The following is a 115000-nucleotide window of genomic DNA, read 5'->3' on the forward strand; positions in this document are numbered from 1 at the left end:
TTCAATCTGACATCAAGTTCCATTCAGTCTCTCAACATTTCAGGAACAAGAGGCTGGGTAAAGTACAACAAAATTTTATTGATAAAACAAAAATCAAAAAAACAAATGCCAAGATGTAATCCGATTAAACGCTAGACAGTGCACGTTGGCTGACAACAGGCTAAAATCTATTTTAAAAAGGAAAGTTTTTGATGTGTACAACTTACATTCGGTCCAAACACACACACACGTTGATCTCAGTCACTTAAACACACACAGTACATAGCACGCCCAGCTCCTCTCTCTCTCTCGCCTTGCACACCCAGTCAGGTTACCTGAAGAAAACTGTGACACCATATTAACCCTCAACACTGTCTCTTGCAGCTCACTCGACAGTAGGAAACGCGCACCTGGCAGTGCTAAGAAACCTGCATCACCTGCTTTATTGTTAGCACTAGGAAACGCATATCGCCCGTTTCACTGCACGGGCTATGAAACCCGCATCTCTGGATTCAGTGGAGGGTAAGAACGTGGAGGGTTCAGGGCAAACATCTATCACGCTACTTTCACTCTGAAATACGCTGATAGCTTGAAACAGACAAAAGACGCTGACTACAGTTTCTTTCTTTCTTTATTTGGTGTTTAACGTCGTTTTCAACCACGAAGGTTATATCGCGACGGGGAAAGGGGGGAGAGGGGATAGAGCCACTTGTCAATTGTTTCTTGTTCGCACTAATCAAAAATTTGCTCCAGGGGTTGTAGTATAATATATGACCTTACTGGGAGAATGCAAGTTTCCAGTACAAAGGACTTAACATTTCTTACATACTGCTTGACTAAAATCTTTACAAAAATTTGACTATATTCTATACAAGAAACACTTAACAAGGGTAAAAGGAGAAACAGAATCCGTTAGTCGCCTCTTACGACATGCTGGGGAGCATCGGGTAAATTCTTCCCCCTAACCCGCGGGGGGTGCTGACTACAGTCCTACCTTTGAAACAGTGCATAGATCACCTGGGCTACTCTACTACAATTCAAAGACACACACACGCAGTCCTCCGTCTTCCTCTTGCACGCTACACTCTGTTCACTACATCACACACAGTGAAACGCAACTGTGATACATCAACTAAAAATGTCAAAATATCTTTTGTTTTTCATTTTTACAATAACAGTGTAAAACTTGAACTTAAAAATCCCCGTACGCAAGTTAAAAATGTCTGAACGAAATCTCTGGGTACAACAATTTCTGCTTGATGAGCTAAGTGAAGGGCGTAATGAAGAGAACGAGTGATCCAAGGTGAGACCGGTGTGAACCAGCTGAAGGTCGTGTGGGAATGTTAGATACTCCTGACAAGTCTAACACACTCCTCTAAGTAATACACTCCACTCATTCATCCCATCATCAAAAGTAACAAAGGCCATGATACTGAATGACGTTCCGAACCAAACACATATAAATCACAAGTTTGCTAAATCACAAGTCCGCCGTCCCATGCTCGCGTTAAGACTTTACACCACACAATATTCAATAGATGGCAGTAAGTTTACATTATTTGATAATGAAAAATTGATAACTGCAATATGAAAAAGTAACACAAAATCAAGAGGTACACTTTCCAAAAACGATGTGAAGACTTGCTAACATTAAACACTTGTGCCAATGTACACACAGAGATTCCATCAATATTCCACAAATCTGTAACAACCCCTGACCAGTATAACCTTTCATTATTAGCCATTAAGTACCTGACGGCTTCTTAAATTGTTAGACTAATTGCACAAAGGGTTTCACTTCTTACAAATATATGTAGTTTTCTTTCACCTTATCTAAACACCCATTTTCACTCTCCATACTCAGGGAAAAACACAAGTTACAGAAAACAAGTTGCATTGGACAAATTGAACACTGACTTGTCACATAAAGACATGCCAGTCAACTAACAGAGAGACAAGGGGAAAGGGAGGGGGAAAGGTGGGAGGTGGGGTGGGGAGTTATAAAATCTGAGTGACATAAGATGGTATGACCTTGAGTGGAGGGCAGGGTATGGACAGTTGAGAGGGAAATCGACAAGTTGCCTGACCACCAGATACACCAGTAGTCAGTAAAACATACCATGGTGAGAAAATGGTCTCAAACTAAAAGCCAGAAAGGAGAGTCTCAAATGAAAAGAAGTAACATTCTCGAACAAAAACAAAATGCGGTAAGAAAAGAAACGCGATGAGAAATGTCATTATGATTCCTGCAAGCCCGCAGGATAAAGAACAGGTACAAACATACATGTATACTATTTAGTGTAAAACAATGTCCTGTGAAATCATGCTTGATGAAAATGTCTGAACATTATGACATGCTTTTGAAAAAAGCATTGAACTGCGGATGAGGGAGGGAGGGAAGGTGTGTGTGTGCTTGTGTGTGTGTGAGAATGGTCATGAGAAGGGGAGATATGCGGATAGGAGGAAAATGATTGTCTGGTGTGTCTGTCACTGTGTAAACTAGTCAGTATGTATGCGTAAGTACACATGTCAGTCAGTGTGTATGTCAGTCAGTATGCATGTGCGAGTACACATGTCAGTATGTATGTCAGTCGGTGTGTATGCGCGAGTACACATGTGAGTGTGTGTCAATGTGTGTGTGTATGTCTGTGAATCACTGATGCATGTCCCAGCCAAAAAAGGCGAGATATTGGTCAAGTCACAACTCTACCTTGGGGAACAAGGTTCCAGCTTACTGCCTCCTGTGAAACAGACGGGGAACTGTGTGCTGGGTGAAAGGTGTGTAGGGGGGGGGGGGGGGGGAGGAGGAGGGAGGGGGGAGGGATGGGTAGTGGGGCTAAAAGCTCAAGGGTCGATTAACAGTTCAAAATGGACGCCTCCTTCCTTCTCGGTACGGTCGTAGTGGATGTTGGGAGCGAGCGCCTTGCACTCCACCATGAGTGCAATGTTCTGTGTGACGTTGGGGAACTGGACGAAGACCAGGGGGGACATGTAGTCTTTCTGGTTGGTGAACGGGTAGTAGTAGTGGGGGTAGCCCTGCGTCGGGAAGTACCTGATCTCACCCAGGTTGTCACGGTCAGCCGGGTTCTGTAACATCACACAAATACATTATTATGGGGAAGTAGTAGTGGGGGGTAGTACTAGATCTCGCCCAGGTTGTCACGGTCAGTCGGGTTCTGTAACATCACAAAGGGAAAAGTTGTATAAAAAATATGCCCATAGGACTTGCTGATGTGTTGGTACACGTACATAGTGTTTGCTGACAATTGACCCGAGTTCATGTGGGTTTGGCTTAAGCAGACCTGCCAACCCTTGTGAAGCCTTAAAGGCTGCCATATTCCTAGCGTTCAGTAATTAATTCATATTGTTTACAGTGTGGCAATAATGTTATAAAACTGTACCTAAGGGGATATAATAATTGGCTGTAGCTTTCGAACACAGAAAACATTATTTCAGTATTGCAAAGTGGTGTCGATAGTGTCGAATGTAAACAGAACAGTCTCAAACGCCATCTTTGGTTTACGAAACGTCAACGGTCTAAAAATAGCCCAAGTCCTGGAGAACTGTTGCTAAACAATGCAATAAAGAATTAATTATTTCTCGTAATTGGTGAGGACTTCAAACCTAAAACTTTGCAGGAAGCTTAATCTATACATCCCCGCAACGATGGGAAAAGCCCTGGAAGTAATTAAACTAATTAAATAGGACTATGTCAGCCTTTAAGTGTAGCGATTTGGAATGTTTTGAAATATGCAGTGAAGCAAGTGATAATGTGTAGCATTTTCTAATATTAATTCCTGCATCCGCATTTATGCCTTCTTCTACAAGAATAGACATTCTTAATAAAATTTTTATTAGAACTAAGAATGCAGGAACATAAAATGGCCATAAGAGACTATGTGCAGTGCAACTTTTCAGAGCGGACAATGTTATACGACCCACTTTGTGACCGATACAGTCTGGGAAGCAGAAACAAGCACCAGCAGGGTTCCTGCAGGGCAGAGCTGATACAATTCAATGAGTTTTCAAGGACATTTCCAGGACCAAAAAATGCTTTTCAAGGACATGATTTTCCCCAAATTAATGCAAAGCACCAAGCTTACCTTCAGTTTTTCAAGTCTGCAAACTATTAGTCATTCCGTAGTTGTTTCCCTTGCCAACTTCCGGGAAGGGAAGCAACTACGGGTGACTAGTAATAGTTAGTTCGTCTGCTTTCGTTTTCACTCGATCTTTTATTCTCCCAAAATGTGTGTACTGTATTTGACGAAAAAAAAGGGGGTTGCATTTTTTTTTTTAAATAAGACAAGCTGCTGACGAAATGTATAGGCAACAATTTGGAAAAATCAAGTACTTTTCAATGACTATTTCAAGCACTTTTCCAGGCCTGGAAAAGGTTTTCCAATTTTCAAGGAATTTTCCAGGGTTCAAGGACTCTGTACGAACCCTGCACCAGGACTCACAAGAGGGAACTGTTGCATGCTTCACATTACTTGTTTAACCGTAGCAATCTAAGCTTGGTGCAACAGCATAGCAAATGCCCCTAAACAGTAGCACGCTACGCTGAAAGCATAGCAATTGGCAGCCCTGCTTGAGGTCACGAGAGTTTAGGTAAACGGGTATTTTAGCCATAAAAGCAAGCATGTGGCACCTAAGGGTATCATATACATGTATTGAGTTATATAACATTCACATCACAGTTAGTTGTCCGAGGTAACGACAGGTCTAAGTTGGCCACCAGAGTGTTTGTTGCTTGGCAACGTGTCTGAGGCGCTTTCTCTGCCACTCTGCTTGAAAATCCTGACAGATATATTTCGAATAACATCTATTCTCACTGAACAATGCAACTTCACTGTTGAGTATGCTTCATATCCCAAGATGCCTGTTGATGGAGTCACTAAATTGCATGCAATGTCACAGCACAGTGTTTCTTTAGTGCTGAGTGTTCTGCACATCACAGGAAGGTTATTGACAGTACACTGAAACCTGTGTCTAAACACAATAACGAACCTGACAGGAATGAGGCGTTTAAAACAGAGGGAGTCTAAAACGAAAGGTAAATTAAACAAGAAGAGCAAACGCTCGATCGAGTCACTTTCGCAGTTCTGAATATTATATGAGGCATCAGATGGACAGGAAGAAATTGCTATTCACAACACAATGAGTCACGTTCACATAAAATTTGAGCCCGGTCACTTTTATAGTTTCCGAGAAAAGCCCAACGTTAAGTTGTGTGTTGCCGAACAGAAAAGGCTAGTTATCTCCCTTGTTTTTCTGATAACGTTCGTAAAAGGCTACAGATGTAAATACTTTGATGTAAAGAATAATCCTACAAAGTTTCAATCACATCCGATGAACTTTGTCAAAGATATAAAATGTCTAATTTTTCCTTTGACGCTGACCTGTGACCTTGAAAAAGGTCAAAGGTCAACGAAACCATCGTTAAAGTGTAGAGGTCATTGGAGGTCACGACTAAACAAAATATGAGCCCGATCGCTTTGATAGTTTCCGAGAAAAGTCCAACGTTAAGGTGGTGTCTACGGACGGCCGGCCGGCCGGACAGACTAACACTGACCGATTACATAGTCACTTTTTCTCAAGTGACTCAAAAACTATGAAGAAAAAAATCAGAAAAATGAGGTCTAATAAAACTGAAGGTGTCTTGAACGGATAGTGTAGAGAGTTTGACTGTGTGCAGTGAAGTGGGGTGTTACCTCGCCGACACAATCGATGTAGATCATGTCTGGGTTGGCCAGAATCTTGGCCTGCAGTTCCTCCGACGCGCCAGAGTTCTTGACGTTCTCCTCTGTGTACGGCTGGGGCATCCACCCGAAGATCTGCACACACAACATACAGTTAGACACAGTCAGTAGTCTGACAGTAGACACACACAACACAGTCAGTGGTGTGACAGTCGGCACAGGCAACACACAGTCAGTAGTCTGACAGTCGGCACACACAACACAGTCGGTGGTCTGACGCACAGACAACACAGTCAGTGGTCTGACAGTCAGCACAGACAACACACAGTCAGTGGTCTGACAGTCAGCACAGACAACACACAGTCAGTGGTCTGACAGTCAGCACAGACAACACAGTCAGTGGTCTGACAGTCGGCACACACAACACAGTCAGTGGTCTGACAGTCAGCACAGACAACACACAGTCAGTGGTCTGACAGTCAGCACAGGCAACACACAGTCAGTGGTCTGACAGTCAGCACAGACAACACACAGTCAGTGGTCTGACAGTCAGCACAGACAACACACAGTCAGTGGTCTGACAGTCGGCACAGACAACACACAGTCAGTGGTCTGACAGTCGGCACAGACAACACACAGTCAGTGGTCTGACAGTCGGCACAGACAACACACAGTCAGTGGTCTGACAGTCGGCACAGACAACACACAGTCAGTGGTCTGACAGTCGGCACAGGCAACACACAGTCAGTGGTCTGACAGTCAGCACAGACAACACACAGTCAGTGGTCTGACAGTCAGCACAGACAACACACAGTCAGTGGTCTGACAGTCGGCACAGACAACACACAGTCAGTGGTCTGACAGTCAGCACAGACAACACACAGTCAGTGGTCTGACAGTCAGCACAGACAACACACAGTCAGTGGTCTGACAGTCAGCACAGACAACACACAGTCAGTGGTCTGACAGTCAGCACAGACAACACACAGTCAGTGGTCTGACAGTCAGCACAGACAACACACAGTCAGTGGTCTGACAGTCAGCACAGACAACACACAGTCAGTAGTCTGACAGTCAGCACAGACAACACACAGTCAGTGGTCTGACAGTCAGCACAGACAACACAGTCAGTGGTCTGACAGTCAGCACAGACAACACACAGTCAGTGGTCTGACAGTCGGCACAGGCAACACACAGTCAGTGGTCTGACAGTCAGCACAGACAACACACAGTCAGTGGTCTGACAGTCGGCACAGGCAACACACAGTCAGTGGTCTGACAGTCGGCACAGACAACACACAGTCAGTGGTCTGACAGTCAGCACAGACAACACAGTCAGTGGTCTAACAGTCAGCACAGACAACACACAGTCAGTGGTCTGACAGTCAGCACAGACAACACAGTCAGTGGTCTGACAGTCAGCACAGACAACACAGTCAGTGGTCTGACAGTCAGCACAGACAACACACAGTCAGTGGTCTGACAGTCGGCACACACAACACAGTCAGTGGTCTGACAGTCGGCACAGACAACACAGTCAGTGGTCTGACAGTCGGCACAGACAACACAGTCAGTGGTCTGACAGTCAGCACAGACAACACACAGTCAGTGGTCTGACAGTCAGCACAGACAACACACAGTCAGTAGTCTGACAGTCGGCACAGACAACACAGTCAGTGGTCTGACAGTCGGCACACACAACACAGTCAGTGGTCTGACAGTCGGCACAGACAACACAGTCAGTGGTCTGACAGTCAGCACAGACAACACACAGTCAGTAGTCTGACAGTCGGCACAGACAACACACAGTCAGTGGTCTGACAGTCGGCACAGGCAACACACAGTCAGTGGTCTGACAGTCGGCACAGGCAACACACAGTCAGTGGTCTGACAGTCGGCACAGACAACACACAGTCAGTGGTCTGACAGTCGGCACACACAACACAGTCAGTGGTCTGACAGTCGGCACAGACAACACAGTCAGTGGTCTGACAGTCGGCACAGACAACACACAGTCAGTGGTCTGACAGTCGACACAGGCAACACACAGTCAGTGGTCTGACAGTCGGCACAGGCAACACACACATTGTCAGTAGAGCTTCAGAGACAGGTGAGAGTGTACACATGGGTGAAACAAATTGACTGAAAATCCTGACGGGGTCTAAGGGCCGCTTAGGCCGAAGTGGGGTACAGGTGCGTTAGGGACTGCAGAAGGAGCAAAGCCCTGGTCGAAACGAATTTTAACAGTTTAAAGGTGATTTAATGGCCTCTCAAAAAATTAAAAAAAAGTGGCACTGTAATGCCTGTCAAAAACCCACGGGACTGCAAAACATTGAAATCAAAGCCCAGCACAACAAAATTGATGAATCACTTTCAACAATTCTTTCTACAATTTTAATTTTTAGTCCATTCTCACTACCACTTGAGGTCCATTCCAACTTATTCTGCTTAAAAGAGTGTCAGAAAGGTAAAGACAGCCTGTGTTGAAGCAAGCAGAGAAATGAGTAATAGTAACAGATCCTATTGAGTCGATGAGCCACAAAAACAAAGCACAATAAAACAACCATTGAACCAAACAAGTCACTCAATCATGCACTGGTAATGGTAGTGATAACACTAACACATAATACACGCACAAAGCCAAACAGAAAATGACAAAACTGATAACACATGAAAAACAGCCATATCACAAAATGAACACCTGAAGTAAAAGCCTTGTTTATTTGATGACTAACCTGAAAACTGAACCAAAGATATGCATTAAAATTTAAACTTTATTTGGATTTTTGACCAAAATATGACATTTTTCACAGATCGAGACAGTCAGTGTTCCTCCGACAGGTGAACAATGTTCATTGTTCACCTGTCGGAGGAACACTGACTGTCGAGATCTGTCTAAAATGTCATATTTTGGTCAAAAAGACAAATAACATTATGCATTGATCGATTCTGGTCAGAATTCCTTGTAGTTTTTATGATTGAACGCACACAAAACACGCACTATTATGTAGTCTCGGCTGACCGCCTAAACATGAAGTTTTGTCGGCTTCTGACGTCACATGGCCCAAAGAAGGGAAATCGAGTGTTGAATCGATACATGGAAGTTGAATAGAAGATCCAAAGATACGGATCATTGAAAGAAAGGATGAAATGGTCGACACAAACCTAGACTATCACAAAGTCGGTTAAGCTTTCTTGTGGTGTTCGCTTCTTGTGCATGCATATTCTTCCAGACAAATCCATAATTCATCACTTTGGAGTAGATGGCACACAAATTTCAAGGTGTATCAAGATTCTGAACCCACTTCCGAAAACACTCCATGACGCGTGCTTAATCGGTTGGTCAGCACTGATCAACTCTGGAAGCGTTTATACTTTAAATTGGCATCTTCAATGCTTTCATCATTTTACCATTTCATCGGCCTGTCACAACACAGAAAACAGTGGCTTCCTTTGGAAATAGAGCCTTTTATTCGCTGTCAGATAGATGAAGTGACCAGACTCCTGCAAAGTTTTCAACCCCAAGACGCAGGCTGTATTCTTACACAAAAGAGCACTTCCGGTCAAACCGAAAACTAAAACCAGATCGCGTCAGCAGTTCAAACGAGTTTCGCAAACATTGCCGCAAGTAAACCGGTTTTTTGTTTGTTCAAAATGTCGGATTGACAGAATTTCCGTCAAAATATTATTTCAATTGACAGAGCTTCATGACTTGACGGGCTAGTTTCACCCATGTGTACAGACTCTGCACCTGCCAACCCTTGTGAAGCCTCAAGTGTAACAATTAAGCAGTTTTAGGAATGTTCTCAGAGTGCTAAGAGGACTCACCCTGTTAAGACGCATGAGAACGCAGGGCTTCTGATCCTTGTAGCCAAAAAAGTTTTCCTCGTTGCATTCAGCTGTGAGGTTGGCGTAATCCACAGTGCACGACTTGCCCTCTGGTGGCGGGTTGTTCATGTCACAAGGCACACCCTTGTCGTCCGCCTCCTTGTATGCTGTCATCATAAGAACACAATCATCACACAGGTACACAGACAATCATCACACAGGTACACAGACAATCATCACACAGGTACACAGACAATCATCACACAGGTACACAGTCACTACACAATCACAACACAGGTACACAGTCACTACACATGTACTCAGACAATCATCACAGAGGTACACAGACAATCATCACAGGTACTCAGACAATCAGCACACATAAATACACAGTGAAACATTACACAGTTAATTTTAATGGACTGTAAAGTAACTCGTACAGTTTTTTCTTCATTCATTTTCAATCCATCACAAATAAACAAACATAAAATGGAATATATATCTAATAACACTAACAGCAAGAAATTTTGTCATCTCAGACATGCTATATTGTGAAACCTGCCCCAGACATAAGTGAAACAAAACACAACAAAATAAACCCCCCTGGCTGCCAGAAAGGTATGAAAAGCAACTCACGTTTCAACACTTTCATGATGCTCTCCTTGTGGGGCTTGTAGGACAGCAATGGTTTGCGGAATCTGATAAGAGTGTACTCCACATCTGTCATCGGTTGAAAGCCCATTCCTGCAAATCACACATACAATCAATATCTAAAACCAGACATGGAAAAACCACTGCCTGAAACCAGACATAGAACAATCAGTCTCAAATCAGACATACAACAACCACTGTCTGAAACCAGACAGAACAATCATTGTCTCAAATCAGACATAGAACAACTGCCTGAAACCAGACATAGAACAATGTCATTGTCTGAAACAAGACATAGAACAATTATTGCCTCAAATCAGACATAGAACAATCACGGTCTGAAACAAGACATAGAACAATTATTGCCTCAAATCAGACATAGAACAATCACGGTCTGAAACAAGACATAGAACAATTATTACCTCAAATCAGACATAGAACAATCACGATCTGAAACAAGACATGTATTTTGATTTTTTTTTTTTTTTAAAGTCACAATCAATTACCAATGCGAGAGTTGATCTAACTGGAAGAAGCTAACATTTTGAAAAAACATCACACCAGGTGACAGGAGAGCAAGTAATGTGTACCAATTTTCAGCTTCGTACCAATTACCGTTTGAATTCTATGGCTGTCTAAAAAGAGTGACTTGCATGCTTTGCAAATGTGCGCTCCATTAATCAAACTTTAATTTGCTATGCTTTCTTCAGAGTTAAAACAGGGATGGCCAAATCTCAAAATTGTAACTCGCCAAGCGGGCGAGTAACTTTCAGAAAGTGCAGTGTTGTAAGTCTGGCAATAACATCTGTGTCAACTCAAGTGAAAACCGATACTGATTGTGAAATGTTTTATTCATGGAGCCACTGAAAATTACATCTGTGTCTACTCAAACAACGGTAGCAAAGAAATCGGAATCTATAAAAGTATGAGTGCCACTAAAAAGGAGAGTGACATTCGTGCCAAATTGTGTCAAATCGTGACAATATGTGTCAAAGCGTGTCAATGGTGAAATTTGTGACAAACGGTCACCATAGTGTGATATGAGTAGTGTGGGTGAGAGTGCAGCACATACCTGGGTTGCCTTTCAGCAAGCTGTCTGTGCCAGTCAGCTTGGGCTGCGCTTCATCCACTGTCTGGTAGAAGATGGCAAGGAAGCCCACGAAGACCCCGGCCAGGCACGTGTAGTAGACAAGGTAGAAAAGGCCGATCTCAGCTGTAACAAACATGCAACAGAGTTCAGCAAATATATGCCAAAACTAGATGAATACCCGCTTCGCCGAGTACCCGGCTTCGCCGGGAAGAAGTAGAGCCGAATACCCGGCTTCGCCGGGTGTACGCCGGCTTTTCTAGCGCATTGACGCCACACGAAGGAAGGGAGATAAACGCGCAAAACACTGGAGAAGATAAGGAAGAGTTACTGGGAATGGATGTACAGAAAAACCAAAATCGGTTGAGCGCTGCGCGCTGAGAGCACGTGTTGAAAATTTTCATCGACCAGATTGTGTCCGGGGTCTACCTGAATATGCCCACCAAATTTGAAGCAGATCCATCGAGAACTTTGGCCGTGCATCGCGAAGTGACACAGACAGACAGACACACACAAGCTGTATATAGATAAGGGACAATGTTTGGAAATGACAGTCAGGATCTAAAGCGTTATGGAAGAGTTGCACATTAGTGAGTCAACCAATAACAGGTGGTCGACCAGTTAAACGACCAATGGTAGTGAATAACGGACTCCAAGGTGTATGCTATGGAGCGACTCGCTTGAAACTATGTCGTTTTCTTTTGAAAAGCTTCACATGTAAGCCACGATTCACTGGCGATGGCCTGCAGTAATCTTTTCGATCGCCGATCACACTTGGAGTCCAGATCTTGAGATATAATTAGTGGTCCTCTGCAGCGCAGCCACTGGCCCGTACAGCTTGTTGTGCAGGGACTCCGGCAATGGCCAGATTTCCTCTCTCAGCACCTGGTGGTTCCTGCAGTCTCGTAGGATGTGGGCCGTGTCCTGCTCTGCTTCTCCACAAGAACACATGGGGAGGGCACAACATGCAGCTTCCCGTGGAGATGCTGGTTAAGTCTGTTGTGTCCTGTTCTCAGGCGGAAGATGACCACCTGCTGTGGTCTGGATAGCAGGTGGTAGCTGTCCTGTGGCTGGGGCATCCTGTGCAGAGACTTAATGATGGTCTTCATCTCTGTCAGGCTCACAGGGTTGTTCTCTTGCTCATCTTCTGCACCCAGCTTGGCCATCCTGTCCGCCTCTTCGTTTCCTTGTACACCATAGTGGGAGGGGATCCATTGCAGTACTGTCCTCAGGCTCTTGATGTTGTGTAGAGCGTGTTCCAGCTGAGGCAGTTTGCTACTGGTCATTGCTTGTAGTACTGACAGAGCGTCAGTCAGGAAGACCACCTGGTTGTCATGGTTGACTCTGTCGTTGATGGTGTATGCTGCATGGATCAGTGCTTGTACCTCAGCTCTGTAGTTTGTACAGCCTGTTGGTATAGCCTCTGCTTGCCTCTCTCCACTGGGGTACTGGACATACACCCCTGCTCCTCCATTTTTGACGGCCTCTGTGGCTGACCCATCAGTATACACCCGTATCCATGCTTCTTGGGGGTACCTTTCTTCAAGCATGGCAAGAGTCAGGGCTTTTTTCGTCGCATTGCTCTGCTCGTCCTTTGTTGTGATGTAGGGGACACTGGTCTGTATGTCCAGGTTTCCTTGTCTGTCTTCCCAGGGAGGGGCGTCAAGGGAGAAAGATGGTGGCTCCACTAGCTCTGGCATCTCTGTCTGATGTTTCTTCTGCAAAGCCCTTGCCTCCAGAGCGAAGCTCGATCTTTTCAGCCTGCCTAAGGACATCTTCTTGAGTCTGTCACTCATTGGATGGTCATGAGTGCACTGGTACTTGGTGGCTTGTACCATTGTTTTGCAGTCTCGCCTTTTGCTCAGTGGAGGAATGCCAGTCACCTGTTCCATCTTCTGTATGGGTGTTGATTTCATTGCGCCCGTGATGATTCTCAGCGCTTGGTTCTGTACTTTGTCTAGGGCCTGCTGGTGTGTCTTGGCTGCTGTTGCCCAAGAGCTTGATCCGTACTCGAGGTGCGGTCGTACAGTCCCCTGGTAGACTGTTTTCAGGATCTTCTCGTTCGCACCCCAGTGTGATCCTGCCAGCTTCCGCATGATGTTTAGTTTTCTCCTGGCCTTTCCCTCTGCATTCATGATGTGTTGTTTCCAGGTCATGCGCTTGTCATAGGTGACCCCCAGGTATGTTTGCTGGTCTTCAAATTTCAGGGGTGTGTCCCCCAAGGTCAGTTTGCCAGGTGTCGCTTTGGCAGAGAGTGTGAAGAGGGTGGCAGTGGTCTTCTCCCTGTTGATGGTCACACACCAGTCTTCCGCCCACGCTGCAACCTTTCCTAGGGCAAGTTGTATCCTGTAGGTTGCTGTGGTTGCATACTCTTCCGAGCACCAGAGAACAAGGTCATCAGCATACAGTGCCGCTTGGACTCCTTTGGGCAACTCTGGTACCAGGTCGTTAATGAAGAGTATGAATAGCGTGGGGGAGAGTACTCCTCCCTGTGGAACTCCTTGGCGTGGTAGCACCTTTCGGCCACAGTGACCATCCACCAGCACTCTGGCCTTTCGGTTGTGCAGGTACGACTTGGTCCACTGGTACATGTTGCCTTTGACGCCGGAACGTAGGACCCTGCAGTAATCTCTGGGCACACATAATCCCCAAACACACGTGACCTCAGGCAAAACTCCTGTGACCTCAGGCAAACCATGGCGTTGGCATTCACTTGGCAAGCGATCATTTCAGCAACAAATCGTAACTTTGATGTGTATATTTTCCAAAGAAACAGTTATAACTTACATCGAGACAACATTGCATAACCAGTGTTGTAGCCAGCCTCAGAAGACAATAGGTCATTTGGACCTCCCTTAAAATAACCAATAGGTCCAAATGTCCTGGCTTTAAAAAAACAATAGGTCAAAATTGTACCGCCATACCTTTGATACATGCAATGCAAAATAACTTCCCAGCGTTAAATCCATCTTTTTACGCAAAAATGACAATAAAGCCATTGAACAATGATAACACTTTATTATCTGATTCTCACAGAAATTAGTGTATGGCGCTCCTGACATTCCTGGCCTACCCTTTCCAATACAGTGCCCGGTGTGCGAATGTAGGGATCCTGCCTGATCTTCGCATTACCATGCCGTAGTATTATATTGATGAACTTTCCACTGTTTGCGCCGTTTTCGGTAAATAGGTACACCGGCTGGATCGGGTGTTTCCGTAAACGCAGCCTCGAGTGTCAATGACGACAAACACGGACTCGGCACAGAGTGCAATTTCACTCGTAGCGAACATGAGCATTTCGATCGGGGTTTGTTTTCTGACTTTGCAACTCCCATTCCATTCATTGCAGACCTTGTCCGCCTTGTACGAATATGTATCGGTCAGTTGACCACCAAAACGTAAAAACTATTGGTCCATCGACCGGACAAGACTAGGTCCAATGCGTCAAATCAGAAAGGAATGCGTCAGAGACCGAAGACCGAGGCCTGGCAACAACACTGCATAACATTCACATCAGTCAGTTATTCGCTGTGATCGTGGTTATAACTGGTCCACGTGTACAGTAGAACACCCCTCTTAAGACCTTCAAAAATCAGGTCTTAAAAAGGAGGTCAATTTGCAGAGGTTATGAACTGAAGATATCTTGAGGTCTTAAATGGGAGGGAGTCTTAAATGGGGGGTTCCACTGTAATTGTTTCGCACACTTTCTGGGGTTCAAACCATCCACAACGCTGGAAAATCCTGACAGTTATTTCAGAAAAACCTTCATAGAAATCTTATCTTGGCTGAAACCCACTACATACCGTCATACAACAAATATTTGACAGATCTACAATGTGTATGTTTCTATGAATGTGACATGTACGTTATCAATAACTAAATTAACTTACTTAAAAATAAAAATAATGTAATTCATAAATCAATGACAATGTGTAAAAAAAACATTTAAAAAAAAACAAGCAAAAGTAGCAATTTTCCACCATTTTCGCTTCTGACGTCGATCACATTGACCAGTTGGTAATCAATAGATCGGATTGAGCCTGGTTTTTAAGCACTACTGCGGAGTAGCTAGCTGGAGGGAGAATCCATGGTGTAGGAGCGACTCGGGCAGTTAGAGGACGCTATCACCTTGATAACCGCCGGTACTCATTGTGACACTTTCACAGCGCGTCGTGTCTTGAAGCGTGACACAGTGGCCCGTCCCATCGGACATTCGAAGGACGGTGTACCGGCCTTTCCATCGGTACCAAGTTATGCTTGCTTGCACACACACACATCTCGCATTTCATATCTACAACTAAAACCAACTTTGCACTGCAACAAATCAGTTCAATTCTTAAATGAGAAAACAAACGATTTTGTAGACAAATATAGATAAATAGGCCCCTGTAGTAAGACGCTTTGCTACCGAAGTAGGTCAGGTGGTGCCGACAGCATTTTAGTATTCAGTTTCCTACGTATATTTGGTCAAGAACGGAAAAAATACTGTGGCCACAATTTGTGTTTACTCACCCCAGTTCCTCGCGCCTCTACCCAGCACCTTTCCCTCATCGCTGTTGTAGCAGAAGGTTCCGAAGGAACTCAGCTTATCCTTGATTCCCGACATGATCGCTGCTTTCCTGTCGCAAGGAGACACTAACCTTGTCAAATGCCCGGATCGCTGAGCCGCAGCGAAAGAAATGTATGCTGTACGTCACAAGTCACGTGACGGTCTTGCGCAATTGTAAAATCGCTACTGGAAACTCGGCGAATTTCGACATATCCGTGCCCTGCCTCGACACTTGACTGACTATTTGTATGTGATTTTTTTTAAAGAAAACAAAGAAAACAAAACTCACAACAAAATTAAAAAAACCAATAAAGAAACGAAGGAAAGTTACTTTTTTATTTTTTATTTGTTACTTTGACACCCCTAGAAACTTGATTGAGTCAGTCTAATCGAGTCATCACTCAGTGCAGCACACCCCCCCCCCCCCCCCCATCTACTGCCTGTGCAGATTATGATCAGCCGCTTATTACCGACCTGGAGCTGATGCTGAACTGTTGTTTACCTGGGGAGGGGGGGGGGGGGGGGAGAGGGTGTCACAGTTTCGACTGGCCCTCGTCCAACCCTCGGCCACAACTTCACTTGAAGTATACCGTCTTCAATGATTAATTAGGACCGGCCACAAAATATTAGTTTTTATCGTTCTTTATTTGGCGTTTAACGTCGTTTTCAACCACGAAGGTTATATCGCGACGGGGAAAGGGGGGGGGGGGGGATGGGATAGAGCGGCCACTTGTTAATTGTTTCTTGTTCACAAAAGCACTAATAAAAAAATTGCTCCAGGGGCTTGCAACGTCACGGTAGTACAATATATGACCTTACTGGGAGAATGCAAGTTTCCAGTACAAAGGACTTAACATTTCTTACATACTGCTTGACTAAAATCTTTACAAACATTGCCTATATTCTATACAAGAAACACTTAACAAGGCCGGTAAAAGCCGGGAGAAACAGAATCCGTTGAGTCGCCTCTTACGACATGCTGGGGAGCATCGGGTAAACTTTTCTTCCCCCTAACCCGCGAGGGGTGTGTTGATCGTATGGCATTCCGTTTGTCAAATAATTATTTGAATACTTTTTCATGTTTTTTTCACCAGTTTTAGCTAAATAATCATTATTTAGAAGCTCATGTGCTAAATAAGTAATTGTTTATAAACAATGTAAAACAATTCTAAATAATTTTTTGTTTACGTAAACCATTCATTATTTACCTAAACAATTCATTGTTTACGTAAATAATTCATTGTTTACGTAAATAATGATTTATTTACGTAAACAATATATTATTTAGACTTATATTACATTGTTTATAAACAATCAGCAATGTTTCTAAATAAATCATTATTTACGTAAACAATGAATTATTTACGTAAACAATTCATTGTTTACGTAAATAATGATTTATTTACGTAAACAATATATTATTTAGACTTATATTACATTGTTTATAAACAATGAGCAATGTTTCTAAATAAATCATTATTTACGTAAACAATGAATTATTTACGTAAACAATTCATTGTTTAGGGAAAGCAGTTTTCATTATTTAGGGGAATCAAGAATTGACTTCTAAGCTTCATTTTTTTTCTTTGTGTATATACTATAATTCAATACAAGGTATCTCCAAACATTATTTATCAGAAAATGTTCGTAAATTTGTTTATTTTACAAGCTGAAATTGCCGTACGAAAAGAACTGAATGCGAAAACAAACAAAAGGTGAAGGTCATGACCGGGAGTGTTTAGTGTTTGCATTCTCTCCCTGGAAGTTGTTGAAAAAAAGTTTTCCGTCCTAAGTGTTCTGTTCTGTCTCAACAAAAACTGTCTCTTTCCATTTCTCTTACTGCATGATTAAACTTTTTGTTATCTGTAGGTTACACAACACACCACAACTTGGTATGAGCTCTGACGCGATGACGTCACACAGTCGTGTGCAGAGTTGTCCGGCCTTGCCCCATGCATTCCGGCGGAACTCGCGAGAAGGCAACACGCGAAATCTGCACTCTGAATCTCCCGCATTTATCGACATGGTCTCTAGTTGTAGTGTTAAACATTGCCATAACAGACAAGATAGAGATAGGGACAGAAGATTCTTTTCTGTTCTATTGGTTGTCAACGGAAAGGGCAAAGAGACAAGGGATTTGACTGCACGACGCCGGCGAGAATCTGAATGGTTGGCACAGCTTCAGCTGAAGAATTTCAACAGCTAGGAGATCTATTACGTGTGCTCTGATCATTTTGTCAATGGTAAGTACTCATGCTTTTGTTCACCTGCCTTGGTTAGTCTGTGTTTTATGCAAACTGTGTTGTGATGGTAGTGTGCGGACAGTCGGTCAGTCCTGCACCGAGTGCAGTCTATGACTGAGTGAGTCAGTCTTACACAAGTTTACTCTCAGTGTAACAACTTATCATGGTTGCCCAAAACCATGACTTGTGAGAATGCCATATGTGTGAAATACTTGGATTTGATAATCAGAATTTATTTGAACACTAAATGGTCATTGTTGATACAACTTCATAGTTCAGTTTTAAAGGGTAGATCTGTGTCGAGATTTACTCATTCATTTTGTTTGGGGGACCTATTTTTAAAATAACTCCCAATCCATAATTTACAATATATTTGCCTTTAATTTTTTCTGCAGGGCAACCATCTGTGGGAAGTAAACAGTCCGAGCTGGACACCTACTTTGAAACTTGGGTATGGTGCAGGGACACAGCCTGACAGCCAACAAGGACAGTACCAGAGACTCAAGGACTGAAGGAGAGGAAGAAGCTTGTGGGGAGTGAGTCAACTCCTTCTCACCCTAATTTAGCAGAGGATGCTGGTGATGGCGACGGTGAAGGTACTTCCGATACAGCAGAACTGGCTGCTCCTCTTCCCGAGAGAGGTGACTGTGGCGGTACTTATTGCCAGACTGAAACCTATGACAATTTTGCCTGGATTTCTAAAGATGAAGAAAAGCAGCTACGGGATGAACTTAACAGGCTGGTGCTAGAAACTCGGGAACTTAAAGACGAACTTGCCAAGAAAAAAATGACACTTGAATCTTTGAGGGACAATGACGATACTGTACGATATTTTACTGGGATTTCTAATTTCTTCACACTTGTTACATTATTTGATTTTCAATCAATCAATCAATGAGGCTTATATCGCGCATATTCCGTGGGTACAGTTCTAGGCGCTCTGCAGTGATGCCGTGTGAGATGAAATTTTATACGGCCAGTAGATTGCAGCCATTTCGGCGCATATTTACCTTTCACGGCCTATTATTCCAAGTCACACGGGTATAGGTAGACAATTATTAAATGTGCCTAAGCAATTTTGCCAGGAAGGACCCTTTTGTCAATCGTGGGATCTTTAACGTGCACACCCAATGTAGTGTACACGGGGGGGGGGGGGGGGGGTTCGGACACCGAAGAGAGTCTGCACACAAAGTTGACTCTGAAATAAATTTCCGCCGAACCTGGGATCGAACTCACGCTGACAACGGCCAACTGAATACAAATCCAGCACGCTAGCAACTGAGCTATATCCCCGATTTTCTTGCACCACATTTGCCAACACACTCGCGCAGAGCACTGACACAGTTTCAAGCTCTCATTCATGCATATACGCCTTAACACACCTCTGCAACACCTGGCATACATCTTTTCTGTGTCAAGAACATCTGCCAGCAAAGTTTTTCACGAGACTGTGCATATCATGTACCACTACCACAGACTGCAGCCACTTGTTTTCTGGCCAGACAGGCAAAGTATAAAGACAAGTATACCGCCACAGTTCCTTCCCTATCCATGGAACAGAGTAGTGTCCATTATTGACTGTTTTGAAATATATTCATTGAGAGACCCTCCAGTGTTGATGCTATAGCGCTAGTGCACTCACCTGGTCAAACTACAAGCACAACAATACAATTAACCCTTAGGCTGGTTGTCGCGACATATGTCGCGCTACTTTACGTATACTGTCACCTGGTTGTCATGTCACCTGGTTGTCACAACATATGTCGCGCTACTGGCTCAGTCTGTTTGGTCGGTTCCGATTACCTCCCATGGCTGTGAAAACCTATATGACCGTTTTTTGTTATTTTTCTCTCTGTTATTGTTAATTCACCAGTGGCTATGTAACATGTGTTAAAGAATTGCACCAGTGTAATATGGTGCGCCAAATTGATATTACTATCGTTAACTGTTATATAGGGTTTTGAAACTATCGTTAACTGTTATACAGTAGAGTTTCGAAACTATCGTTATCTGTTATATAGAGTTTCAGAGTAGTGTCCATTATTGACTGTTTTGAAATATATTCATTGAGAGACCCTCCAGTGTTGATGCTAGTGCACTCACCTGGTCAAACTACAACACAACAATACAATTAATATGGTGCGCCAAATTGATATTACTATCGTTAACTGTTATGTAGAGTTTCGAAACTATCGTTATCTGTTATATAGAGTTTCAGAAACTCTATATAACAGCTAACGATAGTTTTATCAAAAGCGCGTTGGTATCGTTCCCAAATGGGAAAACCCTGAAATGCCATTGCAAAACTGTCTTTTTGCTATGAAATGTACATTTTAACTAGAAACATAATTTAAAAAACTACAACATTATTTCAGTGATGTTCCTAGGACTGGAGGGCAACAGGACAAAATGTCCTGAATCAAAAAACTAATAGGACATCATGTCCTGACTACAAAAAAACAATAGGACATTCAGATCAAGCGAACCAATCATGGCACCTAACCTTTTTAGATGACTGAGAATAAACTTAAAGGCAAATAAAAACTGAACAGTTCCACATTTATTTTAATATTTTAAATGCAACAGTGTTCAGTAGGGTTACTTTTATACTCACAGACACATGCTTCAGAATGTCATAAGTGATCTTTCACACACACTGACACACACACACACACACACACACACACACACACACACACACACACACACACACACACACACACACACAAACACACACACACTATGCTTCAGAATTAATGTCACAAGTGACAAGTGATCTTTCACACACTTCAGAATGTCACACGTGATCATTTTCAGTGAGCTTGAACAGCTTTCTATCCTCCTTTAACTTCCATCTGCAAACAATGTCAAAAAGGTATTGATCATCCCTCTCCTTCTCCCCCTCTATCTTCTGCTTCAACAACATGTTCTGTGTCTCAGTGAGCAGGCGGTTTCTCTTCGCGGTCAAGATATTGTTCTGGGCACTGAAGCCTCTTTCCACATCAGCTGTATGGACTGGCAAGACGAGTGCGATTTCCGCAAGCTTCATGAGGTGTGGGAAGGCAGCTCTGTGGAACTTAGCAATCAGCTGCCGCAGAGAAACAAAACTGTCCCTGGGGTATCCCTGCGATATGACAGTTTTTTTTTTTAAACTTTCGGCGGCATCTTTGCAGAAATGTGGCGGCGGAAGTAAAGTGTCGCTGTCAAAAGTAGCGAGATTTGTGGCTCTTGTAATATTTTTCGGTCGAGAGTTGCGTCCCTTGTGTTATTGTTCGACCGAGAGTGAAAATTGAAGTTCAAGTAGGCCCCGATTCGAACTCGTTTTAACGGGGTTTGATACTTCAGTTTGTACATATTCTTCTTGCAGTGACCGCTCTAGACGTAATACTATCGGACAATGACTGCTGACTTCGCGATCGGATCGGACATTTGACGGGACAGAGGTGTTTGCAATCGGTCATTTTACAACCTAAATCGGTCTATGACCGATGACCGACGCCTCGGAACATCACTGATTTAATATTTAGTTAGTGACCGTTCTTCTGTTGTCGTCTTCTCAAATCATTGTTGAGTTTGTTTAATATTAGCTTTATCATTTGTACTTTCGGCCGTACTGTTTTCCACGTGTGCGGTTTGAAGACGGTAGGCCTACTGAATATTCGCGGAAAAGACCATGACGCACTACACAAAACAGTGGGTTTTTTTCAAAACAAACACAAAACAACGTGTTTCCCGAGTGACATCCCCCAAGGCGCGTTTTGGAAAACACTGCATGCTTTCGCATCGTGTACCGTTGCCCACTGCATGCATGCCAGCCGTATGTGTACAAACTGACCCGCACACAGCGTGGTAGCTAGAACGGGTCAAGCTGACACTGACCAATATTTCTGTGAAAACAGGAAGCGTCCTAGCTGTAACGAAGATTTGATTACTTGATTAAACGAAGCAGCGAAATGATGGACTTATCAGACGACAGTTAGTTGAATATGATCTACCAGGGATCGCGCTAGCTTTTTAAAAAACGCGTAAGTCATACGCAACGAAACAAAAAAAACGCGTCACGGACCAATATTTTTGCGTACTACAAAAACACATACAGACACAAACAAAACACGCTCGAAAGACTAAGACATTCCTTACCTACATACGGCGAGTTTTCCTGTCGAACTCCGCGCACGCCTGTCGAATAACACCCCTGCTGGCTCCAACCTTCGGGCCTTGCGAGTTTGTTTCCCGCTCTAATACGACTAGACACACTTTCCGCCTTTTGGAAGCGCGAGATGGGAGAGCAGCTAATGTCTGTTTCATTATCCGACAAGACATTATCTGGTACTACCCTCGTTACGTTCGTTTGCGATACTTCGATGCAAAAAGAAACGGACTTTAGTTTTGACGCGCAGATTTCATGTGTGTCGTCACTTCTCGAGCCCTATAGTCAGTTTCAGGATCGGGTGATTATTAAGTCAGAGTAAAAGCGCTGCGTGAAGACAAGAAAAAGTTACAATATTTTTGCGTATGGCTTACGCGGCGCGGCAAAAAAACCGCGTCAACGACTTTTAAAATGCGCCATACGCAAAAATCGTGCGTAAACGCGATCCCTGATCTACTAAATCATGTTGTAGTAATTTAGTGCAAATTCGCTCGAACCAGAGACATGTCTAGAGCTGCTCGAACGAAACGTTCAGCAGCCATTTTGCCGGCATCAAAACATCCGACCACGCCATCGCTATTTTTAGAAACTCTATATGACAGTTAACGATAGTAATATCACTTGCGCGCACCATGCCGCCGTTTTGCGAAACCCTCGTTATCTGTTATTCATAGTTTTAGCAATAGCGCGCACAAACGCGCTATTGATATATTATAACTCTAAATAACAGTTAACGATAGTTTCGAAACTCTATTTAACAGTTAACGATAGTTTTGAAACTCTATATAACAGATAACGATAGTTTCAAAACTCTATATAACAGTTAACGATAGTTTTTGAAATAGAGTTTTGAAACTATCGTTAACTGTTATATAGAGTTTTGAAACTATCGTTATCTGTTATATAGAGTTTCAAAACTCTATTTAACAGTTAACGATAGTTTTGAAACTCTATATAACAGATAACGATAGTTTCGAAACTCTATATATAAGTATAACAGTTAACGATAGTTTTAAAACCCTGTATAACTGTTATTGTGTTAACGATAGTAATACCAATTTTGTGCACCATAAATTAAATACCTAATATCAATTACACCTCAAGGCCATATTTCTTTTATTTCTAAAGGGTGGGGTGGGCTTTCAAGTGACAAGCACATCACTGCAAATAGTGGGTATCTAGACAATATTGTACAAAATGATGTCATTTTGGCCGACAGGGGATTTGACATTAATGAACTAGTGGCTATGAGAGGTGCACAAGTGAAAATCCCTGCCTTTACAAGAGGGAAGAGTCAGCTTACAGCTTATGAGATAGTCAACACGCAAACTAGCTAATCTGAGAATTTATGTTGAGCGAGTTATCGGTATTCTTTGGGGAAAGTACACAATTTTGAACTCTGATATTCTGACTGATCTTTTGTTTGCAAGGGAAGAGGAAGAAGTGGTAACACTGGACAAAATAGTCACTGTATCATCTGGGCTTGTCAATGTTTGCACAGCCTAGTGTTCAAACTGAAGGCATTGTTTAGACTAAAGAATATGTTAATTACACTTACTGTGGTGTCTTGTATCTGATTCTGATGTCTCCCATGAGCAGTAGCAATAGTCTTTCTGTTATTATGTTTTCACTGGACGGAATCTTGAATTTGAAGATAAAGGCATTGTTTAAAGAATGTGTTTTATTGAACTGTGGTGTATTGTATCTGATTCTGATGCAGGTGTCTCACATGAGCAGTAGCAACAGTTTTTCTGTTATGTTTTCACTGGATGGAATCTTGAATTTGAATACACATACATGTATCATGTATATGTGATCTGACCTGCTGCTATTTCCTTCCATTTCAAGAGCAGATTTCACTCTTTCTATCACACACACACACACACACCATTAACATACACTTTGAAATCATTTTGCATAAATGTGACATGTATTGACACAACTGACAAAGGTTGAATTATGCTGATTAACCTCAAAATAGCTCTACACAGGAAACAAGATAAGGAGCATTGCAAAATTAAATGGCCTACACTTGAAATGCGAGCACACATTTAAACTACCAATAGCATGCAACTTCAAGCAACACTGAACATACCACTACCAGTATTGCAGGTATGAAGCCAAAGTGAATGGAAGAACACTTTCACTAAATGTTCAAAATTGAAATAACATACTGTGGGCATGTGAGTCATTAACTATTCATTATGCAGGCCTGGGAATGATACGCCTTTCGTCGTATTTACGACGAAGTCCTTTTCTAATTGTGTAAGAAAAGAGCCTCCGTGTGCCCTTAAAACTCAACATTTATGCTTAAAACGCAACATTTTCCCGTCAGTACGCCCAAACCACTTTTACTCATTCCCAGGCCTGATTATGATAAATAGACCTGTGCGTTTTTTTGCAGAAATAAGTGTGTTCAATTTTGTTGTCATCAAAACAGAACTAGTTGATAATAGAAACTAACTTTCAGTTCCACTGCCAATTTAAACACTGTATTACTTGACTGTACTGATGCAGAACTACGCTGGACCACACACTCTTATTTGTTCCCTAAATCAAGCAGTCAATCCGTGTCACTGGAAACATTGAACAAGGAGAATGAACAATATACCTGGCTGAATAAGTTGATAATCAAACTGCTCATGATTCTTTGTTATTTACAGCAGTGGATGTAAAACGATCACAAAATAATGTCCTGTATGCATCATAATTTATACTGTCTTGTAGCACTTGATTTTGTAGTGTGGTCGGTGATCCTAAACAAAATGTATGCCTACATCTGTGCATGATTTTACTTTAAGAATAAAATGAAACAAGAATGGAACAATTAATGACTTCTCTGTGAGTGTGAACTGTGATTTAAAACATTAAATGCCCTCTTTTCTCTCCCTCTTTACAACTTTACTACTGGCCACTTTCTGTGTGTACAGTCATACATGATGTTTGTTTTCCCACACACATGAGCAAGCGAGTCTGGCATTGTCACTGTTTCTTGCTGCGTTTCACGGCTTGTGTTTGCAGCTGCTCCTGGTTCACATCCACTGCTTGTAGAGGCTCAGCTTCTCTGTCCAGCCAGTTTCCAACTAGCTCTGGAAAAACTGCGAGTCTGAACACTTTCAAAGCTTTCTCCACACACATTGCCCAAAAATCACAGTCAGGCAATACTCAGACAATAACTTTATCCACAGTAGTCCACACCATGAAATCGCAGTAGGAGGAACTGGTCATAACAATCTGGCACTGTACTCGACTAAAGTATTGGTGGTCTTTGCGCAGACAAAGCATCCCCTCACTGTTAGATTCCAAACAGAAATGGCGGTCTGCCACAGCACACTCAACAGCTGACTCTTTGAAGGTGAAGGGACGTGTGTGCAGGTTTCTCCAACTCCGGCCATGCAGGTTTCTCCAACTCTGGCCATGAAGGTACAGTGTGCTGACAGTATGTTGCCATCAGAAGTGGCGATGGTCCAAGGAGAAAGTGCTGATTCATTAAGGCGTTGTGAATGAAGAACCTGAAACATAAATTGAAGATCGCACAAATCAGCATTCAGCTAGGTCAATCGAATGAATATAACTCTAAGACGCACATAATGTCAATGTGCTTTACAACATTAACAATGAAAAGTAAACAACAGATTTTTAACTGAATATGAACATGAAGCTCATTATAATTTAAATATAATATTTTGCAAGCTATTTCAAACTATAAATATATTCAAGACTATCTACAGCTTTTGTCGTAGTCCAGAATACAAACTGAAGCGAAGAATATATCAAAGACAAAGCCTCAACACAATATCCTGAACTGCAACTTACAAGTGAAATCTGCAACACAAGACAGAGAACACTCACGTTCATTCATTATTATATTTATAAACTGAAAGCACATTCTTACCTTTGCAGAAATTACAGAGTTCTGACAGCCATCAGGGCTGTAGCGCTTGACATCCCTCACCCAGCCAGAGACAAAAAGTCGGTAGGAATCCAAACGTTTGTAAGCTTTCAGCAACATGCACTCTATGACTCTTCTTGCCAAGCACAAAATAATTTACGATGTTGATGTAACTCAGCTCTGGCAGATCGTCCGGATTTGCTGACCAGCACCTGGTTGGAATGTCATACGGATCATTCCCGTCACTCTCCAAAATCTTCTGATGGTATCGCCGCCTCTCCTCTGGTAACAATCGCTCAGAATATGTTCGCTTCTTGCCCTGTCGCTGTTTCTCCATCTTGCTTTCAAGGCAAGGGAAGTCACTCCAGGAGGCATTGTTTCCCGTTTTTCAACGGTTCACAGCTGTTTTTACTTTTCTCTTTGAAATGAAACGATGAAAGGAAGAGAAATGGAAAGACAGGCATGTTGTTGGGACATAAACAGAACAGAGAACACAAGGGGAAAATACTGTGTTTCAACAACTTCAAGCAAGAAAATGCAAACACTAAACACTCCCGGCAGAGAAAACCCTTAATTGACCTTGACCTTTGACTGTGTTTGAGATCAGTTATTTTCGTACTCGGCTTGTAAAATAAACAAAATAATATCCAAACAACAGTTATTTTAAGATAAGAGTGTGTGGAGAGACCTTGTATTCAATTATAGTAATCACTGAAAGACATAAAACTTAGTTCAGAAGCGAATCCTAGAAACCCCTAAATAATGGAAAATGTGTTGGCTAAACAATTCATTGTTTACGTAAACAATGAATTGTTTACGTAAATAATTCATTGTTTACGTAAATAATGATTTATTTAGAAACATTGCTGATTGTTTATAAACAATGTATTATAAGTCTAAATAATATATTGTTTACGTAAATAAATCATTATTTACGTAAACAATGAATTGTTTACGTAAATAATTCATTGTTTACGTAAATAATGATTTATTTAGAAACATTGCTGATTGTTTATAAACAATGTAATATAAGTCTAAATAATATATTGTTTACGTAAATAAATCATTATTTACGTAAACAATGAATTATTTACGTAAACAATGAATTGTTTAGGTAAATAATGAATGGTTTACGTAAACAAAAAATTATTTAGAATTGTTTTACATTGTTTATAAACAATTACTTATTTAGCACATGAGCTTCTAAATAATGATTATTTAGCTAAAACTGGTGAAAAAAACATGAAAAAGTATCCAAATAATTATTTGACAAACGGAATGCCATATGATCGTGCATGCATGTTCTTACAGTGTATTATTTTGTCACAGTCACTTTGTCAACTTTAAAAAAATGTTGCGACAGCGATTGGCCCCGAAAATCGACTTTTAACCAAAAATGACGCAATGCTGCGCAGAGTCCACACAATCACATATACAAAAAATGAAAACAATTGACCATGTCATTAGTGCACCGACCTGCAAAATGTACCATCACACCCTTTTGGAAAATTATATCAGAAGAGGTGAAAAGTGATCGTACTTATAAAATTATGCCTTTGCGAGCGCTGAATTTCAAAACCTTTACCCACAAAAGCAGAATGTTTCCCGGTGTTTCGCATGGCGGAATAAAAGTGCCTGCCAAAATGTCACTTTTCTTTATAAAAACAAAATAAAAACAGTGACAGTCTAGTTGTGAATTGTAAAAAGTCAAGTTTACATTCAACTGATTAGACCCTTGATTTGGTTCAGCTTTTTTTTTTTTAATGGAAATATTTCCTTATACGGTCCCGTATTTTTTTAAGAGTATATATATAGCCTATGTCTGGGGCTGGATGTTTTTTGTTTTAATTTTTATTAACATTAATAATAACATGCAGAATGATATTATACCGTGCCAGGTAAGATTTGTTTGGAGCCGGAAGATTTTCAAGATTTGCTCAGGGCAGAAACATCTACTGAGTTTTGATTAGAGCAAGATTCTTTTTCAGGCTCATACAGAGGAACCTTGATCCCTTTAAAGACCCCAAAATTTAAGACTTCCTCTTGTTAAAAACCTTGCTTTTTCACATGTTCCGTTCATAACCTCTGCAAATTAACCTCCATTTTAAGACTCCCTCCTTTTTAAGACCTGATTTTCTCAGATTTTCAGAGGTCTTAAAAGGGGGGGTTCCACTGTATAACAAGCATCTTACACCACTTCCGTCAGTGCCATCCACTGATTAGGAGCAGGAGCAAATTAAATGCTTCTCTAGACAGGCCATAATGATTTTTTCCCACGTTTCGCAAGTCGCCTGAGAGCTGGGACAGTCTGCTCACTTGCCTGTAGTTGCTCAGAGCTGGATCATGGTCTAAACGAATTACATGTCGTTAATTCTGAGAGAAGTCTAGGACCAGGTTGTCTCTTTTTGTGTCACCGTGGGAAAACGTTGTGGTTGCCGCATTGCTTAAAAGCATGGGGTTTATGTCCACCAAAAGAGTGGGATTCCTAGTACGCCGGTGGAGTTCCTGTAGGGGCATTCCCTGTATACAGGGAAGCCCACAGGGTGGAGTTTTTCAAAAAAAACTTGCAAACCATACTCGAATTTCTAAGAAATATAAAAAAAGATCAAAAAACATCCATCGCTAAGCATCACGGCGTGACTTTCAGCGATATCAGTGAAACGCTACAAGAACTACACCCTGTGGTACACGCCGTCGATCCAAATATTCTCAGCACACTCCCCCTAGCATGCTGTTTGCGGAAACGACGCGAGATAAAGGTGAGTCGCATACTAAAACGCATAAACAATGATGATACTTTTCGTCAATTGAGTCACTTGATTTTGATAGCGCTGCTTGCTAATGTACTAAACTAACTTCATGCTTTCATATGTCTACTTCGGATGGCATTTCGAAGAGCACTTACACGATTTGTGCTGTAACAAGTATTATTTTAGTCTATTTTTACCTTTCCCCACGTTTTACTCAGGGCAGCAGTTATTGTGCTTCGATTTGTTTATCCGGGGATATTCTTTAATCTTAAACACTTGCTTTGAACCACCAATGATCATTTCAAAGCTTTCCATCTTTCTATATTGGGACTTTATTGATACACTCCCCCTACCACCTTTGATACGCTCCTCCTATAAGTGATTTCATTTCTTCGTACGATCCCCCGACAGTTTAGGCGGACGTGTTTTGAAAGTGTGTGCTGATCAGCTTGGTTCAGTTTTTACTCAGCTGTTTCAGCTCTTTCTCGATGTACATTTTATGCCTCGTTCCTCCGGCTTCACAATTCTCTGGTTCTTTGTTGGATAGCTTCATTCCTGTATCTGAGCAGTTTGTTTTGAAGATTTTGAAGAACACAGTGCCAAAGTCTTGTGAGCTAGACCCCATCCCCACCAACTTGTTTTATGAAAACCTTGACCTTTTTCTTCCCATCATAACCAACATAATCAACTCTTCTCTCACTTCTGGCACTGTGCCAATGGACTTGAAAACTGCAGTAGTTAAACCTTTGATCAAGAAACCATCTCTGGATAAAAATCAGTTGAAAAACTATAGGCCTGTTTCCAACTTGCCATTCATTTCTAAAATTCTGGAAAAAGTAGTGCTTAGTCAGCTTCTCTCCCACCTTGAAACCAACAACCTCTGCAACCCTCTTCAGTCAGCGTATAGGGCTGGCCACAGCACCGAGACTGTTTTGCTTCGTGTTGTGAATGACATTCTTTCTGCTCTGGATAATGATGACCTATCAGTTCTGCTTCTCTTGGATAACTCAGCTGCGTTCGATACGATCGATCACTCTGTTCTGCTCTCTCGTCTCGAATCTGTTTTTGGCATTCACTCTACCGCTCTTCACTGGTTTAGTTCATATCTACAGGGCCGTAGTCAGTATGTGTCTGTCAATAATCTCTCATCTCCTCCATCTCCTCTCTGTTTCGGCGTTCCCCAGGGATCAGTTCTAGGCCCAGTTTTATTTGTACTATACACCACTCCTCTCTCTGCCGTCATCAAGCAACACGCAGTCAATCACTACCTCTTTGCAGACGACACACAACTCCAACAAGCATGCAAGCCTACAGAAATCCAAGCGGTGACGCACACTCTCCAAAACTGCACTTCAGATATTAAATCATGGATGACAAACAATATGCTCAAGTTAAATGATGACAAGACTGAATTTCTTCTTTTCTCTGGAGCTTCCTGTTCGACCACTTCCCTTCCAGCCTCCATCACAGTAGGTTCTAGTGACATTTCTCTCTCTGATAGTGCTAGGAATCTTGGGTTCATCATGGACTCCCACCTCTCAATGAAACAACACATCAAAAAAGTCTGTCAGACATGTTACTTTGAGATCAGAAGAATAGGTTCCATACTGAGAAAATTTCTCACTGTTGATGCCACTAAAACTCTCGTTACATCCTGCATTCTGTCCAGATTAGATTACTGCAACTCCCTTCTCATAGGCTGCCCTGACTCCACTCTCCAACCCTTGCAAAAAGTACAACACTCTGCTGCACGTCTCATTTTCAGAGCACAGCATCGACAACCCTGCACTCCTCTCATGAAAGAACTTCACTGGCTTCCTGTATCTGAACGTATTAGGTATAAAGCTGCCTGCTTCTGCTACAATATCATCTCTGAATCGGCACCTGCCTATCTTTCTGAACTGGTCTCTCTCTACACTCCCTCTCGCACCCTTCGTTCTTCTGATGATGCTCGACTTCTCTGTCAAGGTCGCTTTAAACGCAAGGCTCATGGCTTCCGCACGTTTTCGTATTATGGACCTCAGTTATGGAATTCACTCCCCTTTCAATTACGTCACTCTCCATCCATTTCATCTTTTAAGTCCAATTTGAAAACTCACTTGTTCCAACAACACTACGGATAGTTCCTTAGTATAGAGTCTGGGGATGTGAGATGTGCATGATGTGTTGTTTGAATCTGACAGTGATTGTATGATTTTTGTATACATGTATTGTTGTCCCGCGCTTTGAACTTTTGATAAGGCGCTTTATAAATGCCCGTTATTATTATTATTATTATAAAACTTCCACTATAACACCTGTACCCAAGAAACCAAACGCAAAAGAACTAAATGATTTTCGCCCTGTGGCACTGACTTCTGTTGTAGCGAAATGTATGGAGAGGCTTGTTTGTAACAAGCTCACTGAGTCTGTGGCAGATCGCATGGACCCCCTTCAGTTCGCATATAGGGCAAAGAGAGGCGTCGAAGATGCTACACTCACGCTTATCAACATGATTGTCAGCCATTTAGATACAGCAGGGAACACGGTTAGAGTTTTTTTTATGGATTTTTCATCAGCCTTTAATACGATTCAGCCCCATATACTTATCCAGAGGTTAGTCCAGTTAGATGTGAACAATAATTTGATTTTCTGGATCAGGGAGTTCCTATGCGATCGGCCACAACGTGTCAGCCTCAGCAACCGTTTGTTTGGTCATTCTGTGCTTTCAGACGAAGTTGTTTTAAACACCGGGGCCCCACAAGGTTGTGTTCTCTCTCCTGTCCTTTTTTCCATTTACACAAACAACATGCTTTTAAATGATCCAGTTCTAGCCCTCATTAAATATGCAGACGACATGGCCCTCGTTGGGCGTCTGAAGGACGACGAAACTTTGTCAAAGTATTTTACCCAAGTTGATCTTCTGAATGAATGGTTCAAGTCCAGTTTCTTGCAGTTGAATGTAGGCAAAACAAAAGAAATGATTTTTGGAGGAAAGAGTGATAATTGTGGTCCCCAAAAAGTGAGAATAAGCGACAAGGAAGTTGAACTTGTGGAAACCTTCAAATATCTTGGGGTTTCAATTGACAATAAGCTGACTTTTAGTGATCATGTTCATGCTGTTTATAAGAAAGCTCAGCAGCGACTTTTTCTTCTCAGAAAGCTTAAGTATTTTAATGTCAATCAAAGTGTTATGGAACTTGTGTATCGCAGTTTGATTGAAAGCATACTGACTTTTAACATTGTGACATGGTATGGTACCACAAATGTTAAAAACAAAGCTAAACTCCACCGCATTGTTGCGACGGCTAGCAAGCTTGTTGGGCAACCCCAACGACAGCTGACCAGTCTCTACGAAGCTGCCATTAAGCGGAAAGCTCTCAAAATTGTCCGTAATCCGATCCATCCTCTCAACCCCTGTTTCGAAATTCTCCCTTCAGGTAAACGTTATAAGGTCCCTTTGGCACGCAAAAACCAGTTTAAAAAGTCATTCCTGCCTTCTGCAGTCACCATTTTAAATTCTTCTCGCATCACGTAGAGGCTGGTCGGCTGGGAAAAAACAAACAATGTGTACATGTGAAGGTGTGTGGGAAATATTTGTAATGTGATTACTCGGCTGTGAAACCCAACTCCTGTGATATGAGAGGGTAAATTTACATAGTGCAATATCATATTTGATTGTATCCCTTTTATGTTTTATGTTTTATGTGTGTCGTCCTATACAATTGTTGTTATAATCGTTTACAGGCAGACAGGGTGTGCCGAAGAAAAATTTCCATTTTTATGTAATATTTTAATGGACAATAAAGTGCTGTTATTGTTATTGTTTACCATTGCTTTCCGTACAGTTATCGGCTTGGTTAACTCCCTAAGAGAAGGGTATTTCGTGTCGAACTTCAACATAAATACATATTTATATATAAGTAGAGGTTACACAATGGGTCACAGTCGATAGTAACAATATAGGTCGAAGTTCGCAAATCATGAAAAATGCGAGCTTGTAGTATTTAACTGAAGCTCGCATTTTTCATGATCCGCGAACTTCGACCACTATTTTTATTATCTAATGACTGACCGAGACGATGTGTATAACCTCAGTCTACACACACACACTGTGACACACACGGTACACACACACACACACACACACACACACACACACACACACACACACACACACAACTGATTTAGCAATGTTTGTCTATATTTTCCTGAGTTATTAATCGGTACGGACTGGGTTTTTTTTTTGTACAGATGGAGCTGTCAGCAGTGACTTTAGACAGCTTTTTGGATGTTACCCAATAAGAAGTGGTCACAACGAAGCCTTTGATGACGTCAACACCCATGAAAACTGCGGGAAGTTTGTTTGGAGTTGTGCCCAGAGTGTGGGAAAAGCTAGAAGCACAAAGGGACGTTAGAAGACCACAGGAGAGATGTTCATGGTTGCGGCAGTGGACCCAGATATAAATGTTCTGTTTGTGAGAAGGCATTTATGAAAGCATGTGATTATGAGTCTCGTGTGAATGGGCATTCAAGAGCAAAACCACACAGCTGTCAAGTATGCAACAGAAAATGTGCACATAGACGCTCTCTTCAGAGGCATGTGTGTAAAGGTGCCGAAAAAGCCTTTGCTTGTACCACATGTGCAAAGTCATTTGCAAAATTGGCGTATCTTCGTCAACATCAACATGTTCACGATGATGCTAAAAAGTATACATTTGACTCATGTCAGAAACGATACAAGCAAAGATCAGCATTGAGGTACCATAAAAAGGTACATCACAGCCTTCAAGCTACAGAGTAAAGCTATGGATGCGCACGCGCGCACTCACACTCACACACACTTGCATACAAAAGAAAGGCCAAAGTATTGAATTGTTTTCATCAAACTTATCATCTTTATTTACTTCTTTCCCGACGAATTTTGTTGTTGATACCTTGTTTGTTTTGAAACTTTGTGGAGGACACACATACATGGTTACATTTAAAAACCCGCATCTGTAAACATAAAATAAAGTATTCAAATCACCTTCGAACTTTGTTGGAAGTGAATGAGAGAGAAAGACAAAAAAATTGTGGGCTAACGTTTATTCATATATTTACAATGAAAATCTCGACCTTAATGTGTTTAAGTGAAAACCAAATTACAAATACAAAATTATGCGTGCATGACTCGAAGCAGAAACAAAGGGGTGAAATACTTCTGTGACCCCACCTAGGTAAAGTGTACTAGAGTGCAAACAAAGTTTGATGTTTGAATGATGATACAGTGCAGATTATGTTGATATTCAGGCACAGAAAAGCAAAGTTAACTATTCAACCAGATGTCTGTTATTTGATAAACGAGTACGGCATAGGTTGACATGGTTGCAGCTTGCTCAATAACAGCTAATTTTCCCAAATTCGTATTTATTTATCTTCGGGGGAGTGTACAAAGGCTTATAGGGGGAACGTACTAAATATAAGCACAAAAACAGAATATCGGGGGAGCGTGTCAAATACAAGTCAAAAAAGTGATTTACTTCACGAATAACTCTTTAGTGCTGTTATGCCGTTGGTAAACAAATTTAGCCTATTGAAACACAATTGAACACAGAATAAATGTATACTAGCTGTACAACCACATCAAGCTTCGTTTGTCCATATTTTATGTTTTAAGTGGAATATTCGTCGGAAAACACAACTTTGATGCACATACTGTTTATTTTCTCTTCAATTGAACGTAAAATTGGCATTATAAAACAGTCAGGGCTTAGATATAACCTTTGATAAGCAGATGCGACTAAACAATCAACATCCTAACTTTGTTAAGATACCTTTTATTTAATTTTTCATAAGACATACCCGATGAGGCACGCATCGCAGCTTCTTCTTCTTCTTCTTCTGCGTTCGTGGGCTGAAACTCCCATGTACACTCGTGTTTTTTGCACGAGTGGAATTTTACGTGTATGACCGTTTTTTACCCCACCATTTAGGCAGCCATACGCCGTTTTCGGAGGAAGCATGCTGGGTATTTTCGTGTTTCTATACTGACCCACCGAACTCTGAAGTTACAGGATCTTTTTCGTGCGCACTTGGTCTTGTGCTTGCGTGTACACACGGGGGTGTTCGGACACCCAGGAGAGTCTGCACACAAAGTTGACTCTGAGAAATAAATCTCTCGCCGAACGTGGGGACGAACTCACGCTGACAGCGGCCAACTGGATACAAATCCAGCGCGCTACCGACTGAGCTACATCCCCGCCCTACGCATCGCAGCGACGAACAGGAAGCTAGGGGGAGCGTATGAAGAATATTTGGATCGACGGCGTGTGGTATTCCCTGTTTATTCCCCCCTCTGCTTCTTTACCTCTGTAAACTTGTAGGGGTAGTTATTTTTCGATAATGAACCAGCAACCAAACAAATAACGACCCAGCAACAGCCTGAATCCTCGATAGTGCAATGGGTTGAGAAGCTGTTCTGTTTCGGTACTACTTTTTGCGACTGAAAAGTTCCGAACGCTCTAATGTACGAAGTATACATCTCTGGAGCAAACAATACAAACATACCGCATTTAAATTAACAACTACAGGCCTGAACACATGAATCTCCATATAAAATCCATGAGTTCGGTTGTTTTCTGAATCTAGATCAGACGTTCATCACAAGCAATTTCCCAAGGCAAGTAACTCATACTTTGTCTAGCGACAAGAGTAGTTCCCCTTCTTTTCACTCAGTTTCTTCGACAACAGACTGCAATCCGACGGTCAGTTTTCAACAATATTTCATTTAATAAACAGATCACACGGAACCAAATACACACATCTCATCAATTTAAACAACATAAAGCGGTTTCATACACTATTTTCCCCAGAAAACTTAACTTCATACAGTTTTTAACGTTGGAACACGGGTGCAAAAGTTCGTCTGCTAGTTCCATTTGACGAAAGAACATTATCCTAACCGATACCAAAACATATACAGAACACACAATATCTGCCTTTGCCGCCACAGCAGAATAACAGCATATCTGTGTACTTGATTTTAGCCCAAAATAGGAAAACTGACAAGAAGTGTTAACAGAATGGAATGATTTGCACGGAACTATACAACCGCGCATTAATCGATCGCCTGCGCAGGTTGACTGGTTGAGAGAATAGGATTCGATCAAACTTTCGCAAAAAAACTCCTCTTTTCTTTGAATAACTGAAGAAAGGAGGAATAAAGAGGTTACACACCTCGTCTCAGTGATTATAAAAAATAATGGTCTCAGTTCGCGGTCATGAAAAAGCTCGCTAAAGCTCGCATTTTTCATGATCCGCTAACTTCGACCATTATTTTTAATAATCACTGAGACTCGGCATGTAACCTCTACATACAGGGAATCCCCCTACAGGAACTCCACCTACAGGGAATACCACTCTTTTGGTCGACATAGACACCATCAGCCTTATGGGTTGTATGTTCTGTTTTGGTTGTGTAAAGCATAACCACAAAAGTGCATGAAAAACTCCACTTTTTGACATGAGTTACCAATTATTGCGATATTTATTCACTATAGCAGTCAGACTCAGGGGCGGATCTGGGGGGGTGCAATGGGTGCAATTTGCGGGACAAAAAAAAAAAAAAAAAAAAAAAGAAGAAAAAAAAAAAGAAGAAAAAAAAAAAGAAGAAAAATGTATCACCTGAAAATAGCACTTTACACGCTCAGATTGCACCAGATTGCACAATTTTGCTTCCTTTTTAAAAAAAAAATTCTGGGGGGGCATGCCCCCGGACCCCCCTAGCATGCTCGGCGCTTCACGCCATCGGTTCGGCACTTCGCGCCTTCGCTGATAAGATACAAAAAACAAAACAAAAAAGAACTTTGCACCCCCCCCTTTCAAAACCCAGATCCGCCCCTGCAGACTGCTATAGACTCAGTCTGTGCGAGGTAATTCCCAAGGCATTTGAGAACTTGAAAAAAAAAAAAAAGTACCAGGGGGCTCTGCGTAACAAACCTACTGTTGTGAGCGATCTTCGACCACTGCAGACACTTGCTCCCTCAGAGCTGCAACAATACCGTCGCAGAGCTTTTCTCCCATGGAATGTCTTCCACACCCTGACATTCCCTGGTGTCGAGGCTGATATCAAATTGTGTGGCTCAACTTACCTGCCTTATAATTTGACAAATGAGTGCATTTCTGACCTGGGAACCCCTGTTTTGCTCTTGGAGTATTCTTGTAAAGAAAAGCAGTCTACGAATTTTTCTCGTCGTATTTATTTTCTCTCTCCACTGACCGTACTGATCATAGTGTGGACAATCAAGCGTACAACAAAATACGGCGAAATCGTATGGGTTCCCAGGTAAGATTTCTGATCATTATGTAATAGTCTTCTTCTGCGTTCGTGGGCTGAAACTCCCACGTACACTCGTGTTTTTTGCACGAGTGGAATTTTACGTGTATGACCGTTTTTTACCCCGCCATTTAGGCAGCCATACGCCGTTTTCGGAGGAAGCATGCTGGGTATTTTCGTGTTTCTATAACCCACCGAACTCTCACATGGACTACAGGATCTTTTTCGTGCGTACTTGGTCTTGTGCTTGCGTGTACACACGGGGGTGTTCGGACACCCAGGAGAGTCTGCACACAAAGTTGACTCTGAGAAATAAATCTCTCGCCGAACGTGGGGACGAACTCACGCTGACAGCGGCCAACTGGATACAAATCCAGCGCGCTACCGACTGAGCTACATCCCCCCCCATATGTAATGGTAATTTTACATTGTTTTTTTTTTCAGTATCTTTAAAAAAAACTATGAAATAAGATTAAAAGAAGTCAGACATAAAACAGCGTTAATTCAGGCTCCCACTTACATGCATTTTGACATTGTTTAGGTCACTCAGTAAAAGAATTTTTTCCGCAGACACCTACATGAGACCTCCCAGTATCTTTACTAACTCAACATTGTCAGCAACAGCTGTAAAGTTAGTATATTTCAACTTCTGCACAGAACACAGACATGAGACACCCCAGTATCTTCTCAACTCAACATTGTCAGCAACTGCTGCACAGAACATACAGACATGAAGACAGTCACCTTCCATGCAAAGCCAATGCAACTCGTAACATCATCAACTGGAAAGATATATTTCTTTTATTCATTTCTCCAGAAGGGAACTGTTCAGCAAAATGACAGATTTCAATATCAAAATACACAACGTTTGTATGAATGAGGAACAATTCCACACCACGGCAACTACTTTCATCTGTCAGACTAGCAGGCCAAGGGAGATAACTACGGGGCCACAATGTGTGTTGCACGAAACAACTTCCTGACCCACCTTTCATTTAACTGCAAAGGACACTTTTTTGTTTGTTCAATGAATACTAGATTTCCTAAAGGGAACATAGTGATAAAATGTATTCTCTTTAGCAGTATAGCATCTGTGACAATGACAATTTAGCTGGTAAAACTGACCCCTCAGTGTCTATGGTGCTAAGGATCTTTCAACTGCCTCCACCCCCCCCCCCCCCCCCCCCCCCCCGCCCCCCACACACACTACACTAGTGGGTAGGGATTCTTTTCCCCACAGAAAACACTGACTTGATTTGAAAAAGTTTCTCCAGAGAGATAACCATTGCTGCACACAAATCTCGGAACTGTTGAAATTGGTAGGAATGTGAGCAGGAATGTACTCAGGTATTGTATATATATATATACAGAAAAACTGGCAGTACATTATGTCAATGATATGTTAAGACTGATATGTATCTTATGTATAAAACCTGTAGTAGCAAACCTGCATGCAACTGAGGTTATAAAAAAAAAACCAAAAAAAACCTTATGTATAAAAGCATTACATTATAAAAACAGTTCCAAGCATTCATTCATATACTGGTCCATACCATTTAACAATACAGACATGAAAACTCATTCAAACTATATTTCTTTTGCTTCTTATTTTCCTTTCTCTCGCATGTACATCCGCACCGCCGATACATAATATGTACACATTTCTTGCTTACGATTAGTTCAGTATTGGTATTTACACACACAAAAATCAGGAGAAAAAAAGGGGAAGCGGAAGATACGCCTGTTTCTACGAGGAAAAGCAGAAGAGCCTAACCCTGTTTGCAATCCTCACTAGTCAAGCTTCCACAATATAAATCTGCCTCACTATCCATCAAATAGAAACAGATCTTTTGTCAACATAAAAAAGTCACTCTTTAACTTCGATGAAGTTAAGAAAAAACACAAACTAAAAAACAACGACCATTAGCTGTTTCGCAAAATAAAATGTCTACCATGAGAACCATTAATGCAAGGGAAATAACTCTTCAAGGTTAAAACTCTTCAAGGTTAATAATGGGAGTGTATGCAAAAATAATTGAAATACAAAGATGAGGGGGACAAAGAAAAAAACACAAATTGGGAATGTTACAAAAATGCAATAATTACTTAAGCCCCCTGTAAAAAGTTTATTCCATTTGTCCTACGCTTCACCTTTTCACAAAATAATTTCAGCATCTGTCTTCTTTTTTTAAAACAGCATTATAATGAAAATCTTTCCCGCATTTCCTTTTCCCCAGACTGACAGGTAAACAAAACCAAAAAAGGATAATCACTACTGCAACAGGAAGAAAAGAAGATGGCGTGACAAGTAAAATGCAGTTTAGTCAGAAATTAATGAACGGGGAAAAGTGTAAGTAACATCAAGGGCAAGAAAACAAACAGACAAGACAGTCAAACCAGACAATAACAAAAATCCAAAATCAGCAAGCCTTCCATAATCAAGAATCAAAAACAAGAATGGTAAGGTATCAAAAAAATAAAAAAAATAAAAATATTTAAAAACCATTAAAAAATTCTTTTTTTTTAAACTACAGCCAGACAAACAATCCAACCAACAGGTGCATGACTTAGTCAACCATGAGCTCGAAGTGGACCTGTCCGACCATCTCGTTGGAGTCCTGCACGATGTTGTTGGCCCAGGCCTTGCATGTGACCATCATCAGGATGCCAGGGTGGGGGTTCTCGAAGCGCACAAAGAGCAGGGGAGAGCGGTAGCCCTGCTGGTTGCGGTACGGGAAGTACTTGAAGTGAAAGCCGTTGTGGGGCCAGTATGTGATCTCTCCCATGTTCTCCCTGTCGGCTGCACTCTGTAATGCAAAATATCTTCATTATGACCATCATCATCATCATTAGGACTAACATCACAGGTCATGATCCCCATTAGCCGTTGTGCTGCCTGTATGTGATCTCTCCCATGTTCTCTCTGTCGGCTGCACTCTGTAATGCAAAGTATCTTCCTTATGACCATCATCATCATCATCATCATCAAGACTAACATCACAGGTCATGATCCCCATTAGCCGTTGTGCGGCCAGTATGTGATATCCCCCATGTGGTTCTCTCTGCAACGCAAAGCATTTTCATTATCACCATCATTAAGATAAACATCACACGGCATGTTAGCCGTTGTGCGGCCAGTATGTGATCAATCTTTCACCGGAACTCAATTTTTCAGACAAGGAAAGTTACTCTTCTCTGACATCCACTGGACAGAGCTTTCTCAATTTCTGGCCATATACCACTGTGTTAATAACAAATCACCCTTCAATCACTAAAAGCGGACCCACCGACCCTTATTTTTTGGTTGTGTGATCTGAAACAAACTTTGTGAGTGTGTGAGGGGGGGTAGGGGGGTATGGCCTTGTCATCATCATTAACTTCATTCATCTTCAATGTGCTCCATGTATGCAGCACTCTGCAAAACAAATAACAAATAATTTCACACATTCACAGGTGATTTAAATGGAAGACCAAACGACTCACTTCTCCCTCACAGGTGATGGTGATCCACCATTGCATCCAGTGGTCTTTGATAGAGTCCGGCACTTCAGCCTCGGTGAATTCCTCTGGTATCCAGTCAAATATCTGGACAGCACACAATAACACACGCTTAATGTTTTATCAACAAGACCCAGAGGGTTGTATCAGTCAAATATCTGAACCTTTTATACCATCTATTACTGTCCTGTGGAACACCTTGCCAGGCAACATCAAAACAACTAACTCAATCAGCGATTTCAAACGCTATTTATCTACTCCTGATTATAACGTACCTGCCTATTATTACTGTGGTAAAAGACTGGAAGAGATTCACCTCTGCAGAATGCGCCTAAACATGAGTAATTTGAATTCTGACCTGTGTAAACGCCACCTGCAGGGAAACCCACAGTGCGCTTGCGGCTACCCGAACGAAACAGCTGACCATTATCTGACACATTGTCCTTTGTACGTAGATGCTCGCCTGTCTACAATAAACGCACTTCCTGTTAATTACAGACATGTTGAAATATTGTTAAATGGTAGCGAAAACCTTTCTCTTTGCACTAACAAGCTTGTTTTTGAAAGTGTCCAATCGTTTATCCATGAATCTGGTCGTTTCTGTTGATTTGACTCAGTACCCATATTCAAGCCAACAAACCTTATTTTATATGCATTTTTCAAATGTATATTTAGCGAGCTACTGCTTACTTGCCACAGGACTATGGTTTGTAATGTACTATGTATATTCTTATTTGTATGCGCTGCCAACTTCATCTTTTATATGTACCTACCATTTTCTCCTCCCTCCTCCACCCTCCCCCCTCTTCCTCCTGCTAGCTTTTTCTTATTCTTTCTGATTTACTTTAACTATGCTCTTCTTGTAGACAGTTCAACAATTGATAAGTATTGCTTGTCCGACATCATATTTGCGTTATTTTCCTACTACGTAGGGCGCGTAATATAAGCGTTTGCTTGAGTTCGTGTCCCTATTGTTTATCGTTGTATTTTTGTATCATGTTTGATTTAATAAAACATTGTTTAAACCAAATATCTGAACAGCACACATGAGCAAAAATGTGTAAACACCAGTCAAATATCTGAACACAACAAAGTGACTCAAGCATACAAATTCGGTCACATGGCAATAGTAGTTAGTACCTAGTACCCCCCCCCCCCCCCCCCCCCCATACGAAAAATCTGAACGCAAAACAGCCAGAAACATCATGGCCATATAATGATCACTACCATGTCTGAACACCACACAGGCCCTTTGTAAACATAGGAGTCATGCACACTACTACTACTTACCGTCTTGAGCCTCTACCCTCCACCTGACAGGCATTTACTCAGTTAGGTCTTAAATCTAAACCTTACAGGTACTTAACATGTCCAGTTTGAACTATAAACTTACACTTTGCCGTGTAACGTTTGAACTATAAACCTTACACTTTGCCGTGTAACGTTTGAACGGTAAACCTTACACTTTGCTGTGCAAAGTTTGAACTGTAAACCTTTCACTTTGCCATGTAAAGTTTGAACTCTTCACCTTACACTTTGCTGTGTAAAGTTTGAACTCTTCACCTTACACTTTGCCGTGTAAAGTTTAAACTCTAAACCTTACAATTACTCTGTTAAGTTTGAATTCAAAACCTTACAATTACTATGTTGAGTTTCAACTCTATACTTTACTACAGTCACTAACCATGTTGAGTTTTAACTCCATACTTTACTTCAGCTACCTATCCTGTTGAGTTTTAACTCTATATTTTACTACAGTCACTTACCCTGTTGAGTTTTAACTACACTTTACAGCCACTTACCCTGTTGAGTTTTAACAGTATGCAGGGCTGGCCGTCATCAAAGCCAAAGTTTTGTTGCTTGACGCAGTCTGGGCCCAGTTCTTTGAGGTCAAAGCGACACACTTTGTTGAAATCCTCAGTACGCCGTTCTCTAATCTCATTGCAGTCGATGTAATTTTCCCCCTGCTGGTTTTGATTTTCATAATCTGCAGAAAGAAAAGGTGTCTTAGACAAGCGGCAGTTTGTTTGTTTGTTCGTTCATGGGATGAAACTCCCACGGCTTTTACGTGTATGACCGTTTTTACCCCGCCATTTAGGCAGCCATACGCTGCTTTCGGAGGAAGCATGCTGGGTATTTTTGTGTTTCTATAACCCACCGAACTCTGACATGGATTACAGGATCTTTTTCGTGCGCACTTGGTCTTGTGCTTGCGTGTACACACGGGGGTGTTCGGACACCCAGGAGAGTCTGCACACAAAGTTGACTCTGAGAAATAAATCTCTCGCCGAACGTGGGGACGAACTCACGCTGACAGCAGCCAACTGGATACAAATCCAGCGGGCTACCGACTGAGCTACATCCCCGCCCACACGCGGCAGTACATGAATAAAGGTAGTCTGGAATACCTTTGACCACTCAATTTCTTTGACATTTCTTTTATCATTTGCTAACAGTCAGCATATCAGAAATACCTAACACAGAGCTACACCTACATTTGAGGTAGGCCTTGTTGTGATAGAGACACAGTAGAACCGCCATTTTAAGACCCCTTCAATTTAAGACTCCCTGTTTTCTCAGACTGTATATCAATAACCTCTGTACAGTTATCCACATTTTAAAAATATAAGAGTTCCTCCCTTTTAAGACCGTTGTCTTGGTGGTGTTCCCCTACCCCTGATTCTGTTGAAATTTAGCACTTGAATGGGGTTATTTGGGTCACTCCTTGAAAGGGTACGCTTGCCTGTGAGGGGGGGTGGGGGGGTGGGGGTAGCCTTCAAGATCCCCCCCCTCCCCCCCTCCTGATCCAGCAAAGCTACACCTACATTTGAGGTATGCTTCGATGTGGTCTAGGTGGTGGACGTAGGTGGCGCCGTCGCCCTTGATGAAGCGGATGATGGTGGACTGGACGTTGGGTTGGGGGCGGAAGCCGATGCCGGGCGACTGCAGGATGGAGGAGGGGGTCTGGATGGTGGGGTAGTTCCAGTCGATGATCCAGTAGAACAGCGCCATGAACACCACGAACATCAGCACCAGCACCACCAAGAATGCCACGTAGCATCCGATCAGCAGAACTGAAACACATTAACATCAGCACCACCCGATCAGCAGAACTTAAACACCACACAACATTAACACCAGCACCACTCGATCAGAAGAACTGAAACACCATGAAACATTAGCACCAGCACCACCCTGATCAGCAGAACTGACACACCATGAAACATTAATGTCATTTTTTGACACAGATCTACAAAAAGGCAAAGTTGGCACTGTCACATATCAATATCAATCTGTCAAGGTGTCCAAATGCAAAAATTCCTGTTCTGAATACTTTTATTACTTTGTATTTTATTCTGTTTTTAAATGACTACAATATAAACAATACAGTTATAAAGTATTCCTCATGCAGATTCTATCCATACCAAATTTATGTCTGTCAGTCGTCTGGATGCTGAGAAAATTGACTTTGTTCAAGAAAAAAAGCACCTTTTTGGGCACATAAGGCGTTACGCGAAACGCATGGTACATTGGGCATTGAATAACCAAGTTACTGATAAGGGTATCATCTCAATCTAATTTTTAATAGGTCCAGAAATGGATGGAGAAACATATGTTAGATTAATGAAAGTTTGATCTGAACATAGGTTTTGGATTTTGAACGTTCTTTTTTTAGCTGGTCTGTATGTTACATTTGGTGTAAATAATAAGGGAAACTATCTTAAAAAAATGTTTCTGGTCAAACTTACTTAAAACTCATTGCAGAGGAAAGTCATTAGGTAGGATGATTGTAATTTTTTTTAAATTGAGCGAAAAAGTTGTGTTTGATGTAATTTAATTGCACTTCTAAGTTAAAAATATGCGTTTGGTGTAAATGAAATTGTATCTACTTGCCCAAACAAGTTTTGTCAGTCTTTAAATAATGCCATAATACACAAAAGTGTGTGTTTTCTTATACCTCAGACACCTGGTAGTTAAACTATGGTCACAGGATTCCTAGTGCTTGCACCTGTTGGCTTGTAGAGAGACTTAAGTGAGACCATCTGACAAGGGTGTAAATGTAACGTACATACTGAGAATACTTGAAAATGACAATGAATTTGTTTTAGAGACAGAAGTTAACTTATCAGTGCTTAAGAACAACCAGCAAGACCAAACCTTTGTTTCAACATGAAAACAAGCACACTGAATGACAAAATTTACCTCAGAAGGACCACTGTTGGGACATTTTGGTGTAAATGTAACATACATCACCTTGTTTCTTTTACTGAGACCATATGCAGCACATAATACAAGGTTGTCGTCACCAAGACTGAGACTGGTCTCAAAAACCGGGAAATCTTTAGATGATGCAGTTGTTTTTTATTTCAAACCCTCGAAGTATTCTCCCTTAGCGGCTACACACAGTTTAAGTCGTTGGACCCAGTCAAGAAATGACCGTTTGAAGTCGTTTTTTGGCACCTGGTTCAGACACTGGAAAACAGCCGATCCGAGGGCTGATCGACTGTCAAATCGATGCCCAGCCAATTGTCTTTTCAGATGAGGAAACAAAAAAAAGTCACAGGGTGCAAGATCAGGAGAGTAGGGAGGATGTGGCAAAGTTTCAAAGTTTTCTTCCTCCAGGTACTCTTTCACCACCTTGGATTTGTGAGCAGGTGCGTTATCATGAAGTAATTTGATCCCTTTCAATCCTGTAGTTGGTCTGGCTCTCTTGTAGTAACGAACGATGCCAGCAAGAACTTTTCCCTTGTAGTACACCCCAGTGATGCTTCTGCCTTTTTCGCGTGGTTTTTGAAAAATGACGCCCTTTGTGTTATAAAATATTGTGTATAAAACCTTCTTGCCGGAGTGACTTTTTCGCACGATCCGAGGGACATTGGCACCTTTTTTTTATCCATGCTTTGTTTTGAGCTTTTCTTTTTGGCTCAAAGAAGTACACCCAAGTTTCGTCTCCAGTCACGATCTCATCCAAGCGTTTTTGATCACATCCGTCGTATATCTTGAGTAGCCGTTGGGCAAACGTAACCCTACACCTCTTGTTCTCTTCAGTGAGGAAATGTGGTACCCATCGCGCGCACACCTTTGTGTATCCAAGTTTGTGTTTTAAAATTCTCAAGACAGACGACGACGAAATGTCCAGTGTTTCGGCGATAAAATGACTGCTCACTCGGGGATCTTCATCAACAAACCGTTGCACATGGGACACCATTTTATTGTCGGTTACAGGTGGTTTCTTCACTTTTCCCCTTGCATCTTCCACAGACGTTTTCCCTGTTGAGAAATGCTTTGCCCACCGAAAAACTGTCGCGCGAGATGGTGCTGTGCCTGGGCTTACAGTTCTCAGCTCTTCAAGTATGTCACCGGCCGTTTTACCAAGTGCCATTCTTATTTTGATGTAGGATCGAAAATCCTTCTCTGAAAATGTGCTTTTTGCCGCCATTTTTTAGGCCAGTGTCTCTCGCTTACATGACTAAATACACTGTATCTTTACGAAAACACAACGGATCACAAAGAAATTATGCACAATAATACGTTATGTACCAATCTTGATAATGACGTCATTTGTTATAAATGTCGTCATTTGATTCTGTGCAAAAAAGACCAGTCTCAGTCTTGGTGACGACAACCTTGTAATGCTAAAAACAGCACTTTACAGTCTGTTGAGGTTTGTTTGTTTGTTTATTTGTTGCTTAACGTCCAGCCGACTACGCAGAGCCATATCAGGACGAGGAAGGGGGGGATGAAGGGGGCCACTTGTCAAGCGATTCCTGTTTACAAATGCACTAACCCATTACTTGTGTCCCAGCAGGCTTTAGTAAAACTAAATTAATACCTACTGGAAGATTACCAGTTTCCAGTATGTTAAAATAGGCTTAACCTATCTACTGCTGGACTTACATCAGAACACTAACAGATTAAACTATACATGAATCGCGAGACAAGCGGCAAGAGAAGAGATTTTTGGAAAAAATACAGGTGAATGAGCAAGAAGGCAGAAAAAAGAAAAGAATTCATGAAGAAAAAGAGCGCATGACAGGAAAGAGGAACCAAAAATCTACCTAACAGCAAACTAGAAAGCTCCTGCGGTTCCAAAAACAGGAGGGGCCTTTAATTTCATAACCGCAGTGCCCCACTGCGGGAAGTCTGTTGAGGGTTTATGAGCTAAATGAAAGATAAATTACCCTTCAAATGGACCTGCAGATCTTCGGAGCCTTCTGTATGTTACTTTACACCATCCTTTTGTGTAAAGATGTACACACAACCAAAAAGGCACAACCATTAATTTAACCCTTTATTTTGACTTGAGACAGGTAGCTTAGAACAAACAAGTTAGAAATACTGTTTAACTGATGTGAGCATAGCCCATTAAATGTAAATTCAGTACCTTGTACTTGCTGTTTGGTGTAAAGTAACGTACAGATCATGGGTAAAATTAACATTTGGTACCGTAGTGGAGTACCAACCTGACTATTCTATCGTGAAAAGGATTTGTTATGATTTCTTGTTTGTAACTCAAAAAACTGCAGACCAAAATAGTGTAAAAATATTTAAAGAGGGTGATTTGATAATAATTTCTTCACCGCTGACCGTGCTTTTTTCAAATTAAGTAATAACCTGATGATTGAGGTTAAAGGCATATGTACGCGCTCCCGTGTTTACAAAGTGTAGTTTGCCCATAATCGATGTCAAACGCACCATAAGACCATATAATGACGATATGTCACCATGCGCGGACCATAATACATGCATTACAGCTTGTTCTAGCCTCTGAAAAAGTGAGGATGTCAACAAAGCCGCGGTGTTAGCTCCCTTGCATCAACGTTACATGTGTTGCCAAATCTATAAATAGGACGATCCAGATCAAAATGAAAATTAACATATCTCAACATTGAAGGGGTCCTAGACCACAATATTTTGCAGGGAACTTAATTTAGCATGTCTCCAGCTGTTGGTAAAGCAATTAGCGTGTATAGTCATCGAGTACATATGCCTTTAAGGTTTGCAAAACAAATGACATGAAAATTTACTGGAACCTTTTCTGCACTTCCATAGAGAATTTCATTGTTTTAAAAACAGTGTAAATAGGTAAATGTTGAATTGTATCTTTGATTCTGGGCTTTGGTGTAAAGTAACTAACGGATAAATGATTTTGCTTATATTGAGACAGGAGAAACTTTTTTCAAGTGTTGCTTTAGTACAGATCAACTCTACATTCAGCCATCAAGCCATTGGATAGTGAAACAGTTGCCTAAAGCTGAACCTAAGAAAATGACAGCACCTTGAAATTATGTTATGGTGTAAATGTAACATACAGTCATTTGTGCTTTATCTGCAAATATTTGATAAACCGAACACTTGACTGGAAAATAAAATGCTGCAATTGAAGGACAGGAATAACGAGATGTTTATTCATGTAAATTTAAGGAGGTTTAAAAAAGTCTAAAAATTGTAACACTTTTTGGACTCCTTGACAGATTCTTGGCCATATCAATCTACTATATAATACTGGTAGGATTTTCGGTGGTTTTTCGATTCCTGTGACCAAACCGCGCGGATTTGTGCCTTCTCCTTCGGTTGCTATGCCAACGTGACCCAGGAAATCGATTCCGCTAGGTCCCGACTTCCAATTTTGTCCACGAACAAAGTTTGAAGAGGTTTGTCTCGCAAATTTGAGCAGACAACAGTGAACTTTGACCTGAACTTTGACATCGCGGCGAAAGAGATCTGTGATTGGTTCTTCTTCTAAACACTACATTAAACACTACGCGACCGCACCTCAGACGAACCTAGCTGTGTGTTTTATTTCTCTACCCCAGACGAACCTAAAATAATAAGAAGATAGATAGATCTGTTTATCTGTTAATGGAACTCCAAAATATTCCATAGATTTGTTTACTTAATTTTTAAAAGATAAGTTCGAAACATTATCACCTGATAAGTCGCCGTATAACCTTATAGGTTCCAGCGACTAAATATTTTCCCCCGGTTCAACCATAGACATGTACGTCATCATGATCTCCCCTTAATTTGACCGTTATTTTGGCTGTCTTAGTGAAATGGTAAGATATATCTCTATGTTTTTTACATGTAAGTGTTCGGAAAAAATACAGTTATAGCAGCTATGTACAAAAATAAGCAGCATATGCTCTTTTCGCCAAAGTAAAGTCCTTTTTTCTTCTGGTTTCTTATATGTGTCACAGCACACCGCAAGCTTTTAGGCGAATAGCAAGTGAGTGGTATATATATATCATCAATTTTATAGTAGATAACGGTGTAAATTACTTACCATGTTCATGTCCGTTATACGTTTTCCATATTCCTTATGTGTCATTTAATTGTGTATTGCTTGATTGCTTGATGCCATGTATGTGTGTGTTTGTGTACATGACTTTAAATAAGCATGGATGGATGTGTGCACTCGATTGTGTGTGTGAACCATGTATATATTTTCTGTTGTCAATTACATATGTTATACTATGCGTTTGAATCATTAAGTATTTTAGACGTCATACTTTTTTTCGTATCTTCACGATGGCTTTTTACCCGTTTAAATTTTAATGCTTCCAACTTTCAAAGCGCTGCACGGCTGAGAAGAGATGCGCACTTTTATCACTGTTGTTCATGTAGACGTAATCATGGATTCATGCAAACGTCATACCTGCTGTATTTTATTTTGTTTGTTTGTATAGTCGCGTGCGGTCGCGCAGTCTTTTTGGTCAGTTCCGATTACCTCCCATTGATGCGAAAACCTATATGACTGTTTTTTGTTATTTTTCTCTCTGTTAATTCACCAGTGGCTATGTAACATGTGTTACAGAATTGCACCGGTGTAAGGGTTAACATTTTATTTTTCACCAAGAGAATATAATTCATTATATGCGGGATAATGTGCGGGGGGGGGGGGGGGAGGGGTGCAAACAACATTTTCACAAGCACATAACCAACAAAATGACATCGCATGCGCAGCACACAAAGTGCGTAGCACGGGTACCACTAGTATGAGGCTTATATCGCGCGTATTCCGTGGGTACAGTTCTAAGCACAGGGATTTATTTTTTTAATTTTAATTTTTATTTTATGCAATTTATATCGCGCACGTATTCAAGACATAACAATTTGTCTGGTCGTATACGTGGGGAAGATCTCAACTATTCTAGCACCAGCTTTATTACGGCACATCCCATCTCCTCTCCCATCCTGCCTTCCATGGCCCTGAAAGAGTTAGGTATGCATTTCCAGCTGGGTGGACTGGAGAGCGCTCGGAAAAATCGGACGATAGTATTCACCCCGGTAGGGGATCGAACACACGACCTCCAGCGTGAGGCAAGCACTCTTACCACTGCCACTCCATAGAACTGAAACACCACAAGACACTAGCAATCATGGTTTTACACAGCGTGTCTCTTATTACTACTGTGTCAAGATCAGCTAACTGCTAGGACAGTCTATTTTGACTTTGAGAGCTGCTGGTGAATGTAAGTTCCAGAGACCGGGGCCTCCATAACCGACCGGTCGGTTCCCGCACCACCCCGTCAAGTATAAATATATATAAATGATACTTTAATAGTTAATACACTCAATTTAACTGTGGTTAGGGGGCACAATGCCAAGGCCACTTTACAATATGCACCATGTGTACAATTTACTACAAACACAAAGCACGTTCAAATTGTATCGCCCCAAAGGAAATATTTGCCACGGCTACAATAAGTATGACTCGAGGACAATTTATTTTGTTTGTGTCATGATCCATCCAGTGCTTTAGTTTGTTGGTGGCTTGAAGTCATTGACATTGTGGTCACCAGTGCCCTGTCTTTTCTCTCTATCTTGATCCGTTAGGCGGCCACAATCCATGTATCGATTACAGAGCGTCAGAAGTGTGTCACTGGCGAGCTGAACAGCGATCAGAAACTGCAGTTATCTGAATGCGGAAGTAGACCGGAAGTGAAGTTGAACCATCCAAAACACAACAGGTAGGTAAACTTTGATGAGCTTTCAAAGTGTTTAGAAGTGTTACATGGAAGCAGACTTGACTTGGATCTATGCACAACACACACACAACACACCGGGATGATTGTACAAAGAAGGCAGCATAACTATCCAAATCGTGGTGCCAAGCGAGAAGAGAAAGATACTTACGCCAGTCGATAACGGAGCGGCCCATGATAATAAATCGGCCGTCGTAGTCCGTCCCAAATAGCCAGATCCGCCATTGTTTGATTCGGTCCTCGAAGGTTTCTCTGTAGATGTGCGATCCGTCCACCGTGCTCTGGTAGAGCCCTGAGCTCGTGGCCGAGTAGGCCGAAATGTGCGTCACGCTCGACGCCATTTTGAACGTTTCTTACCTGTGCACAGTTAGGCGCCCTTGTCCAGAAAGCGCCATCTACCGACCAGGTGGGACAGGTGACACAAGGGGAGAGAAGAGAAGACCTGTCTCTCTTCGCTTCGGGGAGAGAACTGTACCATTTTGGGTTCGTGCACAGCCTTCTTTCTATTTCTACTTTTACACGTTGATTGAAGAATGCGAGTGAAGCTGATTGACAATGTTTGAAACATGATGTTTTCAGTGTCGTATGTGACTGACATGCTTTACCGGGCCCGTGCAGCATATATATATGTTAACTGTACATTGTGATAATCAGAATCAGAATCAGGTTGGGACATGCTTTAAATAGCCTGAAGTGATCACAGATTTCTGTCTGTCAAATCAATCAACACACTCAGCTGTTACCCGGTGTAACACGAGAAAATTGCTCCCACGAGATTTTAACTCCGGAGTAAAAATTTCGTACGAAAATATTATTCCCTTTACGAAAAAAGCACTCCCCCATTACACGAGAAAATGTTACTCCCCACGACAGGTGAGTTCCGAGTTAACATTTCGTACACAAATGTTACTCCCCTGACGAATAAAAAAAAGAATAAATTACTTCACCCTAACACGAGCAATCAAGTTAACTTCCCATGCCAGGTGTACGAAATTATGACTCCCTTGTCCCCTGTTAGTCTTGGTGGTGGAATGAGTGGAGGGAGGCTAGCGCGACATTCGTTTGCGCGAGATCACATATTGGCATTATCCCTTCGCCCGCATCCCATTTTCGCGTACGAGATTTTAACTGGAAGTGAAAAAAATGGGGAGTAAAAATTTCGTGGAGGGAGTAATTTTTTTGTGCCTTGGGGAGTTCTTTTCTCGTACGAAATGTACGTGTACTCGGAGTAAGAATTTCGTACGAAATTTTTACTCCGGAGTAAATTTTTTGTGCAGTAAAAATTTCGTGTTACACCGGCGCACGTCCAACATGCAGCTGGCACTCGGACAGCGCCTAGTGTGACGTCATCAGGAAACGTAGGTATCCTTAGAAAACCCGGCTTCTAAAAAAGCACCAAGAAGACTTGTTGTTGAATTGTTTATTTGATATACGAGCTGTAAAAGAGATCAGTGCACATCCCTATTATACTTCAGTTCAGTATACGCGATTTACTCCCGTCTCACCCCTCTCACCCGAACAAATCTATATAAAACGCCTATTTCAAAGTATTTCTGTAGCAGTGTCTTGAACTCACTCCCTAAAGTTCTCATAGAAACGATAAGTGCGAAAGGTATTATAAACAAACACACTTACGCCGGTGTAACACGAAATTTGTACTCCACGAAATATTACTCCGGAGTAAAAATTTTGTACGAGAAAAGAACTCCCCAAGGCACGAAAAAATTACTCCCTCCACGAAATTTTTACTCCGCATTTTTTTTACTTCCAGTAAAAATCTCGTACGCGAAAATGGGATGCGGGCGAAGGGATAATGCCAATATGTGATCTCGCGCAAACGAATGTCGCGCTATCCTCCCTCCACCCCTTCCACCACCAAGACTAACACAAGGGAGTATACATTTCGTACACCTGGCATGGGAAGTTAAATTGCTCGTGTTAGGGTGAAGTAATTTATTTGTTTTTTATTCGTCAGGGAAGTAACATTTGTGTACGAAATTTTTACTCGGAACTCACCTGTCGTGGGGAGTAATTTTCTCGTGTAATGGGGGAGTCTTTTTTTCGTAAAGGGAGTAACGTTTTTGTACGAAATGTTTACTCCGGAGTAAAAATCTCGTGGGAGTAATTTTCTCGTGTTACACCGGGACATTCTACAAACTCGATCAGTGATTTTTAGATTTTTTTGCCGATTACTATTTTACCCTCTGACTACTCAGTAATACCTGGTCAACGTTTTTCTTATCTTTTCTCTCTGTCTCACTCACTTTATCTTTCACTTTCTCCGTGTGTCACTCTCTGTGTGTCACTCTCACTCTCTCGCGAATTCGGAGCAAGTCCGGAATTGCATAACTCAATTTAGTTCTGCGTGTTCATGCAAAACTGAAGGTCATCATTGTTGAGTTTGTGAATGCAAAACCTTGTATACACAAGAAAACAGCCCAACAAGGAACTTAGTCGATAAATATCGACAGGGGGCCGACAAATGGTTTAAATGGGAAATGTGTGTATATGGGTGTGGGTTTGAAACAAACAAACAAACCAACCCATGTGAATGAACCCCGGGCCGCAGGCCTTCGATGTAGTGATTGAAAAAAAAGGATGTTCTCAAATGGTTCAATTCTCATTTGGTCTGATTCTCAAATGGTACCGGTATACTCCCCCCCCCCTGGCCGCAAGCCTAGGAGTAAAATTTTATAGACACTGACCTTCTTCCCAGGGGTCATTGACCCAGTTTTAGCTATGAGAGGTGGTTCGCCCAGAGGCTGTAGAGTATACTGGGGCGGTCTCTTTGATGTCTTGAGAGGAAACTTGGCCAGGGTAGTACATGCACCAGAACTGGTGGACACCAAGGACAAACATGAAATCGAAGCAGTTTGCTTTCAGAGAGAACGGTCGTCAGCAACTCAAACTTCTCTGTTTTCTTTTTTTTTTTAAATCTGACTGTCTTTGTGGCCCCCTGACTCCGCCCCCCTCCCTCTGTAAGGACCCCCCTCCACAAGGACCGATTTTTGTCAACATTTTAAAGGTCGCTAGAGAGGGGTTCCACTGTATGACCTAACCGCTACTGGCAGACGGCCTCAATCTTCACGCGCAAAGACGAGATTAATAGGTGCTCGGTTTTGGTATTTTGAATTACATTACATTAAACCTTTGTTGGGTTTCATGGTCATGGCAACAGCCATAATAATATTACATGATGTATAATATCATATTTCAGCATATGTGAATTACATGTCATCATACTAAACTGTCATACATTTTTATTCCTACATTATTGTGATTGATCACAACCAAACCTACTATCATTGGACACATCCAAATGCAAGCGCCTGTTCTTGACAATTTCCCTCTAATCTAAATATAAAATCAGTGCAATTTCCTGGGTCGGGCTTTGCCACAGACACTCACGGTTTGGCCTGTAGGTAAAATGTACAATGTATTTTCTGATTTGTGCACAAAAGCTTTTTTTCTTTTTTCTTTTTTTTAACATAACAATGTTTAATATCACTGTATGTTTAAAAGACCATGGTCATATTTGTAAAAAAAATGTTAAATTAGAAAATAAATAACATTTTGGTTCATGATTTTTCCTACACCTGTGCTAAAAATAAGAAATAAAAATGTCGGGTATATAAGTCACTCAAATACAGCTAGGTATGAATGGCTCGGTTTGAGTTTGTTGCAGTTGACCCTGCACAATGCGACATATCATGTTTTTGTTGAACAATTTTGACGTCACCCCTCCCATAGGGTGACGTATTTCACAACTTCCTGTGTTACACAAACTCTGTGATGACCAATTTTGACGTCACCCCTCCCATAGGGTGACGGATTTCACAACTTTCTACAGATGAACAATTTTGACGTCACCCCTCCCATAGGGTGACGGATGTCACAACTTCCTGTGTACACAAACTGATGACGTATTTCACAACAAAATGGCGCTGCCCATGGTCAACCTCGAAACTATCCGTATAGAATGGGGGCGTCCTCGCCCCCATAATAACTAAGGAGCAATTCCTCGTGTCTGCACATGGATGTACCTACGTCACGTGCCCTGCGTTAATTTTGTTGCACACAAAATTAAGCACGAAGCCACCCCAGTACATGACAAATCCACAGAAGGCAGAATTTTAAAGGTAACGTTTACACAGATTTTTTTCAAAACGTTTTTTTTTTTTTTCGTTTTTCTTAAAATTACAAACTGAAAAATTGCACATACGAGGTCTTGCATTTACAGCGACGATATCCTTTTAGTGTCGATCTTCGCAAGGAGGCCGTTTCAGTATTTCATTTAATATTTTTCACAAATCATAACATTATATTCAGTGTGTCAGACGCATTCACGGACGGCTTATGGTAACTATAAAATGCCAACATAACTTTAAGTAGTCTGCCGCTGTTATTGTAAGTTTTAGTCCGTGATCTGGACGAAAAAATTGTTATCAAAAAGAATCTTATGTTTTTGGTTAGTTTAACATTTTATGTGTTAGGTTTGGATAATTCAACTTATTGAAGCGGCAGCTATCATGTGTAATTCTGCCATTGACTCGAATGGTGTCAGGGTGAATGGCCCTGTGTCAGTTTTAAGTATGAGGGTATTCTTTTTAAAACTGGAATAACTGAACAAGTTTGCGAGCACAATTTCAGTTTAAGGTTCTATTTGATCAGCAAATACGTACAAATACAGGTCAAGTAAAAACAATAATCAACATAATGTTACGTAAACGTTAAGAACTTAGTGATGACGTCACAGGCTTGACGTCAATCTGTCAACTGACCGATGGACACGCAGCAGAGTCAGTCAGCTCGTCTTATTTTTGTCTGCTTTCTTGTTCTCTTTTCTTTTTTTTCCCTTCCTTACTTAATTGAAATAAATATGGTTATTGTGTCATCAGACCTTGTAACCCTGTATTCCTCTTAATGTCGGACCATTGGAAAATAAACAAGAAAATGAAGAAATGAATTGAATTTTCCTCTCATTTGTACATTGTAAACAACTTTCAGAAGTTTCTCCTCACTGGGCCGTAATGCACAATTTAAAAAAAAAGGTTTTTTCTTGACTGATTGGTTTGCAAAATGGCTGATTGGTTCATTGCTGAGTCAGTCAATGGACCTCTAGTGGACAAAACCCAAGCCAATCCCTGCATGTGAACAGCTCAAACTATTGGCCAATCATGTATTCTCTTTATTATTCATGTTTGCCAGCACACAATTCCTTTATCAGTCTTTACCTCGCTTCACCACTCGGGCAATTAAAGGTACTGAACTTGTCAAATCCAGGTGCACGGAGCCCCTGGGGCTTTTAGTCATACCTTAGGCAGCTATCCGTTAGAAGAACTACCAAGTTTCATTGACTTGCACCCAAAGAGTCAAGAAGTGCGATTTTTTTACGAATTAATTTCGTACTCGGACCCGGCTGGTCTTGGCCTATTTTTGGATCTAAATTTAGATCAGGTGATCGCCACATCATGCACAAAAAGACACGTCACTAGCAAACTATGTCAGACGTCATCATGAGTTTGTGTAAAACAAAATGGAAGCCGGAATCACTCAGTTGAATCGAACTCCGACCAAACACCACGTAATAACTAGGTTAATTTATGCACTCGCGTGAACAAGAAACTGTCGAGCTTCACAGATGTCGTCGTTGGGTAGTTTTGGGTTTGTTTTACTACCATAGGAGGATTTTTGAACTGTAAATGCACTCAGCTGCAACAAAAACGCAAAACGAAAGCTGTGAGCTGCACTGTGCCTTTAACACTGAAATTGTCGGGTGTTTTTTGTTATTGACAACGAGCGTTACTTACCTCGCTACAAAGATGCCCGTACATCACCAGTCCTCATCTTTCATTAGAACACAACTTCAGCCCCTGTTGATTTTAATCAACGCATTTTCTTGTAAAGAGTGGGGAGTACTCAGCTTCCGTCACAAGCACTCCTGCCACCGTCACACTCTGACGTCACGCAGCACGGAGCGCCATGGCCGACGTCACAGTGAGAGAAGCGACGGTTCATGACTGCGAGGAAATCATGCGACTGATCAAGGTAGGAGAAGCGATTTGGTGATTTCAGTTGTGGGACTGTGAAGGTAAAGAGACGTGTATCAACGTTGTATAGATATGTCATGTCACAGAGCTTTAGGGTCCGGTTTTTCGCACGAATTGTCAGAGGTTTTAAAGGCCCATAAACCGGATGCGTCAATTTGTCAGGTTTGTTTGAGTTTTGTTCACATACACACACACACGCACTCGCACACACGCACACACACACACACACACACACACACACACACACACACGTACACACACACTAACAACAACAACTTTTGCAGGAGGTTACGTTTTTGATGTAGGTAAATGACGCTACTGCATAATGACTGTGTGACTGAGTGGCATTGTGACTGTGTGACAGTGTGACTGTGTGGCAGTGTGACTGTGTGACAGTGTGACTATGTGACAGTGTGACAGTGTGACTGTGTGACTATGTGACAGTGTGACTGTGTGACAGTGTGACAGTGTGACAGTGTGACTGTGTGACAGTGTGACAGTGTGACAGTGTGACAGTGTGACAGTGTGACTGTGTGACAGTGTGACAGTGTGACAGTGTGACTGTGTGACAGTGTGACAGTGTGACTGTGTGACAGTGTGACTGTGTGACAGTGTGACAGTGTGACTGTGTGACAGTGTGACTGTGTGACAGTGTGACAGAGTGACTATGTGACAGTGTGACTGTGTGACAGTGTGACTGTGTGACAGTGTGACAGTGTGACAGTGTGACAGAGTGACTGTGTGACAGTGTGACAGTGTGACTGTGTGACAGTGTGACTGTGTGACAGTGTGACAGTATGACTGTGTGACAGTGTGACAGTGTGACAGTGTGACTGTGTGACAGTGTGACTGTGTGACAGAGTGACTATGTGACAGTATGACTGTGTGACAGTGTGACAGTGTGACTATGTGACAGTGTGACTGTGTGACAGTGTGACTGTGTAACAGTGTGACTATGTAACAGTGTGACTGTGTGACAGTGTGACTATGTGACAGTGTGACTGTGTGACAGTGTGACAGTGTGACTGTGTGACAGAGTGACTATGTGACAGTATGACTGTGTGACAGTGTGACAGTGTGACTGTGTGACAGTGTGACAGTGTGACAGTATGACTGTGTGACAGTGTGACTGTGTGACAGTGTGACAGTGTGACAGTATGACTGTGTAACAGTGTGACTATGTGACAGACTGTGTGACAGTGTGACTGTGTAACAGTGTGACAGTGTGACAGTGTGACAGTGTGACTATGTGACAGTGTGACTGTGTGACTGTGTAACAGTGTGACAGTGTGACTGTGTGACAGTGTGACTGTGTGACAGTGTGACTATGTGACAGTGTGACAGTGTGACTATGTGACAGTGTGACAGTGTGACAGTGTGACTGTGTGTTGCAGGAACTGGCGGTGCACCACAACGAGGCTGACAAGGTGGCCATTGATGAACACGGTAACATTCCTTCTGTCTGGCTCTTTTCACTTTCTTCCCCGTTGCCTTATGCAAACACAGCCAACAGAGAGAGAGAGAGAGAGAGAGAGAGAGAGAGAGAGAGAGAGAGAGAGAGAGAGAGAGAGAGAGAGAGAGGATTATGGAACTTTATTTTTCAAGGATAGAGGTTTAAGGCTGCGCCTTCTCTCACAACCGGTCCTTACTTCTAATACAAAATTCTAATAAATGATTAACAAGTAAAACAACCGGAAAAATAAGCAAACAAAACGAATAAACAAGAGAGAGGGAGGGGGAAGAGAGAGAGAGAGAGAGAGAGAGAGAGAGAGAGAGAGAGAGAGAGAGAGAGAGAGAGAGAGAGAAGTTGTAAAAAAGCTCGCATCTTTATTTGCCGATGTTATTTGTTATTCTTTATATATGTATTCAATGAGACTCGGCGCGCAAGTTACCTCTACATATATATATATATATATATATATATATATATATATATATATATATATGAAATACATTAGTCTACGACCTGGGTCTACTATTAGTCATTGATCTCTTTCAGTCTTGAGAAGGGATGGTTTTGGAGATACTCCGTATTTTCACTGCTTGGTGGCGGAACCCTCAACACAAGGTACAGTGCTTACACCACTACATACCCATTGAACGTTATTGAGTTATTGGCGTGTGTGTATCAGTGTGTCGGTGTGTGTCACTATGTGTTTGTGTGTGTGTGTGTGTGTGTGTGTGTGTGTGTGTGTGTGTGTGTGTGTGTGTGTGTGTGTGTGTGTGTTTCGATCAAGTTGGGTTTGAGAGTGAAGAGGTTGTGTCCCCAAACTCAATAACATTAGTCTGCAATGATCGACAAACAGGACCCATTTGAACCTTTAGTTTGAACACGTGCTGGCGAGGCGCATTGATATACGCGCAAGTAGTCTCTGTAAACCAACGGCGTCAATGCCAAGTAGTAAAGACAGACAGTCGTCTAAACACCGAGACGATTTTTTTTATGCTGAATAGATGAAGTCGATGGAACAGACGATTTTTCGAAAATAACTGTCAGGATTATCAGCGGTCTGGAGGAGTAAGAGCCCTTGTACCACAGTCAGGTTTTTCACAACATCCGGAGCACACTCCTAGCCTCCAACCATCTTGAACACACGGCCAGTACCGTGCTAGTAACTGGCCTTGATATGGAACGATCCAAGGCCGGGGGGCAATCTCAGTCATCTGAAAGAGGGAAATCCAAACGCAATCCGCTTTGTTCGATTTTATGGGCTTGGACGATAGAGAAAAATAAGAAAAGCAAAAGCTGGAGTCCAGTCAGTGGACGAAACTGCTATCAAGAACGCAGAATTGATTTTTTCTGAGGTTTTTGGTTTTTTTGCCGTAAGCGCCGTGTCGAGCTAAAACTGAAGTTGCGGCACAATTTCGCTTCTCGCACATCTGCATTTTGAACTCAAAGCCATGACGTTCCCTACACAAGGCTTTGATAACGAACGGATAAGGGGCGCAACTCCTTAGTCATATTACAGTTGAAAATTCAAAGCGGGTCGGCTTCACTCAATTTCTTGGCATCAGAGGCTTGACATAAATTAGGAAAACAAATGGTTGGACCCATCATGGACCAACTAAAACGCTGTCGGGCAGAATTAATATTTTGATGGTATTTTTCAACGTTCTCAGCGTCACTGTAGGAAGTGGCGTTCTCAGCGTGCAGAAAGTGAGCGTCAAGTCCTTTTGTATCAACAACGAAAATCTGTGCATCTTTGAATGAATCGAAACGCACGAGACTTCCCGTGCGTACTTTTGCTTATCCAAAATAATGACAAAAACGATGTTTGGTGGCTTGTTGTCAGACCAGCATTTTTTGTTAGTCCTCGGGGAGCATATCGCGTTCGGTTTTCATAGTTTATCAACCCCGGCCATCGGCCTTGGTCGATAAAAATGAAACCGAAGACGATATGCCCCCCTCGGACCAACATAAAAGCTTGTCTGTCAACAAGGCACTAAACATGTTATAATATCTAGAGCATGCCGCATAGCACACACATCACAGCCAGTTGCTCGTCCCGATCGGGATGGTTGTGTTACAGGTACAGGACAGCAGCGCCCCCTGGTTGGCTACGCCATGTACTACTGGACTTACTCCCCCTGGTGCGGGAAGACTTGCTGTCTAGAGGACCTGTTTGTCACAAAAGATTGGCGTAATCACGGGGTGGGGACCCTCCTCTGGGCACACGTCACCAAGGTGAGATGATGTCAGAACGTCAAACTGGAACTGGAACTCGAAAACATTATTGCAGAAGGAGTTCTATAGCGGGTCTTTTCTTACAGCAATTCAGTTCCAATAAGGTGAGCTATTGTCGTGACGTCACTAAGGTGAGATGTTGTCGTGACATCACCAAGGTGAGATGTTGTCATGACATCACTGAGGTGAGATGTTGTCACGACGTCACTGAGGTGAGATGTTGTCATGACGTCACTAAGGTGAGATGTTGTCACGTCACCAAGCTGAGACGTTGTCGTGACGTCACTGAGGTGATATGTTGTCATGACGACGGTCACCAAGGTGAAATGTCATGACCTTTTAAGTGACTAGCGGGGCCAGGGTGTTTAGTCTTCTTTGTGTTAAAATGTGTTACAGTCAGCCCCAGCAACTATAGACAGGGACTGAATGTTACGGACTCAGGGCCGGACCAAATGAGTTGTAAAGGGGGGGTTCCTCCTTTTTTGGGGGGGAAAATCAGCGAAGTGGCGAAGCCACAAGCGCGCGCCTGCAAAGCAGGCGCGCGAACTAGGGGGGTCCGGGGGCATGTTCCCCCGGAAAATTTTTGAAAAACGGTTAAAATCTGTGCAATCTGGTGCATTCTGGGCCTTGTTTTGAGGGTTAAGAGCAGCATTGTGGGGGGGGGGGGGGGGGGTACCTTTTTCTCATCGGATTTCACATTGAATAAAATTTGTTAGAGACACACACAAAATTTATTTTAAAAAAACAACAACAAAAAAAACACTCAAAGCAAGGTACATGCTTTTTCCAGGGGTGGGGTTCCGGAACCCCCGGAACCCCCCCCCCCCCCCCCCCCTGGGTCCGGCCCTGCGGACTGTACGTAGTAGACCGGAACGGGGCTGTGTATCGCTATGTTAGAGATTGTCTCACAGACCTTGTTACATTATGTTACGCTGTGTTACAGACAGCCCTGGCCAGGGAGTGTGCCTGGGTTCACTGGGTTGTGATGGACTGGAACCAGCAGGCACGTGACTTTTACCATGGCAACGGGGCCACCAACTGGAGCGAGAAGGATGGCCGGCTGGTGTACCGCATGACGCACGGTACCATGACGACCTTCGTCAACAAGAGACTGCCAGAAACAGCCTGACTCCCCCCCCCCCCCCCTCCAAACCCCCTGTACTATAGCATGGTAGGTATACTGCATGTCTCGTGATCTGTTGTCCGAGTTCTACAGTAGCGTCATTACCCTACATTAAAAACTATCTCTCTGTTGTTGCTGTTGTTGTCAGTGTGTGTGTGTGTGTGTGTGTGTGTGTGTGTGTGTGTGTGTGTGTGTGTGTGTGTGAAGCCACAATGAGCTGACAATGTATGTGCCATTGAAGTCTATTTATGTCTGTGAAGTCTATCTATGTCTGTGAAATTTGTCCGTATCTGTGAAGTCTATCCGAGTCTGTGAAGTCTATCCATGTCTGTGAAGGCTATCTATGTCTGTGTAGTCTATCCATGTCTGTGAAGTCTATCTATGTCTGTGTAGTCTATCCGTGTCTGTGAAGTCTATCTATGTCTGTGAAGTCTATCCGTGTCTGTGAAGTCTATCCGTGTCTGTGAAGCCGTCTATCTATGTCTGTGAAGTCTATCTATGTCTGTGTAGTCTATCCGTGTCTGTGAAGGCTATCTATGTCTGTGTAGTCTATCCATGTCTGTGAAGTGTATCCATGTCTGTGAAGTCTATCCATGTCTGTGAAGTCTATCCGTGTCTGTGAAGTCTATCCGTGTCTGTGTAGTCTATCTATGTCTGTGAAGTCTATCTATGTCTGTGAAGTCTATCTATGTCCGTGAAGTCTAATCCGTGTCTGTGTAGACTATCAATTTCTGTGAAGTCTATCCATTTCTGTGAAGTCTATATATATGTCTGTGAAGTCTATCTATGTCTGTGAAGTCTATCCATGTCTGCGAAGTCTATCCGTGTCTGTGAAGTCTATCCGTTTCTGTGAAATCTATCAATGTCTGTAAAGTATATCTATGTCTGTGAAGTATATATATGTCTGTGAAGTCTATCCGTGTCTGTGTAGTCTATCCATGTCTGTGAAGTCTATCCATGTCTGTGTAGTCTATCCATGTCTGTGAAGTCTATCCATGTCTGCGAAGTCTATCCGTGTCTGTGAAGTCTATCCGTTTCTGTGAAATCTATCTATGTCTGTAAAGTATATCTATGTCTGTGAAGTATATATATATGTCTGTGAAGTCTATCCGTGTCTGTGAAGTCTTATCTATGTCTGTGAAGTCTATCTATGTCTTTGAAGTCTATCTATGTCTGTGAAGTCTATCCGTGTCTGTGTAGTCTATCAATGTCTGTGAAGTCTATATATATATGTCTGTGAAGTCTATCTATGTCTGTGTAGTCTATCCATGTCCGAGGAGTCTATCTATGTCTGTGAAGTCTATCAGCTGTCTGTGTAGTATATCCATGTCTGTGAAGTCTATCTAGGTTATGTCTCTGGAGTCTACACATATAAATTCGAATGCACATACTAAACCCAACAACATGAAATTATAAATATAAAAATTCATAGTTAATGCACATTCACGCGCCTATGGCCTGCGGGCATATAATGCTATGCTTTTAAAAAAATATGATGAAAAACATTCCTCGGATAAGAAAAAGAAATTGTGTAAATATTTTTCATATCCAGAGTCTCCGGATAAGAAAAACCACAGATATAAAACAAGTCGCGTAAGGCGAAAATACAATATTTAGTCAAGTAGCTGTTGAACTCACAGAATGAAACTGAACGCAATGCCATTTTACTCGTAGCATCGTCAGGCCACCGCTCATGGCAAAGGCAGTGAAATTGACAAGAAGAGCGGGGTAGTAGTTGCGCTAAGAAGGATAGCACGCTTTTCTGTACCTCTCTTTGTTTTAACTTTCTGAGCGTGTTTTTAATCCAAACATATCATATCTATATGTTTTTGGAATCAGGAACCGACAAGGAATAAGATGAAAGTGTTTTTAAATTGATTTGGACAATTTAATTTTGATAATAATTTTTATATATTTAATTTTCAGAGCTTGTTTTTAATCCGAATATAACATATTTATATGTTTTTGGAATCAGCAAATGATGGAGAATAAGATAAACGTAAATTTGGATCGTTTTATAAATTTTTATTTTTTTTTACAATTTTCCGATTTTTAATGACCAAAGTCATTAATTAATTTTTAAGCCACCAAGCTGAAATGCAATACCGAACCCCGGGCTTCGTCGAAGATTACTTGACCAAAATTTGAACCAATTTGGTTGAAAAATGAGGGCGTGACAGTGCCGCCTCAACTTTCACGAAAAGCCGGATATGACGTCATCAAAGACATTTATCCAAAAAATGAAAAAAACGTTCGGGGATTTCATACCCAGGAACTCTCATGTCAAATTTCATAAAGATCGGTCCAGTAGTTTAGTCTGAATCGCTCTACACACACACACACACACACACACACACACACACACACACACACACGCACGCACACACGCACGCACATACACCACGACCCTCGTTTCGATTCCCCCTCGATGTTAAAATATTTAGTCAAAACTTGACTAAATATAAAAAGCACCAAAAATATTCCCTTCGACTTTCTTATAAGCGGGTTCCACTGTACATGGGGCGAAGGGTCACTACACAATCGCGACGAAAATAGGGCGAAACGGGGCACAGTGACGACATACTATACTGAAAGGCATAAATTCTGCAAATAGTGCATTGAACGATTTTGCTCTCAAACGAAAATTAGATTGAACCTGTAATTTGTAGTTGACATCTTGAGTGTTGGAGCAAATGTTTCACGCTGTCAGCGTGCGCTTTGCAGTATTGCTGATCCAGCCACAGCTCACTGTACTAATAAAGACAATGGGCTGAACGGGAGACAATAACGTAAAAAAGATAGTGTATGGCCCTATACAATGCAACTGGCTGTTTGGCTGTATCAGATATCGCAATCATGCCACGACTTGATGAAGGAGAGAGACAGCAAGCGATTGGGATGCTCAGAGCTGGCCAAAGCATTGAACGTGATGAACACTGAACGTTTTCCGAAATCATTGCGCTTGGACTCAGTCACTTTTTTTGAAAAATTGTCATTTCATGATGTTCTATTCAAAATCAATAAAGCGAAGGTTTATAAACACTAAAATGGCCAATGAATAAAATATTCAAACATTGAAAACATTCACCACTGAGTTGATTTTTTGTGATTTTTTAAAGTTCAGTTTGCGGAATCTATGCCTCTCGGTATATGTTACGAAAGAGACTGATAAAAGAGATACAATTTGAAAGATTCTGATTAAGTGTCACAGTAACCCGTCAGTTACCCCAAAATACACATCTATGGTTTCACGAACAAAATTTCAGTCGGCCGACTGCGGGTCGTCTCACCGGAAGTTGGCCAAACACGGTGATGCTCTCCCCCCAACACTGTGTTCGGCTTACTGCGGTAAACCGAAAATAAATGTAATTATCCGCACAGTCAATGGCAGAATGCTCACACTTGTTTGGATTGTGAGCCAAACCTTGTGATTGTTCTTCGAAATGTATCTATCATGACGCAGTAATCCAGGAGACAAGTCAGGGTTATGTCTTGAAGACGTCACATTATGGCGTAAGAGGGTTCGACGTCACGCGAAGGAATTACTGAAAGTCTCGGTCATTGTTATTTTGAGCGGGCCGAGACTTGTTTTTTCTTCGAAATCGGCCATTTCCACGTGCGAATGAGCAAACGGAAGTGGTAATGTTGCTAAATTTAGCCCTCGACTTGGCCAACCGGATATGCAGGGTGCGTTGGTAAGCAGAGACTAGTTGAGAGTGTTTCAATGCGCCACGCCAGCAGGAGTTCACAGGTTCAAATGGGTACTGTTCGTCGATCTTTGCAGACCAGTAATGAGTTTGGGGACTCAATCTCTTCATTCCAAAACCCACACTCACACTCACCCACACGCCAATAACATGCACATGGTACGCATGCACAGGCTCACACACACACACTCACGCACGCGCACTCACATACACACGCGCTCACACACATACATACACACACACACACACACGCCAATCACGTGCAGTGGGTATGTATGGGTGCAGGGCCGGACCAAATGAGTTGTAAGGGGGGGGGGGGGTTCCTCCTTTGGGGGGGGGGGGGGGGGCAAATCAGCGAAGTATCTGATGTTGTTACTTTACTGTTCTTTTCTTTGGTTTTGAGCCTTTGTGCTTCCGAGGCTAGTTTGAGCTTCTCTTCCCCCTTGGCTAGACTTCTCTTCAGTTACAGACCATGTTACACTGTGTTACAGAAAGCCCTGGACAGAGGGTGTGCCTATGTTCACTGTGTTGTGATGGACTGGAACCAGCAGGCACGTGACTTTTACCATGGCAACGGAGCCCTCAACTGGAGCGAGACAGAGGGGCGGCTGGTGTACGGCATGACACACAATACCATGACGACCTTCGTCAACAAGAGACTGCCAGAAACAGCCTGACTGCGAAGTCTATCCTTGTCTGTGAAGTCTGTTTATGTCTGATAACTGAATCAATAACTGTCCACAACAAGAACACGCTGCTTCAAAGACTCAACTAGGTATAAACATACACACACGCACACACATGTGTGTATACATGCACCAAACCTAAAATTCTGAAAATTGTATTTCTTTGATTTCGTACTACAAGAATTCATATAGGGGTAAATGGTTCTAAGCATATAAGTAATATTAACATGTACAAATGAGTGACCTGCAAAAGGCAAGTAAATGATCAAATTTATGAATCATACTTCCCCAGGAGATAAACACAAGCACTCTCTCCATTCCTTGCTCTTGTCACTCCCCCCCCCCCCCCCCCCCCCACTGGCAGAATGGACATGTGGCACACACATCCACGCAAGACTTTAAGTTCTATCAGCACAGCGAATGTAAGGAACTCTACTAAGTAAGCTTACTGTACTAACAACATTTTACTACATGCTTTTATCCTACATCATACTGAGAGAGACACCCGTGAGATAATAATCGTTCAAATCACACGTGTGTATATCATGTAAATGAGGTCATGTCAAGCAAGTCTGGCAAGGATCTGTTTTTCCACTGCTTACGATGCCAAAGTCACCGAGACAAACGTCATTATAGAAACAAAAATTGCGCTCGCTAATTACCCTCGATGAATCTTTAGAACTAACACGTCACGCCACACTTTCAGAGTGACGTTTCTTTGCTTTGACGTAATAGATTGCACGAGGCTTTAGAAGAGATCGAGGTTCTAAAACAAGCGTCTTCAATTTAGTTGCCTCGACTGCAGGACATTTTCAGTAAAATACACGTAAGTACAGTATGTAGGATAAACAGAATACTACATGGCTTGCTGTGTTGTACCAGATTTACACTCGTTGCTTTTTCAAATAGTGAACAGCTCGCTTTCGCTCGCAGTTCAATATTTATAAAAAAAAACCTCTTGTAAATCTTGTACGACACAGCAAGCCATGTAGTATTCTCTCTATATCTAATGTTTGTTGCATCAAAAACACCAAAGAACTATTGTTGCATCAAAAACACCAAAGAACTATTGTTGCATCATAAACACCACTGAAATGTTGCCAAGTAGTAATCAGATCAAAGGTCAAAGCATAAAATGAAACATAGGAGGAAGCGACCCAAATTTTCCAGCGATGGGACAATAAAGTATTGAAAAAAATGAAACATATATTAGAAAAAAGGAAAATTTCGAAATTAGACCAGTAAATGTTACAATGACAATGAAAAAAGTTGCTATTAACCATGCATGTCACATATAAAAAGAGACAAAGAAGCCATCCTATGAAAACACTCAAATACTACATCCACACTATTTACACTATTTTTCTAGGCCAGTATTTGAGCTGTTGGTGAACCTGTCATGTCTTCTCTTACAATTCAAGTGAAAACAAGCCACCTGTCAATTCCACTCAGTGACATTTTCTCTTACTTTCCTTTCCATGTAAAGCGCACTGATAGTTTGTGAGAACTGCGCAGTACTAGCTTGAAAAAAGGGCAAGGTAAATTTCACACACACCCCACCTCTGCCTACCCACACACTAACATGCAAACACACACACACACACACACACATGGCGCTACACTCTGTACAATTTTCAAGTGTATCGCATAACATCAGGCAGATTTCATAACATCGAAAAAGTAACAACGGAACATGCCACACGTACCCACAAAATGGTAACAAATCACAGCGTAGTTTGTCTTTCAGCATACAGATGTAATAGTGTAACCCACCTTCTACAACCCCCGGGGCTAAGACATCCTCCTTTCCAAAACCCTCCTTTGTCAATGTTCTGTTCATAGCCTCTGAAGGGGCTATATCAGTCATTCAGTATATCCAGTCAAAGTCAATCGTTCATAGCTCTATACAATCTTGAATAGGCTATATCAGTCATTCAGTATATCCAGTCAAAGTCAATCGTTTATAGCTCTATACGATCTTGAAGCGGCTACATCAGTCATTCAGTATATCCAGTCAAAGTCAATCGTTCATAGCTCTATACAATCTTGAATAGGCTTTTTCAGTCATTCAGTATATCCAGTCAAAGTCAATCGTTCATAGCTCTATACGATCTTGAAGCGGCTATATCAGTCATTCAGTATATTCTGTCAAAGTCAACCGGTGTCCCTACACGATCTTGAAGCGGCTTCCTTTCTTGGGGACGGTGAAGTTGCGCTTGATGAAGACACCTCCGTCATCGTGACTTTTCTTCTTGGGTTTCTTCTTCTTCGCCGGCAGTACCAACTCTTCATCGCTTTCCTGTGGACACACAACCAACACACATGATTCAACGCGCAACGGGCCCTATTTGTCCATCTCTTATTTGCAGACCTGCTTGTGACTTATGCCGATCTCCCAGGTCAACTTGTGTGCAGACCTGCTTTAGTGCCTTAATTATCCCCCTTTAATGCGTACAAGCAAGCACAAGACCAAGTAAGCAAGGAAAAGATTGTGTAATCCATGTCAGAGTTCGGTAGGTTATAGAAACACAAAAACACCAAGCAATCATCCTCCAAAATCGGCATATATGCCAGCTGAATAATGTGGTAAAAAGGGTACAAGGGGTCTTTGTACACAAGTTGTCCATATGCACACACTCAAACACACATGCACACACTCAAACACACATGCACACACTCAAACACACACTCAAACATACATGCACACGCATAGATCTCTCTCCCAGAGCTCTCTGATGAGACAGCAACCCATCATGGCCAACTTGGGACGAGTTCACTGGATCACCGGAGTGGCAGCCTACCACCCCCTTCACAGTACAATCATTCATTTCTAAAACCAAAGCGTCGATACCTATGCAAATAGGTCCATGTTGGCTGTCCGGCCAGACCATTAAACAGACGCCCCAAAATAAATCTGTTTAAGATTTGCGGCATGTATATTATACTCTGGTACCGTAAACATAACAATATTCCACTACAAAATGTTCCCTTGACAGTGTGCAAAGCTGGCATTAGCAAATCATCATAGTTAGTCCATCATAGGTATAATCTTGTCAGACTTGTGGGACAGGAACAAAATCTTGTCTGTGCAAAGCTGGCACTGACCTGGAGCTGCATGTTTTCCATCTGAGAGTTGAGGTAGGAGATCTCCCGGCGATACTGGTCGAGCTGAGCCTCCAGCTTCTCGCGCCGCAGTCGCTCGTAGTCCAGCTGTGCCTCTAGCTCGCTGATAGTGCTGCACACACAGTCACACACAATTCAACAAATACTCACCAACAAAAATAACAGCATACAAATGAATCGCAACAAACAGGAATCACATAAACCATATATTTTACCCGGAAAATATTAAAAATATAAGAAATATTCACCAACAAGTGGCAGCCTCTCAGGAAAATGTGAATGTACCCAACATAAAATAAACCATGTCTACCACTTGGTACTTCATTAGACATGCTTTTCCCCTTGTAGGAGAAATGTAATCCTTTAGTCTGACTAGTGGTTGTAATAAGGTGACTGGAGTTTGGGAAAGCCAGGATGTGTGCTTGTAACGCTACCTACCAGTTCAGAAAACGGCTACGGATCACTGACAAAACCTGCAAGTTTTTCATCACTACAACAGTATTTCAGCGTAATGAGACACATCTGCCGGCAGACACTATCAGCATAACTAGACACATCTATCTGCAGACACTATCAGCATAATGAGACACATCTACCGGCAGACACTATCAGCATAATGAGACACATCTACCGGCAGACACTATCAGCATAATGAGACATCTACCTGCAGACACTATCAGCATAATGAGACACATCTACCGGCAGACACTATCAGCATAATGAGACACATCTACCGGCAGACACTATCAGCATAATGAGACACATCTACCGGCAGACACTATTAGCATAATGACACACATCACAACACTCACTGGTCCTTGTCTCTCATCTCTCTGATGCGACGTCGGTCCTCGGAGAGTGATCCCCCCATCTGCACGAAGTTCTTCTTGGCGATCTCCAGCAGACGCTCCAGCTCATCCACACGCAGCTTGGCGCGCCCTGCGTAGACATAACAACAGCCATCAACATCCATTACACTTTATGACAGGGTGACGCAGTAGTCACCCTTTCACAGCAGCTTCTCTGGACTGACTGACAGCTAATAAAAGCTCGACATTTTATTTACATCACTGCTGTCCTTCTTTTTTCTGTATCACGCACACTTAGTGTTAAATAGACACAACATTACCACTGGCTACAGGCAGGTAGAGACAGGTAGAAAGTCCCACCTTTAGCATCACTGCTGTCTTTCTTCTTCCTGCCGCCTCGTCTCCTGAAGCCAGCTGATGTGACGTCATCGTCATCGTCATCGTCTTCATCCTCTTCATCTGACCCCTTCACCACTGATGTCTCTTCCTCTGTAATAATCATCATTGTCATCATCATCATCATCATCATTATCATCCTCATCATCATCCATGAGTAGAGAAGATGTATACATGACCAGCAACACCATCACCAACTCTACCGCGAGCTATTCCCCCAATGAGGGGTTGCGAAGGTGATAGGATGTTATGGGAGCTAATAAAACGTAAACCACAAAGCTTATTCATTCTGGGACACAATCGTAATGAGGGCAGTTTAGGGAAAACATATTTAACACACAGCTTTCACCACAGTATACACCCCCCCCCCCCCCCACCTTCATCCCCCCACCTCCCCTTCCCACCCAGTCCACGGCAAGCAGTGTCAGTCCAGGCCTGAATCTTGGCAAGTTTGACTAACATTAACTTGTAGTTGTATTACCCAGTGACAAAGGCCAAAAATCTTACCTATATTCACCCCACCCCACCCCAAACCCATCCACCTTACCTGAACTCCCCCCCCCCCCCCCCACCCCTAACACACACACCCCATACCTGGGTCGCCCCCCAGCAGCTTGACACAGGCGATGTGAGCAAGGCGCAGCGCAATGTCTCTGGGCGTCTCCCCTAACACACCCACATCCCCCTTACCTGGGTCGCCCCCCAGCAGCTTGACACAGGCGAGGTGAGCAAAGCGCCGCGCAATGTCTCTGGGCGTCTCCCCCGCGTTGTTAGTGATCTCCACGTCCGCCCCCATCTCAACCAGCCACTGCAGGATGTGAAGGTGACCTTGACCTGCCGCTAAAAACACAAAATGCACAGGTCAAGGTTAAGTATGAATGCCACAGGCACAGATTAACATTTAGTCTTAAAGCTATAAAAAAAAAAAAAAAATTTAGTCAAAGTGTTGATGAATTCTTCCAAAAATGTTGGTCTAACCAGGAATTTATGAAGCAGACAGAAGGGCACACACAAGACAAACTTTCTTCTTCACCGTAAGACAAAGATGGCAAAAGACAAAAATACAAACGTACACACACTCACACAAGTTTTCATGGACAACCCGACACCCTTACAGACACTCATCCACCCAAAAACAAACACACTCCCTCTTTCTCTCTCTCAATACCTTCAATACGACATTTCTGATCAATTTTAACATAAAGTACATTGACCTTTGTGTGCGAGTGTTGACCCCTTGTCGTCTCGCTCGTTGATGTTGACCACTCCATTCTCCACCAGGACTCTCAGGTGATCCAGCTCCCCGTTGTACGCTGCCAGGTGGGCTGGGAACGCCAGGTCTATAAACACAACACACCCCACGCTTAGCACACACACTCAAGTGATCCAGCTCTCCGTTGTACGCCGCCAGGTGGGCTGGGAATGCCAGGTCTATAAACACAACACACAGCATGCTTAGCACACACACAACACACAGCACACTTAGCACACACACTCACAATAGACAGCACGCTTAGCAAACATACTCATAAACACACAACACACACCATGCTTAGCACACATGCTTACAAACACACAACACACACCATGCTCAACACACACACTCTCATCATCTTCAGTGTGCTGGAGCAGTCAATACAAGGAGTGAGAATCCATCCGTGTACAACACACACAGTAAGCTTCACAAAAACACTGAGAAACATAAACATCTTGTCCACTGGAGAATAAGAAGTCATCGCGACCTGTATGAACTCAACAATGCCAAGCATGATCGCTGCATGGCTGAAGACTTGAGAGCTTTTGTTCACTTAACTGTAACTACCCTTTCCCTACACACCACACATATAGCAGCCAACACTTGGCGAAGGGGGGGGGGGGGGGTCCTAAACAACCTAGGAGGTAGCCTAAACAACCCTCAACTATTTTACAACTTTTAATTGAGCTTTAAAAAAATGCTTGCTTTTGCAAAGTGAAGGTGGTCCTCCTGCACGGTAGCATTATTGGTAACACAGAATCTTATGGTATAACTTTGGTTGCAATCTGAGGGCCTTTTGTTTTAGGTATTATCAGAATCGTATGGTAGAACTTTGGTAGCAATCTGACGGCCTTTTGTTTTCAGGTATTATCCCGGTAACCATGAGGGGACTCACTCTCTGCCTCCTCCGGGTGGTCCATCTCGTGCGTGACGTGGTCGATGTACTCCAGGATGTTCTCCTTGTAGAACTGCTGCGCCAGGTCGCGGGGCGTCTCCCCGTGGTCGTTGCGCGCCCCCAGCGTGTGGTCCGGTGCCCCCTCACTGCTCACCAGGAACTTGAGGCATGGCAGGTGGCCCTCCATGGCCGCCAGGTGGGCTGTGTGCAGACAGGTGTTGCTGTCAAGCTGCTTTACACTATCTTAAACATTGCTGTACATTTTTTGGAAAGGGATGTAGCCATCAAGCTGCTTTACATTATCTTAAATATTGTTCTACTTTTTTTTTTCATGAGGTGTACACAATTTTACCTGTTATAGACGTGTTCACTGTTTTCAGCATAACACTGTAGCTAAAAGGGGTGTGTCTCCACTGGGTTCCCCCACTGAGATATATATAGATATGATATAGGTCAATTTAATAGACATGATATAGGTCAAGTTTGTCCCATATTCTGGTTCAACATCAGCCACAAAAACTGACGAGTGTTATTTCCGGAATGTTTCTATTGCCAAAACCTTAATCTGCCGTCAGTTTGGAAGAGCTGGTTTTCGGACAATGACATTAGGAAAACTTAGGAAAATTGACACATTTTTAAAGGCCATGAGAAATGTTATCAAGCCTCGCAACATCCTTGCATAACCAGTCAAACAGAAAATATTGAATATGTAAAAAAACTGAGAAAAAAAAGAAAAAAAATCAACTACAAAGATTGTTGGTGTTTGAACCCTGCATCCTGCAGTGTAAGGAACATTAGCAGTACTGTATGTCAGCGTCTTACCTGGTGTGTTGCCGTTACAGTCGACGTCATCATAGCGAGCGCCCCACTTGAGGAGCAACTGCAGGCACCCCAGACGGCCGTGATATGCTGACACGTGCACCCCAGTCCACTTGCTCTTGTCCACCGCGTTCACGTCCTGAAAACAAAACACGCTGACTGAATCTACATAGGGATCATGTTAACTGGAACTTTCCAGTACGTATTTTAGCAGTAAAAATCTGAAATCTTTGGATAATAACTCAGTTATACCATTAAGTTTATTTGTAATTTTCCCTTCAAAAATTAAATTGGGTAAAATGAGAAGAAAAAACCCACCTGCATGCCACATCTGAGCAATGTCCACACCCTGAATCAAAGGTCCACTCCGTTAAAACAGTTTCGCCTCGACATGGTCTCAGATCTTGTCAGGCTTTTTTTTACACAGAATAAGGCCATCTTTTTTGGAAATTAATTCATCAAAAAATTCCAACTCACCACAGCAAGCGGTCAGGGTGATGACATTTTAATATATGACCAAGTGGAGGGATGGTCTTATCCATTGTTAAAGCCTGACCAGCTCTGAGACGTAGAGGCAAACTGTTTTCACGAGGCGGAGCGGGTCTTTGACAAATGTTGATGCCAGTCACTAGCTAACAGAGCAAATCGACATAGCAGAGACTTACCACGCCACATCTGAGCAGAGTCTGCACGCTGAAGGAGTGGCCGTGAGCGCAGGCAAGGTGGATGGGGGTGGAGCCGCGAGCGTCCTTGGTGGACATGCTGACCCCATTAGAGGACAGCGCCTGGAGACAGCCTTCCTGACCCCTGATGGCCGCGATGTGTGCCGGTGTCCAGCCGCGAGGTGTGGTTACCGTGGCGTCTGCACTGTGCCATAGCAACCAGTGAAGGCACTGCACACACATACAGCGAGGGTTACATATAGGAGTGGGAGGGGAGTTGGGGTATTTAGAAAATCTGATTGAACTTGGGAAATTTCCTCTGGGAAATTCGGGCCGATATCCATGGGGATAGCCTTCACTGAGAGGATTGCACTACCCACTTTGCCCTTTTTCCTGCATGAGTGTTTTCATGTTCTCCAAGGCCTGAGACTTTTGCTGTGATCTTTGGATCTTAATTGTGCGAATGCAAGCACATCGAGGTGTTCAGACACCGAGGAGAGTCTGCACAAAGTTGACTCTGGAAAATAAATCCCTTGCAGAACGTAATGGTGGTCAAACACACGCTGACCGCGGCAACTGGTTTCAAAGCCAGCGAGGCCACGGATTGAGCTATCTACACGCAAGGTGAAGCATCACATCATTCTTTCCTGTCAAACATCACGAATAAAACAAGCATATATATCAGCAAGCAAGATATGTTAACACACAGACGTCAAGACATACCTCCAAAGTCCTAGATGTTACATGCCCTGTAATACACACTGACACAGCTACGTGGCACAAGTCCACGCTGTTACATCTACATCTCTAATAGGTGTCATGTTAGATAAGATAAGATAGGATAGGATAAGATTTCATACAGTCCTGTGAGGTTACCCTCACAAATACGCACATACCTAACACACACATATAAACACCACAAACACACACACACCTCCAGGGCCCCAATGTTGCAGGCTGTGTGTACAGGTGTGAACTTGTCACGGTCCTCGACCTCGTTGATACTGGCCCCGTTCTTCACCATGGCCTCCAGGCGCAAGACGTCGCTGCTACGTACGGCATCATGGATACTCTGGTACCCTCGTCCGTTCATCACTGTCGTCACACAATAACAGACATACATGGTTGTGTTACTACAGTGTTACACACGGCATCATCACACAATAACAGACATATATGGTTGTGTTACAATAAATGACATACATGGTTGTGTTACAATAACAGACACATATGGTTGTGTTATAACAGTGTTACGCACGGCATCAATCAATTAAAACAAAAACAGCAACAACGAAGCAGCCGATCTACCTACCCTCTTTTTTTTTCGGTGTCATCAGAAACAAACAATTTTTATCTCTTCTTGTTACATCTTGTTTCAAGTGTTTTATTTTGTCATGGTTTGCCACATTTTTGATAGCATGTCAAAGATCACTGTAATTTGAATCAGTATTATTTACCTTGCTTCCTGTGATGTTTTGTGTATGTTTAGTTTGGATGGGAAACATTCCACATACTTGTAATTGACACACACTGACACAGCTACGTGGCACAAGTCCATGCTGTTACGTCTACATCTGAATTATGATTTTGTTTATTTATTAATCCTATGATTAGTACAACCCCGCTGGGTACCCTCCTCTGTTCTGTTTTTGGAATGATAATTACACTTGGCATACAAAATCTCCCATCTACTTGATCACGCACTGTGGTAAGTGTAATTGTAATTCAATCAAGTTGGCATTTAAATGAAACAGATCCTGTGATTGGTCAGAATGCCCCAACTCATTAAAAATTACCGGTCATTAATTGTCGATAACCACTCGCTAAAAAAGCCATTAACCACCTGCTGGCGAGGCGAATTGATACAACCTCAACTAGTCTCGGTTAGCTTTGAGGGTCAATTTACAAGTAGGAAATATGAAGGCCAACGAAATACCAAGACCATAAGGTATGCGAAATGATGACGTCGAATACGTGATGTAAGTTGATGCATGAATTCTTCCGGAATACGTCAGTCAACTATTCCAAAGATCGCTTTTGTGATGAAAAGAATTTGTTTTAGAGTTTGCTGTCCAGAAACCCGTCAAAAAAGAAGGGAAAATGTATGTGAAAGAAAACAAAACAGGAGCAGAGTGATATGATAGGAATACAGAGACATATTTCTTGGGACTTGACCCTTGCAGGTAGGTGGACTGAAAGTAGTGTGTGAACAGAACAGAACCAATTCTGTCTGTTTACACTCGCATGAAAGCAGGAAAGAGATCGTCGTCAGATTGAATTACAATAACATTAACATATGCTTCCATTTGAAACTTCTCGGTCTTCATCGTGGATTGACGCCCTCCCAAAGTCTAATTGAAGTCCTCCGTCGCTTCGCTCGGGCTTCAATTACCTTTGGTCGGGCGTCAATCTACGATGACGACCTCGAAGTTTCAAATGGAAGATCTAGGTGTGCACATTGACGACAAACTGTCTTTCAAGGAACACATTACAACATCAGTATCAAAGGCAAACAGAGTACTTGGAGTAATTAGAAGAACCTTTCAGAACTTGGACAAGGAAACCTTCGTACAGCTGTACAAAAGCTTGGTCAGGCCCATTCTAGAATATGGTCACTCAGTCTGGAATCCACAGGCTAAAGGGCTCTGCAAAGACCTAGAGAATGTCCAGAGAAGGGCAACAAGGATGATTGGAAGTCTGAAGGAACTGTCATACTCAGAAAGGCTTAGGATCCTGGGAATTCCTTGTCTCCAGCATCGTCGGCGCAGGGGTGATATGATTGACACTTTTAAATACCTCAAAGGTATACATTACCCAGAAACCCAATCTACACAAACCCCCACCCACTGAAAGGGACATGAGAGGAAACAGTCTTAAACTGTTTAAAAACTTTGCCAAGTCAAAAGTAAGGAGTGCCTTCTTCGCAGACAGAGTTGTCTTAGACTGGAACACCCTGCCCGAAAACGTTGTGACAGCTGATAGCGTTAACTGCTTTAAAGCACGACTGGACAGACACTGGAAAGACACATCAAGTGTCTACACACCAAGCTGCTACTAGCCCCCCCCCGCGTATGCAGCTTACCTTTGTGGATCGGCGTACAGGTTTTTAACCTAAATCGTCGTACAAGTACAAGTACAAGTATGTGTAAATGACATCTCAGTCAATGTCTGACACGAATGTGGTCCTAGATGTGCCCAACTTATGGGTTTAACCAGTGTATATCGTCATGATAAACATGTAAAGTATTCAGCTAACTTTGGGATGATGCATTAGAAGAAAATAAAAGCGTTACCCGGCATGATTGTAGCTCCAAAGCTCCACGAATGGCTTTTTTCTTCTCGCACTCAACACTGCCCAAAATGTTTACTCGGGAACCAACGACCTCGCAGTGGTAAACAGCAGAGTCTATGATTGAATAAAAATTTTGACAATTGATAAAAAGAAATTCAAATTCCAGAAAAATGCCATAAAACAAGATCTTTGCTTAAAACTTGTAACCTTAATTTATACCTTTTATTTATTTATGGCTTGATAAAAACCAATTATTTTCTATTTATTCTCCCCTGATGAGCAAAGCGAGATAACTCATTGCGCAGTTCGAAAACGAAAGTCATCTTGTGCGGCTCACTACAGAAAGAATTCGAGTTTAAACGATACAAGATGAGCACATACAGTGTCCGTGTGGCAAAGGAGGATGACTGTGAAGACATAATGAGGCTAATTATAGTAAGTATTCTTAGTGACATTATGAGACCTGAAAAGGTAGCCAGGACAGTCGGTTCGGAAATGAGAACAGATTCCGGTACCCAACAGATTCTTTTTAGGCAAAAGCTTAATGCCGGAGTGTATACAAGATTCTGACCCCTGTATACACTCCGAGTACGTATAGCCAGTGCGTTCTTTTTATGAGAGTCAAATGTGATATAATACAACGGCATCTTCTGACAGTACAGATGTTTTAATTGGCATCCCCCAGGGAAGTATTCTGGGGCCTGTTTTGTTTACAATCTTTATTAATGACCTACCGGATACAGTGCAAAGTATTTGCAGATGATACCAAATTGTATGATGTACCCCAGCGATACCATACAATACAAAATGACATTGATAATCTCCAGAAATGGTCAGATAAATGGAACTTGTATTTTAACTTATCTAAGTGTAAAGTCCTGCATATGGGCAAAAATAATCCGAGACTTGATTATTCAATGATGGTGAATGATGAATTGAAAACAGTTATGAAGTGCGAGGAGGAAAAAGATTTGGGTGTAACATTTGACAAACATATTCAAAACATAATAAATAAAGCAAATAAAATGCTTGGCATAATAATATTAATAAAAAGAACATTTTCCTATCTTGACAATGACACATTTACAAAATTGTATAAAGCATGGGTTAGACCACATTTAGAATATATGCCAACGTTATCTGGCATCCGTATCTAAAGTGTCAATCAGCCGCCCTTGAAACGGTGCAAAGGAGAGCGACTAAACTGGTTAAGGCCTTGAAAAACATGACATAATATTATGTTGAAAGACTACGGGTACTCAATCTCACGACCCTTAAATCGAGAAGACTCAGAGGCGACCTGATACAGACCTACAAAATCTTTCAGGGTATTGATAATGTCAAAGTTGAGTCTTTTTTCAAGAAGTCTACCTACCACTGATGTAACGAGGAAAAATACGGACAAAATCTTTATTGCATTTAAACTAATATCCGGAAACATTCCTTTTCTAACAGAGTTGCACCATCATGGAACACACTGTCTGATGTTGTTAAAAATGCACAAACTATTAACACTTTCAAAAATCTGCTGGATGTACAAAAACTAATGACTGAGTCACTTTATTTGTACGATAATTGATATTGAGTAAATACGACTTTGAGCATGTTATTATGATTGACCTGAAACAATTTGATAATGAGATGGGACGCGAAAAAAAGCCGTGAGGCTTACGGATACCAATCCAGTCCCTAACCACTACTACTACTACTACTACTACATCTTTTGCTTTCACCAGGAGCTCGCAGAGTTTGAGAAGCTGCCCGAGCAAGTACGCATAACTGCTGATGGTAAGTGAATGGTAGATATTGTATTTATTTCCCTTGGATAGAGGTAGTGTCTGCTGGCTGATTGAATTGTTAGTCAAAACTGTCGGACCTGACCTAATGTGGGAGTATAAACTGTCTGCTTTCACACAGAACTTACTTCTAGTTCTATGTATGACTAGAGAATGCGTGTGGTGTGGGTTTATACACTGATGAGAAGGAGAATGGGTGTGGTGTGTGTTAATACAAGGATGTCACATGGCGTCTGCTGTCGGCAAAAAGACGATGTATTTCAAATTATAGACAAAACTTGGCCGTCATTTTGTCAGAATTGCAGAATTTTCTTACGATAGGGGAAATATGACACCAAGGCATTCATAAAACTTCCACATTTTGCTGAAGCTTTGATGGCCATTTCGGCAAATTTGCTGAAGGCAGGTATCCTAGTGTTACCCATGAGGTAGGAAGACTGAAGAATCGTGCAAGAGATACAGAGGTCTGCTCTGAGTCAGCTCTGTACAAAGCAAGAAGAATAATGCTGTCTTTATCAAGAGATCACTCTGTATGTAAAAAGACTGTTGTAATATGAGACTGTTGATGTCAGGCTTATCTTTGCATCAATGTTGCTATGGTCTCGGGCACCATTGTATTGCAGTGTGTTTGTGTGTTTAATGCAAAGCTACATGTAAATGCATTGGTGTGTGTGTGTGTGTCATGTTTCAGTCCTGAGGAAGGATGGCTTTGGGGAGGACCGATATTTCCACTGCCTGGTTGCGGAGGGAACTTCACCAGGTCTGTCTCCTTGACACTCCCTGCGGACACTGACAGCAACGCACACGAGGACCAGTTACCTCACATTACACCTTGTTAGGAAATAACTATGGGTTGTGAAATAACTATGGGTTGTGAAAGGACTGGGTGGCCGGGACTGGGTGGCCGAGTGGTAACGCACTTGCGCTCGGAAGCGAGAGGTTGCGAGTTCGACCCTGGGTCAGGGCGTTAGCAATTTTCTCCCCCCTTTCCTAACCTAGGTGGTGGGTTCAAGTGCTAGTCTTTCGGATGAGACGATAAACCGAGGTCCCTTCGTGTACACTACATTGGGGTATGCACGTTAAAGATCCCACGATTGACAAAAGGGTCTTTCCTGGCAAAATTGGATAGGCGTAGATAAAAATGTCCACCAAAATACCCGTGTGACTTGGAATAATAGGCCGTGAAAGGTGGATGCAGCGCCTATAGGCTGTTGATCTACTGGCCGATGTGAATGCGTGTGACTTGGAATAATAGGCCGTGAAAGGTGGATGCAGGGCCTATAGGCTGTTGATCTACTGGCCGATGTGAATGCGTGATATATTGTGTAAAAAATTCCATCTCACACGGCATAAAGCGCTTTGAACTTCGGATAAGGCGCTATATAAATACCCGTTATTATTATTATAAAGAGTGAATATCTTTGCTTTTATTGAGCCAAACTTTCCCACGTGACATTATAGGCCAGTCACTAGTGAGGGGTGTGTCTGAAACATGTGAACAAGGAACACATGTGGAAATTAGCTTGCCTCAATAAAAGCAAAAGTGTTCACTCTTTCACAACCTACAAATCGGACAGGGAGTTATTTTAGGAGTAAAGGCCCAGCCCTCCCTGTGTAAAGGGTTAAGGTTCACCATCTCAGATCTGACCAGGCGTTTACATGAGTTAAGGCCATTGCTCCACTTTGACACACACACAAAATCAACACCATGGATGATTTCTGTGAACAGTGAAAATGTTATTTCATCAACAAACTTCTTCAAAGCCACTAATGTCAATCTATAAAATTAATTCATCGAAACAATTCCAACACTTGATTTTTGGTTTGTGTTCAAATGAAGGGGTGGTCTTATCTCATGTACAAGCCTGGTCAGATCTGAGCATGTGAGCAGCCCCGTTTTCACATGAAGGACTACCTGCGCCTTTAATGTATTTTGATCTGATATGACGTTGACAGACGTTGATCGGCTGACTGGTTACTCAGTGCACTTCTGTACAAGTCTTCAGCAATTTAACATGCCTCAAGTGACTTAATTGTGTTTGATTGTCTGTGTCACATGGAGTTATAAAGAGATGAGGGTGGCTAGTAACTTTATGTGCATAAAATAAAGAGAAACTTTGAAGACATACGATATCAATTAAAAAACAAACAAAACACAAAACATCTCTTTTCAAGTGAAATCTCTGACGCCAAAAACCAGACAAAGTTGGAAAAGATGTCATAATGTGAATACAGTGGAACCCGCATTTACGACATTAAAAGATTTGAGAAAATCGGGTCTTAAAAGGGAGTGAGTCTTAAGCTAAAATGGAGGTACATTTACAGAGGCTATGAGCAGAACATCTGAGAAAGATGGGTCTTAAAAAGGAGCTTAAAAAGGAGGAAGTCATAAATTGGGGGTTCTTAAATTAAAGAGGGGTTCCACTGTATTGGCGTCACATAAACATTCTGTCACTTCTTCTGCAACCCCCCGCGGGTTAGGGGGAGTCCCATATTGGTTGGGACGAGAAAGAATTTACCCGATGCTCCCCAGCATGTCGTAAGAGGCGACTAACGAGTAACGGATTCTGTTGCAAGCCCCTGGAGCAAATTTTTGATTGGTGCTTTTGTGAACAAAAAGCAATTGACAAGTGCATGGCTCTATCCCATCCCCCGTCGCGATATAACCTGCGTGGTTGTAAACGACGTTAAACACCAAATAAAGAAATAAAGAAAGACTTCTTCTGCATGTCTGCACGGAAGTGACAAACACAATTTGAGAACAAAGTTTGTCTGGGTGACTTCAACATATCAGCAGTAGAAAATGAATAGTAAGGTGACGGCCAGGCTGTGCATGTATTGGTATGGGATATCTTTAAGTGAGTTTTGTGTGTTTGCTTTCCCCAGATGGGGGCGGAGAGGGGCGGGTGGTGGTAGGCTTCTGTCTGTACTACTACATCTACTCCACGTGGGAGGGAAAGAGTTGCTACATGGAGGACCTCTACGTCATTCCTCAATGTCGTGGCAAGGGTGCCGGCACCGCAATGTGGGTCGAGGTCACCAAGGTCAGCTGAATAACCTTAGGATTGTAGTTCTGCGTGTCTTCCCTTTTTTCACATAAATCACATCCAGTTCAGATAAGATCTTTGGTGCAAGTGTTTTCTTTTATTAGATTGTTCCTGACCTTGCTTGGACCAGCAAGTTGGATGGGGGGGGGGGGGGGGGGGGTTCTCATGTTATTGGGGAGAAAGTTTAATGCCTGTTTTGGAAGCAGATTTACAACAAGTACTGCGGTATGCTTTTGTGTGTTTGGGACTTCACTTTGAATTGTTATTTCTGAGAAACTAATGAGAGTTAAATGTGGAGTCATTATCTGCAAATTGGTGTGTGTGCATATACTTGTGTTTAACTCTAAATTTGCCTTACCCTCTCAGATCTGAACAGTCTGGGTGCTCTCTGTGCACAGTGCTATTTTATTTTTTAAAGAATGTTGGAAATCCCACTCACGACAGCAAATAGTCAGGGTGTTGATTTTTGGTATGTGATCCAGTGGAGGGATGGTCTTATCCCGTGTAAAAGCCTTGCCAGATGTGAGACAGTGAGGTGATAGTTTTCGATATGCATAGTGGTCAGAAATAAGGTGTGTGATGAATAAACTGTGTTTCAGATCGCGCTGTCCAAAGGCTGCTGCCGCCTGCACTGGGCGGTGTTGGACTGGAACACACCGGCCATTGACCTCTACAAGCGTCGCGGGGGGGTCGACCTGACCGAGAAGGAGGGCTGGCATCTGTTCAGGATGACCAAGACTGTGATGGAACAGTTTGTGGCACAGAGTGACGGTGATGGCAAGTCATGATGCTTGCACTACACGTTGGGAAATAACTGTCGGGATTTGTGTTTGGTGGAACAGTGAAGACGATCGAGTGCTCACAGTGAATAGTTAGCTCCGATGTGTATGTAATGCAATGTCCATTCGATATCATTATTATTTTATTTTATTATTCTCTTTATTTATATAGCGCCTTATCCGAAGTTCAAAGCGCTTTATGCCGTGTGAGATGGAATTTTTTACACAATATATCACGCATTCACATCGACCAGCAAACCTCAAGCCTGTTAGGCGAATGTTCACCTTTCGCGGCCTTTATTCCAAGTCACACGGGTATTTGATGGACATTTTTATCTATGCCTATACAATTTTGCCAGGAAAGACCCTTTTGTCAATCGTGGGATCTTTAACGTGCACACCCCAATATAGTGTACACGAAGGGACCTCGGTTTTTCGTCTCATCCGAAAGACTAGCACTTGAACCCACCATCTAGGTTAGGAAAGGGGGGAGAAAATAGCGGCCCGACCCAGGGTCGAACACGCAACCTCTCGATTCCGAGCGCAAGTGCGTTACCACTCGGCCACCCAGTCCTTTTTCTTTTTCAAAAATATACATATATAAGAGCCTCGATTAGCTGCTGATGGCATTCCTAAAGGCCACATGTGACCTCAAGCCAAACTCATGTGATCTCAAGTAAAGCCCATTGCCAATGATCACCCAAACGATTTGGTAGCTTCTATGTGGCTTATTTTGAAAGGAGAGTGGACACAACATAACATGGGAGCTGATTATTGCCTGCAGTGGCTTAATGTCACCTTCACTGGCAGGCAGTGTGTGCCTCGCTGCACAGCACATACAAATCCAGACAGTCATGTGTTTCCAGAAAACTTGTGAAATCAATGACAGGTTTCTGTCTTGCAGTCCGACTTTTATTCAGAGTTGAAATCAGGGAATGTTATGTGAGTGTTGTGAAATCAATGACAGGTTTCTGTCTTTCAGGCAGACTTTTATCCAGAGTTGAAATCAGGGAATGTTATGTGAGTGTTGTGAATGCATTGATCTCACTTCTCACTGCCATGTTAAACAGTATTCATGTTAATTGGAAACCCGGCTATAATGAGTGGGAGAAAACAGGAAGAACATGATGGGAACAAAATATGTTAGATATGTGGCCTTTGGTAATGTTATGCTTTATCGTTCATTTTTACAAAAGTAGTAAGTTTATATTCACTCACAAGTGCACTTGGATATTGAGAATGTTATACAGTGGAACCCCCCTTTTAAGACCTCCAATAATCTGAGGAAACACGGCCTTAAAAGGAGGAAGACTGAAAAGGTAAATTTACAGAGGTTATGAACAGAACAATTAAAACAATCAAGGTTTTATAAAGGAGGAAGTCTTAAATTATGGGATCTTAAAAGGGGGGTTCCACTGTGTGATGAAGAAAGAATGCAAGCAGTTATGCAATATCTGCTTAATAAGATGCCCTTTTATTTCAAAAATACAGTGGAACCCCCTTTTTAAAACCCATCAATTTAAAACTCCCTCCCTTTCAAGACCTGATTTTTTCAGATTTTTTCGATTTGTTAAGACATCCAAAAATCTCAGAAAATCGGGCCTTGAAAGGGAGTGGGTCTTAAATTGGAGTGTCTGAAAAAGGGGGTTCCTCTGTACACACATATTAGAACTGACGTTAGCTGTCAGTGGCCTGCATTGACCACGGGGACACAAGTTCCAAACCCGCACAATTTATTATTTTTCGTTTGACATCATACAGTACACAAGCTATATATGCTTGGGAACAAGAGCACGCAAAGGGCATTCGGTGGAGTAACAGTGTGCACTGCATTCCATGGTCGAGGTTTGCAAGTAACCGCCCCTGGGGTGTTCCGTGGTAGAGTTCTGTGTAAATCTCGTAACATGCTAGGGAGCCAAGCCACAATGTCCAAGGTTGACCTCTGGAAAAAAAAGGAGAAAAAGAAAGTGAAAAAGAACAAGGATTTTCCCAACCCCATTTTGTGATCAAACGGGAAGATTTTAACAGCAGACTTGTTCAATTGTAAACTGGTTGGATTGGAGGACCAATTTGATAAGTAAGGATGTTTTCTTTCTTTTGTATATGTATATGTACACATGAAATACAGAAAGTCTTTAACCGAAAGCCTGTTCTATGATTTTTGCTGACTGAGGACTGACATAAATAGAGAATTAAGTGTGCACAAATTTGTTGTCAACTGCTGTATGTCAGTAAAACAGGAACTACAGCTTGTTTTAGCCACAGATCCCAGTTTTTCTTTTTCTACTGTTGATATTGTTTGTTCGTTATGTGAATGGCATTGGACATATACATATAAATATGTATTCAGAAATAAATGCCATTCTGTGGTGAATATTGAATGTAATAGTCAGTCTTATGGCATTGGACATATACTGACGTCCAAAAGAAACGCGAAAAATATTATTTATTTTACAATTTTTTTTCTTTCTGGATTAACAAAAGTTGCGTTATTTTTGGCAGCCAGTATATCAAGACCGATGTCTGAGGAAGGTGTTTTGTGAATTTTACCGCATCAGCGCACTTGCAATCCACGTACAGCCCGAGTTAGCGGAGACATTTTTCTTGTGCAGTTCAGCTGCACGTGCAAGAACAGCACAAAAGCTGATCAGTGAGTGGTGTTCACTGTCACTAGAGGAAATGGAACAAAGTTACAGGTTTCATCAGTCCCTCATTCGATGCTATCACCATGCCAAGACTCACTTCTGCTGAACGCGAGAGAGCCATTGGACGTCTGGAGGCTGGGGACACGCCGGAAGCCGTGGCTGCGACTTTCCAATGTCACATATCCACCATTTATCGTCTCCTGCAGCGGTTTGTGATAACTGGCTCTACTGCTGATGCCGAGCGAAGCGGCAGACCCCGAGTGACGACGCCAAGGCAAGATCGGCACATTTTCCGCAGCCATGTTGCACATCTCTTCAGAACAGCTGCAGAAACAGCCAGAACTGTTATAGGGACACACCAGGCACCCATTTCTAGGCAAACGGCCAGCCGGCGACTGCGCTTCAGGGGGCTGAGGAACTGCCGTCCAGCCAGGGGACCCGTCCTCACCGTGCGCCATAGACAGGCACGCCTGCATTGGGCGCAAGGCCACCTCAATTGGAACAATGTTCGCTGGCAGAACGTGCTTTTCAGCGATGAAAGCCGTTTTTGCATTGACCATGCCGACGGGCGTGTTCGGGTATGGAGAAGAAGTGGTTACCGCTATGCTGACAACTGTGTCGTGGAGAACAACGCCTGGGGTGGGCCCAGCCTCATGTTGTGGGGCGCCATCGGCCACAACCAGGTGCTAGGTCCCGTCATCTTCCAAGGCCTGGGTCCTGGACCCGGCAACGGCGTAACAGCGCAGCGCTATATGGACCAGGTGCTGCACCCTCATGTGCTGTCCTTTTTTCAAGCCCATGGAAACTGGGTTTTCCAGCACGACAACGCGCGCCCCCACACCGCCAGGGCCACTCAGGATCTCCTGCACCGCTCAGGCATCCAGGTGATGCCTTGGCCAGCGTTATCTCCTGACATGAACCCTATTGAGCAATTTTGGGACTTGCTCCAGACACAGCTCAACAGGGTGGTCCCAAGGCCCACAACTGTCACTGATCTTGATCGGGCCGTCCGGCAGGCCTGGACCAAAATTCCCAGGCATGCCAGCAACACGTTGGTCCGCTCAATGCACCGCCGATGCCAGGCCGTCATCGATGCTAATGGGGGCCACACACGCTATTGACTGTTCTGTTAAGCGCTAATAACGCATCGTCTCCGCAACCTTACTGTGTTATGGACCATAAGTCAGTGTTCTACTCTACCAAAAATTGGACATTAATAATGAAATTTGAATTTTTGTAAGATTTTTTTATTTGGCAATAAATGACACTAGACACTGTTTTTCGCGTTTCTTTTGGACGTCAGTATATATATAAATATGTATTCAGAAATAAATTCCATTCTGTGGTGAATATTGAATATAATAGTCAGTCTTGTAGATATGGATGTGTTTGTGCAAAAAGGCACAGTCTTTCCGGCGTAAACGATTTGACTAATTTCTCAGATCTGCCCAGGTGTCTACAGGATAAGGCCTTTCCTCCACTGGGACACATACCAAAAATAACAATCTGACTGCCGACAGTGCAGAGATGAAATCTTTCAATGAATTGGTGTCAATCTGCAAATTTGATTCACAAACAAATTCAAACTCTGCACAGGAAGCAGTCAAGATGTTCATTTTTGAGTCACTTGAGAAAAAGTGACTATGTAATCGGTCAGTGTTAGTCTGTCCGGCCGGCCGTCCGTAGACACCACCTTAACGTTGGACTTTTCTCGGAAACTATCAAAGCGATCGGGCTCATATTTTGTTTAGTCGTGACCTCCAATGACCTCTACACTTTAACGATGGTTTCGTTGACCTTTGACCTTTTTCAAGGTCACAGGTCAGCGTCAAAGGAAAAATTAGACATTTTATATCTTTGACAAAGTTCATCGGATGTGATTGAAACTTTGTAGGATTATTCTTTACATCAAAGTATTTACATCTGTAGCCTTTTACGAACGTTATCAGAAAAACAAGGGAGATAACTAGCCTTTTCTGTTCGGCAACACACAACTTAACGTTGGGCTTTTCTCGGAAACTATAAAAGTGACCGGGCTCAAATTTTATGTGAACGTGACTCATTGTGTTGTGAATAGCAATTTCTTCCTGTCCATCTGATGCCTCATATAATATTCAGAACTGCGAAAGTGACTCGATCGAGCGTTTGCTCTTCTTGTTGGTATGTGTCTAAGTTTTAGGATGACCTTATCCCATGTAAATACCTGTGTGACTTGGAATAATAGGCCGTGAAAAGTAGGATATGCGCCGAAATGGCTGCCATCTGCTGGCCGATGTGAATGCGTGATGTATTGTGTAAAAAAATTCTATCTCACACTGCATAAATAAATCCCTGCGCCTTGAATATGTGCGCGATATAAATTGCATTAAAAAATAAAAATAAAAATAAAAAAATCCCTGCGCTTAGAACTGTACCCACGGAATACGCGCGATATAAGCCTCATATTGATTGATTGATTGATTGAAAAGCCTGGGCCAATCTGATCAGAAATGTTTTCACAGGAAGGACTGTGCGTTTAATTGTGTGTGTGGGTGTGTGTGTGTGTGTGTGTGTAAAGCCCACATGACAGCACAGTGTGTGTGTGTGTGTGGTGCTTGACAACTTACAACACAGATTGCAGGTCTTGGGACAGTAGTTTACCAGCAGAGAGTTCTGGCACTGCTCATCAGAACACACCAACACGTCCATACAGTTGCCTGGCGTCGGTGTAGTTGTTGTCGGTGTCGTTGTGGTGGTGGTAGTTACTCTGGTTGTTGTTGTAGGTGTTGTTGTTGTCGTTGTGGGTGTTGTTGTAGTCGTTGTGGGCGTTGTCGTGGTTGTTGTTGGCGTTGTCGTAGTTGGTGTGGTGGTTGTGGGTGTTGTTGTTGTCGTGGGTGTTGTTGTAGTCGTTGTTGGCGTTGTTGTAGTTGGTGTGGTGGTTGTGGGTGTTGTTATAGTTGTTGCGGGTGTGGTAGTTGTGGTTGTCGGTGTTGTTGTTGGTGTCGTAGTTGTCGTGGTTGGTGTTGTGGTCGTTGTTTGCTGAGGTGTGGTTGCTGCTGGTGGTGCTGTTGACAGAGTTAAAGTTCTTGTGATATTGATCATTTGTCAACATTCAAATCACTACACCATGGAATAAAGTTCTTGTGATATTCAACATCGACAGCTTGCTGCTTGTCAGGTCTATATCTATAGACTTGTTAGTTTTACTTTGAAAAAAAGGTTCACGTTTATCAGTTATGTGCGTGAAAATTTTCTTGAAATAAAGCTCAATATTTCTTTCAAACTTCAGGAAAATGCCGATATTTAAATCTTTCGGACAACAGAAAGAGATCTTTCAGAAAGTCAAGTCACTCTTAAAAAACTGTTTGTTTCTTTTGTGTTAGTTGGTTCTTCTTCTGTGGTAGGCGGTTATTAGAGCATTTGCGTGTTATAGTAGGGGAAAGGATGGCCATGAGGACGGGTTCAACAATAAACGGCCTCATCACAAAGACCTGCACGCATCTGCCTAGTTCCTTTTATGATGGGTGGTATAGAGGATGACACAGAACAGAATAGACAGCCGCGTACACACACACACACACACACACACACTCGCACACACACACACAAACAAACGATCCAAACAATGACTGAAAAGTCAACTCTAAATTATTAGCATCATTTAACGCGTGACAATAATAGGAAAACAGAGCGCCAATTGACTTTTTGTCGTTACACCATGTTATCTATTGCATGAAGCATGCAATGTGTGAAGAAATGAAGTGAAAGACCAATTACAGACATCGCTGAGAGTTAGAGCGTCAACACGAGGTCTTTCTCACTATGCTCGCGACTGACTTGCCTCGTGTTGAGCCGTTCTGATTTCTTCGTGAGTGCCTGCCAGTGAGCACTCAAGAAGAAATCAGAACGGTGGAGTGACGTCATAGCGAGGTGAACATGCAAAACGATGTAAAGACAACAGATTGACTTCGCGTTGGAGTGGTGTCATAACCAGCTGAACGTACAAGACGCTGTTAAGCCGTCAGAACGATGGAGTGACGTCACAACCAGCGTGAACGTACAAGACGATATCAAGACATCAGAACGTGGGAGTGACGTCATAACCAGCTGAACGTACAAGACGATGTTAAGACGTCAGAACGATGGAGTGACGTCATAACCAGCTGAACGTACAAGACGATGTTACGACATCAGAACGTGGGAGTGACGTCATAACTAGTTGAACGTACAAGACTCACACGTCATAACCACCATGTGTAATGACCCAGGAGACACGGCAGCAGCTTCCCTTTATTGACACTTCAAAATGCACTTCGACAGAAGGACTTGATGGATTTTCTTAATTCTTCAATATAAAATTGCAAAAAACAAATCGAATCTCTTTGAAAACTACAGAAAAGGATAGAAAGACGCATAATTTTACCGATGATGTGGCTGAGCATCACGTGACTTCGGGCCAAACTGACGCTACAGGAAATGCACCCGGGTGTCCCTTCTGCACCACTGATAGCAGGTGTTGCTATTTTAGTGGATTGCAAACATGACCTATGGCAATGTCCGAGCGACCGAGCGGTCAGTGACCATTTTTCTTACCATCATTTGCCAGATGTCTGGAGATCGCTCCCGACTTGCCACGAGCATGATGAGCCGCTGACACTATACTATGGCCTCCTTCTCTCCCGTTGTGATTGACAAAATCTTATGTAAACACTGATAAGCACACTCTTCTGTGTGACTTGAGAGTAAAAATTAATTCCTATCAAAATGATTTGTCTAGTAAGTTCTTTTTTTCATTCTTCTTCTTATAGTTTCAGTTTATCTTGCATTTATTCGCCTTACCAATTTGGTAATATATGAAAATTAGATGCTACGTATTAGCATTTCGTTTTAAACAATTGCAGATGATGGACTGCGTGCTAAAATAGATGCGTTTGCTTCTTTAAAAACAACAAGTCTTTACAAAAAACGCCACTTTTTCCAGTTCCTCAAAATGGGAGACAATCAAGCACAGATTGAACTCAATAAAAGGAATAATCTCCCTTGTTTCAAGAACAGCAACTCCTCCTACAAATCGATGGTAGAATGAGATTCGCGGAGGTTGTGGAATAAACAACGTAAGTATTCGTGAGACTCATGAGGTTTGCAGTAACATTTGGATGGATCTTTGTTCCGAATATGTATCAAACTAATCAATAAGAACCTCCAATTGGAAGTTACGCTTGTGGTAAATTCACAAACTTCAAGTTGAAATTCCGTGGCTGAGTGGGTGGATTTGTTCAGTTGTTGAAATCACCACACCCTGTTGAGTGTTGTATTGCCAAGATTACACATTTCACTGGGGTGCATCAGCCCTTACGGTTGTTTGTGTTGACACTAGAGTTGACAGAACATTTCTTTGCTCTGTTCTCTGGCCCAGGGAGGACGATGACGGTGTACGACTTCTACCTGTTCGACAGGAACGGCAACTGTTTGTACTACGCGGAATGGAACAGGAGGAAACAGCCAGGCATCAGCAAAGACGAGGTAATCAATCACAGCTCACACTACAGCGGCTCCCCCCCCCCCCCCCCCCCCCCCCCCCCCCATTTTTTAAGACCCTGTTTTCTCAGACTCTGTTCATAACCTCTGTTAAGTTACCCTCATTTTCAGACTTAATTCCTGCTTTTTAAGACCTGATTCTCTTGGATTTTTTATGTCTGTACCACATTGGAGTGCACTTTATATATTGGGCAATATCCAGACTAAGCCACATGTGAGCTTTGTTGTCACACTGAATTAATATATTTTCACTCTTTTTCAGTATTTGACATAGTACAGTGTTGTTTCCAGACTCAGGACAATAGACCCGTCCATTGTAGCTGGATTGAAAATATGTGTAGGTCCAGATACATGTACTTGATAAGGAATCCTGCATGTCAAAACTATCAGACAGTCAACCATGGCGCCTCCGTGGCGCAGTGGTTAGAGCATCGGACTGCGGGCCGGGAGATCGTGGTTTGAATCCCATAAGGGGAGCGTGGGTTTTTCGGGCCTCTGTCGACTCCAACCCAGAGTGGAAGTGCTATAGTTCCAATGGGAAGGCTGGGATCACACAGCCGAGTGTCATTCACTTCACGAATGCGATTGTGAGAGTGCCCAGGTGTCTGACCAACACTGGTTGACTCAGAAAGCGCAAAAATGAAACTTGTCTCGGCTCTTGTGACCCTTTCTGCTCAGGGCTTTCATGGTGACCTTGGTCTCAGTGATCCTGTTCCAGCCATCTCTGAATATTCTGCTGCCAGCCTTCAACGTGTGATGCTCCGGGGGGGTTGGCGGAAGGCTGCAGTGGCGGTCTGCTCTCTGAGGAGACGCTCACTCAGTCTGGTTCCGCGACTTAACAGTCAATGTCGTCAATATATAGGGGGCTTAGTAGGTAGCGGCCTGCGTCCGCTAGCTCGGAACAGGACCAATACTGAACACCGTCAAAGTGACACAGCAGCAGTGCAGTGTCATCTTACGAGGGTAGCCTACCGCAGCGGCCTGACATCCTTCCCTGGAGTGTCTGTAAATTCACAAATGCGATTTTAAGGGTGCCCAGGTGTCTGACCAACACTGGTTGACTCAGAAAGCGCAAAAAAGCAAACAAAAAACAACAACATTAATTTGACAAGTCTGACGGCGGAACGAAGTTCAGTGGTGGATGTTGCAGTGAGTGCTGGGACAGGGCGGCGTGAGAGCTAACTGGGAGAAGCAACAAGCGTCGGGACAAGCAAGAGAAGAGAGGATGAAAAACAATATATAAAAAAAATAATTTTAAATTTATAAAAAAGAAAAGAAAAAAAACACCCAAAAAAACATGGCAGTCTCTGAACAATGTGTTAAGTAGAAAAAGTATTTGGCAGTGACAGAAGATGAGAGTGAGAACAACACGGTGACATTACTTACAACATTGGGCCATCTCTGGGGCATTGTTGTTCCCAGACCTCAGTCTTTGGTCATTGACGCATACTTTTTTGATCTAACGCATTGGTCTGACCCCTAACTGATCGACTGTCCGAAAGTTTTGACATGTAGGGGGTCTTCTGACCATTAATTTTCCTACTAAGTGGACAATGCCAGGACATTTGGACCTATACATATTTTCACTCCAGGTCGAACTGACTTCTTGTCCTCAATGTGTAAAGTTGGGAAGAATACTGCTGGAGCCATATTTTGCTTGATGTTCAGCACTGCTTTCAGCAAAAGCAATCCACAGTACATGTAACTTGAACAACATCAAAGTTTTCAAACACACTGTATTTTACAGTATTAGTATTACACACTTCAGTTGTGTTTTGTGTCATGTCAAACTCCGCATTGTGTTTGGCACAGCGTCACATTCACGTGACAGATGGATTAGTATTGTTTTTATGCTTTTTGCATGTAGTTATCACATTCAGCTCTCTCTCTCTCTCTCTCTCTCTCTCTCTCTCTCTCTCTCTCTCTCTCTCTCTCTCTCTCTCTCTCTCTCTCTCTCTCTCTCTCTCTCTCTCTCTCTCTGTCTCTCTCAATTCTCCTGTCACCTTTAGACAGTTTTGTTGTCTTCGACAAAGGGTAAAGACCAGAAGGTCAAAACCAGTCCTTCTTTGTGTTTCCTTGGTTTTTTGTATCTGGTGAGTACATTTTTACAGACATGTTTACCCTTACTATTTTGGTGTAATTTATTGCTATTTTTTTGGATTTTAGGGAAAAAATACTCCATTTGAGTACAGACTACGATTTTTAAATTTGCTTCAAATTAGTTTGTGTTGCTAATGTTGGAGTTTGTAACCACTGGGTTACTGTTTTGGTCATCAGATTACCATTTTTGACTTGACCATTACTCTTGTCAAGTTTTGGGGGTAAACAGGTCCGTTTTTATTGTTATCTTATTCAGCTGTGTGTCTTATCACTAACACTATGGTTCTGTTGTCTCTACACCGTCTTGTGTGTTTGACTCGTCTTTAAAGCTTTCTCTTTTTTTCTCTCAGGAATTCAAGCTGATGTACGGTATGATATTTTCCATCAAGTCGTTCATCAACAGGATTTCTCCAAAAGACGTGTATCCTTTTTCTTGCCGCGACTTTCTCTGCTTGTCGGAAGAAGTCTCTGCATGCACGATGTTGGTTATCGGTCATTACCACATTAAGTTTGTAACTAAGTTGTTTTTGTCTTGACAGTATCAAGGGAGTCAGCTTTAGCTACATGGGTCAGAAAAGGAGTTACTATCAATCAATCAATCAATATGAGGTTTATATCGCGCGTATTCCGTGGGTACAGTTCTAAGCGCAGGGATTTATTTTTTATTTTTTTATTTTATTTTATGCAATTTATATCGCGCACATATTCAAGGCGCAGGGATTTATTTATGCCGTGTGAGATGGAATTTTTTTTTACACAATACATCACGCATTCACATCGGCCAGCAGATCGCAGCCATTTCGGCGCATATCCTACTTTTCACGGATTATTCCAAGTCACACGGGTATTTTGGTGGACATTTTTATCTATGCCTATACAATTTTGCCAGGAAAGACCCTTTTGTCAATCGTGGGATCTTTAACGTGCACACCCCAATGTAGTGTACACGAAGGGACCTCGGTTTTTCGTCTCATCCGAAAGACTAGCACTTGAACCCACCACCTAGGTTAGGAAAGGGGGGAGAAAATTGCTAACGCCCTGACCCAGGGTCGAACTCGCAACCTCTCGCTTCCGAGCGCAAGTGCGTTACCACTCGGCCACCCAGTCCGTACTATGGTTATTTGGTTTCATATTGTATGCATATATTTCTCTCTGTTCAATATTTGGAGCGGGTGGGGTATGGGGCTAGTCAAGGTGGTGGTTTGGTAGTAGGGGGAGCTAGAACAGCAAATATTTTATTTTTGATTCAAATTGTATGACGAAAAGCAAGTTGTTTGAGCATTTGCTGTTCTTGTTTCTCACTCCATGTATTTTCAAGGGAATGATGTGATTTTCCTTAACAACTGCGCAGTCAGGACGGCTTCCTAAACTTCCGAACGAGCAAGTACAAGCTGCATTTTTACGAGACGCCGAGCGGCCTCAAGTTGGTGATGAACACCGACCTTAACGTGGGCAACGTGCGGGACGTCTTGCAGCACGTATTTAGCTCCGTGAGTTTTCATGCATCAGTGCATGTACATGTTGTATTTATTCATTTATGAATATGTCACTCATCCACAGCCAATAGCTCCGTGAGTTTTTACGCATCATTGCTTGTACATGTTGTATTTATTCATTGATGAATATGTCACTCATCCACAGCCAATAGCTCCGTGAGGATTCTTGTGTTTAAGAGTCAGCCCTCCCCTACCCCTCATGTGCACGCATGCGCAGGATAAAGATACCAAAGTAAAAGCGAAAGTCTCAGGACTTTGAAACATGTTCACATGCATGCAGATAAAAAAAAAGGGGAGAAAAATGGGAAGCGTTGTACTGTAAAGCAGCTCACTTTTCCTAATGAAAAAGCGGCCCAATTTTTTATGAGGGTAACCTCACAGGACTATATGAAATCTTATCCTTATTCTTATGTGTCTGTTGGTTCACAATGTATATATTTGCTATATTTAAGTGCAGCAGTATGTGTCTGTTGGTTCACAATGTATATATATTTGCTATATTTGTGTGCAGCTGTATGTGGAGCACGTGGTGAAGAACCCGCTGACGGAGCTGGGAGAAACCATCACCAGCGAGCTGTTCAGGTCAAAGATGGACGAGTATGTGCGAGGGCTGCCCTTCTTCGCCCCCAAAGCCTCATAAACACACACAGCACAGCAAGAGATAGACCAATATGTGCGATATGTTCTTCTTCGCCCCCAAAGCCTCATAAACACACACAGCACAGCAAGAGATAGACCAATATGTGCGATATGTTCTTCTTCGCCCCCAAAGCCTCATAAACACACACAGCACAGCAAGAGATAGACCAATATGTGCGATATGTTCTTCTTCGCCCCCAAAGGGAAACACACACAGCACAGCAAGAGATAGACCAATATGTGCGATATGTTCTTCTTCGCCTCCAAAGGGAAACACACACAGCACAGCAAGAGATAGACCAATATGTGTGATGTTCTTCTTCGCCCCCAAAGCCTCATAAACACACAGCACAGCAAGAGATAGACCAATATGTGTGAGATGTTCTTCTTCGCCCCCAAAGGGAAACACACACAGCACAGCAAGAGATAGACCAATATGTGTGAGATGTTCTTCTTCGCCCCCAAAGGGAAACACACACAGCACAGCAAGAGATAGACCAATATGTGCGATATGTTCTTCTTCGCCCCCAAAGCCTCATAAACACACACAGCACAGCAAGAGATAGACCAATATGTGCGATATGTTCTGCTTCGCCCCCAAAGCGAAACACACACAGCACAGCAAGAGATAGACCAATATGTGCGATATGTTCTTCTTCACCCCCAAAGCCTCATAAACACACACAGCACAGCAAGAGATAGACCAACATGTGCGATATGTTCTGCTTCGCCCCCAAAGCGAAACACAAACAGCACCAGCAAGAGACAGATGTATGGATGCAAGGACTGTCAATCTTCGCTCCCAAAGCCACACAAGCAAAGACAGATGACTATTCAAGGACCAGGACTAAACTGGGTGCAACCCACCTAGATGGGAAGAAGCTGCAAGGTCTGACTAGTTAAAATCACAAGAAGGAACAGTCACAAGAAGGTACAGGATTTACAGAAATTGTATAGGAATACAGAGTTAGCTAAATAACCTGTTTAGTTTTGTAATTTTGCGAGGCCATTTGTTATCTGATATAGTCAAGAAACTGAAAATGTAAAAATCAGTAAATGTTCACCTGCTTGTGTTTCATCGCACATAACTCAAAAGTGTGTTGTGCAACTTATTCCCCTTGTCCCATGTAATGATGTGATTGAGTCACTTACGCTTTTGGGTACATGTATTTAGAAATAAGCAATCCAAATCTGTCACTTTCTTGCAGAAGACATGTGTAGCTTCTTTATTTTGAACACATTTTGATGGTTATAAAGAAAGAAGAATTAGAATAAAATCAAGTAATTAAAACACTCCTGTCAGACAATTAGGAATGTTTTAGGCACACTCTATTGCTTGATGCTGGATATACATTGCTTTACAGTGTTACTGTGTTGTTGCAAGTTGGAAATATTTCACCTCACTTGGATGTTAAGACTGAGTGTGTGTCTGTGTGTGAGTGTTTGTGCGTGTGTGTGTGTTTGTATGTGGGTATGCATGTGTGTGCGTGAATCTGTGTTTGTGCGTGTGTGTGTGTGTTTGTATGTGTGTATGCATGTTTGTGCGTGAATCTGTGTTTGTGTGTGTGTGTGTGGTTTCATTTTTAACCTGTCTGCATTGTCCCAGGTGATGTGAATAAATAAAGACTGAATATTGAGAGAGAAAAAATGGTCCTGTGGTCTGAATTTGTAGTATGTGACAGTTGTGTTTAAAAATATCATCAGGACTAAGTTAGTATGTAGTGTTTAGAGAATTTAGTAAACAGTGATTCAGCACATTCTATTCTTACAAAATGTTACAGCTTTGAATAATTTAAATCAAGATTTTTACACACAAAAGCCGTTTCAGGGATCGTGGCACAGGTACATGGAACAAGCACCAGTTAACATGCCTTGGTGCAATTGATTTTCAGTTGTAAATGCTTGTAACCCACGAAGCAGCAATCATTATTCATTTGTACCTAAACTTTGATTTTAAAAAATCTCAGTAAAGCGATTTGTTTGTTTGTTTGTTTGCTTAACGCCCAGCCGACCACGAAGGGCCATATCAGGGCGGTGCTGCTTTGACATAATTATAACGTGCGCCACACACAAGACAGAAGTCGCAGCACAAGCTTCATGTCTCACCCAGTCACATTATGCTGACCCTGGACCAACCAGTCATAGCACTAACCCCATAATGCCAGACGCCAGGCAGAGCAGCCGCTAGATTGCCAATTTTAAAGTCTTAGGTATGACCCGGCCGGGGTTCGAACCCACGACCTCCCGATCACGGGGCGGACGCCTTACCACTAGGCCAACCGATAGGAAGTGCAGAAACAAAAAACAAGAATTGTAGGTTATTCAATATTGGAACGTTTAATTATAGACAAAACAAAACGTTACATTTACTAGAACGTTAACCCAGTGGTCTTGTAAGTAGACCACGACATACTAGTACATGTAACGTTTTGTTTTGTCAATAATTAAACGTTCCAATAACCTATAATTCTTGTTTTTTTTAATTCTGAATATTGGAACATTAGCAGTCTATCTGTTTTTGGCTAGAAAGTGCAACCTAGGAAGTGTTTAAAGAAAGTCTGGAAAACTTTCACTTAGTGTTCTGGCTTAAAACGAGGGTTGAGGTTGAGCTTTTCAAATAATGACCTATACTCACTCTCATAAACACATGTACAAATGCTCCCTTACAAAGAGTTGTGTTCATGACGCACTTGGAAAGAGATAACTTTGACCAGAAGAAGTTTTAATGTCAGAAAATGTGTCGGTGTTTTTATCACCACGGTGGAGGAGACTGGAACATCTGTGATAGGAATCTCTTCAGCTGTGTGTGTGTGTGTGTGTGTTTATTTATTTTATTTTTTTTATTGGGCGTGGGGATAAAAATTTAAGTTTTATTATCAACCAACAGCCACAACTAAAATCCTACGTATTTGTTGTGTTCGTGACTTGTAACCTTGAAAAAGTGTACTGTATCGTGACAATCTGAGAGAATTGGGTCTTTGGGACAGCAAGAACCCTCCCTTGTATTACTTCAGGGGAGAGAACTTTGATCTGAGTGCGACAATCGCAAATTTGTTCGCAACACCTAATTTTAAGGTTCAGTTAATGCTAAGTTGCTTGGTTGCCACTTCTTTGGAAACTCTTTCTGTTATTAAATAACTATGTTTTGAAACAGATCGCTCATTCCATCCACAAACAAGAAAACACTTGTTGACGACTATCGTTGTGCGGTAAACGGGAACACTTCCGGAGCAGCCGGCTTCTGTTGACAGGGACCATAACAGGGGGGAAAACGAAATGCCAAACTAATGTAATCCTGTCTACAGCCAGCCCCTGGGGCTGACTGTGTGTCCACCATGGCAATATACCTTTCACTTAACACCGGCTTCAAGATTCCTACCCTGGGGTTTGGTACCTACATGCTAAAAGGTAACTGACTAATTCTCTCTCTCTTTCTCTCTCTCAAACTCAGTCTCATACTGATACTCATAGTCTCACGGATTTATTGATTACTCGCACACTCGCATTAAATCTACAAACGCACTTTAACACTGAACCGAAGTATACTTCTGTATAAATACAACCCTAACCCTATAAATAAGTGGTAATTTTGAACTTTAGCGTGTAAAATTCATAGCTCAGAATCCAGTGACATTCTTGACTTATTTTTGATACAAGTCCATGTAATATATAGCATCAACGGCTAAGTCAGTAAGTGTCGGTGTAGGGGACACTACATAGGCCTAGGTCTGCTCAGTTTAGGAATTTATAAAAATAATTAACAAATAGAAAGTAATTGATTATTGTAAATCACTAAATGATGCTGAAAAAAACCCTGGATGGTATAAAGACTATCATCTAATATACTGTGATCATGCTAAACCCTGTACATTAAAACAAAAAATTACCATTTTCTTTCACTAAAAAAACTCATACCACTGTCATACTCATAGTGTCAATCATTCCATTCGTTGATTCAAACTCAAAGAATCAAACATTTTATGTGTTCAAACTTAGGCATTTAACTTGGCTATCTGGCACACTTTTGATATCAAATATTTCTTTAACAGGGGTCATGTCACCGCTGCTCAAATGAGGGTACCTCCAAATTTAACATTGTCAGTATCAAAATGCAATGACTGCAATATAAACAGAGTTGATTCCCTTATTAACATGTATTATAGGTTCGCCAAGTTCACATTTTTTCTGACTCTCTTTTTCAGGTGATGTACTGAAGAGCGCCCTTGACTACGCTTTGTTCTTGGGATACCGTCACATCGACACGGCACTCAGCTACGAAAACGAGGCAGCCATCGGGGAGGTGATCCGCGACCGCGTTCACGCCGGCAAACTGTGCAGAAGAGACCTGTTTGTCACCAGTAAAGTGCCACCAGCTTACCTAGCATACCATGCGGCAGTGGACAGCGCCAAGATGTCACTGGACAATCTACACCTGAGGTACCTGGACATGCTGCTCATCCACCAACCCTGGGGGCTGGTCAACCGGGGGGACGGCACTCTGCGGCCGCTGGACGACAAGGGTCAACGCGAGCTGGCCATCTACAACCTCAACCAGACATGGCAAGCCCTGGAGTTCCTCGTCAGCCAGGGATTGGTCAACAGCATTGGCCTTTCCAACTTCACCACCAGACAGATCGATCGTATCTGGAAGTACGCGGCCATCAAACCCTCCAACGTGCAGCTAGAGTGTCACAGCTACCTGCAGCAGGAACAGTTAGAGGCTTACTGCTCTGCAAAAAAAATCATCATCAGCGCCTATTCACCGGTGGGGTCGCCGGGAAAACCCGATCGCAAGAAGGACGAGCCGGTGTTGCTGGAGGACCCGGTGGTGTGTGACATCGCTGAGGAGCTCGGAAAGTCACCGGCGCAGGTATTGTTGAACTTTCTGCTGCAGAGAAACATGGTGGTCATTCCCAAGAGCAGCAACGCCCACCACATAGACGAGAACTTTCATGTCCATGACTGGTCACTCACCACTGACCACAAGCTGGCCATGAAGGAACTGGACCGTAGTTATCGCTTCTTTAGGTTTGAGTGGGCCACCTGCCACCCAGAATTTTCAGATGAACATTTTTGACGCAGGCAGTCTTTAGACTGATTTTTTTTGTTTTACTGTCAAGGCAATAGATTTCGTGTACATCACTAAGCATTGTTTACATTGTTACCACCGAAATGTGTCTTCCACTGCCTCCATACCTTGCATGCAGTTTTAATACTTTTGTGTTGTGCATTTTATATGATCAACTTTTATACTGACTTCCTTTTACAAGTCCACATGATGAAAAGGTAAATAAAAATAGCAAAGAACCAAAAGCTGGGTGTGTTCATGCAATCGTTTCAGTTTGCATAATACCATTAATGACATTTACACTTCCAAACATTCTTGAACAAGATTGGTAGCCATTTCATCTTCAGTGTAACACTTACAGTTAAACATAGTCTCTTGCCCTTGTAAGTCACTAGTAAGCCATCCAGGCTTTGACACGGGATATTGCCAAGATAAAAAAAAAATCAATGTTTCCGATCCCCCGACTGGCCCTATTTTTTCCTCCTGACCCTCAAACGTATTTTGACCCCCCTAAATGTACCTTAATTGATAATGAAAAAAACTCTATTTTGCAGACTAAGTTATGACTGTGAGGAAAGTTACTCTTCTCCAGCATCCAAGGTACACCGGTTCCATGATTTTCGGGCATGTAAACAGACCTGTGCACCTGTGTAAATAAAAAAGAAACGTCAATAAAATTTTAAAATATTTTTTTTAGGTAACTAACTGTCCGACCTACCGAACCAAAGTTATTGGGCGTTGTCATCGGAAACAAACATTTATTTTTTTGCCGCAACACACAAGACAAATCTACAACATATGCGTAGCTGTTTTCTGTGCTGGCTGGGAATTGCTGGAAATGTTAATAATTTTTCCTTCGTACCTTACATCCGGGTTAAGGAAAACTGATTCTTTGTAAAAAAAAATGTGTGTTATATAAGATTTGGCAAATCTTGCTTCTTTTTGAAGATTTCGTATTCTCAGGTCTGAAGTAGTCATGTTCTGTAACCATCAGTGACTTAGCTGATCCACAGTTATGAAAGAGCCAAGATAATTCAGCCACTATCACCCCACCAATTATGTCATAGCAAAGCAAAGGTTGGGCAACAACAAAAAAAAGTGTGGTTAAGGTAACATAGCCCCCCAAAATAGGATAGGAAGGTAGGCAATCACTTTTTTTTTTTAAACTTTTTTTTTCTATTATAGCAGAGCAACCAAGCGTGTAGCACTCGCAACCGAAGAAGATGCCGCCATTTTTGTCATGGCAAGCGTTTGTTGGGCCTTTTTAGTAGAAGGAGTTATTTCCCTTGGATTGTCTGTCGTCTGCATGACGACCCGAGCGCTTTCGCTTTCATTGCGTTTTCTGCACTCGTTTTCTTGTTTTCATTTTTTTTTACAAATGTAATAAAAAGTTATAGGGTCGGCCCCTAAAAATAGGGTAGGTCGGGTTACCGTAACCACACCTTTTTTTTTTTTAGGCCTTACAGTGAAACCTTAAAATCCCTTTATTTAAGACTCCTTCCTTTCTAAGACCTTGCTTGTTCAGATCTTTTGTTGAAAAGCTGTGTAAATTTAACTCCATTTTAAGACTCTCTCCCCCCACCCTTTTTTAAGACCGAATTTTCTCATATATTTTGTAGGTCTTAAAAGGGGGTTTCCACTGCTAGTAGCATTTCAGTGTAGCTCACCATATGCCACCACAGCACTCTGGACATTGTGAAGCATGCATGAACGTGACTGTGTGTGTGTGTGTGTGTTTGAAATCACAAGCCATTTTGAAAACAGACCTTATCAGCGAAGAAAAACAGTTCCTTTTATTGGTTTTTTTTTTGGGGGGGTAGATGTGTGGGAACGGGATATGTGTGTGTGTCCAGATGACTGACTTGTGTTTGATCCAAGACATGAACCTGAGCCTTGACCAATGATCACATGACTGTTCTCACTTTTGGGTTCTTTCTTGCTCACCTGAGTAATCGCTGAGTCATAGTCATGAGCAATGGTGTTCGTCTGTATAGATGGATTGACCGGCTGGCCAGCCATTTATGTTTGAACAAAAACCTTAACGTTGAGGTTTTCTTCCATGTTTGAGAAGCTAGAGCTATACAGCTTTGAAACTGTACGCGCTTCTAGAGTTTGATAACCTCCAGTCCAGTTGATCCTCTCACACACACACACACTGACACACACACACACACACACACACATACACACACACACTGAAACACACACACACACACATACACATACACACACACACACACGCACATACACACACAAATTTACACACATTCCAGACTGAGCATGTAACATTTAATGAACAGTATCTAATATATAGTTTACAATTAAATGTGTAAAAAAAGAATGCTGATAAAATCATTATTGGCACTTTCTGTTATCACAATTCACTCAGCGAAGGGGGGGGGGGGGGGGGGGGGGTTGGTAAGGCAGGAGAACAATGCTAGCTCGGCATACGATAACACCAACAGAGAGATCTATCCAGACAGTGTTGTTTTTTTCTGAACGTGTACTGTGACCTTTATGTATGACGTCATCATTTTTCTTTTTTTACGCCACATTTTTGCCAGGATTTGTCCGTATGACCAAGCCTGTTCGACGCATACGAGTGACGTTACAATCGACACGTACACGTCTTGGCTACAAGTAGTGATTCTGGACCCCTAGACTGCTGACGGTGGAACTACACAATGGGACAAGGAAACAAACAGACTCAACATTAGACTGCAGTTAATTATGAATGTGTAAAACTAAAAGTGCAGGCTGATCACTGAGCGGCGTGACGTCATTCAACAGAGTCAGTCTGTTTGAACCTATCCGCTATGACGTCAGTGGTGCCTCCAAAATGAGACAGAACCCCATTTCCCATCATGCACCTTTTTGGTTTTTACTCTTCGCGGCAGTACCCACCAGAGAGAGCTCTTTCAGATTACAATTGTGTCACAAAATGCGTGACCTAAATCAAAGGGTGACGCCCCCCACCCCCCAAAAGAAAAACAACAACTTGACAAGAATCATTTGACAGACCGTACTGAGGCACGCAGCCACGTTAGCAAGAGAACCAAAGCTCGCACAGCAGTAGCATTAGACACAGCAAGCCGAGCGGCCATATTCGCAACGAATGCCGCAGACTGCATCCTACAGATCAAATCCAACATTTTCTTCGAAAAGAAAAACGTGCATTGTCACCAGAGACGTTAAGCCTGACTCGGTAGGGAAGATAGTTCCGTTGTGGTAATCAATTAAGTTACGCAACCGGGTCAGAGGCGGTTACGGCCTCCCAGCCGCGAAATCACTACCACAGGCCGTCAAACTAGGCGAGTTAAAGGTCTGCATGTAGAAAGCTTATTTGACAGCGATCCTCTCCTTTCCTTCGTTGAATTGCGCAACTTGGCCAGATGTGGGTTACGTTAAAGTTAACCACGAGTGATGTAAAGTCCGTATTAAGTGTCCTCCTGGCATCGACAGACTGAGTCGCGGCGGGTGTTGAGATGGTCAGTGCTGCCACGTCGCGCTCCGTTCTGGTCACACGCTGATTCCATCGATACAATCCATTACACAATTAATTTTATTTGTACAGGTTTGCAGTAGTACTCTGATTAGGTCAGTCAAGGGCTCAATTTCGCAACTCTCTCTCTCTCTCTCTCTCTCTCTCTCTCTCTCTCTCTCTCTCTCTCTCTCTCTCTCTCTCTCTCTCTCCTCGTTAAATAAAGAATTGTCATTGTAATTGTCTCTCTCTCTCTCTGTCTCTCCCCCCCCCTCTCCCTCTCACACACCACACACACGCACGCACACACGTGCACTACACATACACGGAGTGATTAAAAATGTGTTACAATTCAGTAGACGTAAAAAAAAGGAGGTTTTTGCCTCCTTGTGGCAGCCATACAATAACCGGATGTGTACAAAAGATCCGGGGTAGTAGAGGAGGTGAGACTGAACTTGAGGTGGCGAGACTGAAGAAGAAAGGAGGGGGGGGGGGGGGGGGAGGTGCAGTTTGGGTCTTCAGTTGGTTAAGAAACTGAAGCCCAGAAGACAGACCAAACAGCTAAGGCTTTGTAAGGCAGAAGGTAGAGTTCAAGTCTATAGACAGGACAGTTAAGGCCAGTAAAGCAGACAGGATACTTAAAGGTCTAAAAAGTAGACAAGACAGGTAAGGCATATTTAAAGCACACAGGACATCTGGAGGCGCAACAACACAAACGGACAGGATCAGCCTGAGAACAATATACAAGGGTCAGGTGAACACTAATGATACACGTGAAGTGAAGCAGTGCTGTCGGGTGGATGCAGTCACCCGACACTGCTCTGCCCACAACACCTCGCTTCGCCCTCTGTTCCACGGAACACGGTCACTTCGCTTCATTCACAGTAATGTCCATGTCACTGTCTAAGGTAGGCAGACGGAGAGGAAGGCAGAGAGACAGACATAGACAAAGAGACATTGAACACTGTCATTTCGCTTGACCAACAATTACAGACAGGACGCTTCTGAAAGACAGACAGGCAGAACAGACAGACCCCGGGCAGTACAGAAAGACAGAAACAGGGATAAGTAGGCAGGCAGTCAGACAGACACTACAGGACATGTAGACAGACAGAAGTTTAGCTGGCAGCGGGTGGGGCGGACTTGATGACGTTCCTGCGGCCCGCCTTGGGACTGCCCTTGCCCTTGCCCTTCCTCTTGGACTTGGGGCTGGGCTTGCTTTCCTCGGGCTTCTTGGGCCGGTCCTGCGGGGGTCGGTCCTTGACGGACGACTGATCGTGGTAGGCCAGCGTGGCGCGGGCCCTGAGGTTCTCCCAGGCCTTGGGGAATCCCACGGTCAGCTTGTTGTCGTTGACGTGCACCTCCTTGATGGCCGGCAGCTTGCAGATGCTCTCGGGCAGCCCGGTCAGCAGGTTGTCCGACACGTCGAAGATCTCCAGGTTGCGGAGTCGCTCCATCTCGCCTGGCAGGGACGTCAGGTCGTTGCTCTGAGCGCGCAGCACCTGAGGTTAAAACAAGATTTTATTCAAGGAAATCATAACACAGCAGTAATGACAATGAAAAGTAGCGACAGGAACTCAAGCAAGTTATGCAGCACCTTGGTTTAAACAGGATTTAATTCTCATAATACAGTAGTCATGAGAATGAAAAGTAGCGACACGAACTCAAGCAACAGCTTGTATTAAGTGACCACTATATATTTAACATTACACGGAAAGTATGACACAGCAGCTAGTAGACTGGAACCCCCCGTTTAAGACCTAAAAAACGGAGAAATTCAGGTCTTGAAAATGAGGGAGTCTAAAACTGGAGGTAAGAATATAGACTATGAAAAGAAAGTCTTGGAAAACAGGGTCTTAAAATGGGGGTAATCTTAAAACGTCTTAAAATGGGGGTAATCTTAAAACGTCTTAAAATGGGGGGGTTTGACTTTAATGGGTTAGGATACGTTAGTCATGAAAGGAAGGGACACGAACTCAAGCAAATGCTTATACACTATGTGACCTAGATATAGTTAACATTAGACGGATTGTATGACGTAGCAGCTAATATTCTGTAGAAAACAGTCAAGATGAAAACATGGTGGAAAATAGATGTAAATAAAGAGAAAAGCAAAAACTACACACACAAACAGACCAAACTTGTTTAACACACCCTCGACTTCTAAGTGCTGTAGGCAGCAGCATCAAAAACTTGACAAAAGGTTACTCCCACCTATTAGCACCCATACTAACACCCCCTGAGAGAGAGAGAGAGAGAGAGAGAGAGAGAGAGAGAGAGAGAGAGAGAGAGAGAGAGAGAGAGAGAGAGAGAGAGAGAGAGAGAGAAAGAGAGAGAGGGAGAGAGAGAGAGAGAGGGGGGGGGGAAGAGAGAGAGGGGGGGGGGGAAGAGGGAGAAAAGAGGGAGAGAGAGACCAAAGGGAAGCAAGCAGACATCAAGGGGAGAGCATCACCTTGAGGCGGTAGAGGTATGGGAAGTGGATGGGCATGATGTCGATATGGTTGTGCGAGACGTCCAGTTCATACAGCGAGGCCAGCACGTCGATCCGGTCCTGGGGGAACACCACCAGCTCGTTGTGAGACAGGTCAAGCCGCTGGAGCTTGACCAGCTGGCCGAAGTCGTCCGGCAGGAGGCGCAGCGAATTGTGGGACAGGTCCAGCTCCTCCAGGGAGTTGAGCTTGAGGATGGCGGGGAGGAACTCGCTCAGCCCGTTCTCCACCAGCACGAGACGCCGCAACATCTGTAGCGAGTACAGTCCCGCGGGGAGAGTGTCCAGCTCGTTGTGACACACCACCAGGGCCTCCAGGGCGCGCAGCTTGCAGATGTTGTCGGTGAGCGACTTGATAGAGTTGTGCGACAGGTCGAGGTGCTTCAGCAGCCTCAGGTTGAAGACGGAGGGCGGAATCTCATCCAGACCCAGGTGGCACAGGTCCAGGTGGGTCAGGTTCCTCAGGTGGTCCTTGTCGCCCATGACGACCAGGGTGGATCGGTGGTCAGTGTGGTTGACCATCAGGGGGTTGTCGGACAGCGTCAAGTGGGTCAGCGTCTTGGGCAGGTGCAGTTCCGTCAGCCCGTTGGTGGCCACGTCCAGTGACGTCAGCTGGAACATGAACTCGATGGACTTGGGCATGGCGGCGATCTCGTTGTGCCCGACGTGGAACTTCTCCAGGTTCCGCAGCTTGCGCAGGTCGGGCGGTAGTGACGTCAGGCGGTTGTTGGACAGGTCCAGTGACGTCAACAGCTGTTCCTGGCCCAGCACCTCGGGCAGTGACGTCAGCTTGTTGCGCGCGGCGGCCAGCGCCTTGAGGCACGTCAGCTTGCCCACAGACTCGGGCAGCTCGCGCACCCCGTTCCCCGACACGTCGAGCGTGACGAGCGCCTTCATGTGGTACACGTCGTCAGGGATCACCTCCACCCCGTTGTCCGCCAGGTACAGGTGCTCCAGCTTGCCCAGGTGGGTGGCGAACTTCATCGACCTGTGGGACACGTAGCAAAGACTGTGTCATTGTGTGTCAGTCTTTGACTGGCGCCGTAGTTTTGTTTTATACTTTTACAAACATCACCTCGTTCTTACCTATTCACTTTGAACTCGATCTGGTTGCGTCTCAGGACGTCATGCTACGTCTCGCAACGTCTTGTTACGTCTTTGTCCGTCTTGTTACGTCTCGCTACGTCTTGCTACGTCATATTACATCTTGCTACGTCTGGCTCTATCTCGCTACGTCTTACTTGATCTTGTTGCCGGACACGTCAATGACGGTGATGGCTGCGAGCTGCGCAGTGCCTTGCGGCATGAACTCGATCTGGTTGCGCCTCACTACGTCTTGTTACGTCACGCTACGTCTTGTTACGTCACGCTACGTCATGCTACGTCTTACTTGATCTTGTTGCCGGACACGTCAATGACGGTGATGGCTGCGAGCTGCGCAGTGCCTTGCGGCATGAACTCGATCTGGTTGCACGCCACCTCCAGTACACGCAGCAGTCTCAGCTTGTGGATGTCGTCCGGCAGTGACACGATATCGTTGTGCGACAGCTTGAGTGTGTCTAGCGCCGGCCCCAGGCAGCAGATCTCGTCAGGTATGGCCTTCAGCGAGTTGTGCGACAGGTCCAGGTAGTGCAGGTACTTCACCATGCCGATCTGTCACAACACAGGTAATAACGCAGGTAACACATAATTATTAGGTCAGGTATGGCCTTCAGCGAGTTGTGCGACAGGTCCAGGTAGTGCAGGTACTTCACCATGCCGATCTGTCACAACACAGGTAATAACGCAGGTAACACATAATTATTAGGTCAGGTATGGCCTTCAGCGAGTTGTGTGACAGGTCCAGGTAGTGCAGGTACTTCACCATGCCGATCTGTCACAACACAGGTAATAACACAGGTAACACATATTAGGTCAGGTAAGGCCTTCAGCGAGTTGTGTGACAGGTCCAGGTAGTGCAGGTACTTCACCATGCCGATCTGACACAATGCAGGTTTACATGTCTCACACATTGATACTGGCTGAGAGTTATGGGAGAGATGGTACGAATGTCTAGCTGCATGACTGTCAGATCTTGAGTGGTTGTGTCGGCTTGAATACCACGAGTTGGTAGTTAAAGGCACACTCCTTCCGGTTGACTATCTCAGATATGCCAAGGCTTGTGTACCCCTCCACTTGGACACATACCCACAATCAACAGCCAGACCGATTTCTTTGCGGAGATGGGGATCCAAATTATTTACGCGAGAAGGACTTTATGCCTTTAACTAGCTTATTTCAATATCAGCTTCCTTAATAGTAACTCATTTACAGATGTAAGTAAGGTCAATATAAAACATGTCTTTTGTGTTGATTTTACCTATGCTGTCTATAGAGTAGGCCCTATTTACCTGTGCTGTCTAAAGTGTATTAACCTGTGCAGGTAGCTCATCCAGCGAGTTGTACCTGAAGTCGAGGTGCGTGAGACGAGACAGCCTGTGAATTTACCTGTGATGACTATAGTGTGTTTTACCTTGGATATCTATGGTGTGTTTACCTGTGCAAGTAGCTCGTCCCGCGAGTTGTGACTGAGGTCGGCGTGGGTGAGACGAGACAGGCGGTTAATGGTGTACTTACCTGTGAATTTACCTGTGATATCTATAGTGTTTTTACCGGTGCTTTTTAGGCTTACAGTGTACTTACTTGTGCAGGTAGCTCATCCAGCGAGTTGTGGCTAAGGTCTAGGTGGGTGAGACGTGACAGCCTGTCGATGGTGTCGGGGACGAAGGCGATGGCGTTGTGCTGCAGCTCGAGGCGTTTGATGTTGGCTTTCTTGGTGGGGGCGGCCGGCATTGCGGTCAGCCGGTTGTTGCTGAGGTTGATGTGGGCCGGCGTCTCGTACGCTCCCTGCACGTGCAACACATACTTTAAACTGTGTGACATTATCATCCCATTTTTCCGGCTAATGTACACCAAATATGAAGTACTTGGTTAAACACAAGTAAGAGTTATTAGCATTTTAGTGTGTGGCATTGTTTGTGGGTCGCCCTGTACAACACACATAGCGCTACACACCTTGCACGTGTAACACAGACAGCGCTACACACCTTGCACGTGTAACACAGACAGCGCTACACACCTTGCACGTGTAACACAGACAGCGCTACACACCTTGCACGTGCAAAACAAAGAATGACACATAGACAGTTGAGAGCAGTGACACACCTTGCACACCCTATAAGAAATGACAGGAGAGAGAGAGAGAGAGAGAGAGAGAGAGAGAGAGAGAGAGAGAGAGAGAGAGAGAGAGAGAGAGAGAGAGAGAGAGAGAGAGAGAGAAACAGAGACAGACAGACACACACACAGACACACACACAGACAAAGTCCCACGGACCTTTTTGAAGCTCCTGACCAGGTTGCCCGACAGGTCGATGTAGGCGAGGGAGGGGGACTTGCCGACGTTTTTGGGCAGGGCGCGGATCCTGTTGTTGGACGCCAGCAGGGTGGTGAGCGACGTACACTTGTGGATGGCGGGGGGCAGCTTCTTGACGTTGTTGTTGGTGATGTTCAGCCGCACCAGTTTTTTCAGGCGCGATACCGAGGCCGGGAATGATGTCATGGCGTTGTTCTTGACGTCCACATCCACGAGGTTCTCGAGGTTGGCTAGGGCTTTGGGCAGGCGCTTTAGGCGGTTGTTCTCAGCGTTGAACCGGACGACCAGCGCGCTCAGCTCCTCGTTGTCGTAGATCTCGATGGGGAGAGACTTCATGTTGGCCGTGCTGAAATTCAGGAACACCTGAAACACAGTCACACGGTTAACACCTGAGACACTGAGATACACACTGAACACCTGCATCACACACGCTAGACAGGGGACTGGTCAAGCACAACATGGAGTTAATATACACCAAATATGAAGTAATTAGGTCAACAGAAGTCATTATTATTGTTTGAGGTTGCAACTCTTGGGGGTGGCGTTGTAACACACTGAACACCTGACACAGGCACTTTCTATGACCCAAAGACCAGCTGCAGTCAGCTGAGCGTCGATAATTCACAATTCAACGCTCTGGAAAAAACACATCATAAATTGATCGGGACTAAGAACTTGAGTCAGCTATTGACAATGACAATGATACTAATTCATAGTGTAGTGTTTTGCTGAAGTCTTGATTTGTAGAGAGAGAGAGAAAGAGGAGAGAGAGAGAGAGAGAGAGAGAGAGAGAGAGAGAGAGAGAGAGAGAGAGAGAGAGAGAGGGAGAGAGAGGGAGAGAGAGAGAGAGAGAGGCGTTGCGTTATGTTCGTACCTTTTTGCCGTCAGGCAGGCGCTTGATGAACTTTTTACGGAGTGGTTCTGGCAGCGAGATGATCCGACTGCCCGGGCCTGTGGCTGGGGGAGGCTTTTCATCCTTCTTCTTGCCCCGCCTCGCGCTCATCTTGTCGGTCTGTCGGTCTGTGTATCCCCTTCTCTCTATTGCCGTCTGTTCGTCCTTCTGGCTGTCAGATTGTGTTGCAAGACCCGCGATGAGACGACACTTCCACTGCAGCATAGCAAGAGAATAGTATATCAGGATTGCGTGTTGGACATCATCATTGTCGTGTCCATTTTTGATCTATCTAGGGCACGTGATATAAGCGTTCGCTGGAGTTCGTGTCCCTATTGTTTTTACATTTAGTCAAGTTTTGACTAAATGTTTTAACATAGAGGGGGAATCGAGACGAGGGTCGTGGTGTATGTGTGTGTGTGTGTGTGTGTGTGTGTGTGTGTGTGTGTGTGTGTATGTGTGTGTGTGTGTGTCTGTCTGGACCGATCTTTATGAAATTTGACATGAGAGTTCCTGGGAATGATATCCCCGGCAATTTTTTTCATTTTTTCGATAAATACCTTTGATGACGTCATATCCGGCTTTTTTTTTATAAAAGTTGAAGCGGCACTGTCACACCCTCATTTTTCAATCAAATTGATTGAAATTTTGGCAAAGCAGTCTTCGACGAAGGCCGGACTTTGGTATTGCATTTCAGCTTGGTGGCTTAAAAACTAATGAATGAGTTTGGTCATTAAAAATCGGAAACTTGTAATTAAAATTATAGTTTTATTAAACGATCCAAAAACAATTTCATCTTATTCTTCGTCATTTTCTGATTCCAAAAACATATACATATGTTATATTTGGATTACAAACAAGCTCTGAAAAGTAAAAATATGAAAATTATGATTAAAATTAATTTTCCGAAATCGATTTAAAAACAATTTCATCTTATTCCTTGTCGGTCCCTCCTTCCAAAAACATATAGATATGATATGATATGTTTGGATTAAAAACAAATTCAGTAAGCTAAAAAGAATAGACATACAGAAAAGCGTGTTATCCTGCTCAGCGCGACCACTACCGCACTATTCTGCATGGCTTGTCGATTTCACTGCCTTTGCCACGAGCGGTGGACTGACGAAACTACGAGTATGTGGTCTTGGTGAAAAAAGCAGTGCGTTCAGTTTCATTCTGTGAGTTCGACAGCTTTGGATTTTGGTAGTTTGGCTTGTTGATTGGTCTGTTGGTTAGTTTGTTGTTGGGGTGTGTAATATGATGGTTGTTGGTTCACTCAGACACACAGTGTATCTGCTTCTATTGTGATAACTGATTCATATGTTCTGTATTTATGATGACCAGCTCTTTTTCCTGAGTATGGCTAGACCGGAGGTCAGGTTGGAGGGAGAAAGGCGAGAGGTGGGGGGGGGGTTATGCAGTGGAATTGTAAGGCCATCCACACACTTAACACTGACGCATTTTGTGTCAAAGGGCCCGTTACGTGTTAGTGTTTTGCAAGTTAATCTACAGATTCCCTTCAACTCTAAGCAAAATGTTTAGCGTGTTGTGGCGACTAAACACTGCGTGGTGTTTGCAGTGACCGCTGACCAGCTTTCAAGGACTAACACAGGCTGGACACAGCCACTGGTCAATGCTTACATCACTCGGTCAGCTCTATACAATGCTCTCTTGTCAGCGCTTGACTAACGGGTTTCTGCTTGCTGGACATGAATAACAGATGGAAAAAATACAAAGAAAAATACAGTGTAAGCCCCGTTGAGCTGAAGAGACAATTATTGATTTCATAACCGCGGGGAGTCATGAATATCAATCCCCTCCCGGTGTGCGTTACACAGTCAGTGTTTGCCATTGTGTGGCTAGACCCTAGCTTGTGACGACTGTGACTAGACCTATAGCTTGTGACGACTGTGGCTAGACCTATAGTTTGTGACGACTGTGACTAGACCTATGGCTTGTGACGACTGTGACTAGACGTATAGCTTGTGACGACTGTGGATAGACCTATAGCTTGTGACGACTGTGTCTAGTCGTATTGCTTGTGATGACTGTGGCTAGACCTATAGCTTGTGACGACTGTGACTAGACCTATAGCTTGTGACGACTGTGGATAGACCTATAGCTTGTGACGACTGTGACTAGACCTATAGCTTGTGACGACTGTGACTAGACCTATAGCTTGTGACGACTGTGACTAGTCCTAAAGCTTGTGACGTCTTTGACTAGACCTATAGCTTTTGACGACTGTGACTAGACCTATAGCTTTTGACGACTGTGACTAGACCTATTGCTTGTGACGACTGTGACTAGACCTATAGCTTGTGACGACTGTGACTAGACCTATAGCTTGTGACGACTGTGACTAGACCTTTACCTTGTGACGACTGTGACTAGACCTATAGCTTGTGACGACTGTGACTAGACCTTTACCTTGTGACGACTGTGACTAGACCTATAGCTTGTGACGACTGTGACTAGACATATAGCTTGGGACGACTGTGACTAGACATATAGCTTGTGACGACTGTGGCTAGACCTATGGCTTGTGACGACTGTGGCTAGACATATAGCTTGTGACGACTGTGGCTAGACCTATGGCTTGTGACGACTGTGGCTAGACCAGTATAGCTTGTGACGACTGTGACTAGACCCTAGCTAGTGACGACTGTGGCTAGACCTGGTGCTACATGCACAACTCAGTGCCTTGTATCGCGATGTGTGCACGCTGTAACGGATACCTGTGGTTACGCGGTGTCTGAGACGGGCACAACCTGATCTGCTCTTGTTTCAGCCACGCTGGATGCCAAAGGGCAAACCATGACGTCATCCGTGACTGTCCTATCTTGCCCTATCTGGCCGGGACTTCTGGGCACCACCGTTATTATGTTTCATTTATAACCTCACTAATCTGGGGATCGCCTTCGATGCTCCTCTCCAACGAAAACAGTAGATGGGAAGGTGATGCAGAGTAGTCAACATTATTGCTGAACATGATGGGGTGATACGCCACACACAATTGCTAATGCAGCATACCCGTAAGCAGATTGAGAAAGTCTTTCTGTGCCTGCGGCCTGACCAAACTTGATGAGAGTCAAGTGTGTCCTGTCAAAAGCCAACACTGCGGTTACGAGTAACACACTATCGTCCTCCTCCATTCCCTCCTTCTTTCTCTCTCTCTCTCTCTCTCTCTCTCTCTCTCTCTCTCTCTCTCTCTCTCTCTCTCTCCCCCCCCCTCCGGCTGAACCTTCTTCATTTGTAGGCCCTACTGTGTTGGATCTAAACGAAACTAGTTCTCAGCATGGAGACTGTATTGAACTTAAAGAGGAAACTTCTTCTTCTTCTTCTGCGTTCGTGGGCTGAAACTCCCACGTACACTCGTGTTTTTTGCACGAGTGGAATTTTACATGTATGACTGTTTTTTACCCCGCCATTTAGGCAGTCATACGCCGTTTTCGGAGGAAGCATGCTGGGTATTTTCGTGTTTCTATAACCCACCGAACTCTGACATGGATTACAGGATCTTTTTCGTGCTCACTTGGTCTTGTGCTTGCGTGTACACACGGGGGTGTTCGGACTCCGAGCAGAGTCTGCACACAAAGTTGACTCTGAGAAATAAATCTCTCGCCGAACGTGGGGACGAACTCACGCTGACAGCGGCCAACTGGATACAAATCCAGCGCTCAACCGACTGAGCTACATCCCCGCCCAAAGAGGAAACAAACTCGCATGGGTCCCGGATAGCCAAATAGGTTGGAGGCCGGGACGATAAAACCAATAAAAGCATGGGCTGATATTTAGTCGGTCAAACAACTCCTGCTCAAGATGCTAATTCAGAAGCCAGTTTTATTCATGCGTTGTCCCGAGCGCACGTGATTCTTTCTGTAAGCTTACACCCGGAACAAAACACCAAAGGGGGATGGGGGTGGAGGAAGGAGGAGGGGGGGGGGGGTCTTGGTTGGATAGGTAACGGCACGCGTCAAATACATTACTCAGGTATTGATTGGTCTTTGTCCTATCTCCCGATCTACCCAGGACTGCATGATGGACGGTAGTTTGTCATTGTCGCGCCATGAGTCTCTTATCCCGGGACGACATGATCACTGCCCTCGGCGACCTGGCCGTCCTGTTTTGTGTGTGAAGAAGACGTCCCTTGGTTCTCTCTCTCTCTCTCTCTCTCTCTCTCTCTCTCTCTCTCTCTCTCTCTCTCTCTCTCTCTCTCTCTCTCTCTCTCTCTCTCTCTCTCTGTCTATCTCTCTCTTTTTTTCTCTCTCTCTCCCCCTCTCTCTCTCTGTCCGTCTCTCTCGCTCTCTCTCTGAGTGTGTGTGTGTGTGCCGGTGTGTGTGTGTGTGTGTGTGTGTGTGCGTGCGTGCGTGCGTGCGTGCCAGCGTGCGTGCGTGCGTGCCAGCGTACGTGTATGTGTGTGTGTGTGCCTGCGTGTGTGTGCCTGCGTCAGTGTGTGTGCGTGTGTGTGTGTGTGTGTGTGTGTGTGTGTTTACAAAGCTCAGCAAAACGCGCGGGGTCTCCATT

General features: G+C 43.0%; 7 protein-coding genes and 1 long non-coding RNA gene across 13 annotated transcripts in view; 4 read left to right on the forward strand and 4 right to left on the reverse strand.

The window, feature by feature from the left end:
* Nucleotides 1-58: 58 nt before the first annotated feature.
* LOC138983759 (sodium/potassium-transporting ATPase subunit beta-like) lies at nt 59-15923 on the reverse strand. Its single transcript, XM_070357080.1, has 6 exons — nt 15757-15923; nt 11230-11370; nt 10143-10250; nt 9507-9673; nt 5691-5813; nt 59-3066 (listed from the first exon to the last, which is right to left on the reverse strand). Exons 1-6 carry the CDS (start codon nt 15848-15850, stop codon nt 2824-2826), a joined length of 876 nt encoding a protein of 291 aa, XP_070213181.1. The 5' UTR covers nt 15851-15923; the 3' UTR covers nt 59-2823.
* A 1303-nt stretch (nt 15924-17226) lies between these two features.
* Nucleotides 17227-20499, forward strand: LOC138983753 (uncharacterized). The gene is made up of 2 exons (XR_011461249.1): nt 17227-18036; nt 18432-20499. It is a non-coding gene; the product is annotated as an uncharacterized lncRNA (long non-coding RNA).
* A 17408-nt stretch (nt 20500-37907) lies between these two features.
* On the reverse strand, nt 37908-50952 carry LOC138983758 (sodium/potassium-transporting ATPase subunit beta-like). 2 transcript variants are annotated; one of them, XM_070357078.1, is made up of 5 exons: nt 50763-50952; nt 43448-43696; nt 42425-42609; nt 40608-40709; nt 37908-39931 (listed from the first exon to the last, which is right to left on the reverse strand). In XM_070357078.1, the coding sequence occupies exons 1-5, from the start codon at nt 50950-50952 to the stop codon at nt 39692-39694; spliced, it is 966 nt and encodes a 321-aa protein (XP_070213179.1). In that variant the 3' UTR covers nt 37908-39691. The 2 variants fall into 2 exon arrangements, with proteins under 2 accessions (XP_070213179.1, XP_070213180.1); XM_070357079.1 differs by lacking the exon at nt 37908-39931 and adding an exon at nt 39990-40061.
* LOC138983760 (thialysine N-epsilon-acetyltransferase-like) lies at nt 50577-84132 on the forward strand. 5 transcript variants are annotated; one of them, XM_070357084.1, is made up of 6 exons: nt 50577-50596; nt 56521-56659; nt 58056-58107; nt 58661-58729; nt 60192-60346; nt 61290-61600. In XM_070357084.1, the coding sequence occupies exons 2-6, from the start codon at nt 56594-56596 to the stop codon at nt 61473-61475; spliced, it is 528 nt and encodes a 175-aa protein (XP_070213185.1). In that variant the 5' UTR covers nt 50577-50596; nt 56521-56593; the 3' UTR covers nt 61476-61600. The 5 variants fall into 5 exon arrangements, with proteins under 5 accessions (XP_070213185.1, XP_070213183.1, XP_070213184.1 ...); XM_070357082.1 differs by lacking the exon at nt 50577-50596 and adding an exon at nt 50979-51094; XM_070357083.1 differs by lacking the exon at nt 50577-50596 and adding an exon at nt 51909-51969 and having other exon boundaries at nt 56519-56659.
* LOC138983754 (ankyrin repeat domain-containing protein 42-like) lies at nt 66002-77213 on the reverse strand. The gene is made up of 11 exons (XM_070357065.1): nt 77115-77213; nt 74756-74916; nt 73825-74052; nt 73163-73298; nt 72341-72541; nt 71405-71530; nt 70881-71030; nt 70155-70283; nt 69798-69924; nt 68968-69097; nt 66002-68161 (listed from the first exon to the last, which is right to left on the reverse strand). The coding sequence occupies exons 1-11, from the start codon at nt 77119-77121 to the stop codon at nt 68030-68032; spliced, it is 1527 nt and encodes a 508-aa protein (XP_070213166.1). The 5' UTR covers nt 77122-77213; the 3' UTR covers nt 66002-68029.
* Nucleotides 84133-90389: 6257 nt separating the features above from the next.
* LOC138983763 (trafficking protein particle complex subunit 1-like) lies at nt 90390-96547 on the forward strand. Its single transcript, XM_070357087.1, has 5 exons — nt 90390-90473; nt 90776-90882; nt 93348-93418; nt 94349-94487; nt 95005-96547. The coding sequence occupies exons 2-5, from the start codon at nt 90784-90786 to the stop codon at nt 95131-95133; spliced, it is 438 nt and encodes a 145-aa protein (XP_070213188.1). The 5' UTR covers nt 90390-90473; nt 90776-90783; the 3' UTR covers nt 95134-96547.
* Nucleotides 96548-98328: 1781 nt separating this feature from the next.
* Nucleotides 98329-100445, forward strand: LOC138983764 (aldo-keto reductase family 1 member A1-like). The gene is made up of 2 exons (XM_070357088.1): nt 98329-98540; nt 99335-100445. Exons 1-2 carry the CDS (start codon nt 98468-98470, stop codon nt 100207-100209), a joined length of 948 nt encoding a protein of 315 aa, XP_070213189.1. The 5' UTR covers nt 98329-98467; the 3' UTR covers nt 100210-100445.
* Nucleotides 100446-102685: 2240 nt separating this feature from the next.
* The window catches only part of LOC138983765 (leucine-rich repeat protein lrrA-like), a 14848-nt gene continuing 2533 nt past the window's right edge, over nt 102686-115000 (reverse strand). The window contains exons 2-7 of the mRNA XM_070357089.1: nt 110456-110689; nt 109543-109944; nt 108852-109055; nt 107560-107822; nt 106134-107157; nt 102686-105183 (exon numbers count right to left, since the gene is read on the reverse strand). Coding sequence (XP_070213190.1) covers nt 104800-105183; nt 106134-107157; nt 107560-107822; nt 108852-109055; nt 109543-109944; nt 110456-110584 — 2406 coding nt within the window. The 5' untranslated portion in view covers nt 110585-110689 and the 3' untranslated portion in view covers nt 102686-104799. The remainder of the gene's footprint in view (nt 105184-106133; nt 107158-107559; nt 107823-108851; nt 109056-109542; nt 109945-110455; nt 110690-115000) is intronic.

This window comes from Littorina saxatilis, linkage group LG13, assembly GCF_037325665.1.
Source record: "Littorina saxatilis isolate snail1 linkage group LG13, US_GU_Lsax_2.0, whole genome shotgun sequence".
NCBI lineage: Eukaryota > Metazoa > Mollusca > Gastropoda > Littorinimorpha > Littorinidae > Littorina > Littorina saxatilis.

What these genes read in the sequence shown, in the direction of transcription:
- LOC138983759 (XM_070357080.1), bottom strand. Translation starts at nt 15,850, where the DNA reads ATGTCGGGAATCAAGGATAAGCTGAGTTCCTTCGGAACCTTCTGCTAC. An exon ending in CATCATGAAAGTGTTGAAAC is followed by an intron (nt 9,674 to 10,142) that starts GTGAGTTGCTTT and finishes TTATGATGACAG; the next exon opens with CATACAAGGAGGCGGACGAC. An exon ending in TTCTCATGCGTCTTAACAGG is followed by an intron (nt 5,814 to 9,506) that starts GTGAGTCCTCTT and finishes TTGTGTGTGCAG; the next exon opens with ATCTTCGGGTGGATGCCCCA.
- LOC138983758 (XM_070357078.1), bottom strand. Translation starts at nt 50,952, where the DNA reads ATGGCGTCGAGCGTGACGCACATTTCGGCCTACTCGGCCACGAGCTCA. An exon ending in CCGCTCCGTTATCGACTGGC is followed by an intron (nt 43,697 to 50,762) that starts GTAAGTATCTTT and finishes AATGTGTTTCAG; the next exon opens with TTCTGCTGATCGGATGCTAC. An exon ending in TACTGTTAAAACTCAACAGG is followed by an intron (nt 40,710 to 42,424) that starts GTAAGTGGCTGT and finishes TGTGCTGTCCAG; the next exon opens with ATATTTGACTGGATACCAGA.
- LOC138983760 (XM_070357085.1), top strand. Translation starts at nt 56,594, where the DNA reads ATGGCCGACGTCACAGTGAGAGAAGCGACGGTTCATGACTGCGAGGAA. An exon ending in TGCGGAGGGAACTTCACCAG is followed by an intron (nt 79,670 to 81,795) that starts GTCTGTCTCCTT and finishes TGCTTTCCCCAG; the next exon opens with ATGGGGGCGGAGAGGGGCGG. An exon ending in TGTGGGTCGAGGTCACCAAG is followed by an intron (nt 81,954 to 82,555) that starts GTCAGCTGAATA and finishes ACTGTGTTTCAG; the next exon opens with ATCGCGCTGTCCAAAGGCTG.
- LOC138983764 (XM_070357088.1), top strand. Translation starts at nt 98,468, where the DNA reads ATGGCAATATACCTTTCACTTAACACCGGCTTCAAGATTCCTACCCTG. An exon ending in TGGTACCTACATGCTAAAAG is followed by an intron (nt 98,541 to 99,334) that starts GTAACTGACTAA and finishes TCTCTTTTTCAG; the next exon opens with GTGATGTACTGAAGAGCGCC.
- LOC138983754 (XM_070357065.1), bottom strand. An exon ending in CCACCCGGAGGAGGCAGAGA is followed by an intron (nt 71,531 to 72,340) that starts GTGAGTCCCCTC and finishes TTGTGTTTATAG; the next exon opens with ACCTGGCGTTCCCAGCCCAC. An exon ending in GTCAACACTCGCACACAAAG is followed by an intron (nt 71,031 to 71,404) that starts GTCAATGTACTT and finishes TTGTGTTTTTAG; the next exon opens with CGGCAGGTCAAGGTCACCTT.
- LOC138983763 (XM_070357087.1), top strand. Translation starts at nt 90,784, where the DNA reads ATGACGGTGTACGACTTCTACCTGTTCGACAGGAACGGCAACTGTTTG. An exon ending in CAGGCATCAGCAAAGACGAG is followed by an intron (nt 90,883 to 93,347) that starts GTAATCAATCAC and finishes TTTTTCTCTCAG; the next exon opens with GAATTCAAGCTGATGTACGG. An exon ending in AGGATTTCTCCAAAAGACGT is followed by an intron (nt 93,419 to 94,348) that starts GTATCCTTTTTC and finishes ACAACTGCGCAG; the next exon opens with TCAGGACGGCTTCCTAAACT.